Here is a 111,442-nt window from a genome sequence, read left to right on the forward strand (position 1 = left end):
TAGTAGTTGTTTGGTTTGTTGTTGTTGAGGCGAACAGATTTGTTGATTGTAAGTTAGTTGTGTAAATGTTTGTTGTGTTGTAGATGTGAATGTGTGTGTGTGGGTATAGTGGGTCGCGGGCGAACGGCCGCGCCCTAGTAGCGCAGTAGGTTAGCGCGTCAGTCTCATAATCTGAAGGTCGTGAGTTCGAGTCTCACCTGGGGCAGGCCTTTGACAAATATCTATGCCCAACATGTGTCCAACATGAACATGAACACACTCACACTCTCATCAACAAGGCCGCCGGTATTTTCAGGTTTTCCATTCTTATTTACGTGTGTGTTTTAACGAACGGTTATTCTTGTATCTGATCTACTGTAGTACTTTTATTTTTATTATTTTTTTTAAATAGATTGTTTCCTGTCTATAATTTTACTGTATTATTAGACTTGTGATCTCGGTTTTCTTTTCGTTTCCTATTTGCTTTCTTCTCTTTCATTTTGTTTTCCGAATCATATGAATATTCGTTACTATTCAATGTTTGTATTCACCCGATTCTCACTACCTTTTCTTATGCTTTGCTGTTTTTATTAACGGTTTACTTTCAATAATTGTCATTTCTTCAGCTTGTCTCTCTTTGTTCTATCTAACAAATTTTGGTGTTTATATAGAGGTAATGCATTTATTCATTGTTTAAAATATGGGTCTCTATCGTTTACAAACTTTTCAGGAGTGGCTGTTGTTCCGGTTGTATTTTATCATAAGATTGGCAATTAACTTCTTATAAGAGGACGTATATAAATATCACTATGGTGTCAAACATGATTTTACGGTAACCGAATTAAATAAACAAGGTGGTCTATGTACGTGATGATTATAAAATTAGAATATTTTGATGGATTTTTTTTCTCTGAGCTGGATGATTTGGTTGTGGAACTTTCATCGTCCTTCTGAACGATATCATCAGCACAAACTTCGGGTAGAATTGAAATGTGCTGATGATGTTGTTCAGAAGAACGATGAAAGCTCCACTACCAAATCATCCAGCTCAGAGAACAAAACTCCATCAAAATTACGTACCTGAGCTACAAATCTTCTCCACCATCTCTAAATAAGAATGTTTATAATAATCATTTAACCAATTCAAGAAGTTAACATTTCCACAGTTTTCGTTCTGATACATCATAGTATCTGTTCATAATGCAGTTATCTCTGGAACTATGCGTTGAAAATTAACCCTCAACCATTGTTTTTAATTTTCAAAACGTTTTGTTCATTTTATACTACTGATAAGTAGTTAAAAATATATGGTAAAAAGATGGGATTGCATGGTCTTGATAAGACATGAATTATCTTGGATGGTTGTATGTTTTCATAGATTACGTAATCCATTAGTTTTAGTTTGACAAACAATTAGAAACGAAAAGCACTAGACAGGTGTTTCGTTCCAGTACGGAACTCTTGGGGTGGTGGTGCCTATTCACTACTCTGCTGACGATCGAACTATAAACCTTTTTTCTGTAGGTCAATTTTGCATTCATTTTATTTTGGTAACTTGACCGAATAGTTGAGCGTATTCTGAGTAACTAGCGCACACAAATTTAATGTAACATTTCAAATAGATTACATCTTCAGTTCTGACCAATCATTTTATATCAGAAGGGGTTTTATGGATATTATAGTAATTTCAATAGTTGAGATCATGAGTCTATTGAAGCTAGACCATCATAGAAAATCTTGAAGCACTGGACGGACGTTTCGTCCTATTGTTGAACTCCTCAGAAGTAACTTACTGAAAGCAATGGTAGATGTGTCGCTCAATTTCGTGAATCGAATGAAGTTAGACATTAACACCGTTGGATGCCGACCGGCTCAGTGGTCTAGAGGTTAAGGGTTCGCGCGCGAAACTGATAGGTCCTGGGTTCAAATCTCGTGAGGCGGGGTCGTGTATGTGTACTGCTGAGGAGCCTTGCAATAGAACGAAACGGCCGTCCAGTGTTTCCAGGTTGTTTATGGTGGTCTAGTTTCAATTGACTCATGATCTCAACTATAGAAACATTTCATCGTCAAAATGCTTCCTAAGTTTTCGTGAAATTAAGATAAATCTATTGTTTAGTTTTGGAATTATTAAAAATTTAATAGACGTTAACTGAACCCTATGGTTCATTTTAGTTCTGTAAGTTTGATCATTGCTATTTCACAGTAACAATTATATGTTAACCGACATAAGGCGATAGGATTCTGTGAGGATGGTCTACAGGTGAAGTTGAGGAAGCTCTAAGAAGCCCAAAAGGAGCCGGATATATGCCATCCAATCAACTTTGGGAAGAATATTCTAGAATTATTATGTGTAGCTTCCCTATTGGACAGTGCTGATAACTCCCTGTGTGCGGATTGGATAACTATAATGATTTCGTTTCTACTAAAAACTATAAATACCTGACAGTTTTGTACCATAATCGACACTGTTTGGAATAACATTCCTTCTACTTGTCTTCTGTCTTCTGATTTGTGACTTGGGAGGGTTCCAGCGTTCGAGTGCTCAAGTATTACGAGACAGTCTAAGAAATCTAAGTTCAAGATATAACAGATGCGAACATTTGGTTTCTGTTAACTATGGCTATTTATACTCTGTGATTTCTTAGCAAGAGCAATACAAAATACTAATGAGGAACCAGATCTATCGAATACAACAGATTATGAGAGTTAATTCACTTTACCTATTTTCATGAGCATATGTATATCAGAATTACGTCTTTCCAGTTTAGTCCCAGAGTGAACTCTGAGATGCAGGTAACTACAGCTGACATGTCTCAAATGAGACGAAACGCGCATCCTGATTTCCACTGGTAGCCATTATTCATCTTTGCTTATAATGCTTGTGAATTAAAGCAATATCGAGGCAATACCTACTGTATACACATATGCGAATAATAGACCTATCAATTGCAGTCCTAAACATCAATGGAAGAATTCAAGTAAACAATATCAAGTCAATTTGAATACTCAGATTGATTTCCAAGACGGTTTCGATAACCTTAGACTGAATTGAACAAAAGAGGAAAGGTTTAAGGAGTAAAATTAAAGACTTTTGAATCATATTTTTATATGGTTTGTTTACAGTTAGGTTATTATTCAGATTTGTATTTAACAGTAATTATGTAATAATTTGGTATGTGGATAGATATATATTTACAACATTATACCATTAAGCATGACCGGAGTTAGACAGAGCTGTCTACTCTTTCCTTTTCTATTTCTTCTGATGGTCGACTGGATTATCAAGACTTCAACATCGGAGAGGAAAAACGGAATACAATGGACAGCTCGGAATCAATTAGAAGATTTGGACTTCACATATAACCTGGCCCTTCTATTTCATACACACGAACTGTTACGTCTGGCCGATTGTGAACGCTATATTCGCTTCCCTAAGCTAGTTCCGTACCCCCGAGCTAGAACTATACACCGACTTGAAGACCAGAGAAAAGGCACAAAGTGTGAGGGAAGCACTTTACTACAGGGTTCATTTATGTACAGAAAATATGGGGATTTTATAGTAATTTAAGAGTCCTTGAGTTTTACCGAAAATTCTAGAATACTGCTTAACATAGTAGCAGTATATTAATCAGCCAATCAGGATCTCCACATGTGACTTTTCCATTTTCGTTATTTTAGTAACATAACTTCACATAACTTCTAATTAATCGCTGATTGGTTGAAATGCTCCTTGATGACCCATGAGCTTGTCATGTCGCTTGCGAGAAAATTTCAGGGTCATCCCAACACGAACAAATGTAGATGAAGATAACTAGTGTAGCAGTAATCTCTGCATCGGTGAGCCTCAAGATACATAAGAAGAAAAGCAAGATCCTCAAATATAACGCGGACAACACTAACCCAATCACAGTTGATTGAGGAATTCTGGAATAGTTGAAGACATTCACGTACCTGGGAAGCATCATTGATGAACAAGAAGGATCTGATGCAGACGTAAAGGCGAGGATTGGCAAAACAAGGACAGCATTCCTACAATTGAAGAACATGTGGAACTCAAAACAACTGTCAACTAATTTCAAAGTTAGGATCTTCAAAACGAACGTCAAGATAGTTCTATTGTATGAAAGTGAAACTTGGAGACCTACCACAACCATCATCAAGTATTTATAAACAATTGTCTACGTAAGATACTGAATGTCCATTGTCCGGATACTATGAGCAACAAACCAACTTCCAGCTGATTAGAAAATTAGGAAAAGACATTGGAAGTGGTTAAGAGACACATTACGGAAATCATGAAACTGTATCACGAGGCAAGCCCCTACTTGAAATCACGAAGGGAAATGAAAAAGTAAAAGACTAAAGAACACACCGCGTCAGAAATTGGAAACAGACATGAAAATGATGAATAACAACTGGAAAGGATTGTGCAGGACAAAGTTGGATGGAGAGTGCCAGTGATCGACATATACTCCTCCACTATGGGCAATAGGCGTAAGTAAGTAAATACAATTAAGCATCTCTAATGCTTCATGAAACATGAATACACGTTACACATAATTGGATAAAAATCAATTTCATATATCATTCGTATTACTATTGATTAAGCTGTTACTAGCCATTTGAATAAACAAAATAAGCAATGATAAAACTATCTAGAATAACAAATGAAAAATTTCAAACTAAATTATTTAATTTTATAGAGTTGAGATCATGAGTCAATTGAAGCTAGACCACCATGGAAAACCTGGAAGCATTCGACGTCCGTTTCGTCCTATTATGGGACTCCTCAGTGGCAGTGCACATCCACGGTCCCGCCCCATGAGATTCGAACCCAGGACCTATCAGTCTCTCATGCGATCGCTTAACCTGTCGGCATTCAACGGTGTTCGAATCTCGCGAGGCAGGATCGTGGATGCGCAGTACTGAGGAGTCTTGTACTCGGACGAAACGGCTGTCTAATGCTTCCAGGTTTTCCATGATGGTCTAGCTTCAATTGACTATAATATCCACAGAAACCCTCTTCTGATATTAATATATTTAACTCATAAATACAATATCACCATCAATTAAACAATTAACTACCTTTCTTACTAATTATCCCAACAACCAATGACCTACAATTTTAATTAAAAATTTTTTTTTTTGTGTATTATGATTACAATTTCTATATTTTCACAATTGAATTATAAGCTGAAATAAGATTTAAAACTAAGATTCATTGTAGCTCTTGTCATTGTTGTTACTATTGTTGTTGTTGTTGTTGTTATGCCTATTTGTTCCTATGCAAGTGTGTGTGTGTGTGTGCATATGGGTATGTATGTACATGTGGAGCAATCTAATATACTATAGACTAAATCAGATAATCAACTCATATTAACAATCATAAGAAAAGTAGGACATAACTATTAAAAACATATTGGGTTTTGGTAGATACGCCCATCCATCCGGTTTTTGTAAAAAAAAAACAGTTAAAATCAGTTAGTTTCACTGTAGGAAACAGTTATCCTATAGATTCTAATATACATTGTACATGATTCATATACTGTGATGTATACTACTCATGTTGATAGATATAAGTAGTATGTATCATCAATAGAAAGTGAAATGCCTGACGACAGAAAGTTAAGAAGATCGAAGTAAAGAGAACGAGAATAGACGATGATTGGTGATGGAAACGAAAGAACAATGAAGTCTGAGACGATTGATTGACATTTATCAAATGAAGTATTTACAATATGGTTCTTAGGTTTGAGTAAGATGTTCTGTAATTCTGTGTTGACATTATATTCGATTGTTTCCATTTGTGTGTCCTCGTCCATTACAATACTACTTACAATTTTGAAATGAGTAGACTATCCTACCATCAAATGAAATGAAAATGACTTTTTTTTGCTTGTATTGATATTATTGGCATTAATCATTTGTGAAAAAAAGAAGGGACTTTGAAAATTATTCATTACCAATTAGATCATTTTCAATCTTTAATTCTACTGTGTTACTGTGATAACATATCAGAATTAGAAAGTTATTGAAGCGAGTTCGAATCTACCAGATATCATCAGTTCCTTTGCGATTATAGGTATGCCTTGCTAACGAGTTTCAACGAGTATGAAACCTAGATCCACAGTTCACTTCTGACGACTTTCAACCATCTAATATAATAATATTTAAGTATTGTGCCTTAGATAGAAAAAAAATACTGGTCTGGAAATTTATAGACAGCTAACAATTCAAAACCCATCATCATATGCATTTTCTTTAGCAGTCAAATATCAGTTATGTTGTGGTTTATGCTACTTATGTCTCTCGATATAAGTAGTATGTAACATTCATATCGCAGAGGCTGAGATTGATGTTCTGGACTTAACTGGCTGGGCTAGGCAGAAAGAAGGACCGACAAGTTCCCTAGATTGCTCCTACGCGTTTAATGCCTCATTGATCCGGTCGATAAATCACTGTTCTCTAATTGGAGGTATCATTACGTCACACACTGATAAGGGCACAAGGCCACAAGTTATAACAATATCTCATTGAAAAGATGCGTATTTATTCATTATCTGATCATCATCATCATCACACAACTGAGACAAAGTCAATTGAAGAATAACTTGTTATATCAAAGGAAAAATACTAATCATAGTAATTGAAATTCTCAATTAGTAAATGAATACTAGATGGATAGTGAGTTTTTTCTAATTGGCTACTAACTTTACTCCTTATTAGGTGTATTTCTATGGAATGGAAACATCTGGAAAAAATTGATTATTCATTGATTAGCTTAAATTTCCCTTTTACAAATTAAGTAGCAAAATATTCCAACTGTTGTTTTATTTACCTTATTTACGCCTGTTACTCCCAATGGAACATAGGCCGCCGACAAGCATTCTCAAACCCACTCTGTCATGGGACTTCCTTTCTAGTTCTATCCAATGTTTTTTCATTCTTCTCATGTCTGTCTCCATTTCTCGGTGTAATGTGTTCTTTGGTCTTGCTCTTCTCCTTCGGCCTTCAGGATTCCATGTGAGGGTTTACCTTGGACGCAGTTGGGTTCTTTCCTTAAAGTGTATCCTATCCACTTCCAGTGCTTCTTCCTGATCTCTTCCTCCGCTAAAATCTGGTTTGTTGTCTCCCACAGTAGAATGTCGCTGATAGTGTCTGGCCAACGGATCCGAAGTATCTTGCATAGACAACTGTTGATAAACGCCTGTATTCTCTGGATGATAGCTTTCGTAGTTCTCCACGTCTCCGCCCCATATAGTAGAACTGTCTTTTTTTTTAAAAAAAATTGTTCTATTTAGTGAGTAAAATATCACAAAAAGTTGTTCAATTTTTGTTTCTTGAACATCTTCTGTACTAAATTAATGCAGAGTTAGGGCGGATGTGTATAAGAACGATCGAATACGTTCTTTATATGTGTTCAAGATTGACTTCTTGCTTTTGATTCAAGCCTTTTTGGTTACCACATAGTTTCTCAGTTTATACTAACTAACATTACAGTAGAGATGGATGGTAGCTAGCAGTGGAATCCAGGACGCGCGTTTCGTCCTATTTGGGACTCGTCAGCTAGATGTACCTGCATCTCAGAGTTAATGTTCACTCTGGGACTCGAACCCAGTACCGTTCGCTTCAAAAGCCATCGCGTTATCCACTCAGTCCCAGAGTGAACATCAACTCTGAGATGCAGGTACATTCAGCTGATCAGTCCCGAATAGGCCGAAACGCAAGTCAAACTGGATCTCATAGCTAGCCACTATTGTTTTATTTACTTTACTTACGCCTGTTACTCCCATCTTTGCTCAGAATGCTTGTGAATTAAGGCTATATCGAGGGAATACTCACAGTATGCACATATGCCAATAAGAGACTGATCAATCGCAGTCCTAAAAATGAATTGGAAGATTCAAACAAACAATACTAAGTGAATTTAACATTACAGTAGGTTGAGAAATTATGACTGTCAGATAAAAATATGATATCAATAAGTTGTATTATTTAATAATGAACCAAACAACGGGGAGAGATGTGAAACTCTCAGTTGTACTATACACAGTTTATTTATTTAAACACATGAACTTTGGTACAAGGAGATACAAAATTTATGCACCACACAAATCATTCGATTTATGTGAGTGCTGGAATGCTGCCCCAGGCGCCAAAACTGAAGCAGATGGTTTTCTTTGAGTGACACTAACTGAGCCTTTGACCTGAAGATCTAATACACAAGGCAGTGGAGCAACATAAGGAGATATATTCTCATGGTAGTCGGTGACCCACAGTAGTTTCATACGCCATTTTTCCCTCAAGATCCTGTAACCCATGTCAGCCATTCGTTTAGAATCAGGGTTTTCCAACTTCCCTAAGTGGATCTTCCATATCGATTAACCCGCCTAAATCACTGAATATTCGCTTTTCGTCCTCTCAATCCGTTTGAAACTTTAGACAATATAACCCAGATAGTTTTATTCTTCATTTTCATTATTTCATACCTTTCTTTTTCATTTATCTCATCTTCCTCTTAATTTTCCAATAGTACGATTGCAAGCTATTTGATTGACAGTGACCATATTGTGGAAGTTTCCATGTCTTTCAAGATAACTAATAAATAAAGAACGTTAAATTTAATATGCTTTGCTGAAGTAGTTACCATAAAAGGAATATAAACCGAATCTAAATATCCAAAAGGAGTCAGTTGTCAATATCGTTTAGACGCGGTGACTTCATTTTTCTCATAACACTAGTTATTAATTCCAACTTCTTGTCGGATCTGTATTTAGTTGATCAAATGATTTTATTTTATATAGTTGAAATCATGAGTCAATTGAAGCTAGACCACCTTGGAAAACCTGGAAGCACTGGACGGCCGTTTCACCCGAGTACAGGACTCCTCAGCAGTGTGAATCCACGGTCCCGCCTCTCAGAATTCAAACTCAGGACCTATCAGTCTCATGTGCAAGCGCTTAACCACTAGACCACTGAGCCGACCGAACTAATTCCTCCTCCCTCTATCACATCCTTATATGCAATCTTTCTTTGATATTTTATTGTCGGATACATTAAATGATAATCAACAATCTAATACAGTTGTCATAGATACTGATTATCTCAATGATTCATTATCTAATAATGAGGTTCAGAATAAATTCAAGGAAACTGTTTCAGAAGAATCATACACTGGTGACCTAAAATCAAATATCGTCGATCCTCGCGTTCTACTCAGTTCTGGTGGATGCTCTGGTAAATGCGACAAATATGTTTTAAAAAATTTCACATTAATGGTAACTTGTGTATATGAGGATCCAACATTATTTCATGGGGGAGGATAAATTTAGGAAATTTAAAATCCGGAAATCAACTCCGGATCTTTCAAAAGAGGGAAGGTGTAAGGATGACTCGTTGGCAAACTCAAAGAAGCCTCAAGAAGCCAAGAAAGAGTCGAAGACATTCCATCCAATCACCACTAGGGGAACATTCTAGAATGTCGACGTGTAGCTTCCCTATAGGATGAATAAGAAGGCCTCCCTATGTGTCTATTGGCTGTCCGAAATGATGATATACTCTCAGTCAAAAACTGTAAATACATAAGATTTTTGTACTATAGTTGATATTGTTTGGAATAACATTCCTACTTACTAGTCTTCTGTCTTCTCATTTTGCAACTTGGGAGGGTTCTAGCGTTCGAGTGATCAAGTTATACGCGACATACTAAGAATCTAAGTTCGAGATATAACAATTATAATCATTGAAGTAACTACTTCTATGAATCCGGTGTTCATCTTGTTGTGCTAATGAGGTATAGTAACTTGGAACGATGTATGCATATGTACCTAGTACGACGTTGTAGCTGACTGACTGACATTCATCTTTTGTTTCTACACAATTTTGTTACTGTATTGTTAGTTTTCATTCAAGAGTGTTCATATATATTCAGTCTATAACTGTTCACATTGTTTAACAACTATATGAACACCACTTGTAGTTAGTTCAACCTTATTACTCTTTTCATTCATCTTCATTAATGAGTACTTTTTCAATAGAATACAATTATGTTTTCATATGTAAACACTTGATAAGCGATTACGTAATTCATGTATGAAATAAGCGAGGATTGTTGACTTCGTTAAATAGTACCTTTTTGAAGAGGTTTTTGTCAATAACTCAACTATTAGGAAGAAAAAACAAGTAGGATGATGAATTCTGAGAAGATATTCAAAGAAATATTGAAAATGAAAGTAATGAATGTGTATAACAAGTTGATCAGTGTATGTGTATGTGTGTTTAACAACCAACGACGAGACTGTAACTTATAAATGACCTTTGAGCGGCGCTAGAGTGATCTTGAGAGTCTCCACCTAATAACTAGAACCAAATGAGAGTTATAAACCAGTATGAGGAATTAGATCTGGGTTATTCAACACAAACTGAGATCAGCTATAATGCCAAAACTCTATTTTAGTCAAATAGACGAGTGAATATTGAACCGAAATCAGAGATCTGTTATCTTATATCTGATTGGTTAGTTCATAAATCATAGTATCGCTCAATCAACGGAGGAAGATTCCAGTGGAGGAAGAAATTAGGAAGAAGCGTTGGAAGTGGATAAGGCACACTTTGAGGAAAGTACCCAATTGCGTTACAAGACAAACCCTCACATGGAATCCTGAAGGTCAAAAGAGAAGAGGAAGACCAAAGAACACATTACACCGAGAAATGGAGACAGACATGAGAAGAATGAACAAAAGTTGGATGGAACTATAAAGGAAGGCCCATGACAGAGTGGGTTTGAGAATGCTGGTCGGTGGCCTATGCTCCATCGGGAGTAACAGGCGTAAGTAAGTAAGTAAGCGATCACCTGATAGTTGGTTCATGATTCTTCCTTTTAATATTTGCGCATCTTAATGAAAAGCACTGAACGTACAAACTAAAGATTTTCAGGATTTTGTTGAATAACGTCAATGGGTTTAGTTGAAGAGGTTTTTGTGGAGAAGTTTTGAGTTTGTAGATTGTATGCATTGTGTATGGATTGCAGTTAGGGTACCACTAAAAAAACAGGGGGCATCAAATAAATTTTTCGTCATCTGCTATAAATCCTTAGAGGTATGGACTGAAGACCCAATCAAGGACTAGACTCAAGACTATTAGTTCTCATAGAGAACATCCAACCATCAAAACCTCTAGGTGGATTTTTAGTATTAAGATTCATGGTTGGGATTACTGGTGAATCCAATATAACAATCCAGTGACCGCTGATTTGTAATGATACCCCAACTAAGGTTATTGTTTGACAAATACCAACTTCAGAGGGTTAAACTTTAGCAATGAATATTTTCCTTGGTTATTCAATGAAAGGATCTAGTCGACTTCAGTTTATAATGGAAATGTTGTATAGACTAACAAATTTCCATTTCAAACAACCTAAACTAAACTATTTTTGACGTATATCAAGACAAGCATATTGGATATATGTTCGTATTTACACAAACAAACTTATACCATCATACGATTCAAGTGTGATGTGATGTTCAAATTTCTATAGACGAATAGTGTCAGAACGCAGGAATACTTACTTACTTACTTATTTATACCTGTTACCCATTGTGGAGGAGTATAGGCAAACCACCAACATTCTACATCCAACTCTATCCTGGATAATCCTTCACAGTTGTTTCCAGTTTTCATTCATCCTTTTCATATCTGCTTCTGTTTCCCGGCGTAATGTGTTCTTTGTCCTTTCTCTTTTCCGTTTCTATTCACGATTCCAAGTTAGGTCTTGCCTTGTGATGCAAATTGGCGATTTCCGTAATGTATGTTTTCCTAATATTGTCTTCAGATGGAAGTTGGTTTGTTCTCTCCCACAGTAAAATGTTGCTGATGATATCCGGTCAAATCCTCTTGTAGTTCTTCTAGGGTTACTGCCTGTTACAAGATCGAATAAAGTAGGAGGGTTGGGCATGTGGTTACCAACCCCATATCATAGGAAACAACCTTGTTAAAAAACGCTAACCAGTACACAGGAATACCTTACATCAATTCGAATGCTGTTCATATGCTTCATACATGTAGAAAATGACTTGTATTTGAATGTTCTATGAACTTTTACAACTGAATTACTCGACACAAATCACAAAGCGAGGACGCACATGTGGAGAAAATCTGTGTTCTCATCCTCTTTTCTTCGATCTTCTTAACCTTCTGCCACCAGATATTTCACTTTCTATGGATGATACATACAACTCGTATTTATCGACATCGGTAGCACACATCATAATGTATTATAAAGACAAATCAAATCCAGAACACCAATCTCAGCCTCTGCGGTCTGAATCAATGATTTCAAACATACTGTGTTTATATACCAACCGAATAACTTTGTTTCCGTTGAAGCTGTAACTTAATGTATCATTTGGTACAATGCTAATAAGTTTAAAACTGTAACAAAACAGCCATCAAGTATTTTCTGGTTTTTAATGATTCTCTATTAGTAGTTTTTATTTCATTTTGAAAATTACTTATAAGTAGTATATTTCTAAATGAAGTAACCTTTAATGAAACTACTTAACACTTCCAACTTTGATAAATATTACAAGAAAGTCTTATCTGCAGAATAGGGGCTTGTGGAGATTGTAGTAATCTAATAGTTGAATTTACGAGCCGGGTTCGAGTCCCGCATGTTAAGTCGTGGATTCACACTACTGTGGAGTACCACACTAGGACAAAACGGCCGTCCAGTGCTTCCAAGTTTTCCATGATGGTCTAGCTTAGTTCAACTCATGAATTCAACTCTTAAAATCTTGTCTGTTTGCTCTAACTGACTAATTATGTATGTTAATCACCTTATCTAATAGGATGTTTATAATCTACCTTAAATTCCAATAACATAACCAAAATGGTTGATATACGTATTTTGGTTGGTCTATCGGTTAAGTGCTCTGGCACGAGACTGGTAGGTCCTGGGTTCGAATCTCGCGAGTGCGGGATCGTGGATGCGCACTGCCACCGAGGAGTCCCATAATAGGACGAAACGGCCATCAAGCAGTGCTTCCAGGTTTTCCATGGTGGTCTAGCTTCAATTGACTCATGATTTCAACTACGAAAAATACCGAAATCTCCACAAAACCCCTTCTTAAGTAAATGATAATTATCTTAGAATTCATGTGCCAAGTGTATTACACGATGAGAAAACGATGTCAGAAGAGCAAATCTATGCAAAAGGGTTTATAAATAAAAATGTATGTCAGTCACTTTTGGAAAACTTGCTTTATTATGATATCTATTGTATATAAAAACAAGTCAGATATATTTTTTAGGAGAAGTGGATAGTGATTAGAAGTGGAACTCAGAATGAGCTATTCATTCTATTCGAGACTTGTTAGCCTGATTGAGTTGATGTTCACTCTTGTAATTCGAACCCAGTGTCTTTCACCCTAAGATGCGAATACGTAATCCACTAAGCTAATAATGAATTACAATTTATCCTCGTAGAGTAAGTCAAGAAATGACTGGACTCCGTAGCCAAGGGGGATAGTACGTTGGCGTTTCAAGCAAAAGGCACTGTGTTTAATCCATTCAAGTCAAACATCAACACAGATCCAGTTGAATCTAACTTATGACTCCTAAAAGAAGAATAAAACACAAGTTCTACATTCCATTTCTGAATACTATTCACTTCTGCCTAAAATTCCATGTGTTTGGTAGCAATATCAAAGGGTTTGTCATAGAATGTACATAGATTAAAATAAGCTTATCATTACCAGTCTTTAATACCTACAATAGGGAATTCATTCTATGAATGTATGTTTAGAGTATTCTCGTTAATTCATTCAATTAGACTTTGCATCCATATACTTTTAACCGTTATGGTTGTTGATCATCATTTTTGTAAGTCATTGTATTACTGTGGGAGACAACAAACCAGATTCCAGGGGAGGAAGAAATCAGCAAGAAGTGCTGGAAGTGGATAAGACACACATTGAGGAAATCACCCGACTGCGTCACAAGGCAATCCCTCACATGGAATCCTGAAGGTCAAAAGAGAAGAGGAAGACCAAAGAACACATTACATCGAGAAATGGAGACAGACATGAGAAGAATGAACAAAAGTTGGATACAACTAGAAAGGAAGGCTCAGGACAGAATGGGTTGGAGAATGCTTGTCGGCGGCCTATGTTCCATTGGGAGTAACAGGCGAAAGTAAGTGATGTTATAAAGGTAATACATCTATTTGACTTAATGACAAATAATATCACTGTTTAAACTACTTTATAATGTATATTACTTTTTAATTATATCTAGCAGTGAAACTCTGAATGTGTATTTCGTCCAAGATCTCATTTACTAGACGTAGATGAATCTCATTCTCGATGTTCTTTATTAGAGAATCTAATCCAATACTTAGAACTTTAAATACTTATGCTTTATCTAATATATTAGTGAGTGAAAGCTGACATGAATGTTATCTGTGAGTTCTAATGTTTCTGAAACGATAGGCACCGGATTTGAACCTAAACATTAATATGAGTGAGCTACAGGTACAACCATATGCCAGTTACCCACCGAAAACAATGGAATATAGTTGTACAATATCATGGTTTGGTTGAAGTTAGATATCAATGCCACCGGATGTCAACTCAGTGATAAATCGCATAATATCAAAGGTCTAAGGTTCAAGTCCCAAGTAATGTTGAGAAGTCCTATACTAGAAGGAAATGCCCATCCAGTGTTTTCAGGTTTACAATGGTGCTTCAACATTGATTAGTTCATAATTTAAATTGGATAACTGTTTACCAATATGGATTTACAACATATATTACTGATAAGATTATAATGGTTTCTATTTCAGTATGAACTCATTTAATCGGTTCATTCATTCATCCATTCATTCATCTATCCAACTTAATTTGAATCAACATATATAATAATTTGATTGTATATTATTTAGGTTGCTTATTTTAAATGTTTAAGTTCAAAATAAGTTCAATGATTCTTTAGAATAACAGTCAAATAACGATAGATATTGTTTGTTTAGGCTAGAATGAACAACTTTATTCTTTCATAAGTTGGTTTTGTCAGATATGTATCAACTCTAAGGTTACTGACGGTGCCAAGACTGAGTAAAAAGGGAGGGTTGGATATGAGGTCATCAACCCCATCCCATGGAAAACTAAGCTTACCAGAATAAACAAATCAAACTATTTAAACTCTATACTCTGAGTTGAAGGAAGAATTGTGACGCCTGATAATGAAAGCCAAGATCCTTTTGGACGTCATGAGGCCGATGTTCTTTCTAACAACCAGAGCAACAACTATTATAAATACATGAAATGTTCGGACAATGTTGGTGACCGGGAGGATCAATCAATTAGCTACAGAAATGAGGAGATACAAATTGGCGAGTTTTAGAATTAGCGAAACCCATTGGACATAAGTTGAACAGAAAAGATTAGATTCGGAAGAGATACTTTTGTGCTGTGGTCTTGAAAAAAAGATGCTTCACTCACATAATAACTTGGAATGATGCTGTCCAAGGAAGCGCGAAAAGTATTTACAGGACGGGAATCTCATGGATTCAAGATTATCAAAGCATATTCCATAATAAAGAAGGAGGGGATCACAATGAATGTTATCCAATGTTATGCACCCACCAATGACAGCAACGACGACAATAAAGATCAGCTCTACTCGAGTCTGCAATCAATCATAGCGAAGTAACCAAGAAATAACCTAACCATCCTGATGGGAGATCTAAATGCTAAAGTCAGAGCGGACAACATAGGATATGAAGATATCATGAGACGGCATGGACTGGCTGAGAGACCGAAAATGGTGAGAGATTTGAAAATTTATGTGCATTCAACAAAATGGTTATAGGTGGCGTAATACTGCACCACATACGCATATGCAGAGCTAAACGAGTCTCACCGGATTACACTACAAAGAAGTACATCGATCATATTTGTATCACTAAACAATTCAGAAGGTCAATGGGAGACGTGATAACCAGTTGAGATGACGTGGTTTCAGATCACCGTCTTGGTTATGAATGAATAGGTATCGAAACCCTTGACAATATTCAAGAGAGTAAGAGAAGAAAACAGCAATCAACAAAAGCTGTGAAAGAGCAGATGAAGTAAAGGCGTGGGCGGAATACACAGAGGTAAACAAACAAATAAATAAGAGAATTAGAGGCTATGAACAGAAATACGTGGAAGACCTAGAAACGACATCTGAAAAGGCTGCAAAGGAAAGAAATATGAGACAACTATAGGATAGAACGAATAAACTAGTAGGGAAATATAGTAAAGGAGAGAGACCAGTAAGTCAAGGACAAGAAAGCAGGCTAGCCAGTCACTGAAGTTCAACAAGAGTGGAACAGGTGGTTAGAGCATTTTGAACAACTCTCGCAATAGACCAGTTCCATTGATGAAGCCACCAAACGTCGAAGCAACACACTCACACATTCGTATACCTGTCACTGGCTGGAACAATGATGAAGGAAATCAGTATGATGATGAGACAAATGAAGAGTGGGAGAACAACAGAAGGACCGACCGACCGACCGGTCGACTGACCGACTGTCCTGACAACATACGAGTTGAAAGATTGAAGTGAGACATCAGAGTAAGTGCAAAGATGGTAGAGGTTCTGTTGAGAATGATTTAGGAGTAGGAAGAAGTAGTGGTGAATTGACTGGGAAGAAGGATAGGTGATGAAGATGCGAAGAAGATAAGATGTGAGGAAGTGAGGTAGTGGGGGCAGGGGCCTGTGGAGCAATGGATAACGCGCCTGACTACGGATCAGGAGATTCCAGGTTCGAATCCTGGGAGGCTCGATTGGCTTCTCAATGAGTGTCGGGTATCACACTATTACCGGTACAAGTTTCCATCAAATTGTTGTTGAACCGGCTGAAAGACTGAGTTGATTTCGTAGGGATCGGTCATGAGTAGACCATTGCTGAGCAATCAATTGAATGGAACTCGTCACTATGCTTCGACTTCCTTGACTATGACTATAGAAGCATCCTCGATTTTGTGATGTGCCTGAGAATATCATCAACATCATACGGAGTTCACTCAACGGACGGCACTGCAAGGTGGTTCATGGAGAATAGCTGACAGATGAATTCCAAGTGAGGAGCGTTGTCAGACAAGGCTGCCTACTCACGCGCTTTCTGTTCCTTCTGGTGGTCGATTGAATTATGGAGACCTTCACATCTCAGGGTAAGCACGGAATCCAATGAACCTCCTGGGAGCAGCTAGATGATTTAGACTTAACAGATGACCTAGCTCTTCTCTCCAATACACGCCAATTAATGCAGATAACGTCAGGTAGTGTAGCAACAGGCTTTGCTGTATTAGGCATCAACTTAAATATGGGAAAACGCAAGATCCTCAAAAACATCACGGAGAACACTAACGCAATCACACTTGATGGAGAAACTCTGAAAGGGATGGAAACTTTCGAATAAATATGCAGCATTATCAATGAAGTAGGAGGATCTGATACAGAAGTAAAGGCGAGGATTAGCAATACAAAAACAGCATTCATACACTTAAAGAACATATGGAACTCAAAACAACTCTCATTTAACACCTAGTTCACAATCTTCCATAGGAACATCAACACAGTTCTACTGTATGGAACTGAAACTTGGAGAACCACCACAACCATCATCAAGGAAGTACAAGTATTTAAGAATAGTTGTCTACGGAAGATACTCAATATTCGTTGACCGGATATCATCAGCAACAACTTTCTATAGGAGAGGACAAACCGAATTCCAGCTGAAGAGGAAATTTGAAAAACATACATTACGGAAATCACCAAACTGTATCACAAGGCAAAATCTAATTTGGAATCGTGAATGGAAACAGAAAAGAGGAAGGCCAAAGAACACACTGAGTCGGGGATTGGAAACAGACATGAAAAGGATGGATGGGAACTGGAAAGAACTGTGACGGATTATCCAGGACAGAGTTGGGTGGAGAATGTTGATGGTTTGCCTATGCTCCTCCACGAAGGGTAATGAGCGTAAGTAAGTAAGTGTATTGCTCAACTATAACCTTATGAATATATAATTCAGAAGTTATATTTTAAAATAAATCAAGAAATTGTAGCAAATCAAAATCTGATAAGGATCATTTTAATTTTGTTCTTCCTGTTGAACAAAATGAAAGAAGGATTTGACTAGTTCAAGGTCACTTTTTTCCTAAACTACTCAATATATACTTCATTACTGATATTCTTTCTCCTCCCCTCCCTACTGGATATATATATATATATATATATATATATATATATATATATATATATACTTCTGTATGTTTGATTCTACAGTATGAATCCCTTTGATAAAGAGGAAATTAATGTAGGTTATGATGGATCGGAGTAACAATTATGTCATAGTTGAACTGTTTCTGATTATTTTTTTAAAGAGAAATGTTGGATAATTCACTTGGTAATGTTTACTTGGAACCCCCCCCTTGTTAGTTACGATTGCAATTGGTCAGTCTATTATTGATATATGTGCACAATGTGAGCATTGCAACAATATCGCCTTAGGTCACAAGCATTATAAACAAAGATGGATAGTGGGAAGATTCAGTTGAACAGTATCAAATGAATATAAACTTCACCCCATTACACAAGCAAGTGGCTATCAGAACTCAATAGCTAAGTGGATGACGTGATGGGGTTTGAAGTGAGAAGTGACCGTGTTCGAGTCCAAGAGTGAACATCAACTCTGGGATGTAGGTACATCCAGTTGATGAGTTTCAAATAGGACGAAACCCGTAGCCTGGATTCCAACTTTTTCATAAACATATGTTGAACATTATTGAAAATATTTTAACCTTGTAGTGACCTACTTTTATGACAAGAACTCGATTGGTATAATGGAAACAATTATTATTATTATAACCAATTGTACCAGTGATTGTTTTATTGTACTTGTTTCTTTAAGTGTACCAAAGACACATTTCCTTCCGTTGCCTGTAACCTTGCATGAACTTGTATACGCTCCGTAGTTCCGCTTGTAAACTTTAGCACGTCTCGGTATTCTTTCGATACCACGAAATTGCTAACAAATATATTTTATTGTAACCGTCAACAGACTTCTGGTTTTTGGCCTACGGAGGGATCCAACTCGATATCTGGTACGTATTCTTCCTGTAGTGGTGATCATAGTCAATCGCGATTCGACGTCAACTACAACCTATGAATTATATGATTTAGTGAGTTATCTATTTTCGAGTTATGCAAATATTGAAATAAGTTTTTTGAACTTAAAGATGCTACTAGTGTTTGGAGTTTGGCAACACCTTAATCAGTAACACCTTGTATAATCGAAACATGCCAACTCAGTAAAATCAGAAGTCAGAAACTAAAAGGTTCGAAGATATAATTGATAGGCTATCAATATATTGAGAAGTGACTGATCTAAGCTGACTAGCTGTTGTAGGAGAAGTTGAACACAGCATACCCACTCGTGATCTGATACGGATGCATGACCGAGCGCCTTCAACTAGGTAGGTCCATTAAAACTGATATGGTCAGCATCAAATGTCGGACTTACAAAGCTATTGATTTTGGAGAAATATTTACCGCCACAGATTTATTATTATAACAAACAAACCATGTAACTTTATCTATTAACTTGATTATTTAAATGCAAGATTAGTCAAATAACAATGAGTACTAGTCAGGTTTTTCAACAAACAGAACCTTTTGGTTGTCAGAGGATTGGAACTGGACGTTGAATTGAATAAGGAATATCATTAAGGTAGTAGACGACTAAAGTGATAAACAAAAGCAGCAGTCGATCGCTCTTGTACACTTTATGTTTCCATATTCTTCCTAACAGAATAAACTGTTGTGAAGAGCTTCTACTTATTCCCAACAGATACATAGAAAGCACAATAGCCTGACTATCATGTTAGGGTTGCCTGGATTAGGTAGTTATTTAAACACGGATGGTGACTAGTAGTGGAATCCAGCACACGAGTTTCGTCCTATTTGAAACTCATCAACTGGATGTACCTACATCCCAGAGTTGATGTTCACTCTTGGACTCGAACACGGTCACTTCTCACTTCAAACCCCATCACGTCATCCACTTAGCTATTGAGTTCTGATAGACACTTGCTTGTGTAATGGGGTGAAGTTTATATTCACTTGGTATTGTTTACTTGAATCTTCCCACTATCCATCTTTGTTTATAATGCTTGTGACTTAAGGCGATATTGTTGCAATGCTCACATTGTGCACATATATCAATAATAGACTGATAAATGGCAGTCCTAACCAACAATGGGAAGTAAACAATACTAAGTGAATTTAATCTGAATTATCGTTCACACTTTGAAACAAAACTGCCCATTACTCTTCATATAATCTGTTATATGCTATTGAAGATTAAATTTAGGGTAATTTCTGAGAACTATTTATGGACTAATATTACACATATATTCTTATTGTATAACTATTGGGTAACTAGCAAAGTTGGATAGTGGCTAGCAGTGGAATCCAGGGCGCGCGTTTCGTTCTATTTGGGACTCGTCAGCTGGATGTACCTGCATCTCAGAGTTGATGTTCACTCTGAGACTTTAACCCAGTACCTTCCTCTTCAAACCTCATCACGTTATCTACTTAGCTTCTGAGTCCTAATAGCCAATTGGCACTTAGGTAACTAGATTATGTATATTTACATTCCACTTATTATAAGCTTTTATTTGACCTGTTGACTACTATCATATGATTCACTTTTCTCAAGTTATTCTCAATCTATTAATCACGTTTTCTCATAATCACAGACACTTTTTGACTTGATCTTGTACAAAATGTTATTTCCTATTTATGATATAATGTGGTCTGGTTTATTTGTATATAAACTCAGTATGTCTGAAATATATGATTCGTATGGCGGAGGCTGATATTGACTTTCTGAACTGAACTGACTGGGTTAAGAGAGAAAATACTATTTCAAAGAACCCATAAAAGCTCTAGGCTGCTCGTAATTATTTGTGTGTCATTGGTACGGCCAATAAGTTGGCGATCGTCTCAAGGGATATATTAACAGGGCACAAAGGTCACAAGTTATAGCATAATCATTTCGGTTGTAACCAACTATTAATCTTTGTATATTCGAAACAGAGCAAGAACAATCAGGTTTGGAGGATAAAATGAATTTGTAGTGACCTGCTTTTCTCGACGAGAACGCGATCGGTGTAATGGAAACAATTATTATTATAACCAATTACACCATTGAATGTTTTACTGTACTTGTTGTTGTTTAACTGTATCAAAATCACTTCTCGTTTCACTGTCCATCTTGTTGGTTCGAACTTTCTTACGCTCTGCCCTTATTGCCCGTACTCATTGGCACATCTCGGTATTCTTTCGATATCATGAGATCGCCAATAAATATACTTTATCTGGAATAATTACAGCCTTCTGATTTACGAGCTAGCGAAGGAACCAAGTATTTTTTGGGCACGTAATCTTATTGTAGTGGTGATCATAGTCAAACAAGACACGACGTCATCTACAAATTCATCATTCCATTTCACCATTTCTCATTATCTGCATACAATTATTCGTATAATTATGAACAAATGTTCAGCAATACTTCAGTTTGTGAAGTTTAGATTAATGTTCCATATGTAACCAAAATCATAATAATCAGAAGATGAATAAGGATATAAAGTGTATGAATAAATATATTTAAGATCAATGTATATTTACATTCCAACAACAGGTTCCAAGATCTACAGGATCTACTGAAAGAACAAGAAACTACGATGGAGGACAACTGGAGAGGGATAAAAGGATCACTAACTTCTACGTGTCAGGAGGTTCTGGGTCCTAAGAGGCATCATCACAAGGAATGGATCTCTATGGGAACCCTGGACAAAATTCAAGAAAGGAAGAACAAGAAACTAGCAATTAACAACAGTCGAACACATGAAGAGAAAGTCAAAGCACAAGCAGACTACGCAGAAGCAAACAAGGAAGCGAAGAAAAGAATTAAAGCCGACAAGCAGAAATACATGGGAGAACTAGCAACGACAGTGGAAAAAGCTGCAAAAGAAGGGAATATGAAACAACTATATAATAGAACGAAGAAATTGGCAGGGAGATATAATAAACAAGAGAGACCAGTCAAGGACAAAGAAGGAAAGACAATCACTGAGATTAAAGAACAGAGAAAAAGATGGGCAGAATACTTCGAGGAACTGCTGAATAGGCCAGCTCCATTGAATCCACCGGACATCGAAGCAGCACACACAGACCTTCCTATAGATTTCTGTCCCCATAAAAGAACTGTGCGCAACAGGCCTCGATTAGTTGTCTCTTGAGCTCTGTGGTCACGCACCCAGGTCGCTAAGACCACTACTAATTCAGCTTCGATTTTATGTCCTAGCCTCTTGAAATCATGCTCTAGACTACATTTTAGAGCTTTTAATGTTCGAACCCTGGGTCAGATAGGAAAACAGTCTTCTTGAGTTAGGACTTTAAGATCTTACACCATCGATGTATAATTCGTCTGCGGAACGTGCATACAGGTTTTAAGTATAGTCATTCATTTGACCTCATCTTGTCCATATGAATAACCGGCAGGATTTGCCCTTAGATTATCAAAAGATCTCAATGCTACTTCTCGCGGCCTCACTGTTGTTGATATAGCACTAATTTCTGAGATATAAGAGTTTCTTTTCGACTGGATTCTTATAGACAGTTACATATGAGCTGTTCGACTAAACGGAACAATAAGAACTTGAAAAGTTAGGGACAAACGCCCTTGCTTCTTCGTTGTCTCTACCTACACTCTTACTCATTGTAGCTCGGACGAGGTTAAAGATGGGTTTTGTAGAAAGCCAGACAACCTCCTTCAAAAAGTTATATGCTCTGATGTAGTAATAGTGGCAGGTGATTTTAAAACTAAAGTAGGCAAACTATACCAAAGTGAAATGACTTTGGAAGAATCTTACTATGTTGCGGCTCAGCAAACAGATAATAGCGACCGTCTGTTACAAGTATGTTCAGATAACTGTTTATTTCTGACAAACATTGACTTTAATCATAAAGAGAAACACTATCTAACGTGGTGACCTCCACAATCAACTAATCGATGGATTCAAATAGACTATATTGCCATTAGCCATCGTTGAAGGGGCTCGATGATTCTGGAGTACATGTTTTGAGTTGGACAATACTCTAGTTCAAGTACGCATTTGTCAATGTCCTACTGGAAGTGAAAAAGTCACTTAAAACAACTGCTACAAGTCCAACCAGCCATTCACATGATCAGAAACGTGTTATAGAAACTTATGATTATTATTAATACATTCTATAACTTATTAAACACTTGAACTGGATTATAAGAATAAGTGTAATTTATGGTTGAATAACTAATTAACATTTTTAACTAATAATATACCTTATTAGAATAGGCCCTAATATCATCAGTAATATTTACATATTACAATTTCTCTCTTAATAAATAGGTCAATCACTCTTTACATAAATTAGTACATACCTAACATTATTATAATTAGAAAGGGTTTTATGGATATTATAGTAATTTTAATAGTTGAAATCATGAATCAATTGAAGTTAGACCATCATGGAAAACCTGGAAGGACTGGACAGCCGTTTCGTCCTATTATGCGACTCCTCAGCAGTGCGCATCCACGATCCCACTTCACGAGATTCGAACCCAAGACCTATCAGTCGGTGGATGTGTCGCTTAATTTCATGGATTGGTTGAAGTTAGATATTAACACCGTTGGATGCCGACTGGTTCAACGGTCTAGTAGTTAAGCGCTCGTGAGCAAAACTAATAGGTCCTCTGTTCGAATCTCGTAAAACGGGATCATTCATGAGTATTGCTGAGGAGTCCCATAATAGGACGAAACGGCCGTCCACTGCTTCCAGTATAAACTGTCATCGATTAATACACATAAAGAAAACATCACCATTTAAAATGAACCCAAATAGATAACAAACTAAACTCATTTATTTGTAAAAAAACAAAAAAAAAGAACAAAAAAATAAACATTTGGTTTACCTGCTTGTTACTATGATCTAATTTCATATTTCATAAACAATATTAATATAAAGTTAAAACATACAAAAAAAACAAACAAACGAACAAACATAGAAACAATGATCTATGCAAGAGGGAAAACAGGACACTATGAAAAAAGAAAAAAAAAAGAAGAAACATATAAACGATTAACCGAAAATAGAAAAGAGAATAATATTCATGTTTTTGTATAGATTTTTTTCTCTGTTTTTCTTTTTTTTCTTTTTTGTTGTTGTTGCTGTTGTCAAGTGAATATTATGTAATAAAAAAAGCCCGAATCTAATCTAGTTCAATGAGAAAGAACTTAGCCATAACGACTAATAATAATAATGATCAATCAAAACGAGCATGTATTCACAATAATAATAATGATAATTAAATAACAGTAGAAAATTATGTAATCAATATTAGTAGAAAACAAAAAAAAATTTTTTAAAAAAAAACCCAACAAACAAACAAATGTGAATATATCCATAGATACACACACACGCGCGCATACATACACACACGCACCTAAAAAATAACATCTTGATCAAGTTGATAATAAAGAATGAATATAGGTGATATTAGGTATTTGATGTTTTGTTTTCATATGTTGATAGGGGTAATATTGATGATAATGATGGAGATGGTAACGAAGAGAGAGAGAGGGAGATGGACTATATATTCCCGTAAGCCATCGTTGAAGGGGCTCAACTGAAGAAAATTACGTAATCAAGGTTAGTAGAAAAAATATTTTTTTTAAAAAAAAAAACGAACAAACAAACGAATGTCAATATATCCATACACACACATACACATACACACACACCTAAAAATAGCATCTTGGTAAAGTTGATAATGAAGAATGAATATAAGTGATATTTGGTATTTAAGATTTTGTTTTTTCTCCAATTATTAATGATTTCATTTCATATGTTGATATGGGATCATATTGATGATAATGATTGAGATGGTAACAGAGAGAGAGAGAGAGAGAGGGGTGGGAGAGGTAGATAGACTATATTCCCGTTAGCCAACGTTGAAGGGGCTCGATTGAAGAAGATTGCGTAATCAAGATAAGTAGAAAAATTTTTTTAAAAAAAAAACAACCAACAAACAAACGATAATATTGATGATAATGATGGAGATGGTAACAGAGAGAGAGAGAGAGAGAGAGGGAGGGAGAGGGAGATAGTACAAAAAAAGAAGTACATCAAAAGAATTGCTTCAACATATTTTACGTAAATATATATGCATAAACACACATATATATACGTCTATGTATTGAAGTACAAACATCAACCATTCATCCCCTATTACCCTCCCCCCGACATACATGCACATATATTGACATTGATCATTTTACTGAATAATTTTGAGCAATTAAAAAGAAAAAAAAAGAATGAAATGAACTAGAAAACCAGAGATTATTCAACTTTCATTGAATTCATTATGTTGACCATTTAAATCTTTATTAATTTCTTTCGTTAGAAGTTTGTTCATCTAGATATGGAGAGAAAGGAAAGAAAGAAAACAAAATTAGACAATATAGGTACATATAGTGAGGGTTCTTATGAAGGCAAACTCCATTCATCTCATTAATTTTTGATGGAGAACTGATGTTGATTGGACAACGATTAGGAACTAAGAAGCAGTTGATAGCTATTTCATTCTGGGTATGAAACTAACAGTGTGAGTCTACAACTTCACTGAAAACGATCGAACCAAAGACCTTCAAATCTCATGGTATATAAAGGGGTCAGATTGTCTAACCTCAGTCAAATCATCAGTAGCCTGTGGTGATATTTGTTACATACCTGACAAGAATAGGAAGTTTGATGTCAAGACGAAACAACTGTCCAGTACTCCTTGATTTTTAATCGTTATCTATGATCAGTCCTTCATATAAACTATGACATTCAAGTTCCACAAATATCTATACTAATGGTGATCAGATAAACATTTCAACAAGAGTAGTTTTATTTTTTAATATTTCGTTTAGAAATAAAATTAATGAGATGAATAGAGTAAGTATTAATATGAACCTCGTTCATATGTCCATCGGTTCAAGCCACTGCACGAAATGAATATACTGTGGTACCAAATTAGCTTGATTAGTAACAGTACTAGTTGAGATAGGGAAAAAGTACGTATAATTCAATAAGAAAATGTGGATCATGGAGTAAAAATAAATTTAAAGGATTACTAAGAAACTTATGATTTCAAATGGGGGAAGGGGAAAAGAGAACACGCCCAAGGCGCTATAAACGATTTCCAGGCATACCAGTCAGTGACTAACCATTTATTACGCTAATCGCTCGAACCCCAACCAAATAGTCTGCATCTGTGGTATGTTCTACTTGTACGAACAGATATAAGTAGTATGTGTCAGAAATTAAAAGTAAAATGCTTAAAAACAAAAGAAGAAAATGGAAAAAAAAATGTAAAAATCTGAAAAGAATCAAAATAGCAACAATAGTGAAAGAACAGTGGAGTATGTATGAGATAACTCAGGGAAGATGTGCAAATGGTGTAATGAAAGTATTGTTTTCATAATTAGGTCAGGCTTTCTGCTAACGACCTTATGGATTGACGTCGCGTCTCGTTATCCTCACACTCCTAGTTTACTTTCATTCTGCTTTTACTGCAGGTAACATCGTGTCTTTGCGTACGTGGTGGTAGGAAATTTCCCAACCGCTTTATTTGGTAAAGATTCAACACCTCGACTGTTCGGCTCTTAAGATAAGCCTAGGTAGATCACTCAAATGATAGATTATGTTACAACAAGATCAACATCAGGTTTATGATGGCCAATTATCTCTTAATAAGTATCAAGGAATTGACGAATTATAAAATTCGAACATCTAACAACGTATGTGACAAACGTCGATCTTTGAAAGTTACTTCAATAGATAATAATGGCCATTTATCAACCACTAAATTGTAATTAACATAATGTTTGCTTGACTATTTAGTGCTGATAGAAAAAGATCGATCAGAATCCAATGCGACTGTTGGTTGAGGTGGCTGGACATCACATTTATTTATTTTATTTAAATACATAAATATTGGCACAAGGAAGCACCAGATATATATGCGCTACACAAATCTCATTTGATTTGTGTGAAGGCTGTGATACTGCCCAGGTGCACAAATCGAAGCAGGTGGTTTTCTTAGGGAGTCACACCCGAGCCTTTGACCTAAAGATCTGATCCACAAGGCAGTGGAGCATCGTGAGGCGGTGCAGTCCTATGGTAGCCGGTGATCAACGAATTGATTCATACGCCATTTGTTCCATCAGGATACTGGAGCCCATAAGCACCATTGGTTTAGAATCAGGGTTTTCCAATTCCCCTAGGTGAACTTTCCGTATCCACCAACCCAGTTAAAGCGCCGGACATTGGCTTTTCGTCCTCCCATTTTCGTAAACAACACGAGAAGGCAAGGAGTAGGACTTCCCTGGTAGAGACTATATACGCGTGTCCATGTAAGAGCATTTCGAGAGGGAGAGGGTACTCTCCCCACTCTCAGCCGTACAAGGGCATTAGGGGGCTAAACATCGCATGCACTAAGTTAAAGTAGTTGAGGTAGTTGTCAGAAGCTATCTAACATAACAATTACTCCCTTAGTTATACATTTTTATGTGTAGAAATACTAAACAAACTCAGAGGTCATATTGTACCAGGAAAGCAACCATCTATTAGTCTAAAATATATGAAAGATATCTTCATGGTTCTCATTGGATTCATAATATCTTAGTGTAAGTTACTAAATACCAACTACCTGACTATATGCCATCGTCTTGAATATATTTAAACTTGAAAGTCCTAAATTCACTTAGTATTGTTTGTAGCAGTGGAATCCAGGGGACTGATCAATTGCAGTCCTAGACATCAATGGGAAGATTCAACCAAACAATACCAAGTAAATTTAAACTTCACCCCATTGCAAAAGCAAGTGGCTATCAGGACTCAGTAGCTGAGTGAATGATGCGATGACGTTTGAAGCGAAAGGTACTGGGTTCGAGTCCCAGAGTGAATATCAACTCTGAGATGCAGGTACATCCAGCTGATGAGTCCCAAATGGACGAAACGCGCCCTGGATTCCTCTGCTACAAACAATACTAAGTGAATTTAGGACTTTCAAGTTTAAATATATTCAAGACGATGGCATATAGTCAGGTAGTTGGTATTTAGTAACTTACACTAAGATATTATGAATCCAATGAGAACCATGAAGATATCTTTCATATATTTTAGAATAATAGATGGTTGCTATCCTGGTACAATATGACCTCTGAGTTTTGTTCAGTATTTCTACACATAAAAAGGAAGAGCAAAGGGAGGGAGTCCCACAATAGGATGAAACGATCATCCAGTGCTTACAGGTTTTCCATGGTGGTCTAGCTCCAAACGACTCATGAATTCAACTACTGGAAGACCGTTTCGTCCGAGTAAGGGACTCCTCAGCAGTTCGCATCCATAATCTCTAACGCGTGATTCAAATTCAAGACCTTCTGTGATCTAGCTTAGATCGACTAATGAATTCAACTGTGTAAACAGTTCTAGTTTTACTCTATACTTGTTACTGTATTTATTCACAAATTCAAAATGTAATATTATCGTAATGCAAGGAAAAAAGAGAGATAGATGTATCTATCACTATTTATAACTGAAGAACATCTGGAATTCAAAACAATGGTCAACCAACACCACGATCAGAATTTTCAATGAAAATGTCAAGACAGTTCTACTGTATGGGGCTGAAACCTGGAGAACAACGAAGGCCACCATCCGGAAGATACAGATGCTTATCAACAGTTGTCTACGCAAAATACTTCGGATCCGTTGGCCAGACACTATCAGCAACAACCTGCTGTGGGACAAAACAAACCAGATTTCAGCCGAGGAAGAAATCAGGAAGAAGTGGTGGAAATGGGTGGGACACACATTGAGGAAATCAGCTAATTGCGTCACAAGTCAAGCTCTCACATGGAATCCTGAAGGTCAAAAGAGAAGAGGAAGACCAAAGAACACAATACGCTGAGAAATGGAGACAGACGTGAGAAGAATAAACAAAAGTTGGGTAGAACTAGAAAGGAAGGCCCATGACAGAGTGGGTTTGAGAATGCTGGTCGGCGGCCTATTTTCCATTAGGGGTAACAGGCGTAAGTAAGATGTATTGTGATCAATTAAAACTTCGTAAAATATTCTTTAAAAAGATGATACATAGCTCATATTTCATGTAAGTCATTATAGAAGACAAACTAAACAGAAATACATACTCAAACGAAACTGTATCATCATTCAGAACACCACACATTCAACTGGACAATTTAGTCATGGGTGATGTAAACAGAACCAAATCATACAACTGAGGGCTAATTATCAGATGCAAACAGTCTAAAACTACAACACAGGCGTATTAATATAGCTATAAATAGAAGTTAAACATACTTTAGTTAGTGAAGTTGAGATGATTAAATGATGGAAATGGAATCGAAGATTATACAGAAGAAGAAGAAGAAAATATAAAATATGAGATAAAAACATAGCTCTATTGGCTCTACTGCTTTCACTATTATAACGTCAATGTTCATTATAACATTCAAATGTAGATCAATGCACGTCCGATGTTACCTGCAATTGTATCTATGAATTAACATATATTTGGTGTACTAAGTAAATTGAAAAGATAGAGAGAAGGGTCTCTTTCGGTTCTTTCGAATCGATTAATATGAACCTATGATTGTTAGTAAGTGAGTTTTTCGTCATTGTATTATCACGGTTATCGAGGTGAACGGTCAACGAAGCACGACACTAGTCTTACTCTATTTGCTAATTTCGATTGTTAACAAACGCATTCAACCTGACATATGTGTATAGAAAGTAATTATGATAAGTTTTTCGTTACCATGGTAACCATAACCATTAATCAAATAATTTTCTTTTTTAATTAGTCATTCTTTTTCATCTTTTAACTTTCTATATCTCTTATGTAATTGTATTCATGTTCACATATTAGTTTTGTGGTGTGGTCTACTTATACCCATATAAGTAGTATATGGTGATGTTCAGACATAGAATGTATTTTGGCAGAAGATCGATAAGGAAAGAACAGGAACGAAACGCAATCGGTATGAAAATGCGTTAACAATGAAGCCAGAGAAGATGGACTGATATTTGCAGAAGGAACAGTGAAGATTAAGACAATTGATTGTAATTATGTATATTAACTGTTTACTACTGTATGGTTATCAGAATTTAGTGAGATAGTCTGTAATTTATGCTTCAATACATCCGATTGTCCTCACCCATGTTCTTCTTCACTACAGTTTTACTATCAGTTTAACCATTTTGAATAATTACGTAATCATTCATAGTTTCATTATGACTACGTCATAGGTGGGCGTTGCTGAGGAGTTCAATAATAGGACAAAACAGCATTTTAGTACTTCCATAATTACATAAATCATTGTAATTTTAGCCTGTTTACAGTTGATAATGAAGGTTTGAGTCCATCTTATTAATTAAAATGTCAGTTTTGTTCTGTTTAAAATGAACAATGAAAGAAACACCTTCATACACACACAAACAAACGAATAAATACACCCAGTAGATAGGGAAAAAAACTGGGAATGAAGTTAACAGAGCACCCGATGTTCATAAAGCATTTACAAAAAATGCAATGTAAACATTATAGCCAAGATGAAGAGCATAAAGCACACACCTACCGGGAACAGTTTGTGTTTCAACTTCTTCTAAAGTGTTAAAAATCAATATAACACTTTGAATGTGATTGAAAAATTTCTATATGCATATTTAAACCCTCTCTAATATAAATACCTTTCTCCCCCCCCTTTAGTGTTTAAGAAAGGGAAGGAGTAATCATTAACAAAACAATACAGTATTCAACTTTATGCAACTGATCAATTTGATTCATGTTAGACTTGTCCTATTATAGGACTCCTCAGCAGTGCGCATCCACGATCCCGCACTCGCGAGATTCCAACCCAGGACCTACCAGTCTCGAGCCAGAGCACTTAACGGCCGTCCAGTACTTCTAGGTTTTCCATGGTGGTCTAGCTTCAATTGACTCACGCTTTCAACTATGAAAATACTAAATCTCCACAGAAACCCCTTTTCATGTTAGACTATTGGATTTTGTTTTATCAATCAAACAGTTAAATAGTTTTATTGTTATACCATTTTCTGATATGGACAATGCGAATAACTTATGAGTTAGTCATCAATTTTTAGAATTCATTTTTGATGGAGTTTTGTTCTCTGAGCTGGATGGTTTGATCGTGGAGCTTTCATCGTTCTACTGAACGACATCATTAGCACAAACTTCTGGTAGAAGTGAAGTGTTTGAATTTCTTCACATCAAGGTTCAGAGCTTGTCCTGTACACCTCGATGTTGATTGGTTCTTAATGACCTTAAATCTGTCATTGTTTATTTCTTTGTTTTGGTTGTATCTCCCATTGGTTTGATTTTTGTTCTTATGTTTGTGCACAATTTTCCTAATTAGTTGATTAATTGGATTGATTTCAATGTGCTTGTTTATTGCTGATTGACCCGAGTGCCAAGCTTCTAAAAGTTCTCTGGTGTTTTTGGCATTGCCTCTATCCGAAATCTCAACATTTTTCCAGTCGAATGTATGTCCGCAGTTATCCACGTGGATTGATATAAGTGAAGACATGTCATGGCGTTTGATCGCTAATTGATGTTCATGCACGCAAAGATGAAGAGGGCGTCTGCTTTGTCCTATGTAGTGTTTGTCGCAGTTGGCACAATTTATTTTGTAGATAATGCTTAGTTTGTCTTCTTTTGTCATTTCATCCTTTGGTTTGAATAAGATTGACTGGAGGAATTCTCCACCATCTCAGAACGAAAGAATATAACTACATGAGGACGATTTCTATTTACGTTTTGACGATTTATCTTTTAACCTTATCAAGTAGGAATATTTATAGCTTAAATGGAGTTTTGTGAAGAATGTTTTAATGTTTAGATGATCATCACCCGAGGAATTTGTTCCATGACTTTATCAAGCTTTATATTTAGGACTTTCAGGTCTCATAGCAAATGCTTAACCTTAAAAACTACCAATGAATGAAGTTCGAACTACATCAATATGCTTACCGCTTAAAAGTTCTATATTATGAGGAAACAGGTGCTAACTTTATTATACAACTGCCTCATTTAATGTTTCTGTGATAGTTTGCATTTATAGGAGTAAATGTTACAACAATAGTGAGAATGTAAGCAAAGATGGATAGTGGCTAGTAGTGGAATCCAGGACGCGCGTTTCGTCCTATTTGGGACTCATCAGCTGGATGTTCCTGCACAGTATGCACATATACCAATAAGAGACTGAACAGTTGCAGTCCTAAATATCAATGGGAAGATTCAAACAAGTAATACTAAGTGAATAAAGAGAATGGTTGAATATTTAGAATTTGGTTCAAGAAGACAAGATAAAACGGTATTTATGACGGAATGCTAGAACTTAATTTATGGAGAAAGATATGAACAGAGCGAAATCATTTGTAACGGCGAGACTAACTCTGTATCATGTCACGCAAGTACTCTTACCGCGGATTGTGGTTACCACTCCAATACTAACCAGTTAGTTTACATTTACCAACATAGCTCAACTCCTTGGTTTAGCCGCTCCTAATTTTCTTTCAATGTACTTTTACACTAGTTAACATCAGGCTCCGAAGTGTTAGTTGGGAATACATTATACGTGTCCCAATCATCTCAATCAATAAACATTCACTATCCTGTTAACCAATTTTCTATGGTTTCATGATACCTTATGCCTAACTTCAACGTTCCTCATCCGTTTGTTCCACTATATCAATGCACTGGCGTGAAGAAACCTATGATTAGGAACTTTGAGCTTACGTATGTGTTCTACTTTGATCTATCATATTTCATAACCACCAAGAAATACAAAGCTGACTGCTGATCCATACATTGACATCGTTTGTTAACAAACGGATATATCGTCTACTTCACAACTAACACAAGTTGCGAGAGTTCTAATGAAATTTCTGAATCATTATCTAACTGTTGATTACTTACCCAACTAAGATGAATATTGTTTAACCTACAAAAAAACTTGATCTTCAGTTATATTTTAATATCAGAATAGGGGTTTGTAGAGATTGTCACAGTCAGTTAGTCAGCTACAACGTAGGACCAGGTACATATATGCATCAGTCCAAGTTGCCATAGAGATTGTAGTAATTTTGATAGTTAAATTGATGATTCAATCCAAAATTAGAAAACCGCCCGCGGAATACGAACTTAAGGAGCCATGGATGCACACTATTGAAGAGTTTCATGCAAGAATGAAATGGCCGTTCAATGATAATCTAGTAGCTTAAATCAACCAATATTTTCTAAACTAGAAAATTAAAAGTATCTATAAAATAAATGACTCATAGTAACTAACTGGTTACATAGAAAAGTATATTAATGAACTTACACGTTCATGTGCCTGTTGACGATAAAGATTCTCTTTAATTAATACTGTAATATAAAAATAACATTAATTGAAGATAGCAACAATAAGCATGTGATAAAAGAATGTAATGATGTTGTATTCAATGATAAAAATCAAAAGAAATATCTACATATTAGGTTAATTTATATAGTTGAAATCATGAATCAATTGAAGCTAGACTATCATGGAAAACCTAGAAGCATTGGACGGCTGTTCGTCCCATTGTGGGACTCGTCAGCAGTGAGCACCTACGATCCCGTCTCGCTAGATTCCAACCAAGGACCTATCAGTCTCGCGCGCGAGCACTTAACCACTAGGCCACTGAGCCGGTTTTAATGTCCAACTTCAACCAATCTACGGAACTGGGAAACCATCCACCATTGTCTTCAGTAAGGTACTATCTCACAACGATTCTCGTGAGGTGGGATCGTGGACGAGCACTGCTGTGGAGTCTCACGATAGGACGAAACAGCCGTCCTGTGCTTCCAAGTTTTCCATGGTGGTCTGGCTTCAATTGACTCATGATCTCAACTATGTGATATTTGTTTGTTAACAGAACTGATTAACACCATTTTACATATTTACCTAAACAAACTTACCTGTCATTATTGTTCCAATTAATGTTAATCCTGTAAGGAATAAATTTCCAGGCAAAACTCCATAATGTGTTCTTAATGGTGTTGCAACATGAATCAATATAAGGCCAAATATCTGACGTTATGTTTATAAGAGAGAAAAAAACAGTACACATGAAAAAATAGATAAACATACATATAGAGAAGATTACGTAATAGACATTGGAATACAATTAGACTATATTTACAATAACAGGCAGTTTTGTAAGTCATGGGATAGTTGTCTACCAAGTAAAATGTATTTGATTTGATATGTATTTTGAACAACATAGATAGCCACAAGGATCTTTGATACAAGTAAGGAGGTAGACAGTATTCGAACTTGTTATCCAATAGTTGAACACTTAGTGCATCTTTCCAATATAGAGAACCATGATCACTTAAAGAGATTATGAAATGAATGACCTATATTTAGCTATTGCTTACGATGATCAGTACATAATGTCAGTCTATGAGGCCAACAACAGTTCCATCAACTTATTCATGACAGTAGATGAGAATTTTCTCCATATAGATGTTGTATCCCGTGGAGAATTATGAATGGTAACTCTGGGGACTATTTATGGATCAATGTGATATGTATATTTCCTATTGTATAATTGTTAAATGACTTAACTATTCATATTCGTGTCCCTCTTATGATAACCTTTATTTTGACCCATAGACTTGTAGTGACCTGCTTTTCTCGACGAGAACATGATCGGTACAATGGAAACAATTATTGTTATAATCAATTGTACCAGTGATTGTTTTACTGTACTCGTTGCTGTTTAACTATATCAAAATCACTTCTCGTCCCGCTGTCCATTTTGTTCGTTCGAACATTCTTACGCTCTGCTCTTATTGGCTGTAATTTTTGGCGCGTCTCGGTATTCATTCGATACCACGAGATGATTGCCAATAAATATACTTCATCTGGACCAGTTACAGTCTTCTGGTTTACGAGCTATCGAAGAAACCAAGTCGATTTTGAGCGCGTAATCTTACTGTAATGATGATCATAGTCAATCGAGACTCGACACCATCTACAGACCATTACTATTATACCCGGTCTATTGATTACTGTTCTCCCTATTCACAGCAACATTTGGACAAATCTTGTACAAATGTTATTGTCTATATTATGGTACAATGTGATCAGTTTGTTTGGTATATAAACTCAGTATGTATGAGAATAATGATTTATATTGTAGAGGCTGTTATTGGTGTTCTGGACTTAACTGGCTGGGCCAGGCAGATAGCAAGACCGAGTAGTGCTCTAGACTGCTCACACGGCTTTGTGTATCATTGGGCGGTCAATAAATTCACTGCTCTCTCGTTGGTGGGAAGCAGCACGTTCATATATCAAACAGGGCACGCAATCAATCGATATAACAATAGATAAATGTATCCTTCAGTTTTAATGCTTGGATGACATAACCCGAGCTCAGGGTTTCATTTCTTTTGAATTATATCTGAGATGATTAGTAATATATACAGCTAAGGAGAATCGTTTTTTTGAACTTCCATTCTCTGATCTCAATGGTTTAATCATGAAACTTTTATTGTCTTTCTAAACGACATCATCATTAGAAAAAAACTTCAGATAGAAGTGAACTATTCAAATTTCTCAACGAACCGCAAACAGTTTATTCTATCGACCTTAAATATGATCAGTTGTTATTGTTGACGCTTTTGGTAATCACTTTCATAAACTGACGAATTTTTAACCGTGGTTGTGTTGAGATGAACTGCAACAACTGGGATTGTTGCTATGGTTATGAAAGAGAACACAAATGGGGACAACCAATTGTATTTTAATACTAAGTTACAGAATTCTTTGGTAAAATTTGAAAACCATACGTTTACTTCTTCATTTGCAAATCCTCCATCAATTATTTGAAACTTTATCGTTCCTTCATTGTTACAACAATTACTCTCTATTACCGCTCTCTTTGATTCGATTTTCTCAACCTTCTACTGACATACATTTCACTTCTGACTGGTGTTATATACTACTTATATCGACATAAGTAGCTTATACCACAAGATATCGTTATTACTCATTGATTAACATTTGTTTGGATGAGATGGTGGTTGGGGGTGGTCAACAGGAAACCCTGGACCCAGGTTTCGTGCTACTTGACACTTGTCAGAAAGGTGTACTTGTAATCTTGAGGGAACTGGTGCTCCCTGACTGATTCGATCCCGTGTCACTCAGCTTCACAATCAGAGACGTTACCACTGAACTATTCGGGCCGCGACCAACCTCCTGTAGGACTGAGATGTAATCACACATGATTGATCACTGGGTAGTGATCAATTGCATGCGTGTCAAGTCCTTCTTAGTGCTGATCGAATGCTATCGATCAAGTTGTAATGTGGCCACTAGTCTAGGTGGCTCGACACTGCGTGCACTGTGTTGAGATAAGATGGTGGTTGGAGGTGGTCAACAGGAAACCCTGGACCTTGGTTTCGTGCCACATTGCAACTTGATCGATAGCATTCGATCAGCACTAAGAAGGACTCGATATGCATGACATTGATCACCACCCATTGATCAATCAATTGTGATAACACTTGTTTAAATATGTAATCAAAATATATAAATATGAATATTTTGTTTAAAGGCTAAGATTTTCTTTTCACATCAATATACTTATACATTTACCTGTGCTGATGTATTCAACAAACCAGAAGATAAACCTTCACTTTCTGGATAAGTTAATTCAGCGGCTAATTCAAAACCAATACTTAAATAACCGGTCATAAAGAAACTGAAATGTATAGTAAAAGAGAAATTTATTTTTTTAAAGAAAAATAGAATGATCATAGACAAATCAATAAAAAAATGACTATAGAATAGGCAAAAATTAAGAAGGTATTGTAGTGTGGTCTACTTATATCCATATAAGTAGTATATGGCGATGGTCAGACATAGAATGTATTTTGACAGAGGATCGATAGGGAACGAACAGGAATGAAACGCTGTATGGTTATCAGATTTTAGTGAGATAGTCCATAATTCGTGCTTAAATACATTCGGTTGTTTCCATTCGTGTTTAGTTCGCTACAGTATGGTTAAGAGTTTATATACTACTGAATAATTGTTTTTTGTTCAAGTAAGGGAATAACTCTATAGTGGTGATCAGTCATAAACTCTATAGGTATTCTAATTAGTTAGAGTACTAGATAATGTATTCAATTTTTAACTATTAAGTCACAAGTTCGAATTCTGGTTTATCTGTCTCCTTTAGTTTTAGTATCCATTATACAAATAGTATGTTTGACAGATGAGTTCACTAAATTATAATTAATAGTAGAAATATTTGATTTAAAATAAATTTGAGAACAATCTTAATGATAACACTTGAGAGTATTAGCTGATTGATTCAATAAGATCAATTCTTGCTAAACCTGTACAGATCTCATATAGACCTAAGATAGTTAACTTTGGTTCTTGAGTATCCATTATTAGTGAACTTGAAAGAGAGCTAAAAGGTAATCACATGAAAACATGACATAAATAATTTTCATAGTTGAAATCATGAGTCAATTGAAACTACACCATCATGGAAAATCTGGAAGCACTAAACGGCCGTTTCGTCCTATTGTGGGACAGTGCGCATCCACGATCCCGCCTCGCGAGATCCGAACCCAAGACCTACCAGTCTTGTGCCAGAGCAATTAACCGATAGACCACTGAGCCGACATCCGATGGTGTTAATGTCCAACTTCATTACAGTACTGTATATTCAATCACAACTAATGTGTCGTATACATACAGTTCCTGTGTATTTTTTTTCGTTTCTAATAAATGTTTTCTAGGATAATATAATATTCGTCATCATGAATCAATATCATTTTTCTTAGCAAGAATTGATGAGACTAATTAGTGGTGGTTTGAAGTGATCAGCAAGAAAGCCTAGACTTAAGTTTCTTTTCTAGTAATTAACGTCTATTTATAATATTGAAAGAACTGTCATTCACTGTCTGATTGGAAGGATTATTATATAGTATTGCGGAGGTAAGATTGGTTGCTCAAGATTGTTAATGTGACAAGTCTCAACTAACATCATATCTAGGTCTATAGATGATTTTAATAATCGGGCTTCAATCACACACACATATACACACTACATTGAAAGTATAAATATAATTGATATCTCCAGTCTCAGTCAGTCATTCAGCTACAACGTAGGACCAGGCACACATGCACCGGTTCAAGTAGCCATATCTCATTACCACAACAAGATGAACACCAAATTCATAGAAGTAGTTAATTTAACGGTGGTAATGTATAAAAGAAAGGTTGTATATAAGGATATAGTTCAAGAAGAAAGACAGATATGAAGCAATTTTAATCTCAAGGTTTAAGGGAAGATAAAGAGTGTATGCACCTACGCCATTGTACTTATATCCATATAAGTAGTATATGGCGATGGTCAGACATAGAATGTATTTTGACAGAGGATCGATAAGGAACGAACAGGAATGAAGCGCTGTATGGTTATCAGATTTTAGTGAGATAGTCCATAATTCGTGCTTAAATACATTCGGTTGTTTCCATTAGTGTTTAGTTCGCTACAGTATGGTTAAGAGTTTATATACTACTGAATAATTGTTTTTTGTTCAAGTAAGGGAATAACTCTATAGTGGTGATCAGTCATAAACTCTATAGGTATTCTAATTAGTTAGAGTACTAGATAATGTATTCAATTTTTAACTATTAAGTCACAAGTTCGAATTCTGGTTTATCTGTCTCCTTTAGTTTTAGTATCCATTATACAAATAGTATGTTTGACAGATGAGTTCACTAAATTATAATTAATAGTAGAAATATTTGATTTAAAATAAATTTGAGAACAATCTTAATGATAACACTTGAGAGTATTAGCTGATTGATTCAATAAGATCAATTCTTGCTAAACCTGTACTGATCTCATATAGACCTAAGATAGTTAACTTTGGTTCTTGAGTATCCATTATTAGTGAACTTGAAAGAGAGCTAAAAGGTAATCACATGAAAACATGACATAAATAATTTTCATAGTTGAAATCATGAGTCAATTGAAACTACACCATCATGGAAAATCTGGAAGCACTAAACGGCCGTTTCGTCCTATTGTGGGACAGTGCGCATCCACGATCCCGCCTCGCGAGATCCGAACCCAAGACCTACCAGTCTTGCGCCAGAGCAATTAACCGATAGACCACTGAGCCGACATCCGATGGTGTTAATGTCCAACTTCATTACAGTACTGTATATTCAATCACAAATAATGCGTCGTATACATACAGTTCCTGTGTATTTTTTTTCGTTTCTAATAAATGTTTTCTAGGATAATATAATATTCGTCATCATGAATCAATATCATTTTTCTTAGCAAGAATTGATGAGACTAATTAGTGATGGTTTGAAGTGATCAGCAAGAAAGTTTCCTTTCTAGTAATTAACGTCTATTTATAATATTGAAAGAACTGTCATTCACTGTCTGATTGGAAGGATTATTATATAGTATTGCGGAGGTAAGATTGGTTGCTCAAGATTGTTAATGTGACAAGTCTCAACTAACATCATATCTAGGTCTATAGATGATTTTAATAATCGGGCTTCAATCAAACACACATATACACACTACATTGAAAGTATAAATATAATTGATATCTCCAGTATCAGTCATTCATTCAGCTACAACGTAGGACCAGGCACACATGCACCGGTTCAAGTAGCCATATCTCATTACCACAACAAGATGAACACCAAATTCATAGAAGTAGTTAATTTAACGGTGGTAATGTACAAAAGAAAGGTTGTATATAAGGATATAGTTCAAGAAGAAAGACAGATATGAAGCAATTTTAATCTCAAGGTTTAAGGGAAGATAAAGAGTGTATGCACCTACGCCATTGTAGTTGATTCTGAGCCTTGTCACTCAGTCTCCAACCACTGGTTACGATAGTCACTCGGACCTCAACCAAGTAGTCTGCATCTGCCAACATGGCTCAGACTATAAGTAAGTGATTTCAGTTGTTGTGGTCAAGCTAGTCATCTATTTATTCATGTATCTTTTTTACACTAATCTGAAATCGGGTACCATATCGGAATTTGGAATAAATCATGTAGTGTTCTAGTCGACTTGTCATCTCTCTCCTGCACGTGATTGTCCGCGAATCAGGTGATAGAAGAGTTTTCGCCTCTCTACCCCAAGCAGTTAGTCTCAATTTGAACTCACGCATACTAGCCTCAAGGTTAAGCCAGCCAGCCTATAGCGTCAAGGTCTTAATCTACATTAGACAAGTTATCCTCTGAACGAAAATGGGTAGACAGATGCAGGACGTAACAATGTCATAAAACAATATTTGTTTGTGTTTTAAAAGTGTTCAGTGAATAGTGTTAATTAGGAGGTAGTAGTGTAGTGAACAAAACACTAGTTGGGAACAGTCGAATCTATTTTATCACAACGCTACAGAAAATATGAGAACCATATAGTGAACAGTTAATTTGCAATTTGTCTCAATTCGACTCTTTCTTTTGCAAATATCCGTCCATAGTCTCTGATTATAATTGTTCATGCATTTTCGTACCGTTTGCGTGCCGTTCCCGTTCTCCCCTTATCGATCTTCTACTGAAATACATTCACTGCCCGACCATCACCATATACTACTTATGTGGATATCAGTAACCCACACCACATTAGTTTCAACTGCCTTCTTATGTGTTTAATAATGAAACGATTGTAAATTGTATTGAAATATCTGTCAATATTTGGTTCTTGATAGTTTAAAATAAAAAGCCAATTTTCACAGTTGAATTCACGAGTCGATCTAAGCTAAACTACTATTGAAAACCTTGAAGCACTGAACGACCATTTCATCCTAGCATGGGATGCCTCAGCAATGCGCGCTCAAGATCCTGCACGTCGGACTCAAATACAGGACCTTCGGTCTCATGTGAGAACACTTAACCTTTAGACTATTGAGCCAGCATCCAACGGTGTTAATGTCTAACTTCAATCGACCCATGATCGTACGCAACCCTTTACCCATTGTCTTAGATAAATAACCGTCTAGTGCCCGACATGGATTGGATTCTACTGGTAATGACTTCTCACCAGAACTCCAGAAGTCCCATCTTGAAGTTAGTCACTAGTCAGCCCATGATGATTATCAGTATGGAGATTTATCGTGATTGTCAATATTGTTTCTTCGACTGTTTACTAACCCTTATGTTAGAAACAACTCAAATAATCTAGGTTTTTATCGCCGTTTTCTACTAAACTGAAGCGTTGATAAACAAAATAGTCGTCGTCGAATTGTAATTCGTATCACCAAAATGACCCCTGTTGTTATTTAACTTCACGTTTAGTTTGTTATTTTTGTTATATCATTCCAAGATCACAATTGTTGCTTTATAAATAGAGTTACTGTATGACAATTCGACTTCTCACCAGTATAGAAAGCTATCTTATCCAGAACTCTACTCACTCTTCTCTTGTTAAGGCATTTGAAATGGAGATAGTATAGTTGAATGGCACATAATAGAGATCTTGTTGGAGGTTTATAAAGATAATTTTTATTGTAACAATCACAATGTAGCAAAATCAAGAATTCGTTAGTTCTGTCAACCTTTTTGACAAATAACTTCAGACAATTTGATCAAATAGTTACAAAATGTCTAGTTGAAGTGAACTATTGTCTGCTAATATAAACTTTATCGGTGAATGTGATGTATATTATATATGTGAGGTATTTATTGAAATATCCCCTCAAAATGATTAAGAACTCAGTTATTTAGGGATAAGCAGAGTAGGTATCTGGGACTAATACAGATCTGTTCAGATAAGAAAAGGATTAAATGTTTAAATTAATTCATTTTCTAGTTTATTCTAATGTAGAACATAGAGCTACTACTGTAGTGTGTACTACTGATGTTCACAGATATAAGTAGTTTATAACACCAAATCGAAAGTCAAATATCTGATAGCAGAAGGTTAATAAGAATAAAGAAAAGAGAATGAGAACAGAAAGCGATTGATGTGGAAACGAAAAAAGCAATGAAGTCTGAGACTATTGATTGATATTTTGCAGAAGGAATAGTTAAGTTTGAGACGATTGACTGATATTTTGCAAATGAAGTATTTACTGTATGATACACAGGTTGGAAGAAAGCTAGGAGCGGCCAGACCAAAACGTGGCACAAATCCATGAAGTCGCTGACAATTGGACTGAGCCATGTTGGTAGGTGTAGACTACCTGGTTGGGATTCGCGAGATGATAGCCATCGATGGTTAGAGACCTTGAATGACATGGCTCAAATTCGTTTGTAATGGCGAAGGTGCATCCACTGTTTGTGTTCTGACAAATTCTAATCTTCTGAATTCTTCATGTCTCTATCTTTTTTCTCTTTCCAAATTTATATCACTAGATTATACTCCCTCAATAACATCTTCAAACCCTAATCTTTTCGATTACTGCTTATACTCTTACAACTTCTACCACTATGGAATTTGAATTGACAACTGCATCTCTGTGCTAATGTGGTATGGCAACTCGAACTGATGTACGTCCGTAAATACGAAGTTCTACGTTGTGACTGACTGACACAGATTTTACTAAGATATTCTGTAATTTTGTATTCAAATATATTCGGTTATCCCCACTTGTGTTCTCGTTCACTACCACTACTATTACTACTACTATGAATGTTATATAAAGTTTTATCTCTTCAGTAGATTTAATTTACACTATTGCTTAAAGGGTGGCTAAAAATGTGTTGGCTTATCCATTTATTTATTTAAACACATAAATATTGGTGAAAGGGGGCACCAGATATATATGCTTCACACAAAACAATAAGAATGGGAAAAGAAGAGGGGTAAGATGCGTATATAAAGAAAAATAGAAGTAATGATGGGGGAAACTGAAATGTACAACCAGATGAACTCTTTCAGTTAAAGAAGTTATGACCACCCTTTATGAAGATAGTAAAAGAAGGTTACAGCAGGATCGCCATTGGCTTCTATTCTGAGCCATATTTGATAACGTCTCTAGCAATTAAAAATCAAGATATTGACTTTCGATAATTCTACAGCCCATAGAAGCAAAATATTTCGAAGGGTAGAGTTCGTTTTTACTATCAAACCAAATAAACTGATTATACAAGTTTAATTAGCTTGTATTTTAGAATGATTTATTCAGTTAAGAACATCTATATTAGCCTTAGCATATTTGATATGAGGTTATCAGTGAGATGCGGGATACATATTTCTGTCCTATTTGGATAGAAAACGCTGGTGAGCGGCCTATGCTCCTCCACGAGGGGTAATAGGCGTAGGTAAGTAAGTAAGTAAGTAAGTAAGTAAGTAATTTGGAACTCATCAGCTAGATTTCATCTATCATTCAGTACTTCATTTTTCGTAGTAACAGTGATTATAAAGCAGAAGAAATATTATCAAACTGAACAATATCTTAATCTATCTTATTAGTCTCTTCTCTAGTCAACTATCATAAGTCTTTTGTTTTAATAGTAAGATTAATTTCTTCCTAAGTTTTGTATCCTTATCTCTTTTTCGCATACTGTGTCATCCTTCTGGTTCAGCTTCAGTTAACTACAGTTGAAGTCATTTAAACATGTAGTGCATCATTAGTTAAGATAATACTGTACAACTTAGACAAGAAAGGACAAATATGTATACTTTCATAGTTGAAATCATGAGTCAATTGAAGCTAGACCATCATGGAAAACCTGGAAGCACTAGACGGCTGTCTCGTCCTATTATGGGACTCTTCAGCAGTGAGCATCCACGATCCCGTCTCGTGAGATTCAAACTCAGGACCTACCAGTCTCGCGCCAGAGCAATTAACCTCTAGACCACCGAGCCGGTCGGCATCCAACGGTGTTAATGTCTAACTTCAACCAATCCACGAAATTTGAGCAACCCTTTCGCCAATTGTCTTTAATGAGTTGGTATCTCTACAGCAGACTTGGTTGAACTCCAGTAATTATATATATATATATATATATATATATATATATATATATATATATATATAGGAAATTATAACTTACCCTAAAAAGAACATAACAATAAAGACTATTGGCATTGAACGGAGATATAATATTCCAGTAAAGATTCCCATAAATATTAAACTTAGAATATATATAATACATGTGATTATCCTGAATAAACAAATGAAATAAGATCAAGAATTAGTTTAGATGAGTACAATAAATGAGTGACTGGTCAAGATCAAATTTTAAGTTCCCTTGGTATTGTTTGTTTGTATCTTCTCATTTATGTTTAACACTACAATTGATCAGTCTCTTATTGACCATATGTGCATACTGTGCGTATTGCCTCGATATTGCCTTAATTCACAAGCATTATAAGCAAATATGGATAGTGGATAGTAGCGGAATCCAGTTCGACGCGCTTTTCGTCCTGTCTGGGGCTCGTCAGCTGAATGTACCTGCATCTCAGAGAGTGATCACCAACTCTGAGATACAGGTACATCCAGCTGACGAGTCCCGAATGAAACGAAGTAAGACATTACACGGATTAATAGTTGCCTGATTTCTTTGAATTTATCAAAATTAAAATTATTAATTATTAGATAACAACTCAGTGTTGTCTACATAATTCGGATTATGTTGTGATGGGCGCTGTCCCAAATATGATATTGATAAACAGTGTGCTAGGCGCTAACTTCCCTCTCCCTGCAACCGATACAACTGAGTACTTGAGCGAGAACACAAGAGTAATCAAAAAAGTGTATAGGACTACTGATTCAAATGTACAAATACTTATCCATGCATATATGACACTTTAATCCTCAGGAAATTGATTCATTTATTAACCAATAAAGTGCACTTTTCCTTTAGATCGATTGACCTTCACATTAGGTTACCATTAAACAGTTCTCTATATCAGATTACCTAAGTTTTTTCATTACATTATCGAAGTTAGTTGTCTACCTATATCATACTGATTATGACATTTAAGATATATGTAGTTTAATTTTTCACATAGTGAATACTTTACGTCGATTAAACTTTAAACACAACATTCATAACAGACCTTTCATACCTATTCACATAGTCACTATTTCTCTCACTGTTACTAACTAATTGATGTCTTGCGTAAAATGGATGTGATAGAGAATATACTTGAACAGAATTATTTACTTTAAAAAAACTATGTTTCTTTACAATCAATCAAAAGCAAAAAAACCAAAAAAACTTTTCAAGAAATAGAACGATTTCATCTATAAAGAGGTAACAACACCTTTTCAAGGATACAGGATATAATAGGGAAAAGAAATAGCATGTAGGTTGATGAGGTTTACATTTTTTTTTTATTGACTAAAGTGAATGGAATATGTGAATGCCTAAATACCTTCTTTCTTGACAAATAATGCTTACAAGCATGAGGATTAGGTTGAATTAGACTTATTTTACTTACTTACGCCTGTTACTCCCAATGGAGCATAGGCCGCCTGATATGTCTTGTTGATTGAACGCTATATTCGGATCCGAAGTTAGTCAAGTAACCCCCAAGCTAGAACTACACAGCGACTTGAACATGAGAGAAAAAGGCACAAAATACGCGGGAAGTACTTTAATCCAAAGGTTCATTTATGTACAGAAAATGTAGGGCTTTTATAGTATTTTAGAAGTCCTTGGGTTTTACTGAAAATTCTAGAATACTACTAAATATAGTAGCAGTGTAATAATCGGCCAATCAGAACCCTCTACATGTGACTTTTCATTTTCGCAATATTTCTAGCAAGACTTCTAATCAAACGCTGATTAGATAAAATGCTCTTTAATGTTTCCTGAGCTTGTCATGTCTATTGTGAGTAATTTGCAGGATCATCCCAACACCACCGACCAGTATTCTCCAACCCACTCTGTCTTGGGCCTTTCTTCCCTTCTAGCCGAGGTTGAATTAGCAATTAGTCCAAAAATAAGGGATTTGTTTGTGAAACTGTTAACTCTTTGCTATCGTATTAGCTTTATTGGTTACTGTAGACTATGTGATTGATTGATAGTTTTTATTTATTATTTATTTGAACATATAAATATTGGTACAAAGGGGAACCAGATATATATGCGCCACACAAATCTCATTTGATTTCTGTGATGGCTGTGATACTGCCCAGGTGCCCAAACCGAAGCAGGTGATTTTCTTAGGGAGCCACACTCGGACCCTTTGGCCTAAAGATCTGATCCACAAGGCAGTGAAACATCGTAAGGAGATGGAGTCTCATGGTAGCCGGTGACCGACGATTGATTCATACGCCATTAGTTCCCTGAGGATACTGGAGCCCATGTTCACCATTGGTTTGGAATGAGGGTTTTCCAACTGCCTTAGGTGGACTCGCGGTGTCCACCAACCCGGTTAAAGAGCCGGACATTCGCTTTTCGTCCTCTCAAGTTTTTACCTCCAAAACACATTCCATATAATTAGTTCTCATTTTTACAACCATTAATCGTGTCTTTATTTCAATTCTCTTTACTATTCGGTACGATAACTTATTATTATTATTGAATTATGACTAACTAAATGGATAACCTTTAACATCCCTGAAATTTGTACATAAAAACATACAACAACCAGTTACTATAACATTACGGCTTATTCATAGACAATAATCCGGCTAAATAATAAAAAAAGATATTTGGTGCATTTTACTTAGATCAACGTTTAACTTGTCTAGACCGAACTAAAACATTGACCTATATTTTTGCCAAGTTATGTCAATTGATAGATCAATAACAGTTATGATTGAATGATTAAACGAAACGTGATCTGAGAAGTATAAATGTATCTTTTTTTTTATATTATTGTATTATGTAATATATATAAAGCCGTAATGTAGCTTACGATGGATAGTGTTAGGTGTTTGAAAATGGTCGATAGAAAAACACGGAACTGAATTTCTAGTTGTTTAGCGTATATTAAATAGTTGTCACAGTAGTCTTGAGGGAACTGATGGTCCCTGTTGTATTCAAACAGCTTTACAGTCTGTTTGGTGTCGACTAATCCTCTAAAAGTAGTGCACTTGTTGTAGAGTCAACTAGACTAGTGTTCTCATTGCAACTTTACCGACAGAATGTAATCCGGTCTACATACTAGACAAACATAACATAGATCATTACTCATTGCTTTCATAGTCAATTGAATATAGATCGTCATGGAAAACCTGGAAGCACTGAACGGCCGTTTCGTCCTATTATGTGACTCCTCAGCAGTGCGCATCCACGACCCGCACTCGCGAGATTCGAACCCAGGACCTGCCAGTCTCGCGCCAGAGCAGTTAACCGATGGTCTATCTTCAATTGACTATGGAAATACTGAAATCTCCATAAAACCCCTTCTGATCAATTACTCATTGATCAATCAATGTAAATATCTCAGTTCTATTGGATTTCAGAGGTAGCTTAAACAACTCATTGATACGATATGAAACTGTGAAACAAGGTGATTTGATCTATAAATTTTATTAGAAACAAGACACTTCATTGTCAGATAAATTCTATAATTAGGTATTGTTGATTAAGTGGATTCATTTAAAAGTATCTCAGATATTCTCAAAGAACTAGGGACCTTTGAAACTTTCTTTATTGGCACAGATGGATAGTGGCTAGCAGTAGTATACATGACGCGCATTTCGTCCTGTTTGGGACTCGTCAGTTGGATGTACCTGCGTCTCAGAGTTGATGTTCGCTCTGGAACTCGAACCCAGTAACTCTCGCTTATAATGCTTGTGAATTAAGGCAATATCGAGGCAATACACACAGTATGCACATATGGTAATAAGAGACTGAACAATTGCAGTCCTAAACATCAATGGGAAGATTCAAACAAACAATACTAAGTGAATTTAACTTTTTTTTATTATCATAGACATAAAAGTATGAATTATGAGGTTGATGACTCTGCTCATAGTCGAGGTAAAATCAGGTTTACTACCTCCTCATAGTATGTAATCTATATCTGTGTGATCAAAAGTACAATCGGTTTCTTGCAATTTACGTAACATAGATATAAATTTTCATACATTTACCATATATTCAACATTACAACAACTGTGATATTACATATTTCTATGAAATGTCTCTTCATTATTATTATTATCAAAAAAGTTTTTGAGGAGACTTAGTATTTTCATAATCGCAAGCGTGAGTCAGTTGAAGCTAGACCACCAAGGAAAACCTGGAAGCACTGGACGACCGTTTCGTCCTATTGTGGGACTCCTCGGCAGTGCGCATCGACGACCTCGCCTCGCGAGATCCGAACCCAGGACATACCAGTATCGCGCCAGAACACTTAACCGATAGACCAGTGATCCGGTTGGCATCCGATGGTGTTTATGTCCAACTCCAACCAATCCATGAAGTTGAGCAACCGTTTACCAATTGTCTTCAGTGAGTTCCTATCTCTCTTAACAGACGTGGTTTGAACTCCACTGGTCACTGCTTCTCACTAGAATTGCAGGATTTACCTCTCGAAGTCAGTCACTAGTGAGCATATCGACATCACGTCCAAGATTCAACACAACAGTAGAATCCTACCTCACCAGTTTTTAAAAAATTTTTTTTGACAAAACGAACACAAATAGTGAATGTGGATTAAGAAATTGGTAAATTAAATGTCAGTTAATGCTAAAAAAATCACACACAACTTGATTATGAAGTAAGCCAGATAAACTAATCAACACATGCGTCTTAATGGATATACACTGATCTAGTTTATTGATACACCTTTATACTGAGCTATTTAAACCGAATTCAATGTGTCAATATATTATCGATCAGTGATCTGTTTAATACATCATTGATTACGGCTGTCAAACGATTGAAGAATAGTAATACGGAATCCTAAACATAAGGATTATGCTCATTATTAAGTGAAATCTGTCATATATTAAAAGGACTCTAATTCTAGCCTAGTTCATTTCAACAAGCTCTTGGATGGTACCTGTTCGATGATTACTTTATCTTTTCGAAAGTACCTTCAAACTTGGACAATTCGTAAAGACGCTTTAGAATTTAAAAAAAAACTAAGAGAACAGTGTATATTATTATTAGCAGGGAAGTTGAAATATGGCTATTAGTGGAATCCAAAACATTCATTTTGTTTCATCTCTGACGAGTCTCAAATAGGACGAAACGTGTATCTTGGATTACTTTACTACTGGCCACCATCTAACTCTCTTTATAATCCTTTTAACTTCATTTCAATATCAAGACCATCTTTACAGGATGCATACATGTTGAAAGAGACTGATCAGTTAGTCTAAAATATCAATGAAATGATTGAAATAACCAATAAAAATGAATAGAATATTTTCATAGTTGAAATCATGAGTCAATTGAAGTTAGACCACTATGGAACAACTGGAAACACTGGATAGGTCCTGGGTTCGAATCTCGCGAGTGCGGGATCGTGGATGCGCACTGCCACCGAGGAGTCCCATAATAGGACGAAATGGCCGTCAAGCAGTGCTTCCAGGTTTTCCATGGTGGTCTAGCTTCAATTGACTCATGATTTCAACTATGAAAGTACTGAAATCTCCAGAAAACTCCTTCTGAATAGAATATTGCTGTGTAAAACAAAAAAAGTAAATACAAAATGAATGATCTTACTTAAATTTTTTTGTTTTATCTAAAATTACACCAGTTATTACTGATCCAAATATACCGGCAATAATCATAGTGAAACCAGCCCAACCAGATAAAGTAGAATTCTTGATAATGTAAAATGTAAAAAAATGTAAGGATTAGTGAAGTACAATAATTATAGGGGTATTTGAGAAAATAAGGTAAATTTCTATTAACACCAGGTTTTCCCTAGTGGTCTAGCTTCAATTGACTCACGCTTTCAACTATGAAAATACTAAATCTCCACACAAACCCCTTCTGATAATAATAATCATATGCTCACAAGTGACTGACTTCGAGAGGTAAATCCGGGAGTTCTAGTGAGAAGCAGTGACCAGTGGAGTTCAAACCACGTCTGTTGTGAGATAGGAACTCACTGAAGACAATTGGTGAACGGTTGCTCAACTTCGTGGATTGGTTGGAGTTAGACATTAACACCATCGGATGTCGGCTTAGTGGTCTATCGGTTAAGTGTTCTGGCGTGAGACTGGTAGGTCCTGGATTCGAAGCTCGCGAGGCGAGTTCGTGGACGCGCACTGCTGAAGAGTTCCATGATAGAACGAAACGGCCGTCAAGTAGTGTTTCCAGGTTTTCCATAGTGGTTTAGCTTCAATCGACTCACGCTTTCAACTATGATAACAATGAATAGTTTAAATGAGTGTCATAGTAAGTTGTGATTAATATTACTCAATCAATTGACTTCATGAACTTGTCTTTTACAATATCCAGCCTCAAGATGCATTTCATGAAGTTTTCAGTGGATAACTGTAATCTAAGTAGCTGACTATATTAGAACTACCCAATATTCTATAAGAATTAGTGGATATATAATGGATTAACTGAAATTAAAAGTATAGATTCCAAATGGATTATAGTTCATTGGTCTAAAACTATTAACTTTCTCTCATAAACTTATTGATCATATGGTTGAAATCATGAGTCGATTGAAGCTAGACCACTATGGAAAAAACCTGAAAGCACTGGACGGCCGTTTCGTCTTATTGTGGGACTCCTCAGCAGTGCGCATCCACTATTTCAACTATAAAATTACTAAAATCTCCACAAAACCCCACTTCTGATTATTGATCATAGTTTGTGATCTTGTCTGAAATCACTGTTTCATCCTCTTGTTAAGGAGTACCAGTGCTAAGATAAAACAATGCTTCAGTAATTTGTAGTTTTCAGTGGTTTCACAATTAATTTCTTTTCATGTTGAAGTATGTCTTCAAAATATGGAGAATAATGTTTGTTAATTTATTATCGGTTGAATAACTCACTGCATAATATTTTTCGACTATGACACTAAAAGTTGCATGATGTTCTAATCATATGACGAGTATGAGCTTGTTTAGCACAACAGAAACGCCTTGCTTGATATATTAAAAGGGTGATAAAGTGGAGCCATGTCTTCCTGCAGATGAAATCAAATCATCTAACATTTTACCAGTTTATGTGGTTGCAGATACTTGACAGGAGACTCTGGGTGTGGGGTCAGTACTATTTGACACACGTCTCCAGGACGTACCTGTAATGTTGAGGTAACTGATGGACCCTAGTAGATGCGAACCTACATCACCCAACTTTGCAGTTTGAAACGTGATTACTCAGCTACTGACGTTGCAACTAATTCCCGTTGGGACTAAAGTATTTCCAATTAATTAATCTCTGGTTGGTGACCAATGTCATTTAAGTACAATATTTCTTCTCGACTACAAACATGATATCAAGTATCATTTATCCCTAGTTTAAGGATCAGACAAACATGACATTGGTTACTATTGTTCAATGATTAATTAACCAAACTGAGTCAACAATGACTCATGATCTTAACTAAATAGAATTACTATAATCTCCACAAAACCTCCTTGTGATAATGATCATATGCTCACTAGTGACTGGCTCCATGAATTAATTCCTGGAGTTCTAGTGAGAAGTCATGACCAGTGAAGCTAATCCATGTCAGGTAAAGACAGGTATCTACGTCAGTACAATAGAAGTTGGTTGCGCGATTTCGTGGACCGGTTGAGGTTAGACATTAACACCGTTGGATGCCGACCGGCTCAGTGGTCTATCGGTTAAGGGCTCTGACGCGAGACTGGTATGTCCTGGGTTCGAATCTCGCGAGGCGGGATCGTGGATGCGCACTTCTGAAGAGTCCCACAATAAGACGAAATGGCCGTCAAACTGTGCTTCCAGGTTTTCCATAGTAGTCTAGCTTCAATTGACTGATGATTTCTACTCTATAAAAGTACTAAAATCTCCACAAAACCCCTTTGTGGTAATGAGACTTTATTTTACATAGTTAATAATCAGTATACTTGGGATTTCAAAGTATTGATGACTACATTACTACTATGAATATGATCTAATTTAAGGGGGAAATATAAGTGTCATTTTTGTTTTGAGTCATGAAAATACTTCTAAGGATCTTCAACGATATGTAATACTCTGGGGTTTGATAGAATGGACTAAAGAAATATTCAATTAGAAAATGTAGTTACTACTGACTGTTTTGAAGAGTAAAACACGTAGGGACTATTACAGCATAAGTTCCATTTGAAATTGAACAAAGTTTGTTCAATGGACATATTAGATATTGAGATAGATTCATTTTATGTCGATATTCTATAATGTTCGTGATGTTATTTGATGTTTTGATCATTTCCTGAATTCTAAGTTTTCGTAATACTTAGAAACGTTTCAAGATCACAAGGGGGTTTTGTGGAGATTTTAGTACTTTTATAGAGTAGAAATCATCAGTCAATTGAAGCTAGACTACTATGGAAAACCTGGAAGCACAGTTTGACGGCCATTTCGTCTTATTGTGGGACTCTTCAGAAGTGCGCATCCACGATCCCGCCTCGCGAGATTCGAACCCAGGACATACCAGTCTCGCGTCAGAGCCCTTAACCGATAGACCACTGAGCCGGTCGGCATCCAACGGTGTTAATGTCTAACCTCAACCGGTCCACGAAATCGCGCAACCAACTTCTATTGTACTGACGTAGATACCTGTCTTTACCTGACATGGATTAGCTTCACTGGTCATGACTTCTCACTAGAACTCCAGGAATTAATTCATGGAGCCAGTCACTAGTGAGCATATGATCATTATCACAAGGAGGTTTTGTGGAGATTATAGTAATTCTATTTAGTTAAGATCATGAGTCAATTGAAGGTAGACTACCATGGAAGCTAACTTATTCTGAATAATCACTCTACATCAATTCTGATTGAATGCTCAGTATTAAACATTTTTTTAATGCTTCTATACTCTTAACCTATTGAATATAGTTTATTAGTTTCATGTTACAAAGTAGGCACTTAAACCTTGAGATTAAAATGGTTTCATATCTTCCTTTCTTTCTTCCTCTACTATATCCTTATATAGAACCTTTCTTTTATATATTACCACCACTAAATTAACTATATCTATGAATTCTAACACCAAGGTTAAAATTTTCAATACAAATGTCAAGACAGTTCTACTGTATGGGGCGGACACCTGGAGAACTACGAAAGCAATTATCCAGAAGATACAAGTGTTTATTAACAGTTGTCTACGCAAGATGCTTTGGATCAGATGGCCAGACACTATCAGCAACAAGTTAATGTGAGAGACAACAAACCAGATTCCAGGGGAGGAAGAAATCAGGAAGAAGCATTGGAAGTGGATAGGACACACTTTAAGGAAATCACTCAACTGCGTCACAAGACAAGACCTCACATGGAACCCTGAGGGCCAAAGGAGAAGAGGAAGACCAAAGAACACATTTCGCTGAGAAATGGAGACAGACATGAGAAGAATGAACAAAAGTTGGATAGAACTAGAAAGGAAGGCCCATGACAGAGTGGGTTGGAGAATGCTGATCGGCGGCCTATGCTCCATTGGGTATATTAGGCGTAAGTAAGTAAGTAAGTATGAATTCGGTGTTTGTCTTGTTATGGTTATGAGGTCAGGCAACTTGGACCGATGCATATATGTGCCTGGTCCTACGTTGTAGCTGACTGACTGACTGACTTGGTTAAGTGATCTATCATTATAAGTAAATATATATGGATGTTAGATGAGTAGATAGATGAAAAGAAACTAAACATTTAGACTTCGGATGAGTTGATATTACTAAAACATTTCTGAAGAGTTGATACTTTGTATTATCCAATCTCATATATCATCCTAACATTATTGACTTTAGTATTATCACTAAGCTATTCCAATTATTATCTTAATTCTAAATTAAAGTTGAGAATTAGATTGATTTAAGACCATGTGGTTGATTGATAGTTTTTTTTTCATATGCATCATAATGATAACAATGTTCATTACAATGTACTCTGTATTGATACATAACAATAATGAACATGTGATTGAAATGATGAAAAAGTCTAGAGAATAGTTTACGTTCTGTATAATATAAGAGAATAAGTGAATACAGAATGATATCGAACAGTTTACATGATATACTGATCTTAATTAAATAACATTTAAAAGTTAGAAAGTAATCGGATAGTTGTTTCGTCCAAATCTCATTTGATTTATGCGATACCTGTGAAACTGCTCAGGTGCCCAAACTGAAGCGGGTGGTTTTTTTAGGGGGCCACACTCGGAGCATTTCACCTAAATGTCTGACTCAAAAGGCAGTGGAGCATCGTAAGCAGATGCAGTCCCATGGTATCCGGTGACCAACGGTTGATTCATACGCCATTTGTTCCCACAGGATAATGGAACCGATGTGCCCCATTGGTTTGGAATCAAGGTTTCCCAACTTCTTTAGGTGAACGCACCGTGTCTACCAACCCGGTTAAAGCGCCGGACATTCGCTTTTCGTCCTCTCGATTTGGTAGACAACACCGGTGCCACGAGAAGGCAGTGAGTAGGACTTCCTTGCGAGACTCCTTATTATTGCCTACTAACAATTCTATCATAGATCGAACTCATGACCTTTAATTTTTATGAGGAGCCTTTAACCTTAGTTAATATCTAATCCTTTCGGATAAGAACAATGAACCCATCCTTATTAATAAAAACCAATTTCAATAAAAAGTCTGACTTACTGTGAAATATCCTAGTAAAATACTATTTAACAATGTACCAACAGCATAGTAGACACCAGTAAGTATACCTGGACAATTAAAATTAGGGAAACAATACATCATTATGCATATGTGTGTAAGAAACAAGCAAATTAAGAAACTAATGGGCCTGTTAATTATTATTTGCAAGATTTAGTATTCTTATCCAGATTGTATCGACATTTGGGTTGCTTGACCATATTGGGTAATAGAGAATTTTGGTTGCCTAGTGAATAACGAGTTGAATTTGGAAGTGATAAATACTAGGTTTGGGGTTAAGTGTGAATATCAACACTAGAATGTAGGCATCCAGTTAAGCAGTACCATATATGGACGAAATATGGGTCTCGGATTATACTGTTAGTTAGTATCTAAAGTATAAGCTATCCATCATTCGTAATATTTATATTGACTAAAAGTAAAACTTCAGGGGGCATGTTTCGTCCTCATTGGGGCTCGTCAGCCGAATGCACCTGCATCTCAGTGTTGATTTACTTATAGAAACTACAGCCTAGTACAGTTTACCTTGAACACACAACATGCTATCCACTGAGCTACGGAGTTCAGATCACCATTAATTTATTCAAAGGACATAATGTTTACATCCGTATTCGTATGAGTTTGAATTATCTCCCTGTAGATATTCAGGAATGGATTGTAATCAGTCTTTGTTGATATCAGACATCATTCCTAACATTGTTTACTTTGTCTAATGATTATCACGTGATTCAATAATTATATAATAAACCGGTTTGAATACATTATTAACTTAAGATATTATTAGTTTAATCAATTAAATATTTACTAAAATTGTTGTCATGTGCTCATTAGTGGTTAGCTTCCGGCGCTAATTGTCGGAATTCTAGTAAGAGGCCGTGGTCAGTGGAGTTCAACCGTGTAGGGTATGAGCCAACTAGACACCGAAGGCAATGATAAATGGTCGTGCAATAACATGGATTGATTGAAGTTAGACATTAACCTTGGGAAATGGAGTCCACTTCCAGAAAGGTCAACCGACTTCACCGGATAAGGCTTAACCAATCTTAACATGGCTAGAACACTGTACCATACGGAACTAGTTTATCTAAACAGATCACATAAAATGTAGTTATAGCTTAAAATTGAATGGGATTGGAAATTTTTTAGGACTAAACAGAAATGAAAATGTTGAGAAACAAAATAACTAAGGAGGAGAAAACCATGGTAAATGAAGAGGTTGAATAAATATTTTCTGTACACAAAAGTTTGGTTTATCGATGTGTATAATTATGGTTTGTGTTGTATGTAGAAGACCGTTTATATAGTCTTATATTTATACAGAAAAGATGGAATATAGCTAACAATGAAATCCATCACGTGTATTCTTTCCTGTTTGAGAGGTATCTATCAAGGGTGTATCTTCATCCTAGAGTTGATGTTCACTCCAATACGTTATCCACTTAGTTACTGAGTTCATAATAGATATTCATTTTTACAGTAGTTATAAATTTTAAAACATCGGTAAGTGCTCTGGCGCGAGATTGGTAGGTCCTGGGTTCAAATCTCGCGAGGTGGGATCGTGCATGCGCACTGATGAGGAGTCCCATAATAGGAAGAAACGGCCGTCTAGTGCTTCCAGGTTTTCCATGGTGGTCTAGTTTCAATTGACTCATGATTTCAACTATGAAAATACTGAAATCTCCACAAAACCCCTTCTGATTTTTAAACTGACCAACTATCATTTATTTGGTATTGATTTCAAATTTAACTGTTAAACTTTTGTATTAGTGTACAATGTTGAATGCAGAATAAATTGAGAAGAAATAGTTTCTTTCATTTTTAGCTTGAAGCTATTTCATCATTCCATTAACATGATTCATAATATTAGAAGTTATATACGAAAGTGAAAAGCAAATGTCCGGAGCTTGAACCGGGCCAGTGGACACAGTGAGTCCACTTAGGGGAGTTGGAAAACCCTGATTTCCAAACCAATGGTTCACATGAGCTCCAGGATCCTGATGGAACAAACGGCATATGAACCAATCATTGGTCACCATGGGACTATATCTCCTTACGATGCTCCACTGCCTTGTGGATCAGATCTTCAAGTCAAAGGTTCCGGGTGTGGCCCTCTAAGAAAACCACCTGCTTCAATCTGGGCATCTGGGTAGTATTATAACCCTCACACAATGAATATGAAATGACAATTAAAAAGAAAATCACTTCAAATATACTTACCATAACTGATAAACAATAAAACAAATGGAATATTTTTAAATAAACGTTTTAATGCAGCTGATATCTTCTCATTTCTAGGATGATTTTGTAATGATTGTTGCGAATAATCATCTATACTATTTATATCATTATTCTCATCAATATTGATAACAAAATTATTCATTATTGAATCATTCTTATCAGTTGTATTCTGTTTTGTTGATGATATGGAATATTCATTTGGACTAAGAGCTGGATATTGTTTATCACTTTCTAATGATTTAGTATAGAATTCTAAAACAAAAAGGAAGGATTAAATGAGAAAAAGAAGATGGTGGAGAAGATTTGTAGCTCAGGTGGATAATTTTGATGGAGTTTTGTTCTCTAACTCCACCTGTAGCTCTTATAGAGTTACTGCCGGTCCAAAGCCCGCGTAAAGGAGGAGAGTTGGGCATGGAATTTGGGGCCCCCATCATGTGGAAAACTAACTCACTGAAGAAACTCTAACCAGAACTGGTGGGCGGCCTATGCTCTTCCGCTAGAGGTAGCAGGCGTAAGTAAGTAAGTAAGTTTGTTCTCTGAGTTAGATGGTTTGATCGTGGAGCTTTCATCGTTCTTCTGAACGACATCATCAGCACAAAATTCTAATGGAAGTGAAGTATTCAACAGATTTAAGGTCAATAATAATCAATCAACATCGAGCTGTACAGGACAAGCTATGAATCACACATATGAAGAAATTCAAACACCTCACTTCTACCCGAACTTTATGCTGATGATGTTATTCAGAAGAACGATGTAAGCTTCACGACTAAACCATCCAGCTTAGAGAACAAAACTTCATCAAAAAAAAGAAAACCAAAACAATAAATTACCTTTATCAATATTGTTTTTCTTATCATGTAGACCATTATTATTGATTACTGAATGGATACCATTTAAAGGTTTATCAATTGATAATTGATCATTGATTTGTAATTTATGATTAATTGATGAACCATTACGTTTATATTGTGCTAAACTTGGTTCCGTTTTAGGTTTTGCACGTAAACCTTCAATAAAATTAATTTGAAAAATAATAATTAATAATTAAATAAAATTTATAATAAAACAAAAGTTTATTTCATATAAGGAGCGATTGAGCGTTCGCGCTCGAGACTGATAGATCCTGTGTTTGAAGCTAGCAAGGTAGGATCATAGATGCGCTCTGCTGAAGAGTCCCAAAATAGGAAGAAACGACCGTCCAGTACTTCCAGGTTTTCCACGAAGGTCTAGCTTCAATCGACTCATGATTTCAAGTATATAAAAATAAATTACTAAACTCTCCACAAAACTCCCGTCTGATCATTGGAAAATAGTTTAATTCAATAATTCGAACCTTATATTTAGAAATGTAAAATATGGCATTTGAAGCGAAAGGTACTGGGTTCGAGTTCCTCCCAGAGTGAACATAAACTCTGAGGTGCAGGTATATCCAACAGACGAGTCCTAAATAGGACGAAACGCGCGTCAAACTAGATTTCACTGCTAGCCACTATTCATCTTTGTTCATTGGAAAATAGTTTGGTTCAATAATTCAAACCTTATATTTAGAAATGTAGAATACAAATTTTGGTGAGTTACGTAGAGTAGATTACTTACATGTCCAGAAATCAGAATCGATTGTGATATAATAGAATTCAATTAACCACTTAATTAAACTAAATAATTAATGAATTAATTAACTAGAAAAGAAAGTATGACTACAAATGTCCTAAGTTTAAATTACATCATTCATAAAAGATATTTTCATTAGGTATTTAAAAGCATTTAGAAGGATTCCCTTCTAGATCTAAGTTTCGTGTTATTTGGCGCTGAAATTTGTATCATCCCAGTCATACAGTCTGAGATATTATCACTGGAGTATCCATGACCTAGTTGACCTGAAGTATTTCACACGGATTGATTACTGTTTGTCTAGTCATTTATTGATGATTACAATATGTATCAGAAGGGGTTTTCGTGGACATTTCAGTATTTTCATAGTTGAAATCATGAGTCAATTGAAGCTAGATCACCATGGAAAACCAGGAAGTACTGGACGGTCGTTTCGTCCTATTGTGGGACTCCTCAGCAGAGCGCATCCTCGATCCCGCATCGCGAGATTCTAGCCCAGGACCTATCAGTTCCGCGCTCAAGCGCTTAACCACTAGACCACTGAGCCGGCAGCCAACGGTGTTAATGTCTAACTTTAACCGATCCACGAAATAGAGCGACACGTCCATATGAATTCCATGTTTTTTTGAGATGAATGCATATTTTCAACAACTGTCCAGGGAAACCTAATTTTCAGTAGTTGTCGAAATAAGAACAGTTTGTGATGTTAAACTATGAAAACAATAATGGATAATTTCTACTTAGTGAAAAATCTTTGCCTAAAAAGGTATTGTGTTAGATTTTATTCAGAAACTTTTTGGATTAGATGGCTTCATGGTATATTGCAAATTTCAACGTTATTCTCTCAAGTTTAAACACGTAACGCGGATCCTAAATCCTCTGTGTTTAACGTCTGTCTGGATTGTAGGTGTTGTAGGGTCTGTTACTATATCAAGCGCACATAGGTTATTCTAGGCTCTGGGCAAACACCAATCTTTTCATTCGTTACAAGCCGCATTTTGAGGCTGTCGCTTATTCGCTTATTAACCCTGACTGTTTTCTATATGATCGTCTGTGCTAATTGCTTAAACGCTTCATCACGTGCCTATAATTTATTTTTATCTGAATATAAACACTGTGAGTAACGCTTTAAGTCCGCCGGTAGCTCTTCTAGAGTTACTGCCGGTCCAAAGCCTGGGTAAAGGAAGAGTGTTGGGCATGGGGTTAGCGACCCCATCCCGTAGGAAACTAACACGTTAAAAAAACGTTAACCAGAAAAAATAATTCGAGTAACGCTTTATCAAATAGGGTTAGTTCACATGCTTCCTCCGATTCATTTCGTTTCACTCTCTTCTCTTAGCTTCATTTTTCTGATCATCTGTCTGGATCAACGATTGTGTGAAATAAACGTATTCAAAATCCATTCTCGTATTTGACTTATTCAATTGCGTTATTGACTAACGTGATTTAAGTCGATTATTCTATACGAGGATAACTTGGATACATATATCAATAACAGACAGTTATTCAATCATCAAACGATCTAATTGGAGTCAGATAAAGAGCTACTTAAGTGTTCACTGTTGAGAAGTTCATGATTGCTCACAACATAAAACATTGGCATTGGCCTTGATTCCAAATTGAACTCATATCACATTACATTAAAGAATTGAAATGGTGGAGAAGATTTGTAGGTGAGGTTTCCTTTTTTTTAAAGGTTGGATGACTTAATCATAAAGCCTTTATTCTTCTTTTGAACAACATCATCATCACAAACTTCAAGTTGAAGTGACGTATTAAAACTTCTACGTGTATAGCTGACACGTTCTCTTGCTATCTTGACTAGTCAGTGTTGACCTTTAACCTGTAATTGTCTGGATATCTATTTTGATTTTCCCATATTTTTTTTTGAAGCAATAACAGCTTCATTATTAGACGAACCAGTTCATAAAACGAAACTCCACCAAAACAATTGAAAACAGGAAATTATTTGCTCATTCATACCGATGTGACACACACACACAGAGAGAGAGAGAGAGTAAATACTTATGACTCTTTATGGACAGCAAACTAAGTCAATCAGTCGTCAATCAAGAATAACTTGAAACTTAAACCATATGTTCAACTATCCAACTTATAACTAAAGCGTTATAAAGGTAACGAGATAGAACTGGGAGAACCAAAGTGTCAGCATTAATGGTAATAGGAAACTAAACAGTGAATACCATATAAAAACAATAAAAAGCGTTGAGATTCATTTTTGTATTGTTTGTGTGAATCTTCCTACTGATTATTGGTATACGTGCATACTGTGCGGATTGCCTAGATATTGTCTTAATTCACAAGCATAATAAGCAAAGACGGATAGTGACTAGCAGTGGAACTGTGGAATGTGCGTTTCGTCTAATTTTAGATTTGTCAGCTGAATATACCTGCATCCTCGAGTTAATGTTAACTCTAAACTCAGTAGCTAAGTGGATAACAGTACTAGTGTTAAAAACCAGTATGAAGAATCAGAATTATGATTTACAATTGATGGTTAGGGTAAGGAATTAGATTTACGGTTTTCATCGTGAACTGACATCAGCTAAAACGTTATTTAGCCAAATGGATGAATGAATTTCCCACCAAAATCCAAGGTCTACTAACTTACACCTAACTGGTTAGTCCATAAGTTATAGTTTCGCCATTTACATTAGTTTATTCTAGTCCGCAATACTGGTGATATTCTGTCAATCTCAGTTCTAGAAGATATCAGTCGTTTTCGGAAAACTTCAGTGTCAGTGTATTTAACAGGAAAATTACATGATGTTAGTCCAAATATCACAGAGGTATAGATTTCTCAAAGATTGTACATACAGTATTCTAATAAATACTGATCAAATGTTTCTACAAAATGTTTAAAACTATGTAATATGATGGATGTTAGTAGGTGTAGACTACCTGGTTGGGATTCGTGAGATGATAGCAATCGATGGTTAGAAACCTTGAATGACATGGCTCAAAATCGTTTGCAATGGCGAAGGTGCATCCACTGTTTGTGTTCTGCCAAATTCTTATCTTCTGAATTCTCCATGTCTCTATCTCTTTTCTCTTTCCAAATTTATTTCATTGGATTATACTCCTTGAATAGCAACTTCAACCCTAAACTTTCACAATAATGCTTATGCTCTTACTACTTCTTCCATTATGGGATTTGAATCGACAACTGAATCTATGTGCTAATGTGGTATGGCAACTCGAACTGATGTACGTACGTATAAAGTTCTACGTTGTGACTAACTGACTGAATATGATGGATAACAGTTTGTATTTTAATGGATCTTGATCATGTCAGAATCGATCACAATGGCGTCGGTGTATACACTTTTTATCTTCCCTTAAACCTTAAGATTAAAATTGCTTCATAACGTTCTTCCTTCATATACTATATCCTTATATACAACCTATCTTTTATATACTACCACCACTAAATTAACTATTTCTATGAATCCGGTGTTCATCTTGTTATGCTAACGAGGTATGGCAACTTGGACCGATGAATAAATGTGCCAGGTCCTACGTTGTAGCTGACTGACTGACAGCTGTTTATAACAGAAACTTTAAAAATAATGTAACTAATATAGTATAAACAACTTACCAAATAATGCAAATATAAATGGAAGTATATTTAAAGCCGCACTAAAATACAGCATAATCATCATATAGTGTTTAACATTATTGAATAATTGATTTACATCTGTTGATGGATCAAGTTGGTTAGTTCCATTTGAACTATACGGTATCGATGGTAAAATAAGCGGTGGTACTAGAAAGCCAAATGCAACACCAAGCTAGAAAAATAAAAAAACAAGTGAAAAGAATAATTCTATACAATCAGTCAAATTGAAATGAACAATGTTTATGGAACAAATGAAATTTTACGGCTCATTGTGGAGGTCAGTTCGAATATTTCGTTTTATATAGGACTAGTTAGCTGTATCCTGTTAACTATGTTCCATCTATTCAATATGAAACTTTTAACAATATGGATATGTCAAAGTAATCTGTACAAGATATATATATGTCAACAGGCTTACTAACTTACGCCTCTTATTCCTCGTGGAGGAGCATAGACCGCACACTAGCATTCTCCATCCAACACTGTCCTATATAATCCCTTCCCGTTCCTTCCAGTTGTTATTCATCCTTTTCATATCTGCTTCTATTTCCCAACGTAATGTGTTCTTTGACCTTCCTCTTTTTCGCTTCCCTTCCGGATTCCAAGTAGGCGTCTGCCTCATGATGCAGTATGGTGATTTTCTCAATGTATGTCCTATCCACTTCCAACGTCTTTTCCTAATTTCCTCTTCAGCTGGAAGCTGGTTTGTCCTCTCCCACAGTAGGCTGTTGCTGATAGTATCCGGCCAGTGAATGTTGAGTATTTTGCATAGACAACTGTTTATAAATACGTGCACCTTCTGGACGATGGATGTAGTAGTTCTCCACGTTTCAGCTCCGTACAGTAGAACTGACTGTCTTGACGTTCGTATTGAAGATTCTCACTTTAAAACTAGTTGAGAGTTGTTTTGAGTTTCATATGTCAAAAAAGACTGATCATAATTCAGTTCTCGATGTCATAGAAGTATGTAAGATTTGATATTGATATACACTTTCTAGAGATGAGCTATATATATATCCCTTAGGAAATTAAACCTATCAGTGGTTTATGTTATATCACTTAGAGATAAAAGCCATTTCTTGATCAATCAGATGTAACTGTTGTTTTAGAACATTTGATTGGCATAATATACCAAGTTATGTAAAGATTTCACCACATCCTATTGGTGTATAGTAATGACTTTACTTCAAAATTGAACGCTAGAATTTCGGATTTAATCTCTAAGTTTGTGTGTCACATTACAGTGTTAACTTTTAACCAAGTGGTCTAATCAACTGAACTTATCATAATTTGAAAGGGTTTTTAATATTCTGTTAATGGTATTGAGGAATGTAATTGGTCAGTCGACTAGCACTTATCATAAAAGCGATTGATTAAATGCAGTTCAGAAACTTATACAAACTTATACGAACAAAATTCCCACTTAGTGTATGAGCTATTGGGGATCTGAACTTCATAGTTCGATAGACAGAGCATTGATTTTTGAAGCGATAAACACTGTTGTACAGTTTCATGGTGAACAGGAACCGTGAGATGAAAGAACATCCATCTGGCAAGTTCCAAACACGACAAAATATCAGTCCTGAGTAAAAGAAGCGCATTACTTTCTATCTAGTAGTCGTTAGTTAAGTTTATCTTCACCCTACTGATAATATTCATACTAGGATTCGAACCTAGGTCGTTTAGTATCAGACATCTAACGCTCAACTAGTCAGTTCGAATAGCTATCAACTTGTTCAATATGTACGAAAATATTAGATAAGGTATGTAATTTGTCTTTAAAAATTAGGAAATAACGCGTTAGACGTTTGGGGGCGACAAACACCGGGCTCAAGTATTGATCCAAAGATCAATATTCAGATGCTGGTACATCAAAGCGACAAGTATTCAATAAGATGCAAACCGATTCCCGGATATAAACACTAAGTACATATCAAATATATCATAATTAAGTTTACTTAGTATTGTTTGTTTGAATCTTCCCAATGATGTTTAGGACTGCAACTGATCAGGCACTTAATGGCATATGTGCATACTGTGCGTATTGTCTCGATATGGCCTTAATTCACAAGAATTATAAGCGAAAGATGCTGGGTTCGAGTTCCTCCCAGAGTGAGCATCAACTCCGAGATGCAGGTACATCCAGCTGACGAGTCCCAAATAGGACGAAACGCGCGTTGAACTGGATTCCACTACTAGCCACTATCCATCTTTGCTTATTCTAATTACGGTTTCTATTTATAAAGGCATGTTATGGTGGTCTAGACCAAAAATGTACTAACTGTTCCAGGTATGTAAAACTTTGAAATAATGTTAATATATGACATTGAAAAAATTAATTGTAATAGTTTCCAATCAATCACTTTTCGGCTTATTTCATTTAACTATAAAATACCTGTCTACCACCTTAGAGTAAACAAACTTTAATAATTAATACATTCTAATCAAATGGTATACAATTTTTTGTGAATGTGATTTAAGTAAAAAAATAGTTTATGTTTATGCACTTGTTCATGTTGAATTGTGACTAGTCGTAGGATATAGAACATGCCTTTCGTGCATACTCGTTGCACAAGCTAGTGGTAGTAGTTCAGTGGATAATGTATTGGCTATTGAAGTAATAGGTACTACATTTCGTCTTAGTGTGGATATCAACATTGAAATGTTGATATATTCGGTTGACGAATTCCAAGTAGGCCGAAACATGAATCTAGGATATCATTGCTAGTCAACACCGGGTACTATTGGAAACATGTAATTAACTGATAACATAGAGTTAATTCGTTCAGGATCCACATATTTCGGTAGAGAATGATTAACTATACAGCCTAACATCAATAACCGAGGAAAAAACTGTGTAGACAATATAAACGTACTTGATTCCCGAATACACCAAGTGCAGTGGCGGTTGAGACTTCATTCACTCCAAACCAAACTGCTGCTAAATGGGCTGGTATACCCAATATACCGGATTGAGCTATTCCACAAATAGTTTGTCCAAACATAAGTATTGGAAAACCAAGTTTATGGCTGAATGGAATAGATATATCAGATTGTCCAAACGTTGTTTCATATGTAACCGCACCCGCTATACATTTAATACAACCACCGACTGCATTCAAAGCTGAAGCAACTAGCAGAGTTACACGCAGACCCCATCTATTCAGTATCCAATTAGAAGGAAATATCAATGGAATATAAGTGAGCATATAAATCATTGACAACCAATCTACAGATATTGTCTTGGTATCTACAGATGACCCTGAATTTGGGAAGGTCAAATAAAAACAAAAATTTCATAACAGTCTGTAATACTGATGAGGAAGTCATTAATTGTTATAAACGAATTATTATATGGTTGATAAATCTGATTCATGCTCTAACTTGGGTCTATTTACTTACATTGGATTATCATCAATATATAGGTTGTTTTATAGGGATTACAAAATTCTCGCTGTTATAATCACGAGCTGATCATAATTAAATAAGTAATTGGGACCTGGAAGTATTGAATGGCCACTTGGTCCTAGTACAGGACTTCTCAGCAATCCTCTTCAACGACTCCAAACCCTGGAATAGAGCTCAGGAATGTCGGTCTTGCGTGCGAACGCCTACTCTCTAGAACACTGAGTTGGCATTCAACATGTAATTAATCTGTTTAGTAAATATGCAAACTGAAGTCATAAAAATACATTTCATACGTTTATCCACACATCAGTCGTATTGCTTTCAAAATATGTTACTTTTGTAGTTATATTCATCTCACCGTTTCTATTCTTCAAAACACATTTGGAAATCTTCAGAACATAAATCAGACACATACTTTGTCATTTCACGAATTATTGCTCATTCGCTCCTCGGTGTTGTACTCGTTAAATCTTTATTACCCTCTGGTGAGGTCATCAATCAAACATTGTTCCTTCATGATAAAACTCTAGTGAATGTATTGCTACTGGCGAAGCCTAACTTACGTGATCAATAAATGAGCTAACTACGTGTTCCAGGACGTAAATAATAGAGTATAGATTCAAAATCTTTCTGTGGAGAAATATGTACATACAGAAAAAATACTGTTTGATTCATTATCCAAGGCTTACAAATATGAAGCAGAATGTTATCTTGAAGTGTCTTATGCATATATTCACTTATGAGGTATATATTGCTTAATTATATTGAAATGTTATATGTTAGTAGTAACAGAACCCCCCAAAGAATACAAATGGTTTGGAAAATAAGCTACTACTATACTACGTATGGAGATAATCATGCTTTTTCTACGTTCAATAAAAGTGCGATATTGAGTATTTTCGATCAGTTTCCCGTCCATTTAGTATGCCATTGCTGCAGACAAGGGCGTAATCCTTACTAATTTGAGAGACCGAAGATCCTATGTTCGATTCCTAGGTGAGGAGTAGTTGATGAGCACTTCTATGAAATCTTATAACAAAGCGAAATGATCGTCTAGAGCTTCTAGACTTTCAGTATTGATCTAATTTGGGTCGAACTGCGATTTCAATAAAATATCTACATATCCCCTGGAGCTCATCCCAACTTACCGGATGAAAAAAATAAGTTAAGTGAAAGTTAGAGCTTGAATTGAGGTCCTGTGTAAAAGCTATAGTCTTATTGAAAACATACACTATCTAAATAAATGGAAAAATCCTAGATATCACATATACATTGAACATTAAGAATAAATTGCGCTACAAACTTACAAATATATATCTCATCCTTTACATTACAGATTTTTGATTTATGATGTAAGTTAAAATAGGTCGACAACAACAAAATCTTTGAGAATCATACCAAGTTTATATTATAAACAAAGATGGATAGTGGCTAGTAGTGGAATCCAGTTCGACGCGCGCTTCGTCCTACTTGGGACTCGTCGGTTGGATGTACCTACATCTCAGAGTTGATGTTCATTCTGGGACTCGAACCCAGTACCGCTTGCTTCAAACGCCACCGCGTTATCCACTGAGCTACTGAGTCCCGATAGCCACTTGCTTGTGCGATGGGGTGAAGTCTAAATTCACTTAGTATTATTTGTTTGTGAATCAAGGCAATATCGAGTCAATATGCACAGTATGCACATATGCCAATTAGAGACTGACCAGTTGCAGTCCTAAACATCAATGGGAAGATTCAAACAAACAATACCGAGTGAATTCAAGTTTATATTGTTTATCAAGAGTAATCAGTTAGTTAATGACCTGATTCAACATATCCTACTCAATGTAACATGGATCATAATATTTTTTCAATCGACCACATTATTGTACATTATTGAATTATTTATTAATGTATATAAGCGTATAGGTTTAAGAAACATAGTATCGAAGGAGAGAGAGAGTGTGTGGGAGAGAGAGTGAATAGGTGAGGGAGAGATACCAAAGTTAACCAACTAACGAAACTCACTTAGTCAATGAGCATTGAAAACAATTTACATTACCATTTAGTTCGTTGTTGTTGTTGTTAAAATAAAGTTCACTATGTAGTTTGTTTTTCTTGTTTGTATACAAATGTCAATCAGGTTTGTACCAGGTCACTGAAACATTCGAGTTTTTATGCTTATCATGGCTTCAAATATGAATTTTTTTAGATGATGTTACGTCTGGCAGATTGTGAACGCTATATTCGCTTCCCTAAGCTAGTTCCGTACCCCCGAGCTAGAACTATACACCGACTTGAAGACCAGAGAAAAGGCACAAAGTGTGAGGGAAGCACTTTACTACAGGGTTCATTTATGTACAGAAAATACAGGGATTTTATAGTAATTTAAGAGTCCTTGAGTTTTACCGAAAGTTCTAGAATACTGCTTAACATAGTAGCAGTATATTAATCAGCCAATCAGGATCTCCACATGTGACTTTTCCATTTTTGTTATTTTAGTAACATAACTTCACATAACTTCTAATTAATCGCTGATTGGTTGAAATGCCCCTTGATGACTCCTGAGCTTGTGTCATGTCGCTTGCGAGAAAATTGCAGGGTCATCCCAACAGATGAGAAACACGAAAATTCAAGGGATTATTCAGTCAGTCCGTCAGTCAGTTACAACGTAGAACTTTGTACGTACGTACATCAGTTCGAGTTGCCATACCACATTAGCACACAGATGCAGTTGTCGATTCAAATCCCATAGTGGTAGAAGTAGTAATAGTATAAGCAGTAAACCGAAAGATTGGGGTTTGAAGATGTTATTCAAAGAGTATAATACAGTGAAATAAATTTAGAAAGACAAAAAGGATAGGGACATGAAGGGATTATTGACAAAGTTGGATTGTGGTGGTACACTATAGTTCTGAGTGAGAGTCATCAATTGAACTAATTTTTCGTCATTCAAACATTGATGCCCATAAGAAAGTTCGAACTTGTAACCTATTGCTTTGAACGCTACTATCCCATATTCACACTAACCTATTAAGTTCAAACAAACAATAAATTGAATAAGTTAACAGTACAGGTTTGTGGAGATTGTTGAATTTTTATTAGGATGATGAACTGATCAACATTAGACCAGCACTGCTTCCAGGATTTTAATTCTGGTCTAACATTGTTAGGTTCATGATCTCAATAAATAGATTAATATGAGAATGTACATTGTTTATCAACTTTGTAACTGTCTTCTCGACTGGCCTCCAAGTGTTCTGCCAACGTCGTGTTTTCGATGCCCTGATACTTTTTAATCTGTCCGATAAGTATTGCAACTTCGACACGACGTTACGCTACACATAACTTACAAACTTTCTTGTTAGTAGAGTCTATTACAATACTTATTCATTTTCTTTATAAAGACAATTACCTTTACTGGTTACTTCATCTTTTAGTAAATCGTTTTCTTTCTCAACAGACTGTAGTTATTGACAAGCTGTTTGATGGTTCTGCCAATTTTGAGAATAAAAATGATTTTCTTACTCATGATTAGTTTTCTTATTGTTGACTGAAGTTTAAACGTTCTTAGGAGTCATTACAGTATATTCGTTAGTTTACAGTAAATGTTGTGGAACATGGAACACATTCCTTTAGATCATACCACACAATGTAGGTCAGATGGAGGATGATAAAGTTAAAATGCAATAAACTCATTACCTAACAGTTTAATCGTGAAGGTATTTGTGCAGAAATGTGATGGTATTAATGTGTCTCCCTTAAACAAATAAGATCTAGAGATAGACTTCCTTCCCACAACGAAAGGAAAGAAATCGAAGGAGACTGGTCATAAAGTCATCACACATCTTATATTATCTTGTAAACTTCTTTCACTGATGGTAAAGACTTTAACGTATGGAACTAACTTATCTGGAACTACTCACTTAACATCAATGTGACAGGCCTCAATCAGTTATCTTTTGGTCATTGTGGTCATGTTCTCAAGTAGTCAAGATTACCGCTAATATAATTTCCATTTTAGGTACCTCAAAAAATGTATCCTCATATGGTTTGAACAGAGTGAAAGAGAAAATCATCGCCATACCTTGAACGACATTCGAGAACAGTTAAAATACATATTAGTTGTCTGAATTGATGGAATCTCATATTTGTTGTTATCCAACGTATGATCGTAAACCAATTATTACTCCTCAAGAATCTATAATTTAACAGTTTTCTACGCATGATACTTCGGATCCGTTGGCCAAACACTATCAGAAACATTCTACTGTGCGAGACAATGAATCAGATTCCATCTAGCGGAGGAAGAAATCAGGAAGTGCTGGAAGTGGATAGGACACACCTTAAGGAAATCACTCAACTGCGTCACAAGACAAGACCTCACATTGAATCCTGAAGGTCAAAGGAGAAGAGGAAGACCAAAGAATACATTTCGCTGAGAAATGGAGACAGACATGAAAAGAATGAACAAAAGTTGGATAGAACTAGAAAGGAAGGCCCATGACAGAGTGAGTTGGAGAATGTTGGTCGGCGGCCTATGCTCCATTGAGAGTAACAGGCTTAAGTAAGTAAGTATAGACAACTTCATCATTTCATTGAGCTTTTTCTCAACAACAACAACACAAGTTCAAAGTCAATCATTGTGAATTGGTTTCAATTATTGTTTTTTTTCCGGTAGTTTGTAAAACTCAAAAATTTTAATTGACAATAATCAACCATATAAAATTAATAATCTTTGTATATACAATATCATTTATAACTGACAGGAATATACTTTCTGTCATATTGAGGTCATCTTAGTATTGAGAAAAAAAATACTATTCCTCAAATATAATTAAACATTATTTAACTTTAAAATGATATAAAGTTGAGCGCTTGAGCGTGAAACTGATAGGTCCTGGGTTCGAATCTCGTGAGGCGGGATCATGGATGCGCAATACTGAGGAGTCGCACAATAGAACGAAACAGCCATCCACTGCTTTAAGGCTTTCCATGATGGTTTAGCTTTAATTGACTCATGATCTCAACTATATAAAATTACTATAATATCGGCAAAACCCCTTCTGATATTATTTTAAATGTTTAAGTTGATAAATCTATTATGTATCTAAGAATTCAGTTGCTCCTGTAGAGAAAGCTATCATTTCATAAATGACAAATAGTGGACAACTTCTTATACTGTTTAAAATGACTGTTAAAAATTATTTTTTTGTCAACTATCGAGTAAAAATCAATTGTGTTGAATGTATGAAATGGTTGATGTTACCTCTGATGTATATAACAGTCAAATTGACACTATTCGTCAATTTTACTTTTGAAACTCTTAATCTTGAAACAAACCGCATTCGGATAGTACTTCTTGGTATTTTGCAGTAAATCTATTCATCTATTTGATAGCAAAGCATCTTTGAGTGATAACTGATGCCAGTTTATAATGACAGTCCTAACTCTATAGATTTCATTCTCACCCACAATATATGACCCTCATTACCTACAATGTAGGGACTGAAGTAAATTTCTTAGGCTCTTTTTTAAGAGATATAGAAAATAGATATCCATAATAACAAATTGTTATTCACGTGATTTCATCACTTCATAAACAGAGTATTCTGTAAGAAGACTATAGAAGATTACGTTTAAAATATATATATAATCTGTTGACATTATATAACGACTTGAATGGATTGAAATTAAACATTAGTTCCATTGGATACTAACTTATTGATCTAGAGATTCAAAAATTCTCACACAGGATCCCAAAATCAACGTTTAAATTCCTATTGGTTACTGATTCAACTCATACTGGGATCAAAAGTCTGTCTAGTACTTCCACTAAATATTGAACCAAGATTTAAATTTAGATCAGTTCATAGTTTCAATGAAATTCAACAATCTTCACAATCTCATCTTATACATTTATTCTATGATATAAACATATTATAACTTATATCTAAACACAACAATATTAACAGAGATGGATAGTGGCTAGCAGTGGAATCCAGTTTGACGCGCGTTTTGTCCTATTTGGGACTCGTCAGCTGGATGTACCTACATCTCAGAGTTGATATTCATTCTGGGACTCGAACCCAGTACCCTCGCTTCAAACGCCATCGCGTTATCCACTCAGCTACTGAGTCCTGATAGCTACTTGCTTGTGCGATGGGGTGAAGTGAATATAACAATATTAAGTCATTGAAATGATAAAAAAAGGGCTAATGAACCTTACAAAAACTTATGATAATCTGACCATATTTTAAAATATAAAATACTTTACAAATGAGATGATATCCATTATTGTATAAGTTCATCTGATAACTAAAGAATGTGTATTGGATATTGAATATCATAATATCATTTGTGATAAAGTAGGTGACAAAATCAATGATAGAATGTTTCTTGATAATTAGTTTAGATTTCATAACTATATCATTCTTGTTTTACAAAAAAAAACAACACATCATCATAATGAACTTTCAGAATGTTTTTATAAGAAATTTACTTATGGTGTGAACTAATGAAAGATGGTTAATTAATGAATATCTGAAAAACAGTTGAATTGATACTTTAGTTTAGTATGAGATTCTTTAGTAGTGAATGTTCATAATCCTGTAACCTGTACCCAAATGACCTGGTACGGCCGAGAGTGAGGTAATACTACCCTTTCTCTTGAAATGCTCTCATACGGTCACGTATATATAGCCTCTGTCAGGGAAGTCTTATGCACTGCCTTCTTGTAACGGGGGTGTTGATTACGAAATTGTGAGGACGAAAAACGAATATCCGGAGCTTTAACCGGGTTTGTGGGCACGGAAAGTCCACCTAGGGGGGTTAGTAAACCCTGATTCCAAACCAATGGTGCACATGGGCTCCAGTATCCTGAGGGAACAAATAGCATATGAATCAATCGTGTGCCCCCCTAAGAAAACCTCCTGCTTCGGTTTGGGCACCCGGCTAGTATCACAGCCCTCATACAAATCATTTCTTACAATGAACTGTAAACTGAAATGTTTAGTTGCATTGTTCTTATCACTACTACGGTAAACCTGTATTCATCTTATCATCAATTTGTACTTTTCCCGTATCATATATAATTAAGCAATCTAGTTTATTTCGATTATTGTCTTATAAAATTAATACAAACTTAAAGTCTAAGGTATCCTATCGACTACCTACAATTATATAAAATCTCAAAACAGTACATGAATTATAGAATCACTTAAATTAATGAATACACTAAGACTTGATTGATAGAATTCGATAAACACTTAAAAACTGAAAAAAAATATGATATTGGATACTACTCATAGATCAGTCAGTTTTAAACATATGAAATATGGGAAAGGATTTTCAATAGTTATGTAGTTATATTACGACATCTTCAAAAAATATAATAATAGCAAAAATAAAAATGTTCATGAAATTCGATAGGAAGTAAATAGAATCAGAAGGGGTTTTGTGGAGATTTCAGTAGTTTTTAAAGTTGAAATCATGAGTCAATTGAAGCTAGACCATCATGGAAAACTTGGAAGCACTGGACGGCCGTCTAGTCCTATTATGGGACTCCTCATTAGTGCGCATCCACAATCTCGAGCCAGAGCCCTTAACCGACAGACCACTGAGCCGGCATCCAAATGTGTTAATGTTGAACTTCAACCGATCCATGAAAATTGAGCGACCATTCATCAATTGTCTTCAGTGAGTTGTTATCTTACAACAGACGTGGTTGAACTCCACTGGTCACTGCTTCCCACTAGAACTCCAGGACATGTATCTTGAAGTCAGTCACTAGTGAGCATATGATTATAATGAGAAGTTGATTCATTCTAACAATATTTAATTGACAAAGTTTGACATTATAAAGTTGATTAATCAAAAATGAATAAGGGCTAGCAGTGGAATTCAGTTTGACGCGCGTTTCGTCCTGTTTGGGACTCGTCAGCTAGATGTATTTACATCTCAGAGTTGATGTTCACTCTGGGACTCGAACCTAGTACCGTTCGCTTTAAACGCCTTTGGGTTACCCACTCAGCTACTGAGTCTAAAAGTAGTCTTAATTAGTAATTTGTTTAAAAACACTAATTTAAAATCATTGTACTAACCATATACATACAACTTAGTTGAAGGAAGATTGATTTAATTTTTTGGTTGTATTTGTTACAGATTGATTTCAATTGATTTGTTATTGGTAACCAAGAGAACCTGCTTAATTGGTTTATCCTAATTTAAGATCGTTTAACAATATGTACTAACAAACCCTCTAAGGATTAAAAAAAAACATTTTTTAAGTCTCGTAATGAACTATCAATCATTAAAATTATACAGTTGGTGTATAGTTCTAAGTTCAGTTAATTTGATAATATAAGGTGATGATGATTACTCAATGTCTTAGTTGATAATGGTTTCACTACCTACATGTCTGAACTCTACCAAACAAAATTAACTAGAACTTCGTGAACATCATGAAATAAGTCACTGGTCAGTTGACTATCATCCTTTAGCTATCCAATGTTCTTTGACCTTTAATGATATCTTAAACTGAGATCAATTTGTGACGAATATGAGTTACATAAATACGATCATATAATCCAAGCCTTATAAGGATGAATAAACCATCTTATGTATATTTTATCCCTTATCCATGCATCTAGTTAACGTTTATTAACAAATGTCTACGCAAAATACTTCGAATCCGTTGGCCAGACATTATCAGCAACAAGCTACTGTGGCAGAGAACAAACCAGATTCCAGTCGAGGAAGAAATCAAGAAGAAGCTCTGGAAGTGGATAGGACACACATTGAGGAAATCACCCAACTGAGTCACAAGGCAAGCCCTCACATGGAATCTCCAAGACCAAAGAACACGTTATGCTGAGAAATGGAGACAAACGTAGGAAGAACTATGAACAACAGTTGGATAGAACTAGTAAGAAAGGCCCAGGACAGAGTTGGTTTGGAGAATGCTGGTCGGCGGCCTTTGCTCCATTAGGCGTAAGTAAGTAAGTATTCATGCATCTACCTTACTACCGATGATTTTAATTTGGCATATGAAACAAACAACTTTCCACTTTGCTTATATTCATATTCATTTGGTGTTTAAACTTTGTGTGCCAGTGATTGGGAACTACAGTATTCTGTTTTACAAATTTGATTTCATTGCTTATGATCATTTTGTTTATTTTTTGATGTCCAAAAGGTATCAAGTGGACGGATTGTTTTTTTTCATTAGATTTCAATGTTTATGAAAATTAATATCGAAATTTTAGACTCACTGTAAACAATGGTGGATAGTTACTCAATTTCGTGGATTGGTTGAAGTTAGACATTAGGACCATTGGATGTCAACCGGCTCAGTGATCTAAAGGTTAAGCGAGACGGATAGGTCCTCGGTTCGAATCCCGCGAGACGGGATCATGGATGCACACCGCTGAGGAGTCCAATATTAGGACGAAATGCTTCTAAGTTTTCCATGATGGTCTAGCTTCAATCGACTAATGATCTCAACTATTAAAATTATGTGATTTCATTATCATTGTGTAATCATTTCTATCCTTAATTATATCAAATAATGTTCTATTATAACATGAAAATAAGATACTATTAAGATTAATTTATTAAGAAATATGACTCAGGCCAGAAAGCTACAAGCACATGAGTAAGTATAAGGGCGCAGAATGACAAAGCAAAAGCTAATAACAGGATTTGAATGCATACATATATGAGTTGGAGGATGAATCATTGAATGATATTTAAGCAATCAACGTTTCTGCTAGAGTCTGTCATGTCCTATAGTGATCATAACAGTACAAAGATATATACGAATTAAATTCATTTGGTATGGTTTGTTTGAATGTTCCCATTGATGTTTAGGACTGCGACTGGTCAATCTCCAATTGGCATATGTGTATACTGTGCGTATAGCCTCGATATAGCCTTCATTCACAAGCATTGTAAGCAAAGATGGATAGTGACTAGCAGTGGAATCCAGGAATCAGGTTTCGTCCTATTTGGGACTCTTCAGCTGGATGTACCTGCATCTCAGGCATCGAGGCAATACGCACAGTATGCACGTATGCCAATAAGAGACTGACCAGTTGCAATCCTAAACATCAATGGGAAGATTCAAACAAACAATACTAAGTGAATTTAAACTTCACACCATTGCACAAGCAAGTGGCTATCAGGACTCAGTGGCCGAGTGGATAACGCGATGGCGTTTGAAGCGAGGGTACTGGATTTGAGTCCCAGAATGAACATCAACTCTGAGATGTAGGTACATTCAGCTGACGAGTCCCAAGTAGGGCGAAACGCGCGTCAAACTGGAATCCACTGCTAGCCACTATCCATCTTTGCAAATATATACAAATTGTTACTATCCGAATGACAATGTCTGTTAAGTAAGTTAAGTTAATAAAAGGGCTTAACCAAAATTAACCATAATCGAAATTTGATGTGTAGGATAGTTGCTATAAGTGTTCTGAGAAAATAAAGATTTGATCATGACAAAAAAACATTTTTTTTGTTTTGTAAGTAGTAGTTATCTGAGTTACTTCAAGGATAAGGATATGAAAGAGACAATGGAAAGTAATTCTGCTCTTAAAAGGTTATATTGATTTCATTTGTAATCAAATAACTAAGTTACATAAAAGTAGATTTGTTTAAAATGATTATGAAAATGCAAAAAGATGGATAGTGGCTAGCAGGACGCGCGTTTCGTCCTATTTGGGACCCGTCAGCTCGATGTAACTCAATGGGGAGATTCAAACAAACAAAACTAAGTGGATTATGAAAATGGTTTGTACTGTTAAACTTCAAAGAAGTTTTATAAGCTCTAAACTGTTGATTGTATGGTGTGATGGATTATTGTGATCGTTTGATTGTCTCTACTTGTATTAATATTTTTATTTACTTCTTATGATCAGTGTACAATTATCTTAACCAGCTTACTTACTTACTTACGCTTGTTACTCCCAATGAAGCATAGGCCTCCGACCAGCATTCACCAACCCACTCTATCCTGCGCCTTCTTTTCTGGTTCTATCCAGTTTTTGTTCATTCTTCTCATGTCTGTCTCTATTTCTCGGCGTAATGTGTTCTTCGGTCTTCCTCTTTCTCTTTGGCCTTCAGGATTCCATGTGAGGGCTTGTCTTGTGACGCAGTTGGGTGATTTCCTCAATGTGTGTCCTATCCACTTCCAGAGCTTCTTCCTGATTTCTTCCTCCTATGAAATCTGGTTTCTTGTCTCCCACAGTAGAATGTTGCTGATAGTGTCTGACCATCGGATCCGAAGTATCTTGTGTAGACAACTGTTAATAAACACTTGTATCTTCTGGATGATGGCTTCCGTAGTTCTCCACGTCTCCGCCCCATACAGTAGAACTGTCTTGACATTTGCATTGAAAATTCTGATCTTTGTGTTGGTTGACAAGTGTTTTGGGTTCCAGATGTTTTTCAGTTGAAAATATACTGCTATTGCTCTGCCGATCCGCACCTTCACATCTGCATCAGATCCACCGTACTCATTAATGATGCTGCCTAGATATGTAAAGGTTTCCACATCCTCCAAAGCTTCTCCGTTAAGTGTAGTTCGATTGGTGCTGCTGAGGCATCTTAACAAGCATTTACTATCAATAAATTGAAATTATTGCTTATGTTTTGAATAGACTTAATTTAAAGTCAATAATTGCTTACATAATTGCTCCTTTGGTGGAGCTAAACCGTGTACAATGTGAGATATTAAACCAGTGATGTATAATATTCCTGTAATGTCATGAATTGATTGAAATTAAACATTGATTCAATTGGATACCAACTCACTATTCTACAGGTTATTAGTTCGCACACGGGATCGAAAGTCAGAGATCAGACTCTTGTTTTTTACTGAGTTATCTCATACTGGGATCAAGAGGCCGTCCAGTACTTCCAGATTGTGAAGGTTGATATGACTTAGATCGATGTACGATTTTAATGAAATTGAATGTTTTTTTGTAAGGATGGCTCGTTACCAAACTCAAAGAAGCCTCAAGAAGCCCAAAAAGATCCAAAGATATTCCATCCAATCACCCCCAGGGGAACATTCTCGAATGCCGGCGTGTAGCTCATCTATTGGATCAATAAGAAGGCCCCCCCCTATGTGTCTATTGGCTGTTCGAAATGATGATTTATTTTAAGCCGAAAACTATAAAAACATGAGATTTTTGTACTATGTTTGATACTGTTTTGGGGAATAAAATTCCTACTTATTAGTCTTCTGTCTTCTCTCCTGCGACTTGGGAGGGTTCTAGTGTATTACGCGACATACTAAGAATCTAAGTTCAAGTTATAACATTTCCCTTCCAAATGATGCTAATAGCTTAAACCAGTATGATTCATTAAATATTATTCATCTTATAAGGGATGTAATTGAATATGTAGTCAATTTTAGAGTATCAATTAAACAAAATCTATGAAAATGAATTTAATTCAATTATCTTTTAAGGTAATGGATGACATGTAATACATTGCCAAAGTATTTATGGAAAAAAAACTTATTTTGTTTCCCAATAAACAGTGACTGAATCAATGTTGATAGTGTTATATCGCGTGGCTTGTCTATTAGAGAGCAGTGATTTATCATTCGGACCAATGATACACGGAAACCTGTACGAGCAGTCTTGAATACTTATCGGTCCTGCTATCTGCCTAACCCAGACAGTTAAGTCCACAACACCAATAACAGCGTCTGCAATATGAAACATTATTCTTAAACATACCGGGTTTATATACCAAACAAACTGACCACATCGTACCAATAAAATAAAAAATAACATTTGTAAAACAGTTAGCCAAATGTGGCTGTGAATAAGGGGAACAGTAATTAATAGACTGGGTATAACTCAGGAATGATAAATCGTACAATAATAGTCTAGGGGTCAAAACAAAGTTCATAATAAAAGGAACATGAATATGAATAGTTTAGTTACTTAACAATTATACAATAGGCAATATACACATCATATTGGTCTATAAATAGTTCTCAAAAGTTACCATTCATAATCCTCTTCAAGATATAACAAATAAAAACTAAAACAGTCTGATTTACATTAATAAGAATCAAAGTTAGAAACAACACTACAATCACAAAGAATAGAATTACATTTAATAGTGTACAGTACAAGTAATCAAATACAAAATTGAATGAAATCATATCATAGACCAAAAATATATACATACCCTGATCGATTGTTAAATAGTATAATAATCATTTTTTTTTCTATTGAGAAACTTGTCAAACTGATTACCATATTACAAGTACATATTACATTTACAGATTTACTGTTATAGGACAATATAGAGAAGTTGAATGTCTTACTTAACGTTTATATTACTTAAGATCAATCATAATTATTCAGTTATAATCAGTATTTAAGTTTTTTTAGTTGAATTCATGAGTCGATTAAAGCTAAACCACCATGAAAAACGTGGAAGCATTAGACGGTCGTTTCGTCCTAGTGAGGGAACTCCTCATCAGTGCGCATCCACGATCCTGCTCGAGGGATCCAAATCCAGCACTTTCAGTTTCATCGGAGAACGCTTAACCCCTAGACCACTGAGCCGGTTGGCATCCAACAGTGTTAATGTTCACCTACGATTAATCCACGATATTGTGCGACCATTCACCACTGTCTTCAGTGAATAACTGCCTTTACAACAGACACATTTGAACTCCACAAAAAACCTCATTCTGATAATAATCATCACGTTCTCAATAGCGAGTGGTTTCATGAGCTATTTTCTGAAATTCTAGTGGGAAGCCCTAGCCAGAGCTTCCGATTTTTTCATGGTGGCTTAGCTTTAATCGACTCATGATTTAAACTATCAAGTATTACCACAATCAAAAAAACACCCATTCTGGTTTAATTCTTTTTCTGAATTGGGAACATTTCATTAGTCTACATCAAACGGAAGAAATTATAATGAGATACATAGTTATTTCAATAAATGTTTGGATATTTTAAATTTTAGTTAGTCGATACTGTTTAGAAGTGTAGTAAATCCAGAAGAAAATTCATTGTTTTATATTTACCAGCTGATATAAGTCCATCTATCAATTAAGGGACGAGTATACTGTGCAGCAGTTCGCTCTGTTCTACTTTACGGCTGCGAAACGTGGCCATTAAGAGTAGAAGATACTCGTAGGTTACTAGTATTTGACCACAGATGCCTTAGAAATATTGCTCGCATCTGCTGGGATAACCGGGTAAGTAATAGCGAGGTTAGACGCAGGGTATTAGGGAATGATGGTAAATCAGTTGATGAGGTCATGAATCTTCATCAACTGAGATGGTTGGGCCACGTGTTACGTATGCCTGAACACCGATTACCAAGACGCGCTATGCTGACTATTATTGGCAATGGTCGGAAGAGAGTTAGGGGCGGCCAAACCAAAACATGGCATCAGTGCTTGAGGTCACTAACTTGTAGTCTGAGCCATGTTGGTAGATTCAGACTACTTGGTTGGGGTCCGCGTGACTATCGTAACCAATGGTTGGAGACTCTAGGTGACATGGCTCATAATCGATAGCAAGGACGCAGGTGTATACACTCTTTATCTTCCCCAAAACCTTGAGATTAAAATTGCTTCATAAATTTCTTCCTTCCTGTATTATATCCTTATATACAACCTTTCTTTTATATATTACCATCACTAAACTAACTGCTTCTATGAATTCGATGTTCATCTTCTTTTGCTAATGAGGTATAGTAACTTGGACCGATGTATATATGTACCTGGTCCTACGTTGTAGCTGATTGACTGACATTCATTTATTGTTTCTCAATAATAGTATTGTCACTGTACTGTTAGCTTTCATTCAAGAATGTTCATATATATACAGTCTATAACTATTCACATTGTTTAACATTATGAACACCGCTTGTAGTCATTTCAACCTCATTACTCTCTTCATACATTTTCACTAATGAGTATTTTTCCAATATCATACATTTCTGTTTTCGTATGTAAACAGTTTCTAAGGGATTATGTAATAATAATAATAATGAATCCATATGATTCTACTACATTCATTATCCTCAGTTTAATAAAAACTAACTTTCATTTTTTTATAGTTGAAAGCATGAGTCAATTAAAGCTAGACCACTATGGAAAACCTGGAAACACTGGACGGCCGTTTCGTCCTATTATGGGACTCCTCAGCAGTGCGCATCCACAATCCCCGCACTCTCGAGATTCGAACCCAGAACCTACCAATCTCGAGCCATTTAGCTATTTTACGCCATAACAAACAGAATTGAATACCATATAGTCAACTATTCATATCTCTTTTTATAAGTACTTCAATGGAAAATGATTTGATGAATATAAAGAATTCACTGATAGTTTATTCATCAGAAGGAATTTCAATGTTAATGTCATGTATAGGTGCAGATACATACAACACATACCTACTTACCTACTTACCTACCTACCTACCTACCTACATACATACATACATACATACACACATACATACATACATACATATACATGGATACTATATACACACATAGATACAATGAAAAGAATTTACTTTCATGCAATTCTATGTTATGTAATACTTCAGTCTTGAGTCTCGATCATTTAGAAATGTGAAATATTTATTTTTTTTATTTTTTTAGTTTTCTTTTTCTTCTCTTCTTCTTTCAAGCCAACACTTTAAAGAAGGTATAACAACTTAGTAAAAAACAAAATAGACAAAATAGAAATGGAATTTAAAGTTTATATTGAATAAATTGAATAGGTTAATCAGTAATCAGTCAATTGAATAGATTAGTTCATATCTTGTTGCTTAGAGAAATTATACTAAACAATTAAGTTGGCATTCATTTTGTTATTTATGTAGGTATGTATTTGTCGCTGTTGTTGTTATCGCTGATATTAAAAACTACAGTTGATAAGTCTATTTTTGGCATTTGTAAATGTTGAACACAATTCATTAAGATTTTTATATAGTCATAGAATTTTAATAACATTTAGTAGTAGTTATCAAGTAATGAACTCTAGTCTCGACCGTAGCTGCTACCTTGATGTAGTGGTCGGGCTTGCCTATCGTGATGACCCAACCGAGTTATATTGGCCGGAACGTATGTTCCTGTAGGTTCTAGCATTCCAGGCAGGTCGGTTGGAGAACGGTAAGACTAAAAGCAGCAACTTAAGGTTTGAGGGCAAAGTCGTACTGCTGACTGTAGAGGGGTGTGACAGAAGTAAGGTGTTCCCCCCAGTTAACCAGCATCTGCAGCTATGCTGCTCACAAGGAAGGAAGGGGTTAGAAAATGTCGACCCTAAAAATGTCACGCCTCATCTTACCTCACGGATTTCCGACTCCGGCGGTAAGGCCTTTTGAAGGACGGAGTTAACATGTCAAAAATCCCCCACAAAAAGGCGGTGCGTGGTCGGCCTCAAGCAGTTGTCCCTTGGACTCTGCAGTCACGCTTCCAGGTCGTTACAATCAACATCAATCCAACTTCCTTTTCAAGTCCCTCAAAAAATACCCTTCCACAGTGTGGGCAGGCAGGAAGTGATATTAGCCCTCATACCCGTAACAATACACGAGACCAAGTTGGTCACATTCAAATCCTTCCTACGTCTCCTAATAACTCTCTTATCAACTCGCACCGCTAGGGTAAATGATTCGAGTACGTGGAACGTTATTTCCGTTCTCTGACTGAATGAACTCTAGTCTCAGTGTGAACATAAACATTTAGATACAGGTGTATTCAACCGGTGTCCGAGATAGGACGAAATGTGTTTTCTACATTTTCCTGTTTAGTCACCTTTCAACCATACTAAAAATTCAAAAATTGATCGTTTAAAAATAAAGTATTAAACAATACATACCAATCACTAAAAACCATGAAATACCGAAGAGCCATTTCATTCTAGTATAAGACTCTTAAGTAGTGCTCAACCGCTGCCCCAGCAGAGAACTAATGAGAGAAATTCAGATTGAGAGGTCAGCCCTTAACATTTAGACCATTGAGGTAATATAAAATGAACAACATGTCTAACTTCAGTTAGTTCACAATATTGTGCAATCATCTTTCAAAGCTACTGGTGAGTAACTATCTCACACCAAAAACATAGCTGAGCTCCACTGATGTTGGATTGTTTTTAGAACTCCAAGAAGCATCTCTTAAAAGTCTTGAATCAAACACGCCTTTCCATTGCGTAATATACACAACTGCTTTAAATTTATCAGTTAAACAAAATTACTAATTAACTATGTGATATAAAAAGTAAGCAGATAAGAACATAGAGAGAAAAGTGAAGAAGCATAGGAAAGTGAAAGAAAGAAAATGGATGCCAGTTTAAAATGGTTTCTGTATTTTAGTTCAAATTCGATCAATGACAAAACAGTAAAATTACTGTTTGGTAGTTAAGTGTACTGATTTCGTCAGTTGTTATCACTTATGCTTGGAAGAATATTATTAACTACTTGTGTTATTGGATGTGACCAAGAAATATGGTAGATGAACTTGGTTGAAAGGGGGTTTTGTGTTGGTAACCACTGATTAGTAAGGCATACTTGCTGTAAGATACAAATCCATCTCACTCAGCTTTATAGTATGAATTATTCAGGCACAGACTGACCTCCAGTAGGTCTGAAATATTCGTGAGATATTCATTTTTCACTGAGTACAAACTAAAATCATGTATTTCTATCATTGAGGGGTTTTGACGTTGGTTTGTTCTCTGAGCTGGATGGTTTGGTCGTGGAGCTTTCATCTTCCTTCTGAACGACATCATCAGCACAAACTCAGAGAACAAACCTACATCAAAATCACCCAAATAAACTACAAATCTTCTCCATCATTGAGGGGTAATTGATTCTGATGGGGAGTGTCAATTGTTCAGTCAAATATTCACAAATTAAAACAACACGTGTGTAACCGAACAATATTGTATCCATGTAGATAGTTATCAGGCCTTACTCTACTATACATGAATATTTATATTTTTTTAAGAAAGTAATAAACCAATCAAGGCAATTAATGAATGAATGATTACAATGAATTTAGATGGCATTATTATTATTTTTATTATTATTACTATTTAAACACATAAATATTGGTACAAGGAAGCATCAGATATATATGCGCCGCACAAATCTCATTCGATTTGTGTGAGGGCTGTGATACTGCCCAGGTGCCCAAACTGAAGCAGGTGGTTTTCTTAGGGGGCCACACACCGAGCCTTTGACCGAAAGATCTGATCCACAAGGCAGTGGAGCATCATGAGGAGATGCAGTCCCATGGTAGCCGGTGATCAACGATTGATTCGTACGCCATTTGTTCCCTCAGGATACTGGAGCCAGCCTGTGTGCACCATTGGTTTGGAATCAGGGTTGTCCAACTCCCCTAGGTGGATTTACCGTTTCCACCAACCCGGTTAAATCGCCGGACATTCGCTTTTTGTCCTCTCAATTTCGCAAACAACACCGGTGTCACGAGAAGGCAGTGAGTAGGACTTCGCTGGCAGAGGCTGTATACACGTGGCCATGTGAGAGCATTTCGAGAGGGAGAGCGGACTCTCCACACTCTCGGCCATTTAGATGGCATAACTACACATAGTAGGGGCAATATACCAATCGGTTGTAGGGAGGCAAGTGTAATAATAATAGTGATGAGAATAATGAACTTAAAGGAAATGTTGAACTATTCGTTAGTTCAACACCGGAAGTAGGTCAAACTTGAATAAATAATCACAAGACATTATTAAAATTACATAGTACCAAATATGTAAATAATTAGATAGTGAAGAATATAAACTTAGGAGAGGTAAAAAAAAACCTACTAAAATCGTTTATTAAGTCATATTCGGCAAGGTAGAGATAGGGGTATCACGAATTTCTTATGTACGTATAAACTAGGGTTATAAGTTTGGATCCCTATAACTTCTGTTACATTTAAGAGATGCAATCGAATCCCATTCAGAAATGAAGAAGGTTTATAATAGATTATTCGAAATGATTCGGTTTCATCCACCATATATTCACTGTTAACTAGGTGTGGCGAGATAGAGCTGCTTATTGTCTTTGTCTGGACGTTTCCAAGACAAGCTGGAAGATATTCACTCATTCATTGGTTAAGTTGCCTAGTAGTACGCCCAATATCGCTATCTCCGCAGGATCCTCTGAATTTGTAGATGCGAATTGAGGAAGCAAACTTGAGTGACTTATCCTTTGTTTGATTGGATATCACTGGTCCACTAAAAAATATCAATGCAAGGTTGGCTGCATAGAATGGCCGATTAACTGCTCTCGCTAATCTGTCGCGTTGGACTTCGCTAACCACAGCCCCATTAAATTGTAGTTTTAAGAATACACGTTTCATACATTAGTGAATATATACAGCTTATTTCTGCCCACATATATACACTTTTAAAAGCTCGTAGGATAGTAAATCCCCTTCAGAATGTTATCAATAAGTTCCATCTTCATCTTCATGATATCACTTAAGCAGATATGTTTCGCTCTGCTCGTGAGATATTTAACCAGATTTATTTTGTAGTGGATGGGTATATTGGCTAGGAGAGGAGCTCTTTCTATGCACAAATAATTAACAAGCCGTCACTCTGTCTTCTTAATAAGATATCAAGGAAATTAAGTTTGTCATCACTGTCGTCCTGACCAGTGAAAGTGATTGCCGGGTGTACACTGTTGAACTGACTTAGGAGAACTTATTTGTTAGCATTTTGATCTAAGATAATGAATGTGTTGTCGATGTAGCGGCAGCATAGATCTTATTTACTAAAAGTCTCGTTAAGGGTCCCATTTTCTAATTTTACTAAGGAGTTTGAAACGAAATCCTCAAAAGGAATTGTTCTCTTGAATGCATTGCTCACTCACTAAACAAGCAATAAAAAATGGCTTAAAATCCTTGGTATCTTACATATTGAATATTGTTAAACGGATGAGCTACAATTTCACGGATAAATATCCTTTCTCAAAGTATAACGATTACTTCCAAAGATAGATAGTGGCTAGCAGTAGAATCCAGTTTGACGCACGTTTCGTCCTATTTGGGACTCGTCAGCTGGACGAACCTTCAACTCAGAGTTGATATTCACTCTGAGACTCGAACCCAGTACCTTTCGCTTCAAACGCCATCGCGTTATCCACCCAGTCACCATCCTTGTGAATTTAGGCTATATCGAGGCAATAGGCACAGTATGCACATATGCCAATTAGAGACTGACCAGTTGGGAAGATACAAACAAATAATACTAAATGGATTACTTCCAAAGCTTATTACTAAATGATGATCAATAAATTTGACCTAACTACTCAAATGAAAATCTTGTCAAATTTCAATTTAATTATTTTCCTTTTAATAATCCAATATTGTTTTACATTTAATTTTTTTTAGTAAACAATGATTTAATTGCCAAAAAAAGGAAATAAAGGGAAAACCCCAATTAAACATAGAAACATATACACACATATACGCGCGTGTGTGTGTGTGTGTAGTTACTAGCTTCTTAGGTTCTCTTCATATGAATGAATATATACTTGTTGTATGAATAGTTTATCATGATTTTTAAACGGAAAAAATAGGACTGAATTGAAACAAACAAATAAATAAATATATCCACGAAGTTGAGCAACCGTTCTTTAATTGTCTTCAGTAAGTTCCTATCTCACAACAGACCTGGTGTAAACTTCACTGATCACTGCTTCTCACTAGAACTCCTGGATTTACCTCTCGAAGTCAGTCATTTGTGAGCATATGATTATCATTATTATTATCAGAAGGGGTTTTTGTGGAGATTTAGTATTTTCATAGTTGAAAGCGTGAGTCAATTAAAGTTAGACCACCATGGAAAACCTGGAAGCACTAGACGGCCGTTTCGTCCTATTATGGGACTCTTCGGTGGCAGTACGCACCCAAATAAATAAATAATTTGAAAGTTGAACAAGTTTATGTATAAGAATAAATGATTCGAGTTATCCATTATGGGGTATGTTGTATAAAGTACAATCCAGATTAAGAATTTAATGATTAAATAAAGAGTAAACTATTTCTGGTGAGAAGCTGTGATGAATTTGGAGACGGTTACCCCTTAGTAGCAATAGAGACTAGTTGCGGAATATCGCGAGCTGTTTGAATTTAGACATGTGAACCATTGGTTTCCGACTCAGTGATCCACAGAGAAAGTGCTAGCCAGATAAGCCTAAATTCTTGGGTTGGATCTCTTGCAGCGTCTTTGATGGGTACTGTTGATTAGTTCAACAGTTGTTCAGTGCTTTCGTGTTATCATTAGTATCTCAACTGAGATCAACGTGTGACAAATATAATCTAGAAATTAAACTAACCTCCAGAAAATTTCTTCAGTTAAAAAAATTCATATGTTCTGGATATACTACAGATACCCTAATGAAATCCACTCATAAAGATGTACATTGTCATGTTTAATCAAACTGTTGATGTATTTATACCGCATGTTTAATTTGACTTCTTTCACTCATATGTTGTAAATACCAACCATTTTTAACCACAACCTTTTAAATTAATTATAGGTTTCGTATTGTAATTATCGAAATACCTGGTATCTTAAGAAACCAGACACAACAGATATATTCATATTCACACCCTGATATCAAAGCAGGATAATGATACGAGGTAGAACATGATGTTTGAAACTCAATGATTACTCTGAACTACATCTCAACCCATATTGATTTACTCATGATTTTCATGTCAACATATATAGATATTCTCAGTATGATTATGCTCCCTTTAAAGAATCAGATCAAACATATAGCTTATACTGTTTAGAAAAAAAGCATATTCTGATGTCTCCTTGGTAAAGTGTAAGAAGTATTAATTTGATCGGAGATAAACTAATTAGTAAAATGGAAGTTGGTTGCGCAATTTCGTGGATTGGTTGAGGTTAGACATCAACACCATTGGATACCGACCGGCTCAGTGGTCTATCGGTTAAGTGCTCTGGCGCGAGACTAGTAGGTCCTGGGTTCGGATCTCGCAAGGCGGGATCATGGATGCGCACTGCTGAGGAGTCCCATAACAGGACGAAACAGCCGTCCAGGGCTTCCAGGTTTTCCATGGTTGTCTAGCTTCAATTGACTCATGATCGCAACAATATAAAATTACTAAGAATCTCCACAAAACCCCCTTCTGATATATAATAGAAAGTTAACTATTTAGATTGCCTACTGAACAGACGGATTATCGTCAGCCCTCTCCAACACATATACCCACTGTATATTTATTTATCAAAATAACTTTGATTTCATAGAGTGCCAACTCCGATTTAGGTCAATGTTCAAAAGCTGTTCATGTGACTTTAACTATTTGTAACACTTTTCTTAACTAAATCATTGACAAGTAAATAAGGTGAATGATCCAATAATTTTCTCTTTTACTGTGCTGATATAAAAATTCAACAATTTGGATCAATACATATTTGTGTCAGATTCAATACTTTTTATATCTGTCCGTTCTTCTATTTGTTTACTCGTTTGTGTTAGACTAATTTAACCGGTTACGAATTGTACGGAATGTCTCTTTTCCCCATATTCCTTGTATACACTGAATATATAATGTTTTGAAGATGGTAAGATTTGTATCTACGTTGTATGATTTTACTGAGGTGTTTGTTCTCTGATTCCGGTTTGTTTAATGATGAGGTTTTTATTGTTGCAACCCTGAAAAGAGAAACATTTATAAGGTCCGAAATCAGTTCTAAAGGAGTGACAGTCAGTTAGTAAATTCAAACAACATAGTAACCGACACAACTGCACGCTGATCAAAGTATCCATGACACGTTGGCATCGCAAGATAAAAATAGCAAGTAGAATGGCAAAAGAGATCTGTATGATGTAGTAGCAGTGAAGATAAGAGAAAATAAACATTGAATATTAGGAATATGGTTAGGAAAAGTTAGAATGGAAAGGCATGTATGAAGAAATGCTGAAATTCTAGGTCAAAAAGAGGAATAACAGTGAATGTACCTGCATTATTTTGAACGATTCTAAGCCATATCACCGAGATTCTTCTACTACTATTCGCGGTTATCACGATGACCCAAATCAGATAACTTGGATCTATTAACATCACTCAAACTGACAGTTAGCGTACTCATAAACTGATGATTCCTGTTGTTTAAGCACTTCTAGCTTTCGTCTAATTCAATTCTACGTCAATATACATCGCCCATTGATGTAAGCAGTGATTGAGCATATCTAACACTTGTCCTCGATGCCTCATTAGATGAATATTCCCTACTTCATTAATAGATTCGACGTTTTTACGTGGTACCCTACATCTAATCCCAGTACTACTCATTGAGCGCCCTCAATATATACGAGCAATGAGTTGAAGTTGTTTATCATTAAATACTAGATCCCTTTGAAGACAGTTTTCAAAAATAAGTAAATGTACAAGGTAGTAAATGTGTGAGACAAAAAACCAAATTCCAACGGAGGAAGAAATCAGGAAGAAGCGTTGGAAGTGGATAGGACATACTTTGAGGAAATCACCCTACTGCATCACAAGACAAGACCTCACATGGAATCCTGAAGACCAAAGGAGAAGAGGAAGATCAAAGAACACATTACGCCGAGAAATGGAGACAGACGTGAGAAGAATGAGCAGAAACTGGATAGAACTAGAAAGGAAGTGCAATGAAAGTGTGTGTTGGAGAATGCTGGTCGGCGGCCTATGTTCCATTGGGAGTAACAGGCGTAAGTAAGTAAGGAAGTACTGAATAGTAAAACAAAACAACATAGGGCATCATAAAGCTATATATGAATTCATGGAATAATAAAAATCTATCTGTCAACTAACTGAGATTGAACCATTAGAACACTTGACAAATAAATACAATTAAATGAATTTATATTACGGAATGTACTTCAGTTAAAATCATAATACATTACTATCTCTTATGATAAATGTAACTAAATATACAATCTCATGGCCTTTTAGAACAATCATTAGGTCATTCGACTATAATATAACTTTTATCTTGTTAACATTCAGTAGATGAAACAGTCAGTCAGTCAGTCACAACGTAGAACTTTGTACGCACGTACATCAGTTCGAGTTGCCATACCACATTATCACAGAGATCCAGTTGTCGATTCAAATCCCATGGTGGTAGAAACAGTAAGAGTATAAGCAATAATCCGAAAGATTAGGGTTTGAAGATGTTATTGAAGGAGTATAATCCAGTGAAATAAATTTGAAAAGAGAAAAAAGATAGAGACATAAAGATTTCAGAAGATTAGAATTTGGTAGAACACAAAAGTGGATGCACCTTCGCCATTGCAAACGATTTTGAACCATGTCATCAGTAGATGAAACTAAAACAGCTTTATCTGTTTGATAAATAATTTGTATTTATTCTATCTACTTAATTCTCATGAAATAGGCTAAGTTTTAATGCCTCGAAATTAAATTCAACTGGTTTTAAATGTGTATTATAAATAAAGCTTAGACAGATTTTGAAATATGACCAATCATTTAAATGTGATATAAACGTTTGTATATCGAATCGCTTTTATTTTCTAAGATCAAAGTTAACAGTAATAGAATTTTAAGTTTTTACTTTATTTATGTCTAGTTTATTGTTTACGGTACGAGCTACAACTGTTGTACCATGTTTCGCTCTTATTAGCAGTGAAACATGGCCGATATTAGTAGAGGATATTCGTAGGCTACTAGTATTCGATCATAAGTATCTTCGAAGCATTGCTAGTATATCCTGGGACCACCAAGTAAGTGATGCAGTTGTTAAGAAACGGGTACTAGGTAAGGATGGCAAATCGATTGATGAAATAGTGAAACTTTATCAGTTGGAATGGCTGGGACACGTGTTACGTATGCCCAACTACCGACTGTCTCAACGAGCGATGTTTCATGGTGTAGGAGTAGGTTGGAAGAAAGCTAGGGGCGGTCAGACCAAAACATGGCGCAAATCCATGAAGTTACTGACAAGTGGACTGATTCATGTTGGTAGATGTAGACTACCTGGTTGGGATTCGCGAGATGATAGCAATCGATGGTTAGAGACCTTGAATGACATGGCTCAAAATCGTTTGCAATGGAGAAGGTGCATCCACTTTTGTGTTCTACCAAATTCTGATCTTCTGAATTCTTCATGTTTCTATCTTTTTCTCTTTTCAAATTTATTTCACTAGATTATACTCCTTCAATAACATCATGAAACCCTAATCTTTCGCATTAATGCTTATACCCTTACTACTTCTACCACTATGGGATTTGAATCGACAACTGGATCTCTGTGATAATGTGGTATGGCAACTCGAACTGATTTACGTACGTACGAAGTTCTACGTTTTAACTAACTGACTGACTGTTGTACATGTTGTAGGAATTCTTTAAATTATGCTGATAAAGCACAGTTTTGAGTATTATGTTTCAGTATGCGCGATCTTAGTCTTGTTTGAAGCTCATCAGCTCTAGATTTATTCATTTCAACAAAATATAAATACTAAGATATTAGCTAAGTCCTTGTCGTTTCACACGACAAAGATCTATCCACTATGTTGCTGGGTTTAATTAATAATCAGCTTATTCAATGAGTAAAAAGGTATTTCTGTGGAGTAGAAAGTATAGGTCCTATACAAAGTTTTATAGAACGTGTTTGAAACATCAAAAGATTCATCACTTTAATTCTAACTAATAAAAAACATTCTATGTAAGCTTTTTCCATATACCATCATTTTGAAATGAAGTATATTATACAGCCTATATACTAAACCAATTTAGTTGGACCCTATTTACTTATAAACGGAAATATAAGTATATTAGCTAAGAAACTTGATTTAACCAAAAATTTATTATTTTAAGACTATTAAATCCACATAAATCAGTATAAGACCCAGAAATGACACAATAGTCAAAATATGATGATAACAGTAGACAAAATTTCAAATATAGACCAACACATCAATGCATAGACATTTCAACTGGTAGAATACATAAGAACAGTTAAAAAAAGTACAGTAAACAAGCAATTATTTCTAGTAAATTTATAACACCAACGGAATGATAAGTGATTTTTGATTTTTACATCATTACACCGTAGTGTGTACACACTTACATTATCTTAGCTTCCGAACTCACTTTATCAACTAAACCAGTTATTTATTATTTATTTATTTAAACACATAAATATTGGTACAAGGAAGCATCAGATACATATGTGCCTCACAAATCTCATTCGATTTGTGTGAGGGCTGTGATACTGCCCAGGTGCCCAAACTGAAGCAGGTGGTTTTCTTAGGGGGCCACACACCGAGCCTTTGACCGAAAGATCTGATCCACAAGGCAGTGGAGCATCATGAGGAGATGCAGTCCCATGGTAGCCGGTGATCAACGATTGATTCGTACGCCATTTGTTCCCTCAGGATACTGGAGCCAGCCTGTGTGCACCATTGGTTTGGAATCAGGGTTTTCCAACTCCCCTAGGTGGACCCTCCACATCCACCAACCCGGTTAAATCGCCGGACATTCGCTTTTCGTCCTCTCACTTTCGTAAACAACACCCCCGCCACCAGTAGATGGTTTTCAAGTCGTCTTTACCTTCCAAATGACTATTTTTTCACAGAAAGTTATGGTCTTATGCACAAATATCACATATATTCATATCCCTCTAATTCTACACTTATACATGTGTGATTGCGCATATGTCTGCGCATTTGTTATGTTATTTAATGCCCATTTCCTTGTCACATTAACCATTAACTGTTTGAGGTCATATTAACGCCTGCAATGATTAACAATTTTGAGTAAGCTGAGAAATATTTCCTCATGTTGCACTTTTTATCATCCATATGAGTAAATAAATGTCTAAAATAGACTCTTCCGACTCTATTTATACTTGACTTTTGTTACCACTGTTGCCAAACGAAGTAAGCCTTGTTATAATACGATAGGCTAAATGAAAGATTTATTTATCCTTACTCATTATGCAGTTCAGTCGTGAACTCAAAAATACATTAAACTATTTTGATAGTAGACAGCATAACTAGCAAAATAATATAAAAATTTCAAAAATTGTCACATGAGTCTTTTTAACTAATATAAGATTCTAAATTTAGGTCTGTTATCTAAACTCTACAGCTAGCCTTACCAAAGCTAGTTTTTGATAAGAAATAACAGTAAGTCTTAAGAAAGGTTCCTGTATTTATGCTTACAGACTCATTGGTAATACAACACCAGTAATCACTTTTATTGAGTCATTACTTGAACAAACAATTTCTAACAAAACACTTGAATATTTTGTGAACATGATAATTATGTATCTTCATGATTTGCCACTTTAAGTAAGCACTTAATATTTTAAAATATTGTATTCAGATAGTCATACGCTGTAACTGCATACAAATCTGTCGGTTCTGTCTTTTAAATTATTTTATAATTAGGTAGAATTGAGACAATAGCCTCAAAATAATTATTATTTATTTCCGGATCAAAAACGTTTGGGATACCAAGATATAGTTCAAATTTCCCATATTATTAGATATTAAAATATTCTAACCAACATGGAAGAAAAGAATTAAACGTAAAGCAAAGACGGTCTCAAAATCTTGAGATATTTAGAAAAAGATAGAGCATTTTTGATCAGTTTGAATAAAAACAGCACTACAGGCAGGTTAGTCAGTCAGTCAGCTACAACGTAGGACCAGGCACATATATGCATCGGTCCAAGTTGCCATACCTCGTTAGCACAACAAGATCAACACCGGATTTATAGTAGTTAATTTAGTGGTGGTGGTAGTATATAAATTATAGGTTGTGTATAAGGATATAGTATAGGAAGGAAGAAATTTATGAAGCAATTTTAATCTCAAGGTTTTGGGGAAGATAAAGAGTGTATACACCTGCATCCTTGCTATCGATTATGAGCCATGTCACCTAGAGTCTCCAACCATTGGTTACGATAGTCACGCGGACCCCAACCAGGTAGTCTGCATCTATCAACATGGCTCAGACTACAAGTTAGTGACCTCAAGCACTGATGCCATGTTTTGGTTTGGCCGCCCCTAACTCTCTTCCGACCATTGCCAATAATAGTCAGCATAGCGCGTCTTGGTAATCGGTGTTCAGGCATACGTAACACGTGGCCCAACCATCTCAGTTGATGAAGATTCAAAACCTCATCAACTGATTTACCATCATTCCCTAATACCCTGCGTCTAACCTCGCTATTACTTACCCGGTTATCACAGCAGATGCGAGCAATATTTCTAAGGCATCTGTTGTCAAATACTAGTAACCTACGAGTATCTTCTACTCTTAATGGCCATGTTTCACAGCCGTAAAGTAGAACAGAGCGAACTGCTGCACAGTATACTCGTCCCTTAATTGATAGACGGATACCTCGTCTTCGCCATAGGTTACGTAAGTTGGCAAAAGCTAAACGAGCTTTTTGAATCCGTGCTGAGATTTCGTCAGACACCAACCCATTAGGGCTGATCAGACTTCCAAGATAAGTGAAGTTGTCCACGCGTTCGACTACTTCGCTCCCTATCCTTAGTTCGGGTGTTGACGCAGGCCAGTCCTGAAGTAACAGTTTACACTTAGATGGGGAGAAACGCATCCCAAACATCCTGGCATTATTACTCGGTTCTAACAGAAGACTCTGCATTTTGTCAGCGTCTTCACCAAACAGGACTATGTCACCTGCGTATTCTAAGTCGATAAGTGAACCTCCTGGTAGAAGATCAATTCCTGAAAATTCAGTCGACGAGTGTTATTTCCAGCAACAAGTCTATAATGAAGTTAAACAAAAATGGGGATAGTGGACAGCCTTGTCGGACACCACTTGAGGTTGTAAAATCAGATGACAGTTCGCCATAAGCTCTCACTCGACTGGTAGTATTCGAGTAAAGAGCCTTCACAAGGTTTATGTACTTCTCAGGTACACCTTTCAATGACAGACACTGCCACAGAACCTCTCGGTCTACAGAGTCAAATGCTGCTTTCAAGTCAAGAAAAACTATCATTGTCGGACGCCGATAAGCGTGCCTGTGCTCTAAAACTTGACGAATGGTGAATATGTGGTCGATACAGCCACGACCAGGTCTGAAGCCAGCCTGATTTTCTCGTGTTTGCAGTTCACGAGTCTTAGTTACACCCTCGGTAATTATTGAGGCTAGTATTTTAGTTGCTATGTTAGTCAGACTAATCCCTCTATGGTTATCACAGGATGATTTTGACCAATTTTTATATATTGGGACAATCAGTGATTGTGACCAGTCGGATGGGATTACGTCCGTCTCCCAGATTTTAGCCAGAATATTAGTCAGCCTAATCGCTAAAATTGGACCACCATATTTAAAGACCTCTGGAGCCAATCCATCTGCACCAGCTGCTCTTCCTCGTTTCAGACTAGCTATAGCCTTTTGAACGTGAACTAGAGTCGGGGGACCTACTTCAATGTTTCATTCAGACTGTCTGGGAATAATGTGTAACTGCAGAGTAGCTGAAGGCCAACAAAACTGTTCTCTAAAGTGTTCCGCCCATCGTTCTAAACGTCTAGGTTGAGGGCAGATGAGAGTCTCATCTTTTTCCGAGATTGTCTCACTTACACTTGACTTCTTAATTCCGGTTTCTTTTATTAGTCTGAATAGTTGCCTGGTGTTGCCTACAACCGCTGCCTTTTCCATCTCTTTTGCTTTCGTTGCCCACCACTGCTCACGATCGTTCCTTAGACTTTTAGTTAACCTAGATCTAATTTGTTTACGCTCTTCGTCGTGTTCAGAGCCTGATGGGATGAGTTTACGCGAATCCATCAGTGAAATAGACTTAGAGGAAATCCACTGGTTTTTTGGAGCCCTATGGTTTAAATGACTAATAGATGTGACTGCTGTTTCCACAGCTGTTCGTGTGTCTTTCCAAGCAGCATCTGGGTCAGTCTCGTTTACAGAACTGCCTAGATGTGAACTCAGTTGTTTCTGGAATTCGCATTTGGCTTTCTCGTCCTCCAGTTCAATCCTAATGGGTCTTCTTAGTGTACTTTTCCTGCGTCCATTGAGGCGCAGACAAATGCGCGCTCGTATTAAAGCGTGATCAGAGTCTAAACAAGTATTCCAATACGAGCGACAATCTTCTATTGAGCCTCTCCAACGATGACTGATGACAATATGGTCTATTTGAGTCCGTCGTTGGTTTGGTGCAGGTGGTCACCATGTTAGGCGATGTCTCTCCTTATGCTTAAAATTAGTGCTTGCTAAAAATAAACGATTGTCTGAGCATAGTTGCAACAGACAATCACCATTATCGGTTCGTTGAGCCGGAATACTAAAACACCCACCTAAATGTCTTTCTGTTGAGAGTAAAACACATCAAAATATCTTCAAAAAAGATCAAAAGACCCTCACTGACCCTAGGAACCCCCTTTGACCCACAGGGATGTTGTAGAAAATGCTAGAAAGAAATACTTGTTTCTCTTTGTTTTGGAGTAATTTTAACAGCAATTTATATATTATATAAACAACAAAAGACTGGAAAATATTGGGCTGGACACACAAGCGAGGAAACCAACTTTTATCAGGTTCACTATTAAAGCCAGGTAATTGGTGAGAGTTTACCAGATTTTAGACTCCAGAAACAGGTTAAGAGATAAAAAATACTAAATTTTAAACATTTCTCTGAGATTTAATTGTTTTTCATACAGCACAAAGTAAACCATTTTATCTGCATACGTTTTTTCGTTCTAACATGGTTAATCATGATCGAAAATCAAATAAATCCAATAGAATTTGAACACAAAAATAAATTTGTTTAAACAGTGGCTCACCTGGAATGGAAGCATCCCAAAAAAACAAAACTATGTCAGAAATTATATTCAAATGAATCCACTGATAAGCATTTCCAAATGAACACAGACAGAATATGAGTAGCGAAAACCATCGTCTCTTGTATAGGATGACAGTGAAGCCATCGGCCTCTTTCTTTTGCATTTATCAAACACTGTCATAATCAAATTAGATGAAGTAAAAAATATGAAATAACACTTGTAAATGTGTGGTGAACACTCTTACAGCTCATTTGTTGCACATGAAATAGAACACTTACTTTGTATCTATTATAGTGCATGACCTTACTGGCTTTGAAAATAATCAGCGTACAAATTGTAAACATTTGTAGCTTCGAGACAAGTTCCTGACATGTGATTTAGATATCAACTTCTGAAAAAATCAGAAGTAAGGATAGTGCATGATAAGGATGCCTCTAATACTTCTCCTCAAAAGTTTTGAGTCATTATAAATCCTCTTGGAAAACATCTATAGAATATAGAAAGATCTAACCGCAAACTAGATTACGTTTATGTACATACAATTGCTTATCAAGTGTTAATGCTAAGTTTACTTACTTAATATGTCCTATTAGAGGATAACCAAATGGGATTTCAAAAACAAAAATAAATGTTGAGATTATCTGTTGCGTTATTACCTGTTAATTATTCAATAACGAAATATAAATATATAACCTATACATAATTTGAGGCTCATTAAGCCACATAGTTAAGGATTCTAGGTTTCGTGTAAACCTGTGGGCATTAGCTGAAATATGGCTGTCTTTTCATCGACTTGAAATTTTTCAGCATTTAATAAATGAAACCTTTTCTAAAAATGAAAAAATCACTTGACAGTTAAACGATTAGTACAAATTTTACTGAGTCGTGGTACTTTAAAGACTAATTTCATTCTCAACATTTAGAAGCTGCTAGAAACACCTATATGATATTATTTCACATTCAGACGGTTTACACGTGCTTGTTAGTTGAATGTCTGAGATTTACCCGGATAATTTTTTCCATGTTGTGTACTAATAATAGCTATTATCTTCATATGTTGATTTCGAACAAACTAATCACCTAACATAAAAAGGGATACAAGCATTCACAGGTCTAAACACTAATCAGTATTTTCAATTTAGCGAAACTCGATGTCCAAGTTAGCTGCCTTGATAAGACTGATGTAAAATATGAGGAAAAATTCATTATTCCGCAAGTCAACAAACATGTTGCGAGGCAGTATATAACACTCAACACACAGAAACTGTAGCTGCAGTTTCAAAGCTCATCATGAAAGTCCTCGTATGATCACATAAAAACTGATTCGATCTAAATGCTAAACATTTGGGTAACTTAGAAAATCACGTCTATTTAAACGTCCTTACTTTGAAAAGAAAGTATCTTTTACAACTTGTTGTGAACTGGCACAATCAAGATCAAAATTATTACTCACATTTTCCTATGTAACTACTCGTACCTGATGCGTATGACGGTCACATGAAAGCTGTTCAAACCAAGCACTTATAGGCAACAATCACCTCTCTAGCCTTGTTGATCGATTTAAACACGTTCTTCTAATTCTCCGTTAATCTACAAAAGCATGGTACAGAGCGTCTTGTTTCATAATTTTGAGCCACCAATACTGTTAAATCAACAGATTTCAAGCAAAAAATTGGGACAAATAACTGGTATCAAGTATCTTTTTGTTGCATATGTTCAAACGTATGATAAGTATAACACTGATAACAAAACTGGCATCTGAGATACCGTTTTCAACACTTGGTTTTACTTGGACTCCAGGGTTTGTTAAGTGTCATCAAGCCGTAGAAAGATCACCTGTCGAGAGGAAATGTTATTAGATCAGACGAGACCACTCAGTGTTGAGTAGTTAGGCAGACGTAGTCAATGTCAAGGATGACTCGCGACAAACAATAACGATGTATCATGGAATGACGTAAGGTGAAGAGCTTTGATAGCGAACTTCTATGGTCTTTTCCCACGATACATTTCTTGCATAAAATTAATTCTGTTCCAGCCAGTCATTAAAGGAGTCGATTCAGTTGGTTATCATCGAAAAATAGGCAAGATTGAGTTGTAACGACGAGGCTTGAACCCGACATAAGTGAAATGTAATCATATCCTTATTTTCTAATCAGAACGAACCGACCGTCAACGATGATGTACAGGAAGACTCTAAAACTCACATGTTCTACTTCACTCCATACGACAATAACTTAGTTCGTACAAGTACATTATTATCAGTCCAAATGGCATTTAGTACAACAGATGATTGGAAATCATAAACATTTTGAAGGTTTAGCGGAGTGTGTCGTAGACCATATACATATACTGCTGGTGAATTACCGATGTGTATCCTGTTTCGGTGCCCCTTACAAGTCCACTTGCAGAAAACTTCTGAAAGTCTGAGAATAATGATATTAGAGGGTGGAAGGTACGATTCCTCCCCAATACAGTCACGACATGCTCTTCTAATCAATTAATTTATCGTTTAAATTTATTATTAGTCCTTGGTGACATTATAATGTGGCAGTCTTAATCAGTCAGTATCACTATACTGTTGTAAAACATTTGCATGTTGGTTTAAAAACATAGTAGAACTTTTATCGAACATAAATATTCCTTCCATACGTCTTTTTACTCAGTATCTAGATATCAACCTTCACACCACCACTGGTTTTGTTTTCTCACATGTCCAAGTCTAATCTAGCCATGTTGGTCATAGTGATCATTATTATTTACACATTTCGTACTTGATATGAATCTTTGGAAATAACATCAATTAGAATTCACTATACTAGGCATTATTGCCATTATTTTATAGACATTGTTGCTACCATCTTTTTCAGGTGATATGAGTTTATGATTGTTATCTTTCACTTTTGTTCAATCAGTTTTGTCTTGGTGGTCGGACATATGGTCAACCAGACTATTCTGAAACATCGGCCCTGAGTGCATCAGCCGCAACACCAAGCCCAACCTTATGGTCAGGCTATTATGCTTCTCTCATTCACTCAAAGAAATGAAATAGTCTTTCTAGTGAAGCGGTTTACTGGGTAGAATTATCTAAAAGTAACACTGCCGCAACTGTAGCAGACACGACACTGAGTGATTCGTACACGTTAATCATTTTTGACCTTGTCTAAGTGTCGCAGACTATTCCATATGCAGTGATCAGTCTTCTAAGGTATGGCACGATTTCAACTTGGTTAATAACAATTCACTACAGACTCTACAAGCTTATTGAGACAATTTTGATCGGATTTCACGGGAATTTCGAAATAGCTTGTTCAGAATGTCAAGCTAAGCATCATTAAGTACAGAACCCAATTTAAAAATTTTTATTATTGGACTCCCTACCTTTTTTCCCCTGGTAACTAGAACAGCTTCTACTATGTAGCCGTTTGCCTTCATAAATATAGGATACTGTCTTACTTTACATTGATGACTTTGTGGTAGATGTCTTGAGCATTGTATTTGTCATAAAAGTAACAAGCATCTGTTCGTCAAAACGAAAAAAACCGGAGTAATGAATGAACTTTGAAAAATAACAAGATCACTGTTAGATCCAAACTTAACCATTTTAGCATGTCTATAAAGTTACTCTACTCATAACAACAGTTTACAGAGGACGATAAAAGCTGCGAAACCACTTAAAATGGTCACAGACGTTCAAAGAGGTATTAGAAAGCACTTTTTCAACTATTACAGGGAGTTAATAAGACTCAATTGTCACTGCTGAAATGATAGTCCTGTCAGTCGTAGAACATTATCCTGTAGCACCCCTCCTACAATTAATTTCGTTTGAGGTTAGTTTCGTCATGGCTTTCAACTAAATTATCTAACAGATAGTGCTATACAAACAGTAACAACCTGCTTGTCTTCGTACTGTTGTTATGTAGATCTCTAACTTAGATGATCGGTGTTGGACGACTGAGAGAAAACTAACGTCGAAGTGCGTTTAGTATCTACCGTGGATTATCCATTCATCGTATCCAGGTACAATGGTTGCTTTGATGACTTTACAAAACAAATGACATTATTGCAGAAATATATCAGTCAGAGTAGGTACAAGGAAGAGAGTGTAACCACGGCCTCATGAACTAGCTCATGGCGTGCAAGTGACTGATATTGTTTATTGTCCTTGAAATTTACGAAGATCGACAAGCTATTCGAAAATCAATGACTCGACTGTCGGACGACTTGGCCGGGGCCCAGATACACTTCGCTGGCCCTAAAATTATTACCAACATGTCTGCATGAATGTGCATGCTTGATCACATGTGACAGTCTATGCTTACATACCTTTCTATATCTTGAATGTTTGTTGCTCAAAAATAACCCGATGAATAATTCACCTCCTCACATATGTATGAACCTGAATCGCCTTAATTGATTTGACTCCACGTTAGCCTCAGTATTCGTCTGCTTGCGCATATAGGCTTTTCTGATCAAAATGCGCTTGGTGTGCCTGTATTTTTATTATCTACACTGTACGATGATAAACTGTAGCCAGCTCTTCGTGCTGTCATCTACAATAATACACCGTTGTGTATTTCTTAGTAAGAGTTTTTAGGGTGATTCATATATGAAGCCTAAGGAATTACCTCGAAGCCAAGTTGCTACAATGCCACCTATAGAGAAGTGATAGATCAATTCAATTTTCTCAAAAGACAAGGAATCAATAGGTGCGAATAGCAAAAGCCCCACAGAACAAGTAGGTAATGAACTTTAAAATCAACCACAGAACATAGGCTCTCAGTTCATTATGTGGCAACCAAAGTATAGCGACATTAGTCATGGAGAAAAACATACATTGGGGATTGTCCCTACTACTGGAACGCGAACATACAAAAAAATTTGTAGCCACTTTAAATAATGAATTTTTAAGTTACTGAGAAACAACCTAAAAGCCAGTGGAAAGTTACACCATCGCTTCAGTTCACCTTATTATTTAACATATCTCGGACATTTCACTCTTCAAATCATTTTGAGCTGGTTAAACTGGGTCAAATAAACCTCTCATTGGTGGAAAAATGGTTACCATTTCCAGTATCTCCATCTGATTAATAAGACTTTTTCAGCCAGGCGGTTCGACAAATTTCATTGGAAACATCCGAAAAACTTAGAATCTCTACTTAACATCACTAAGCGAGTGATTTGAGAAAAGCGTTTGACGAGGTTTCACACTTACGTCTTATGTAGAAGCTCTGGAGCTTTGGGATAGCAGGTGCTATACGGGATAGGATAGAAAACTTCTAATATGACCTCAGACAGAGAGTGAGGGTCAATGGAACGCCATCCGAATGGAAGTCGGTCAAAAGTGATGTACCCCAAGGCACCACCTTAGGCTCTCTACTTTTCTCTCCATATGTTAATGAATTACCTGTATTGCTGAAGTCTTCGACATTGTGGATAATGTCAAAATCTGGAGAACAATAGAATGTGAGGCTGATGGTTTTCAACTCAAAGCTGACGAATTAGTTAGATGGGCTCATGATTGGGGCTTAGAAGTTAATTCCAGGAACAGCGTGCTCATGAATATCGGACACGGTAATAGTTACCACTACACTATTGATGGTACATCTCTTCCACGCGTCGAAGAACATAAAGAATTAGGAGTAATAATAAGTCACGACTTGAAAATAACTATGCATTGCAACGCAGCTGCTTCTAAAAGTTACCGTGCATTATGGTCACTTCGCCGAACATTTAAATGCTTTGACGAGATGTTTTGAATTTTATATTCTACCTACGTAAGACCACACTAAGAGTACTGTATCCGAACAGCTGGCCCATGTCTGATAAAGATACTAACTCCCTCGAGCGTGGCCAGCGTGTGGGGACGAAATTAGTGAAGGGTATTTCTAAACTCTCCTACGATGAGCATGTGAAACGTCTGCACCCTTTCCCCTTGTCTTATCGTAGGACGCGGAGTGACCTTATACTGACATTTCGTACCTTTAATTATGATTTTTGTGTTAATATGTCTTATCATTTTGCTCCCTCCAGCACTGATAATCTCCGAGGTCATGGCAAGAATGTTCATAAACGGCGATCTTATAAACTGAAGGTGGGGTCCCATTTTTCTCACCGAGTGGTCAGTGACTAGAACGCCCTACTCGAACAAGTAGTATCAGCCCCATCAGTGAACACTTTCAAGGGGAAGCTGCACCTTCACTGGAAGGCAATCTGTCAGGTTTAACAGAGGTTCACCAACCTACTATCCTTCTTACTGAAGACTGAAAAGAAATCAATAAGCTTCTGTTAGTTTGTCTGAAAATTGGTTAATATATGTTTTAAAAATCTCCGTTATCGTCCTATTGAGGACTGTAGATTGTATTCTGAGCATTGTTTTAGTTACTTATTGTTGTTTACCTTCTGGGTTGTCCGGAATTATAAATTTTCCGGAGGAAATGAAGAAAGATTACAAGTTGACTCAGATGTACATGCCCTTTTATGCAGCTTGCATATCAGCTGCTTTAGGGTTCCTGTTCTTTTTCTTGTCGTTCTCCAGTCCTTATTGGTTGCAGTCGTATGATCGTGTACATAGTTCCTTTCTGCACATGGGGATATGGTCTGTGTGTTTCGACAAATTTGTGCATCCACAAGTACTATTCTTAATAATAAGTTCGATTCATCAGAGTTTAGGATTACCACGCTAATGTGTTGACCGGGTGCTTTTGGGTATATGATCGTTTTTTCTTCAAGATTGGCATATGGCAGTGGCTAAATCCATACTGGTTGATTGGTGTTCAAGTCTTAATAACTATAGCATTTACGGCAAAATGTTGCGTCATTTTAATCCTGGTCTTGTATCACTTGTTGTTTGGTCATCCAGCTGCTGAATCAACTATGGCTCTTGTTGGTGAGGTGAGTAAAACCATTTAAGTAAACAATCAGTAATCACCGTTACTTTATTCACATAATTAAATTCTTTGTATCTCAGTTACTACCTTATATGGGCTCAGGGTTAATATTCTCCCGCAATGAGTTTCGACTAACTTAGATTATTAGTGTTAGCTTTCTAGTAGGTAACACACTACTCATTTCAAAAATGCAAATCAGGGCATACTTAATAGTTTCAGTTTGGAAAGGACAGGAGGCTTGATGGCCTGTGTTAGTCCTGGCAATGATGGTCTCTCAGCTGATCTAACTTTCTTTTGAAGGAGTCGACGGATGGAGCCTCAACCGCGTGCTGAGGTAATGAATTCCACTCGATGATTCGATGGGAAAGTCGGTAGTCAGCTGACAAGTAATTCGTTCGGGGCTTGTGAACTTTTTTGGAGTGTCCTCGTAGATTTTCTGTTTTGGAAGACAAGAAAAATGAGGGCATATCAGGTGCAGATTTGTCATTAAGCAATTTGAAAACTGTAATCAAGTCGCCTCTGATTCTTCTATATGACAGCGGGAATAGGTTTAGCTTGGTCAGTCTAGTATTGTACGGGAGCTTCGCTATTCCGGGAATCAGCCTAGTTGCTGTTCTCTGAACCCTTTCCAAGAGTTCAATGCCTTTTTTTAGGCAGGGGCTAGCTGCTTGTATGCAGTACTCAAGTTTAGGACGTACGAACACTGTATACAAAGTCAGAAACGTTTTAGCGTCGAGATGCCTAAAAGCCCTGCGTATGGACCATAAGGTTCTAAAACCTTTGGCGGCTATTGCACGGCAGTGTGCAGTAGTCTTTAAGCCTTGACTAACGATGACGCCTAAGTCATTGTGTGTCTGGACAATATATAACTCAGTGTTATTCATCGTATATGTATCTGTACCCTGGTGGCCAATATGCATCACAATACACTTGGAAGTGTTTATCGGCAATTGCCAGGTTTGGGACCATTCAGATAATCTCTCCAGGTCATTTTGAAGTTCTAAGCTATCGCCCTTGCTTTGTATCGCTCTCCATATCTTGACATCGTCAGCATAGAGTAAGACCGATGACGATAGTAGATGAGGGAGGTCATTTACATACAGGAGGAATAACACTGGCCCCAAAACTGTACCCTGGGGGACTCCACTAAGCACAGTTTCCCAGCTAGACAACTTAGAGTTCACCCTTACTCTTTGTTGACGCCCAACTAGGAAGTCTTTTATCCACATCAATAGATTGCCTTCAATCCCGACATTCCTTAGCTTATATAACAGCCGGTTATGCGGAACTTTGTCGAAAGCTTTGCTGAAATCGATGTAAGCTACGTCTATAGGTAACTTTTGGTCCTTAAGAGCGCACTAGCTTTCACGAGCGACTAATAAGTTTGTGAGACAAGAGTAACCTGTTCTAAAACCATGCTGCTTTTCCGAGAGGATCCGGTTTTCATCAAGATACTTTAACAGCTCCTTCTGAATAATCTTTTCTAAGATTTTAACAACCACACTAGTTGGGCTAATTGGTCGGTAATTCTCAGGCTTATGTTTTGTACCTGTTTTGAAGACAGGACTTACTATGGCGTTCTTCCAGTCTTTTGGTAGACGACCCTGGGTTACGGATAGATTAAAACATACACTTAAAGGGTTCGCAACAAAGTTAGCTAATTCCTTCAGTAACCTAGGATGCAGTTCATCGGGTCCAGTGGATTTACCTATGTCAAGCTTAACTAGCAGACCAAAGACATCGAGTTCTTTAATGGTCACGCTGTTCAGTGTTTGTGTGGGGGGATTTTCATGGACTGGTGAGAAGGGTGTTTCTATGGTGTATACATCGCTAAAGTATTTAGAGAATACTTGAGCTTTGCCAAAGTCGTCCTCCACTAGTGATGAGGCAGTACTGTCTCCCCATAGTGAAGGAACATTTCTTCTTTTTGCCCTTTGGTTTATATACGAATACAAGCGTTTAGGGCATTCTATGGATTCCTTAACGATTTTCTCTTCGTACAGCTTTCTGGCCTTACGGAGGGTCGAGGCACAGGTATTTCGAGCCTTTTGATACTGAGATTTTGCCTCGTCAGTCCCCAGTAACCTAAATCTATCCCACATTTTCCTTCTTTTACGGAGAAGGATGCGAACCTCCCTACTGAACCACGGTGGGGAGTTTCTCGGCCCCCTAGGTGTAGTCCAAGGGATGTGGGGGGCGGCAACTTCTAAGTATAAATTCCGGAATACGTCCCAAGCCGTTTCGATTGATGACTCTGGGTCTATTTTCCAATCTACTGATGATGCTGATTTCATGATGTCTGGTATGTTTGCTTTCCAGACGTTAGGTCTGGATTGAGTTGAGGCGTGCTCGTGATCGACAGTTATATGGAAGTCAAAGGTTAAAACTGCATGATCACTTTTATATAGGGGTGGCATGTAATCCAGGTTTGCAACGTCATCCTCATAATGAGTCAATATAAGATCTAGTAAGGATGATGCAGAACCCGGGTCGTACCTAGTTGCTTCCTTCGCGTGTTACACTAGGGCACATGTGATTACCGCATCAACTAGTTCCTGTTCGAAGGAATTATCTGACGATTCAGTCCGCAGGTTTCCCCAGTCCACCATGGGTGCATTTAAGTCCCCTAGGATTAGACATCGATCACTTCGTGATAGTGTTGAGACTGCTTAGCAGGACCTCGTTTACCTCACAGCTTGGACTGCGATAGATCAAACTAAGCAGCAACTCTTGTCCCCTGCATTTCAGGCGGCAGCTAACTAATTCATACGTCCCACTCTCATGGGATACACTGTCGATAATGGTGAATGGGATAGCATTCCTAATGAATAGAGCTACTCCCCCTCCTTTACGCGTTTGTATTCTATCGGCCCTTACTAAAGTAAAACCCTCGAAATCAAGTTCCTTACTATCTATAGACGGCGTCAGCCATGTTTCTGTGACTGCGATTATGTCTGGCCTAGTTGAGTCAATCTGTACACCTAGTTCCGGTAGCTTATTGAGTAAGCTCCGGGCATTGGTATAACAGATCCGAAGCCTATTTAGGTGGCCTCGTGCTTCACCCAGAGTGGCTTCGGCATCATCCTCTGTCGAAGCCTCACAACCCGAAAATTTACAATTTTCAGGTCTTTTTCGCCAGCGTCTAATCTGAGCTGTAGTTCTTTTTCGGCTTCCCGTCTTTTTACACGGTCCGCCAACGGTAAGTCCTTACGGAGAAAAACTCCTGAACCCTTTAGTTTGTGTCCATTTTCTAAGATTAAGTCGCGTTCGTATGGGGATTTGAAAGCGACTTTGAGCAGTCTAGACTGATTAGGCTTCAGATGCGCCAGGTTTCCTAGTCTATACACCTTTAGCAAGGTAACTTCGGAGATGTTTTGGGGCATGACTTGGTTGAGTAGTTGTTTTATCAACACAATGTCGTGCTCAAAACGAGCTTTCGGTTCTGAGCTGTCACTCTCTTTGACTCTATGGAAAATGACTGATCTGTCGCTGTGATCAGACTTCGGCTTTTCGACCTTTTTGGTGGGGGTAGGATTCCTTTTTACGTCATTTTGCCGTTTTTTCCTTACGACCCGTATCCAATCGTCGACGTTCTTTGCAGTAGTAACCACAGTCGCGTCAGGCGTACTATGGGATTCCGGAAGGTTTAGGACGACTTGGGAGGTTGGGTCATCTTTCGCGCTGGAAACCAATCGAGCCTTGCGATTTTGGGTTCCGGAAGTTCCCTTCTGGGTACCATTTTTGATACGAGGGACAGAAGAGACTTTAGTTAGAAGAGAATTTGGTTACTTTCGTTTTTGGTGTATCATTCGCCTTTGATAGAACCAGTGGGTCAGGTTTTTTTTGAAATTATTTGTTCAATTATAGTTTAAAACTACTCTGTATCAGGATCAAGTTTTAGCGCAGTCAGTTTAGTTACCGCATAAATTCTGCGGTAGGCTTCTGTGAAGGGGTTTGTTGATAAAAGAGTATATGAAAGAAGCTCACTATTTTTAGATAGATAAGAATGAAATTTTCGAGGTCTTGGGTGTAGCTTCCAACCTAATGTTACCAATTAATTATAAGTTGAAACAAGATTTTATAATTATGAGGACACTACGATGAAGACTCAGTAAAATCTTGTTTGGTAAGGTATCAATATACGACGACATACTTTAATGTAAGTTAGAAAAGAATGATCTACTGGGTTCAAAGTTATTTTATAAGGTAAGTAATTTGTTCCCCTACCCATAACAAAACACATTAATGTGAGGGCGACTTTTCTGTCTCTAGGAATTAGGATAGTTGAACAGATGATTTATGTATATTCTTGTGGATATTTTCACTTCAAAATGTCCATTTTAGAAACTAATGACTCTTGGATTTATAGGGAATTAAAGTAAGTACGATTACTAAATTTATTGTATGTCGTTGTTACCTTTCTTTCTCCAAAGGTAACCTGTTGTAGAAGAAAACAACTAATAGACAAACGAACGGTTAAATTATCATTTAAACTGAGGAGTTTTTTATATTCTGTGGTCTTAATAATGTTAATGATCTGTCGTTTCGAAGTTATTGTTTGGTGAATGAATGAATTGGAGTATATGGTTATAGATTGCATAGCATAGTATGTGAAGATTGACAAACGTTTAGCAAGAAGTCGAATATTATTCAGTTACATAAGCATAATGTAAAAATGTTACAGACACTCAACAACAAAAAGGGGATAGACATCTCGGTCAAATGAAAACGGTTTAACAGTGACTGTAATATGTCATTAGGTACTCATTTTTATTGCTGTCTATTACGATAGTCTGAGCCAGGACAGCTGTTATATGAATCCCTCATAGACACAAAGGTCAAGCTACATAAGACAAATACTGATGACTTTAACTGCATATAAATAGCGTATACGTGAACTGCACGGTTTATTCTATGGGATCTGGTGGATGATCAGGATACGATGTCTCGTATCAATTACATTAGCTAGTGTAAAGTTTTTAATTAACTTTAACTGTACCCTACTCAACCAAACAGGATGGTGTTTAAAAACTTGGTTTCAGATTCGTCCAATTTTCGCTCATTGTAACTGGCTCCTAATAGCAGTTACATCCACTAATGCACATACATAAAGTTAGTTTCAGAAGTTCGTTCTCATCTCCGGTTCTAATAAACATGTAGTTTCAGAACAGGGCATATGGCTCAGCTATAGCGAGCGTATTTTGCAGAGCCTTTCTTACCCGTTTTGCTAATTATTCTCTGTCGTTTAAGAGCCATGATTTCAGATATGTGGTCTCTTCTTTGGAGCTGTTGTTGTCTCTAACTTTGTCCTAACGGGGTCATATGCTTGCCAATAAATTTTCATGGATATGCTTATATTCTGAGTATTTGAATTTGCTTCAGAGTTATCATCAGTTGAAATAAGTATGGCATGATGTGTTAAACTGTTCACCAGGTTTCTAGTGTACCTGAGAGGTATGGACTTTAAAAATGAGTGTATTGATCAATCGATGTTAATTTACTATCATGACTTCTTTTCGTCAGCAATTTATTCATTTTTGCCAACAAAGCATCTAAAAATAAAGGACTATCACTACTTTCTTCCGTTAAAGTAGTCACAGATTGATAAATGCTGTTAATTCTTTGTGAGTACTATGAAGATGTCGTTTATCTAGCTGTAATAAAATCCTAGTGAGTTGGGTTTATTCTTTAATTGTCCATTTTTAGTTTTTTCAGAAAAACGCCTGGGAGGATGGAGATAAGTGGTAACTCCATGTATGCCATATCCGATTTTATTTAAAGATGGCTATTAAACTGAAATTTTACCTTCATTGTTGACTTGAGGATTAACTGCTTCAGTGTGAAAACATAAATTTCGGTCTCCTTTCTGTTTTTCAGCGGGTTCGCCTGAGATAAATGCCTCTGTTTCTAGTATGGGAATAGATGATACGTCTAAAGATGCCATGAATTTGTATTCAATCACCAGTTTTTCATTAAACACTGAAAACCGTCATTCACTCTAGGTTTCGTACCAGACAGTAGGTTTCATATTCAAGTTCATATGACATTTATTACCTTGCAAGCGATAAACTTTTTGAGAACTTTCAAGATTCGACACCCAGTCGAGAGTTACCAGACATTATCTAGAGGAATAGCCTGTCATCTAAAATTGTTGGTCGGTTTTTGCAAGAAGATTTATAAGAATAGAAACTTCCTTGCTTAGTGTCAGTAGACTGAGGCCTTCTACATTAATTATGTTTTTGTTCCGTAGTAGTTTATGCTACAATTACAAACATAATGATTGCGATACTAAAATTAATCAATTGGAAACAGGCTAACGATTTCTTGTCCCTACTATTGAGTCTGTTGGACCTTTTGTAAATTGACGTTATTTAACTAACTTCATCCATAGCTCAAAGTTTGTATCATTACATCGGGTAACAACGTCAGTTCTCCCGAAAAATAACCTATCCTCTGTGTGTGTCAAAAATCCAGATTTGATTTTGTTTCATTAAAAGTTTGAATGAAATTGAATAAGGATTCATGGTGTCAATGTGAAGTTTTCTGCTTGTGATACCAGAATGATTAAAAGAAAGTTGACCTATTGTTTAGTATTGTGAAACAGCATAATTGTACAAAGTTGCTTTAATGTTGTCACCTAGCGAAATGTCAATTTTAACCTTTTCCTAAGTTTAAATTTAATGAAATTTCTTTATAGATCAGAAGGGATTTTTGTGGATATTTCAATATTTTCATAGTTGAAATCATGAGTCAATTGAAGCTAGACCACCATGAAAAACCTGGAAGCACTGCTTGACGGTCGTTTCGTCCTATTGTGGGACTCCTCAGCAGTGTGCATCTACGATCCCGCAGTGACCGTTGGAGTTCAACCAAGTTTGTCGTAGAGATATCAACTCACTGAAGACAATTGGTGAACGGTTGCTCAACTTCGTGGATCAGTTGAAGTGAGACATTAACACCGTTGGATACCGGCCGGCTTAGTGGTCTATCGGTTAAGGGCTCTGGCTCGAGACTGGTAGGTCCTGAGTTCGAATCTCGCGGGTGCGGGATCGTGGATGCGCACTGCTGAGGAGTCCCATAATAGGACAAAACGGCCGTCCAGTGTTTCCAGGTTTTCCATGGTAGTCTAGCTTCAATTGACTCATGATTTTAACTATGAAAATAAGGAAATTTCTTTACTTTAAAATATACCATAGTGATTGCTTATTTTATGTCTTATAAAAATTCAATTTCATATTTCTCCATGCTTTCTTTTTTAAAAAATGATTTAGGTATTTATAGGAATTCTTCTGACAATCTGTATTTTAGTATTTGGTATTAGCTCACAGAGTAGAGTATGGATGCCAAGACCTGATCAATATTTTCTATCATGGTCATTTGGTTTTATTATATTAGCAGCTATTTGTTCATTTATTTCATCTGGTTTCTTGTATTGTATAAGTTATACAGATCGAGCAGCTCAAGTAAGTGACTATATAGTTGGAATGAATGTGAATAAACAATTTTCATGAGTATTTATTAAAGACTATATATTCTTATCACAATTGATTGATCACTGGGTGGTGATCAATGTCAAGTCCTTCTCAGTGCTGATCGAATGCTATCGATCAAGTTGCAATGTGGCCACCAGTCTAGGTGACTCGACACTGCGTGCACTATATAATGGGGAGAAAAAAAGATGGGTGTTCGGGCCTTCAAAAGTGGAGAACCCGATTCGGTAGTGTAGCATGTCGCGTAAGGCTCACAATTTCGGTTGGCTCACTTGCCTCCACCACTGCGTATGATTTTGTTTCAATTCGCTCTCTCCTCTTCGCTTTCTCCGCTTCGTTTCTCTGACCGTTTGTCCGGATCAACGATTGTATGAAAGATACGTATTCGAAATCCATTCTCGTATTTGACTTATTTTCATTCCGTTATTCATTAA

The 111,442-nt window shown here is 36.3% G+C and overlaps 2 protein-coding genes and 5 non-coding genes across 7 annotated transcripts in view; 3 read left to right on the top strand and 4 right to left on the bottom strand.

Annotated features, from left to right (window-relative positions):
- Positions 1 to 132: 132 nt before the first annotated feature.
- On the top strand, positions 133 to 205 carry Smp_tRNA_02003_Met_CAT.1.1. Its single transcript has one exon. It is a non-coding gene (tRNA).
- A 7,368-nt stretch (positions 206 to 7,573) lies between these two features.
- Positions 7,574 to 7,648, bottom strand: Smp_tRNA_00226_Gln_TTG.1.1. Its single transcript has one exon. It is a non-coding gene (tRNA).
- Positions 7,649 to 16,735: 9,087 nt separating this feature from the next.
- Smp_tRNA_02151_Arg_ACG.1.1 lies at positions 16,736 to 16,807 on the top strand. Its single transcript has one exon. It is a non-coding gene (tRNA).
- Positions 16,808 to 25,474: 8,667 nt separating this feature from the next.
- On the bottom strand, positions 25,475 to 65,824 carry Smp_143690 (feline leukemia virus subgroup C receptor-related; the record flags this gene model as incomplete). Its single annotated transcript, XM_018797758.1, has 12 exons — positions 25,475 to 25,546; positions 33,543 to 33,586; positions 34,160 to 34,271; positions 36,846 to 36,951; positions 44,247 to 44,357; positions 49,830 to 49,930; positions 54,900 to 54,967; positions 57,135 to 57,407; positions 57,989 to 58,165; positions 62,389 to 62,581; positions 65,286 to 65,671; positions 65,812 to 65,824. 12 exons carry the CDS (start codon positions 65,822 to 65,824, stop codon positions 25,475 to 25,477), a joined length of 1,656 nt encoding a protein of 551 aa, XP_018652768.1.
- A 1,507-nt stretch (positions 65,825 to 67,331) lies between these two features.
- On the bottom strand, positions 67,332 to 67,398 carry Smp_tRNA_00153_Pseudo_TTG.1.1. Its single transcript has one exon. It is a non-coding gene (tRNA).
- A 4,470-nt stretch (positions 67,399 to 71,868) lies between these two features.
- Positions 71,869 to 71,938, bottom strand: Smp_tRNA_00062_Pseudo_TTG.1.1. Its single transcript has one exon. It is a non-coding gene (tRNA).
- A 31,566-nt stretch (positions 71,939 to 103,504) lies between these two features.
- Smp_143700 (hypothetical protein) overlaps positions 103,505 to 111,442 on the top strand; it is a gene marked incomplete at its 5' end in the record, with an annotated part of 13,610 nt that continues 5,672 nt past the window's right edge. Inside the window, one exon of the mRNA XM_018797759.1 lies at positions 103,505 to 103,522. Coding sequence (XP_018652769.1) covers positions 103,505 to 103,522 — 18 coding nt within the window. The remainder of the gene's footprint in view (positions 103,523 to 111,442) is intronic.

This window comes from Schistosoma mansoni, chromosome 5 (genome assembly GCF_000237925.1).
Source record: "Schistosoma mansoni strain Puerto Rico chromosome 5, complete genome".
NCBI classification, from domain to species: Eukaryota; Metazoa; Platyhelminthes; class Trematoda; order Strigeidida; family Schistosomatidae; genus Schistosoma; species Schistosoma mansoni.